The sequence below is a fragment of the Plectropomus leopardus genome, chromosome 8 (assembly GCF_026936395.1).
Source record: "Plectropomus leopardus strain MGB_pleo_1.0 chromosome 8, ASM2693639v1, whole genome shotgun sequence".
NCBI classification, from domain to species: Eukaryota; Metazoa; Chordata; class Actinopteri; order Perciformes; family Serranidae; genus Plectropomus; species Plectropomus leopardus.
In genome coordinates, this window is record NC_142183.1 from 28622459 (window position 1) to 28766483 (window position 144025).

General features: G+C 40.2%; 8 protein-coding genes across 8 annotated transcripts; 3 read left to right on the top strand and 5 right to left on the bottom strand.

Moving 5' to 3' along the window:
• Positions 1–2347: 2347 nt before the first annotated feature.
• On the bottom strand, positions 2348–9347 carry tbx22 (T-box transcription factor 22). Its single transcript, XM_042493946.2, has 8 exons — positions 8930–9347; positions 8215–8458; positions 6615–6716; positions 6357–6531; positions 4467–4631; positions 3698–3762; positions 3381–3466; positions 2348–3300 (listed from the first exon to the last, which is right to left on the bottom strand). Exons 1-8 carry the CDS (start codon positions 9147–9149, stop codon positions 2759–2761), a joined length of 1599 nt encoding a protein of 532 aa, XP_042349880.2. The 5' UTR covers positions 9150–9347; the 3' UTR covers positions 2348–2758.
• Positions 9348–26956: 17609 nt separating this feature from the next.
• LOC121948097 (integral membrane protein 2A-like) lies at positions 26957–36101 on the top strand. Its single transcript, XM_042493363.2, has 6 exons — positions 26957–27314; positions 27741–27878; positions 30638–30823; positions 30926–31036; positions 32688–32832; positions 34702–36101. Exons 1-6 carry the CDS (start codon positions 27243–27245, stop codon positions 34794–34796), a joined length of 747 nt encoding a protein of 248 aa, XP_042349297.1. The 5' UTR covers positions 26957–27242; the 3' UTR covers positions 34797–36101.
• A 2198-nt stretch (positions 36102–38299) lies between these two features.
• Positions 38300–44275, bottom strand: gpr174 (G protein-coupled receptor 174). Its single transcript, XM_042492874.2, has 4 exons — positions 44013–44275; positions 43604–43779; positions 40531–40942; positions 38300–39272 (listed from the first exon to the last, which is right to left on the bottom strand). Exons 3-4 carry the CDS (start codon positions 40732–40734, stop codon positions 38469–38471), a joined length of 1008 nt encoding a protein of 335 aa, XP_042348808.1. The 5' UTR covers positions 40735–40942; positions 43604–43779; positions 44013–44275; the 3' UTR covers positions 38300–38468.
• A 666-nt stretch (positions 44276–44941) lies between these two features.
• Positions 44942–51239, bottom strand: p2ry10 (P2Y receptor family member 10). The gene is made up of 4 exons (XM_088081333.1): positions 50909–51239; positions 48092–48368; positions 46416–46596; positions 44942–46289 (listed from the first exon to the last, which is right to left on the bottom strand). Exons 2-4 carry the CDS (start codon positions 48277–48279, stop codon positions 45345–45347), a joined length of 1314 nt encoding a protein of 437 aa, XP_087937459.1. The 5' UTR covers positions 48280–48368; positions 50909–51239; the 3' UTR covers positions 44942–45344.
• Positions 51240–54104: 2865 nt separating this feature from the next.
• On the bottom strand, positions 54105–62518 carry lpar4 (lysophosphatidic acid receptor 4). Its single transcript, XM_088081334.1, has 3 exons — positions 62194–62518; positions 55528–56311; positions 54105–55191 (listed from the first exon to the last, which is right to left on the bottom strand). Exons 2-3 carry the CDS (start codon positions 56101–56103, stop codon positions 54703–54705), a joined length of 1065 nt encoding a protein of 354 aa, XP_087937460.1. The 5' UTR covers positions 56104–56311; positions 62194–62518; the 3' UTR covers positions 54105–54702.
• A 7858-nt stretch (positions 62519–70376) lies between these two features.
• LOC121948304 (uncharacterized) lies at positions 70377–73727 on the bottom strand. The gene is made up of 2 exons (XM_042493669.2): positions 72778–73727; positions 70377–72014 (listed from the first exon to the last, which is right to left on the bottom strand). Exons 1-2 carry the CDS (start codon positions 72804–72806, stop codon positions 71228–71230), a joined length of 816 nt encoding a protein of 271 aa, XP_042349603.2. The 5' UTR covers positions 72807–73727; the 3' UTR covers positions 70377–71227.
• A 6828-nt stretch (positions 73728–80555) lies between these two features.
• cysltr1 (cysteinyl leukotriene receptor 1) lies at positions 80556–84801 on the top strand. Its single transcript, XM_042493578.2, has 2 exons — positions 80556–80785; positions 81706–84801. Exon 2 carries the CDS (start codon positions 81716–81718, stop codon positions 82745–82747), a length of 1032 nt encoding a protein of 343 aa, XP_042349512.2. The 5' UTR covers positions 80556–80785; positions 81706–81715; the 3' UTR covers positions 82748–84801.
• A 38904-nt stretch (positions 84802–123705) lies between these two features.
• On the top strand, positions 123706–138771 carry LOC121948355 (endothelin receptor type B-like). Its single transcript, XM_042493739.2, has 8 exons — positions 123706–123913; positions 130738–131277; positions 133510–133622; positions 133708–133912; positions 136008–136157; positions 136255–136388; positions 136503–136611; positions 136701–138771. Exons 2-8 carry the CDS (start codon positions 130888–130890, stop codon positions 136839–136841), a joined length of 1242 nt encoding a protein of 413 aa, XP_042349673.1. The 5' UTR covers positions 123706–123913; positions 130738–130887; the 3' UTR covers positions 136842–138771.
• Positions 138772–144025: the final 5254 nt, after the last annotated feature.

Here is a 144025-nt window from a genome sequence, read left to right on the forward strand (position 1 = left end):
TATGTCAAAGTATTTCTTCAACAAGAAGGGTGTTGTAAGTTGATATCCTCATACATAGTTACTTATAGTTTCATCAAGCAGAATTTGTAGGCTATTATTGTTAAATGAATGCATGTATCAGTTAAAGCTAATCTTCCAAAATTAAATAACTTAATGTTATTTACTGTGTGCATGGTGAGGCAAAGAGGATTATTTTGTAAAAATAAAAAGTAAGGTAGTCAATGGCAAGGGATGAATAATTTTTTGAATCAGTTTGAATTGTATCATGAGTAACATACACAGAGGCACACCTTTTGCATCAACTTTGGGGATACACGTAAGAAACCTGGGGAGTTGTGGGGTCCTCCGCCAGAGAATTTTTTAGCATCAAACACTTAACAGCTAACACTCTCTTGCATTCTGGTGATTTTTTTATGCATCAATTTGTGCCTTTTCTGCATTTATAGTGTAAATGTCTTTAATTTTGTCCAAATAAAAGTCCCCTGCTACTTTAATGTTTTTACTGAGTCCCCTGTGACCCCCCAGAAATTTACACCTATGTACACATTTGATGTTTGTCAATTTAAAAGATAGTTTGAGAGTCCAGAAAGTCACGGTTGTGAAAGGTTTGAAATGTTAAACCGCTAAAACAATATAGTTATATAAAGTTACAATATAGTTTTTTTCTCTCTTGCTGGTGCCTGCGTGTTTTATCACAGCATGTACTCACACAAGCAACGGGTCTTTCTCGTGCTTTGCTTCCTAGCTCATAAAAAGACCACAAGGCGCTGGATGAAACACATTAGGTAGAATTACCTTACATTTGTGCCAAGATAATGGCCATGTTGTTGTTGGTAACGTAATTTATGTGAGATGAGTCATGTAGATACTGAACAGCTTAAGACAAAAACAAATGGTGCTACAACAAAACCTAAACAAACTATGACCTTCTTTACTTGAAAGTTATCTTTAAAATTTGAAAACATCATATGAGTAATTCATGGCACAATCAAAGGGGATCAAATAAGGTCCCATGAGGGACACCAGGAGGGGAAGGGCTTTGCCTTTCTATATAGCAAAGCATCGTAGTATTTACACACTATTAATGGCAGGTATTCATGTCTTATTCTTTGTAAAGTGTGTTTCTGTGTTTCTCTACTGCAGAGCAGCAGGTGCAGAGTTCAGCTCTCCTAGTATGAAAGCAATTAGTCTAATTGAAAGATCAGGAATTAGTCGGGAGTTAAAATGATCGTGCTACACAGCCAAACATGGAAATGACAGACAGTATCAAATAACTGGCACAGATTATGTCTGTCTGCAGACAAAGGGCAGGCTGTTTGATAGCAGTGCACACCTGACCACTTGCTCAAACACGGGGCCATCCCCTGCCCCGAGTTCCTCAATTAACTCCTTCCTGCTATTTCCACGTCCAGTGCACATTAGCTCACTGCCATGCTTGGCCATGACAAGTAAATTGCTGTTTGGTTATGACCGTTTGTCGGGAAACAGGCCATTTCCCCCGCTTTGCCTAAACCGCTGTTCCTCGCTCCGCTCAGAGCTGAGGGAGGGAGGGATGGTGCCGGGTTTTGAGTCTGAGCTGAAGGCAGGAATTATCACATCAGCGGCTGAACGGGCGTGCCCCCTTTGGTATGGACAAAAAAACACAGCATTATGTTGGCCCGCAGTAGGTTTTCATTCTCTTCTCCTCATGGCACAGTAGAACTCACTTTTCGGAAAAAGTCTTCACACAGCGGTATTGATTTACTGTTGATCCTGGAACAATGTTACCGCAGTGATTACAATAATGATGACACGGCTGCAAGGAGCCTTCTTCCAATCTTGTTATAGACTGCGCCTAATAAAGGCCTCTATAGAGTAACCCTTTCACCTCCATGCGTCTCTGATTAGCCCTGTTATTGGTAATAAAGTACAGGAATGGAAATTGGCCGCCTGAATCCTGGCAGCTGTTGTTCTTCCCCTAAAATCACAGAGAGACCTGATGAGCTCATGTTATTAGTCAGGGGTGGCCGAGCCTGACACTGAGATTCAGTTTAGAGCTCGAAAAACACAAAACACGCTTTGTTTTCATAATGCCTGTCCTGTCCTCCTCAGAGGAGATTTTTGCATAATTTCTTATCCAAAATCACTTCCTGTTGCACAATGGCATGTGTTTCTGTTTTACTATGAAATGTACTGTATATTCATATGGACTGGAAAACATGGAAAAGGTATTTCCTCTTTAAATTTGTTTATACACACTGTTTGCGTAGTAAAAGAACATTTTGAATGCCGATGTGTGATCGCAAACAAAAAAAAAATACGAAAAATACTTTAATAGGCACTTATGGTCAGTTTAACAGTCATACATTAATATTTATATTACATAGCTTTAGATCCTATTGCTGATGCTCTTTGGCTAGGGTTAGGATTAGGGGTGTGAAGGTGGAAAAGAGGTTCTGCTCTGCGGCAAAGAAACTGTGCTCTCTGTCCCAAATAAAAAGCTACATTCTGTCTACATTTCTGTTCACTCCGATGTTTTTTTGGCTGTCTCTGAATGTGCACAGTTGAGAGGAGCAGCTTTCAGGATCAGTTTTGTGCTGGTGTATCCAACACAGTGTACAAAACAGTTTTTAAATACTGAAAAACTCCGTCCCCGTTGCCACAGTTTATTGCTCCTTTGAGTCTCGCTCCAATAGAGAATCAGCCCTCTCTGTTTTGTTGCAATAAGCTTTGGCTCGTTACACTCAATGGGCCGGAGCCTAAAAGTGCGGTCCAGCTGTCAGAGGCAGTGGTTGGTGGTCGGGTGCCACGGAGACTGGCGCAGCAAACAGTCTGTGGTGTCTTCGGCGAGTTTGGCGTGCCGGGAAATAGCTGTGAGTTGGGGGTTCAGGGGGAAGCTGTAGCGGTAAAGACAGTAGGGGCCTGCAGTGTCAGAGAGATGAGGGAGCAGAGAAGGCCCCTGAGGGCTGAGGGGGCTGTGGAGGGGGAAGAGGCAAGGGGAGCTCCCAGGAGACCCGTGAAGACATGGGTCCCTACAGTGGGGAGGTTTCTTCGCCTGCAGCGCTGAGAGGAGCGGGAGGTCTGTTAGTGGAGACAGCGGGGGCAGGCCTCTCAGTCTGTCTGCTCCCAGGGAGGAGAAGGCCCTGCTGGGCAGCGGGGAGGAGGGTGAGGCAGTGGAGGTCTTGCCGTAAAGAGGAAGAGCGAGGGTGTGGAGGGCAGCGTCCTGGCAGGAGAGCGCGGAGACGGAAAACGGGTGAAGGGATGAAGACGAGGACAGGGGGAGAAGAGTCTTCACACTGCTGGTTGGCGACCCCGAGCTCCCTGTCAAAAAGAAAAAATAAAAGTTGAATAATAAAAATAAGACTTGGAGCAGAGAAGTAATAAGAGCTGCAGAACGCTACCTTGGAGCTGGATGGTGAATGGCTTGAAGTCTAAGCTGAGAGGACCTCTCCAGGGATACGACTCCAACAAGCCGTCCAGCACTCCCCTACACACACAAACACACACAGATACTGTAAAAGCGCTCAAAAATGTTATTCCAGGTATTTAAATATTGGTTCTGAGAGGTGTGAAATTCTGCACTACACACTTCAACTTCATTTGAAGGTTTTATGTGGTGTCAAATGTCAGTGGCTGAACCTTAAATACCTCTTGGGTCCTTTAGTGGAGCACTTTCTGAGCTAAAACAAGTGTTGGTGTTTGATGAGGTTTGCTGTACCTATTCCTTCCTGGATCTCTGAAGCCCTTGGCGAAGGGGTTCCTGTCGATCTTCAGTTTTGTGATCTTGCCCAGGAGAGAGGAACAGACATGCGTTAGAGGTGGACGTGTCAACGGCTGACGTGTTAAGCTAACAATGAGCTCAGCTTTGCAGCAGCACAGAGAGTGGAAGAGCTGTCGCCCTCTGGGACTGCATCTCCCAGCAGCACCCAGGGCGATCAGCCATGTCAAACAGGGTTCTTGGAGGTCATACGGTTTTATTTGGTGCTTTAATAGGCTGTGGACTCCAGCAGTCGGCCCAGTCACAGCTCGTTATTGAGTTTCTGTAATAATACGTTCGCTGATCGTAAAGTGAGCCCTGATGAAAAGAGCTGGCAGTCCCCGCGGACGCCACTGTTACTGGAGGAGCTGCAGCCAACAGAGGGTTCAGCCCCCCTGCACGGGAACACACACACCCGCTCCGAGCAACTGGAAGTCAGGACACTGCAATTTATGATTTTGCTGAGAGAACAGAGAGGTGGGCCTCGTCACCTTCAACATGATCAGAGTGAGGCATTTTTGAGCTGTTGATGAGGAATATCACGGCCAATTGACTTTCTGAATAATTCTGGGGCACAAAAAATGGAGAATGTAAATACCTAACATCAGATATGTGGCATATTTCTACAGTATTTTTATTAACACAAACAAAAATGCAGTTGTTTAAATAAGCAAATACCCAAACATTTGGAATGTATCATAGTTTTCAGCAGGTTTTTAGTGAGTGTTACCTGCTGGTTCTGATAGGCTGTGACTGTGGTGAACTCCGTCTCGGGGAAGGAGAAGCTGTGCACTCCTTCAGCAGGCAGCGACTGGATCTGGGATAAGTCCATGCGAGGGTCGTGCCGGATGACGTGCACACGTGGCTTGTATTTATGCATCGACTGCAGAATAATCTGGATGAAGAGATGAAGAGGATACTTTATATTTTGGAAAAAAGGACTCAAATTCTATCATCAGTGTTTAGTTGACGCAGAAACAAACATGCAACCATGCCATTATCAGTGATCTTAAGGTTATTTCTCAATTAAATGAACAATAGTTGGGTAGATCAAATTTCAGACAATAACTAAAAATATAGCAATTTTGTAAAGCTCAAACTGATGTCATCAGATTGCTTTGTTCGTCCAAAACCCAAATATATCAGATTTTACTATCACAAAGAGAAGCAACTAATCCTCATAGTTGAGAGGCTGGAATCAGAGAATACTATGCATTTTTTTTCGTGAAAATTTAACCTTTTTTTTTTACACTATAAAATGTCATTATCAGAATTATCATTTGTCTGTCCATAATCTAATTAATTAATTGACCGATTATAAACATTTATGAAGTGTGGTAAATGAGAAAATCCCCACAGTTATATATGAAAAACTTCAAAAGGTGATATATAAGGCAAATACAATAGAAAAAATATAATTTCCAACAATGTCACAGCAGCCGTCACAATCTGTAACATAATACATAATACACTGCAAAATAGTAACAAATAGACTGTTGCGTACAAAACTAATATAGATTTAGTAAAAATATGCTGTTAAGCAAATCAGTATTATCAAGTATAATTCAGAAAGTAATTAACTAACAATTTCATGGATATAGACATGATTTTAATTTGAAATAATTTAAAAATGACAATTTAAAAAAATAAATTAATTTAAAAAATGAAATAATAAGAAATAAAACAGTCAGTTCATCTGAGTAATTCTAATTTCCCCAAATTTGATTTTATAGTTAATGGAGCAACTTTCTAGTGTGTGATTATTATTCTCATTTTTTCTATTTGGTTAAGTTTTGTTTTTTCCCCCCAAATAAACAGACAATGTAAAATAGCATATTACATGAATGAACAGGCTGGCTGCTTTTCGGGTTCTGGAATCTACATATTATATACATAAATCTACAAAGTTTTACTTTTTACCTGTTATGGGAGACATCAATTAAAAATATTTGTGATGATATTCTATAAGGTTTCATACTAGAAATAGGATTTTTTTTAAATGCACAACGCTGCTACCAAAGCCTTAAAAATTGTCAGACAAACTAACAGAGTTACTGAAAGGCCATAAAAAGAGGTAAATTGCCCTCAATGCCATCTCGGCATTAGGGATCATGGGGGTGTTTCTACACACTTTTTACATTCCTTCATTCTACCAATCCCCCAAACACCCCATTTCCAGGGTGGTGGATCAAGTGAAAAGCCAACTACAGTCTCCCCAGTCACCACATCTGTCACATGTGCACATCACTGAACCTTTACAGGAAGTTCTGGAGCTGAGAAGGATTTCCACTTCCTTTATCCCTGAAAGACACACCGGCTGTCCCTCCTGAGGAACCGTCCACTATTACGCCAGGCATGCATCAATATGTTAGCAATCCAAGCTGGAGGGACGCTGCCAGAGTAGTTAAAGACTGATTTGCTGCTGCTTTATCAAACATCCCGACTGATGTAACCTCTCTCATATATTAAAAGTATCTGAGTTTTTAAAAAATAGCATAAAAAATGACATTAAAAAACACAAGAGCAAGAAATAAAAGTGTCTGACCTGTGGGCCTACAGGTCTGTTACCAGCTGGACAGAGAGAAAGAGGAAGCAGCGCATGCTCAGATGTGTTACCTACATGTCCCTTATCGTCCATCTCGTTGTTGGTGAGTTTGACCCGGTCAAAGCTGATCACCTGACGCATCCACGTCTCTCCTGCGCACGGCGAGTCCGGGTGCACGTAGAGCCTGGGAGAGATGCAGGAGTGATCCGTGTTTCCAGCCACCATCCATTGTGAGCTGTGGTACACATACCTGCCCCGGGGAGATTACACGTGTGAGAAAAGAATGGATAAATAGTGCGTTTCATGAGGCTAATTTAACACACACATACACACCTGTAGCGTTTTGAGTCCACTGGCATGACGTCCATTGCGATGTAGTACTGCTGGCACGGGTCCAAATTGCGCACTTTGACGCGCACAGAGGGAAACATTCTCCTAAACAGAGGAAGCGCAACACATTTATTACACATTTAATTCGCGTTTTATCCCTTTTGATGAAATATAATCAACTTTAAATAAAATTGTAAAAGTGTGTTTAGTTGTCCTGGATTTTACATCCTAAAACCACCCATGAAGAGATCAAGTACTTGAGGAGGAACTGTTCTGCCAAGTTCAGAGGGAAGTTCAGGGTCCTCGAGGGGCCATGAGGGCATCTTCACTGCAGAGATTTATAGCGTGTGTTCTCCGTAATTGAATAAACGGAACCTAGATTTCACCAGGTAGTTATGTCCCAATAACTCATTTCTGGGTGAGAAGGCGCACATGGCTACCTATCGGACCACAAAACAAGTTAAATTAATCGACTAATATCCAAAAACACCCATGTGTCAAACAATTTTATTATGTTATTCGATAGTCTTGGATCATTCTGAAATAGGTATTATTTTGAATTTTGTCTATTCAATATAATTCAATTCAATTAAAAAATTAAAGACTCAGCTCAAAGAGAGGTCCATAGGTAGGACATTAAAAAAATAAAAATAAACACACACACACACACACACACACACACACACACACACACACACACATATATTACATATATACATACATACATATATACATACATCTAGACATACATGTCTAGACCGACTGCAGGATAGTTTAGGTGAAACGAAATGTAACAATTTGACAAAAATCTTAACTTTTACATAACAGAAAATATATTGTGCACTATTTCTTCTTTGTTCCAAAATATAAGTCAAACAACAAAAACATATACTGCTACATTTGAAGCTATTGAGAGGACAAAGATCCAAAGCTTGATTTGTGGCCTATGTTTTATTAAAATGCTCTCTTCTGATCGGCTGCACCGCTTTCAGAGTCGTTTTACATCTAATAAACGCGCACCTGTGACCGCAGAACAGTTTATGTAAATATCATATCATGTATTATATCAGTTATAAAACCCTACAACGTGTATTCCAGGTATATAAGACACTTAAACATTTTTTGTAAAGGACTGAGAATAAGATGACTTTTCTTTCTTTCTTTCTTTTTTACAGGTTGTTCCTGTCTAAGCAGCATGGCCCAAGGTGCAGAGTGGGGCCTTCTTTTATTCCATGTGATTAAAGCGACTTTTTGTTAAGACTTTATTGAGATAAAGTCTGGATTTTTTGTCTAAAGAGTAAACGACCCAATTCAAAATCTCATCAAATTGTATTGCTATTTTGTTTTTGTAATGTATCTAGTTTTGACACTTAAAAAAAATAATTAAGCGCATACAGACAGAATGATATTATAATGAATATAGCCATTAACTGTCAAATATCTCTCCTCTTCCCCCCGGATATGTAGGCCAAATAAGTTTAGGATTTGAAGTTTTGCAGAAACAAGGCATAAAGTCTGTACAGGGCACCGAGGGACCAGGATTTGCAGCCCTCTCCACATTCGCTACACTTCACTGTTGGTCTCTCCTCTCCAGGTTTTGTACCTGCCGGCTTTGGTGATGATCATCTCGGTTCCGATCTCATAAAATCTCTTCCAGAGCTCGGAGCCCTGCAGCTCGACCCGGACCCCTCTGTCCGGTCGGCAGTCGCTCTCCTTCGGCTTGCTCTCCTCTGCGCTGGGCTCAGCCTCCTCTGCCCCTGATCTGTCCGGCTCGCAGGACTTGTCCTCTGGCCCCCTCGGTGTTGAACCTGCTTTCTTCATCTGGCTGACTGGATATTCGTTAAGACCTATAAAAGAAGCAGAAACTCGAATAAGTGAGGTGCAAAGAAAAGAAGCCATGCAGGTAATACATGCATTTATGTCAAGTGTTGTTTTCCAGAATCATTTGTACGTTGGCTACAATTTAAACTTTTTAATTTTAAAGAAGTTAGATATTAGAAGAAGGTAGATATTACAAATACAAAATCTTATAAAATGGAACAAAAAGTTGCTCCAGTTTGCCAACTGGCATGGGGAATATTTGCAAAACGTTTCCCCCTCGATAATAATTTTATTTGATAATTTTGGCAGCTGTTTAAAAATAAAGACATGTTAGTTGTTAAAATGTAATAAATGGGTGAAATATAGGTCTGGTGGAGCAAAGTAACTCGCAGATTGCGATTCTGTTTTGAGTTTTAGTATTTCATCTCGTGCGTAAAATGCGTAAAAATTAAAGCAATGAGGCGTTCTAGGAAATTCAAACATCCATCCTGCCTCACCGGTGAGGATGCTCGTCTCGCGGCCGGTGTCTCCAGCTGAACTTGACTCTTGCCCTTCCGACACTTTCATCCTCTTGCAGGGTTTCCCGACCAGCGCCTCCACAGAAAACGCGTGAGCCCGTGAACTCAGACCCTGCATCTCGGCCAAAGATCCCCTGCGACTCGTATATCCGTCTGAACTTTGACTTTGTCCCGCTCGAGGTTCAGTGTCCCAGCTCATTCAGAACAGGACGGGGTAGAACAGGCAGCAGCAGGAGCAACAGCAGCACCTCAGGGAGCCCCTCTTCTCTGACGGCGGCTCCGTGACGCTGCGTAATTGATCCGGTGCCTTTCCATGTGTTCTCCGAGACGTGCACCCTCATCCAAAATCCTTGATTATTGGCACGCCTCTCCTCCTCACTACAATATTTCCCCTGTCTCCCCCTTTATCCGTTTCTGTGTCTCCCCTTTCCTCTCTGCCTCACAGAGCGCTTGTTCCTCTGGTTCCCCTCTGCGCGTCACAGAGAGGGAGGGAAGAGCGCAGCGTGCATTCCTCCACACGGGCCTGCGCTGCAAAAAGTATCCATCAATACTATACTAGGACTTAAATACTACATTAATGAGAAAAATAAGAAATAAATGTTGGTGTAAAAGTAAAATGAAACGTTTTTTTCATTAAACCAACCACTGTTTGTTCCTTCCTTACATGGCACAGCTTAGAAATGACGCAACATTAGAAAGATTTCGTATCAGAACCAACAGCTGCAACTTGACTCCGAGTTGCGTTTATTTGACAATTGAAATATCCAGTCAATATCGTCATGTGATTATCATTTTTTCCGCTAGATGAACAACGAGACTTGTAAATATTTGACATTTTTTGCAGTGTGCGCTCGGTCTCAGTGGCCTTTGCTCATCCAGGACACTCGGAAGCATTATCTTTACGCGCGGCGCCACTGTGGGATGATGATACTGTTGAGGATGGGCAGCAATAAATTGACTTTTTTAAGGTCTGGGTCATTTTGTAAAATACAGTTCAGGCTCAGTAGATTAAAAATGAAATGAGAGCATGTAGGTCGTAAAATAATTACGTCAGACAAATGGATGAACATTATAAAGGTGCTGGCCAAGATTTAAATCTCCAATGCACCTTACTTGAAATCTGTAAAGCACATTTTCTCACTTAAAAAAAGCATAAGCAAGCTTTGATTGACCTGCGTGTTGTCTCTGCCGCTTTCCTCCATTTGGACATACGATAGATAAATATAATGAACATTTTAAAGCACTGGAGGGGGAGTCTATGCACAAATATTTAAGTCTTTTAATTCAGACCATCTGGAGGGTAAAATGTCTCCCTGAAACTCACTGCTTTTCTGTTGAAGCTAACATTTCCTATATTAATTTGAAGGCTTTCCTTAAAGCGCTCTCTTGTACTCCGTTCCTCCGGTATAGAAGTGGGATTTTTTCCCTTCTTTGCGGTGCCCGGTGAGGGTGTGCGCCAGTCTGGTTCTCATAAGTGCGGAGATCAGATGGAGTTCGGCGCACAGAGGGGAAACTGGGCCGTAATGACAGCTCGGGATTATTACATTACTGCTCGACATGAAATAGATCCGCTTTACACAAATAAAAGTCAGCGAAGGCTCTATTTAAAATGTTTTTTAATCACATGATATAATTGCTGTGAGGAGAAAACAAATGAGGGCTGTGTTTACGGCACGGTTGGTTTGGTTGGTGATGGAAATCTCTGACAACAGCCGGGAAATGGAGAACTATGACCAACCGGAATCACATGCTCTCTGTCATCATATAACCTGTTTCAGGACTGCGGCCTGGATTTATGTTTATTCTTAACTAACTTGTCGTTTTCTCCCAGTACTGTAACAAAAAGTGCATCCAAAGCACGCGGCCTGCAGAGTGTAACAGAAATAGCTGCGTGTGTCTGTGCGCACAGGCCTCTCTCTGAAATAAAATACGCAAGAAGCCGATAGAAATAGCCTGTGTCGTTTCCTTCCACTCAACTTTGAGAGATTATTTTTCCATGTTGTCTTCAGCAGTCAGCTCATAAATCTTCGTCATGGGATTATGGGATGTCAGCCGAGTGATGGCGGGCGCGCAGGCAAGTGATTCCTGGCTCCGCTCAACACAACAGGAAGCTGATTCATAGTTGTTTTATGATTCTTAATCCAGCGCAAATCTGCGTTTGTCCCATTCAGGGATGTTTGGCACACATGTTTCCTCTTATTAGGCACAACACTCACGCTTGGCGGAAACAAGAAACTTAAATCCAATTTAGCATGGGCGTCAGGTTTCCATTAATGCGGAAGTTTGATGACTGGCTGCAATTAGGCTTTCCGATCATTTTGCGCCTTCAGGCCCGCTCACAATGCTGTGGATTTGCGTATCCACGGCTTAATTAATAATCATTGGTGAATAATTGGTCTGCAGTTGAGACTTAGTGGTGGGCAAAAAACGCAACCACAGACTGTGTATGCTTCAGTGAAACACTTTAATCATGAAGGTAACTTCCACTTTTTGGTTTAATGTATAAAATGTAACTTTTCCGCATTAAAACGACTAGACCAGTGTTATGTATTTTTCCAATAATTTTTAAACCAAAAAAAAAAAAATCTGACATTTTAACAGTGTTTGTATCATTTGGTCACCTGTCAGTCGGGGTGTCATATCTCCTTTGTGCATGTGTCATAGTTGTAGCTGTCTGTCAGAGGTTGTTAAACTGACTTTTTATCCAGTTTCAAGACACATTTTTCTGATTCACTTTGTAGAGCTTGTTCTTTTTTAACTATATGCTTTAACTGCATGAACAATTTTTGTCATTAGATGTCTGTATCTTAAATTATCAGAGAAACAAGCTGGGCCAATGCTAGCAGCAGCTCCACTCTAGCTCCTGCAGTGCCAAACAGCACTGGAGAAACCTGATATTTAATGTATAAAGGCTTTATTCAGAGATTTTGTGGGTTTGAATCAGCGGATTTGTTTGTTCAGGAGAGCAGGAGACCTCTGCAGATAATTTGGCTCCCAGTACAAACCTTCCTGAATGTCTGCATCTTAGGTCATTAGACCAAAGAAATGTACACATCTGCAGGTGCTGGGCTAGCAGCCATTCTGATAAGCCAGAAAATAAATACTGTTTTTGTTTGGGTTTTTTAAAAAGTGAAACTGTTTTATCCAGTGTTTTTTGTTGTTCATCTGTTTTGGAAGGAAGAGACCTCTGCAGATAATTCGGCTCCCATTAGAATACTAAATGAATCCTTACCTGGAGAAACTGACAGCAGTGGCAGAAGCCTATTGCTCTGTGTTTTGTCTTTATTTTGAGACCCCTACTGGTAGAAAATTAGGCATTGTAGGTTTGAAAGCAAGGCAATAAATATTATGTATGGGGAGGGGGTCCCCAATATATTGATAAGAATATTATATATATATATATAAAATGCCTACCATGCTACAACAGGCAACTACACACCCACAATAATCACAATCACCATAGCAAATGTAATCTTTGTCATGAAAAAACCTACAAATGACTGTATTGTGTACTGCAGCTCTATGCATGGTTTGACCAAGTGGTGCTGCCGTATCTAAGCTGTTAGTCTACTGCTGTGTGTAGTTACTGTTAATGTCAATATGGTACTGTCTCTCTATTTCATTCATTTCAAATGTATTAAAAAGTGGAAAACTAGAGTGACTATGTGTGTTATGTAGGCAATATAACTGGATTGTGATAGTTCTTGTAAAGTGTTATGAAAATTATAATTTTTAAGAATGGTTATCTTCTTGCAATGTTATGCTCGATTCTTCTCAGAATGCCAGCTTACATTACCCGAATCGCCCTGTGAAAAACTGACACGTTCTAATAATAATCCACTGGCTAGCTCTGTGTATGGTTAGGATCTGTTAATGTTCCCATCGGTTGTATGAAACTTATTACTGTAGCACCACACCAGTACTAACATTTCACTGGAGTCAGGACATGCATAAAAAGATGACGTTAACGCAAAAACATTACGAGATGAGATGATAATGTAACGTTGGTTGTGGAAATAACTTCTTTTTTTGCTAATAAGTGTCAGTAATTGCATGGGGAGAAAACAAATGTGTCTGACAAAAACAAGCCACTCTGCAAGTTATAATCAATCAACCATCACTGATGTTAAGTTACACGCAGTTGATTGGCTGCACATTGAGGGGCAGCAGACCCCCCCCAGATTTGGTCCCCACAAATGTTGATTCCTTGGTTACAGCCTTGGTTAAAGGGAAAGTTTGTTATTTATAAAATATGGCCTTTTATAATTATTTTTTTCACTAGTTCAATAGAAGGCTTTGTTTATGACTTGATGACTGACACTAGGCTGAAGTGTGTGTGTGTGTGTGTGTGTGTGTGTGTGTGTGTAGCTAAAGGCTGGTGCCCAAAGAGTAATCATGACCAGCCGCACACTCATGGTAGGCGTCTGTCTGTACTGTATATGTGCACATGCTCACAAATTAATGTGTGTGTATGTGTGTGTGTGTGTGTGTGTGTGTGTGTGTGTGTATGTTTATAAACAGGCCTGTCTGTCTGTTGATCAGTGCTGAGTGGATGTGACGGGGCCCCCTGATGGTTTGTTTTAAGTTGGATCCTGATGCTGAGCAGTTTGTGTATGTGCGTGTGTGTGTGTGTGTGTATGTGTGAAGGTTATTCTGGGCATGGGCTGCTGGAGCGGATGCCCACTCACTGCCAGACGTCAAACTTGCACCACCCGTCCGCAGTGACACATGCAGAGTGTTTGAGTATAAAACGCTGTATACACTTAGTGTAATATGGCACTAATGGGTTGTGAATTCTCTGTATTGGGCTTGAATGGAGGCTCACCTGGAAATGCACTCTACACACTGAGACAACGATGTGCTAATTGTTTCCAACACTAGCATCATAAATGTGATCTCAGATTTCGAGTAGCATATAGGCTGTTTATTATTAACTCTTGTTGTTACTGACTGCTTTCACTATTTGTACTTCACATAGACTGTGCCAAAACGTGTGAAAGAAAGACGAAAAACAAGATGAGAGCAAGCAACCAGTCAAAGCTTTTTACAACATGACCGATTACATAGTGACAAATTCCTGTGACCCTGACATGTCATCAGCTTCACTGTGTGTGCGTGTTTGAGGATGTGTGTGTGTGTGTGTGTGGTGTCACATCTGCTTCTTATAATCTCCTTCTTGTCCCTCTCTTGGGGGTTACAGCTGTCTGAGGTTCAGAGCGTCTCTCAGACTGTCGAGTCTCTGCAGGGATCCTCTCTGTGCAGAAACAACGTCCTCCTCACGGCTTCTGCAGCAGGTCTAATGAAGAGTCGCTCCTTCTCTGCCTATAGTAGTTAATCGACTGTGTCTGCCCACATCGTGCCTCTTGATTTCCTGTTGAAAAGCATCCAAATTCTCTCCTCATATCAGCTGAGAGAAGTTAATGTTTAATCGTATTTGGTTGCTGATGAGAAAGAGGAAAATTTCAACCTAAAGTTTTAAGTTGTCTGCTACAGCGTTCTGATGTTATGATCACCAAAACACTTCTTATCACTTGTCTTAGCGTCTCATAATCTGCTCTGTCTCCACCCTCCTGTATCAAGTAATCAATCAGTCAAACTGTAGAGCATCTTTTCAGCAGGTTAGTGCATTCCAGACTGCTTTACACATGACTGACAGGAGAGTAGAAATACGAACATTAAAACAATAGAGGCCTCACTCAAATAGGAATATAAAGATAGATAAGTACGTATCACATACCCCAACCAACTTTAAACTGATCCTACTCACAATTATTTTCTGTCTTATTCCTCTGTGCTCCACAGCTCCATCGTTGTCCAAAAACTGTCAAAAAGACATCAATGAGTCACAATGTGGCACTGGCTGACATGTTCCTCATGTTTTGATTCAACTCACACACACACTGTCCTGGAACCCTTACTAGGGCACCATACCCACTGTCATGATCTTGGGTATACTTTGTTTTTGGGTTCTCTGTTTGTGTTTTTCTTGTTTCATGTTATTCATGTTCTGTTTCCTGTTTTATTTTGTAGTATCAGTCCTCAAGTGTCACCTAAGGTTTTACTTCCTGCCTTTGTCTTTTTCCCTCCTGTTTTCTATCACACCTGACTCTTATCAGTCTTGTTTGTCCTTCCCTGTTACCTGTCTTCCCTGCATACCGGTTCTGTTTTAGTCTTGTTTGCTGCAATTGTTAGCCAATCCCTGTGTTTCCCTCCTTTAACCACGTCCACCTACCTCAGCTGTGTGTCATTCTCCTGGTTAGTTCCCTGTGTGTATATACCTGTTTGTTTCCCTTTGTTCCTTGTCAGTTCATCTGTAAGTCTGTGTTTCATTTGAACTTTGTCTGTGGTCCTAGCAAGCATTCAGGTGACACATTTCAGAATTAAATGCAGCCAAATTATAGGTGATGGGCATTACAATGGTCAAGCCTGAAATGAGCAAAAACGTTGTTAGTTTTTCTGTGTTGCTGCGCGGCACCTTTCCTTTTCCCTCTGTGCAGCACCTCTGCTCTCTGGGTCTCTGGGCTGGCAGCGTTTGAGGAGCCTGGGCACTAGGCCTGGTACTACCGCCTCCCCCCTGCCCACAGTGTAGGAAGATTTAATGGCTCATGTGCCACGGCATCCAGCCTTCACTGGCTCCTTCTGCCTCAGCCTGGCCCGGATGGGTAACGAGGGATGAGGGCAGGAGGAAAACAGGAGAGGAGAGTTACATCTCTGCCAAGACACAGCCTCCTCCTCTCACCACAAGTGTGTTGTGAATTATCTTCTCCCCCCTCCCTTTTTTCTTTCTCTATTTCTCTCTCTAAGCCTTTAGTTATCCCTTGCTACTCACCCTCTTCCTATTAAACACATATAGATCTTCATCTGTCCACAACGCTTTCATGAGGCCCTGCTGTGAATCCGGCTCTATGGCACATTCATCTCACTTGTTTGGATAGCTAATTCTTTTTGATGAAAATTGCCTTTTCTCTCTCTCTTGCTCCATCTCTCCCTTCCTCTCTCTCTCTCCCTGACTGCCAGTAACTGTGTGGTTAATGGTTGCGGTAAAAAGAAACAAAAACAGCCGTAATTGATAATGAGAATCAGACTCTGCATGTGAGGATCCCAGCCGAGTGCCTCCACTCTCCTCCCCTTGGAGTGACGGCCGAGACGGGCAGCTCTGCCAAGCAGGACCTTTTCCAGAAGGATGTCAAGGGGTGGAAAACTAATCAACAGGGTGTTAGTGTAATTTCCTAATACTATAATGTGTAACTAGCATATTATGTTGGAAAGTTTGGATAAAATAATGTATAAAAGTGAACAATGCCAGCACTCGCGCAGCAACACACTTTCAGATCGTAAGCTGACTAAGGCGAGAGTTTGAAATGTGTTGAGGGCTCCTTTTGGTGTTGTTAACATGTATGGTGAGGGGAAGTAATAATTATTTTTGGGAAAAACCATCATTTTGTGCCTGAATGTGGTATGGAGGAACCCCTCAGTCACACACGTCTTTATCTGTTTTTGTCCCACTGAGCGCAATCGCTCTGAACACAAATATTTTTTATCAAAGCCTCGCCACAGTGAAGGGGAATTATTTTTAGATTGCCCTGATAAATGAGGGGTTTCATATATCTGGATGTGGTTGGGGGGGGGGTGAAAATTTAGGAGAAAAAAGAGACAGAAAAAATCTGGCAGAGCCACAAAAGCTTTTAAAACAACATGTGAAAAATCTGCAGTTCTTTAACAGTTAGCTTGTCATTTTTATTTGCCTCTTCAGATGGTGGCAGCGGTTGTCTTTCAGGCCGTGCCAGCTGGGATTGGCTGCTGGCTGGAAGGCGTGGGCCTGGCCCCGGGTAGCACTCTTATTATCATCACCACACACTGTAATTCACATGTCAATCACAGCACATGGCTGAGGGGAGAGGGGCTGGTTAGAAGGGGCCGCCGACTGGGGTGATGGACCGGGCGGGGCGGGGGCTGCACGCTGAATACTTCCAGCAGGCCCTAATCGGACCTTTCATTCCCTCATCTCTGCAGAATGGGTCTGGATAGGGGTATGATTGGTTGTGGGGTGCTGGCCTGCGCTGAAGCAGGAGGCTGTGTGGGACTGGCTGCTGTAAGAATAGGAGTGACCTCTGAGGAAGGTTAAACTGTCAGAGTTTGGCCCGTCTGGCCTGGCTCGAGTTCGACGTTAGCTTGGGTAGACAGGATGAACTGAAGAATAAGAATAGAGGAAACAGTGTTAATCTCACAAGAATTTCACATTTTTAAGCCAAGAGTCACAAAGATGAAAATTTCTGTTTAGGCTGAAGAGTTGTGGGTCAGACCATAGTTATGGGACAAAGAATTATAAGACAAAGAATGTGTTGAAATGATTTGGTTTGAATGAAAACTATTGATTTTGCATCAAATGTCCAATAATTCCAGTGTTTTGTCTCTATGGAAATCCTGCAATCTACTCCAGGTGGTTCCACCGACTCTTTGTTATTTCAAACTTAGCCTAGTTATAACTGAGTGGAGATAAATGCTAGCCTGGCAACGCCAAACCAGCTTTGCAATCTCTCTGTTTATGCTCAATTTCCAAGAGGGATTATCAACAGCATCAACCATATTTCCTCTGGACACCATTGGATAGACCTACAACCAGTCAGAGTAATGAGACATGTGATGTAGTGCTCTGTAACAGACAAATAGACTACAGCATGTAGAGATTAGCTGGGATGGTTCAACATCAATATGTCTGTTAACGAGTTTTGCCATTGTAATTTTAAAATAGTACTTAAACAGAAAGTCCCACGTGAGCTGCAGCCACTGACTGCATAGTCTGCATGGATTGCGTGGATTTATAAGCTATGTTGCAGCTTGTGATGCCACAACAATGACTTATTTTCTTTTGTTAAATTGAATGCTTTTGATTGGACAGCAATGCTTTAACACATGCAGTTCTTCAGTCCAAACGTAGCCTTAACTATAACTGTCCATTAAGTGGAGATTCACATATTGCTTAATCAAAACAGGTTAGGTTGTTTCATGGCAAACAGAAGTAATGCCAGCAAAATGACAACACTAATGCTAATGTTAGCTTGCTTATACCATTGCTAATACATTACTTGTGTAGAATAAAAGAGGTGATCGTCGTCACATGACCAGACACCCGATTGAAATAATTTTATCTTACTAAAAAGGAGGGAGTCTCTGTCTGTTTGTCTGTCTATCCTTTGGTTTTCTGGCCAACTGTTCATCTTTTTGACTTACTAGCAGGGTGTATGATGAGGACAAAAGGAAAGGTGGTGTTGAGTGCGAGCTCTTGGGATCTATGGAAAGTGTTAATTAGTAGTTGCTGCCAGAAGTACATGCTGTGAGAGGGGACCCTTAACTGTTACACCGCAAAATAGTGTGCTGGTTACAACTCGCCCTCAAGAACTGAGAAAGAAAAAGAGACCGAAGGTGTTACATTGTAACAACACAAACATTTCAAGAATCAGCAATGTAACTTTCGCAGTACATACTTTTGTTCCTGGAAATAGCAGGACTTTCAATTCATTTAGGCCATAACATGTGTGAGCCCAACCCAAATAACACATTTATTATGCATAGCCTATACCCAAATTTAGTAATGGATTCATGAGTAACTGGTGGAGCCCAGGCCCCTTGCAATTTCTCTGAATGCCATCACCAGTGATGCATTGTGGCACCACACCTGTGGATATGAAAATCCATGTTAATGCCTTTGACACTGATATCTGTTGTAACTAATTAATCCTGCTACTGCACTGCTGAAGTCAATCTTCAGAGGAAAAATCTGTGTCACTCAACATCTCTTTAGTCGTATCCAGATTGTCCTCACATGTATAGAAAAGCATTTTCTCCTTTTAAACCATATTCCCACCCCACGAGACTTTCTGCAGCTCTGTAGAGACACTATAATTTAAATGATGCTGAAATGGGAACTCAAAAGACAACATGCTATTTCAATCAAAAGCCTAGTTCTAGCCCCATCATCGTGCCTGCCAAAGCGTGGTGCAACTCACACACACACACACACACACACACACATACAAACACACACACACATGCAGAGTGCTCGCCTGCCAATGTGTGGTTTGCATTCACTATGCCTTAATGCCTTGCGGTTAGTGCTCTATCAGGGCCATGAGAAATGATTTATTAGTGGCTCCCGCCTGTATTTATAGATAATGAGCCTCCGTCAGTGTTAATAAAGAGATCCATTCTCAGCCTGGAAACACAGTACCTCTTTAAGGGATTACTGTCACTGCGAAACAATAGCTCGTCCTCCAAACATAGCCTTGTAGCGTGTGTATTTAGCAGTGTGTAGAACTGTATTCATGTATGTGGTGGGAGGAGAGTTAAAATAGCGACAGGCTGGAGCAGCAGAAACAACCCGTCTGTCCTTCTTATCACAGGCTCATTCATTACAGATAAGCATTGATCTTCACTCCTGACGTTCCCATTTTTGTTGTAGTCAGACTTTTCCTTCTTTTCAGGCTCTCCACTGATCCGTTTTTATAGAAGCCAGTGTTGGCAACAACTCTTCCTCATTTGCTGTGGCTCAGATGTTGGAGAAGAGTGAAGCATGAATAAGTGTTTCCCTTGTAGACCTACGTTTGCACTTTTATCTGTCTATATGTCAGTCACATGTATGAGTGTGTGTGTGTGTGTGTGTGTGTGTGTGTGTGTGTGTGTGTCTGGTGATGATGAGGATGAAAGGGAGACGTGGAGACACATGAGCACTCTGGCAGTGAAGTGTGTTTGTGTGACATCATTCTGTCTCCCTCTGGTTCCAATCAGCCCATCCTCCCCTGTTAATGACACCTGATAGATTAATGACTGATAAAGAGTGTTCGGGTGTGTTTTTTGCATGTGTGTGTTTTGCAGGGGCCCACAAAAAGCCCGCAATCAGACAGCTCTCAAATTAGCGCTCCATAACTACATCCTGAGCAGGGCTTAGACTTCTGAAGCGCAGGAAAGTCCTTCCAGACAATCAGACACACACACGCAAACACACACACAAACACACACACACACACACACACACACACACACACACACACACAGAGGCTATCACTTTCATCCACAGTGTATCACATCACATTTGTCTTCTTTCTAGCATGGTGAACTTTGACATGCTGAGAAACAGGGGTTGTGTTGGGGATGTCATCAATTTTAGCAGCTTACTCTCATATCCTCCAACCCTCCCCCGACGTCAAGCATGCACATTCACGCACGTACGTACTCATGCACACACACACACACACACACACACACACACACACACACACACACACACACACACACACACACACACACACACACACAGCATTTTTACTATACCAATAATTGATGTTTTTTGATATCACAGGTTATACGACATTGTAAATGACCACACATTTATTATAGAGGTCATACACACAGTCGCATACTTTTTGCAATCCACAACTTTTTGTGGACTGACCTCAAGTTAGTTTATTTGTAAAAAGTAGTTGTTTTAAAAATAATAATAATAATAATAATAATAGTAATAATGTTTTTTTGTTTTTTTTTTACCCAAGGTATTTAAAATTCATGAAAGCCAAGGATTACAATGAAAAAAACTAAAACGTGGTGGATAACGTATCTGAAAGCTGTACTTAGATAAAAGTAGAGATATCTTGTGATGAGTGTGAAAGTGCAAAACAATGAAAATATACAGAAAAATAAAAACTCAGGTATAGATACTCCCCCAAAAAATTTCAGTACTGTAACAAAATATTATTGACATATTACACCACGGGCTAGAAGTAAAAATATGCATATACTTAAAAAGCGAGAAGCAAGAATTAAAACAAAGAGAAAATATTTCTAAATTATATAAAAACAAATGCATACTATATATTTGTACACTTTAAGAAAGGAAAGTCTTTGAATAACATATGTACTCCTTTATAAAATAAGGCATTCACTGCACAAAGTTAAAGGTACTATAAAGTCTGCATCCATGGCTAGTAAATCATTCAATAAAGCTTTTTTATATAGGTGTAATAAGCAATTAATAAAGTGGACATTTTTGTTTCCAGGTTATGGAAAATTTCCTTTGGCTGATGTATATCCTCCTAAACCATTTTATGTCTGTTTTTAGTGGCATTTTTTTACTGATCTAAAAAGTTAGGATCAGCAGTAATTTGTCTAATTTCATCTTGTTTCTCCAGAGTTTTCCCCCTCCCGTCTTGTTGCTGCTCCTCAGACACCTGCTGATCATATACTCTGATTGCCAGCTACCTGATGTAAGCCCGGCCCTCTTATGAACCCTCCAGTGATAACACCTTGGCCTTTGTCTAGATCAGTTTTTGTAAAGAATCTAGAAATTCTGCCTCATTTTTGGACACCTACCTGAACCTGTCTTTTTCTCTGTGCTTCTGATCTGCCAATCTCATCAGCCATATCCAGCATTGCTGATTTTACTATGCATAAACCGTTTAAACTACCACCTGTCTTATCTGGATTGTGGGTCCTAATAACTACTGCAGGATTATAACAGTTTATGACTCTCTTCCTGAGTTTTAATCCACAGAATATTGAATGTTCTCACTGCATGTCACTGCTTCATCCACATTCATGTCTGAAAGCTTCCCGGTGCACTTAGTCTGGTTCCTTGAAGCAGTTAGTAGTTAAGTGTATTGCTCAATAGTACTTGGGATATGAACCAAATGCATAGCTGGGGAAGGGAAAGGAGGGAAAGAAAAAAAGAGGACAGCAGGAAAGAAAACAATAAAAAGGGTCGAAAAAGGAAGAAAATAAAAAAGGGGGTTTGTGCGAAGGCATGAGCAGAAAAAAATAATAATACTGCTTTATTTGTTTATTTATATGTTTGTTAGTTTGTTTTCATTGTCTCTTGTTTGTTTTTCTTGTTTTTGTTTTATTTTTTATTATTATTACTTTTTTAGTTAGGTTTTAAAAAAGAGAAAAAAAAAGTGTATTGCTCAATAGTACTTACTGAGGGTAGATGGAGTGCTAGTTTTCTCATATTGTTCCAGCCCGGGATATGAACCAGGCTGTGGTCTTACAGCGGCCTCTTCGCTAACCTCTGCAGGCTTCTAAAACCTTATTACAGGCCTTTTAGAGTCCACGCGGGACTGCAGCCTCTTGGCTCTCAGCCATAACAGTCAGTGCTCTGCTGGACTCACTGTATGATGTGAGGACAGTTTCTCTCCAAGTTCAAGAAAGAAGCTGGAATGAAAAGTCTTGAACGACCCCTCTGTCATAACTGAAGAAAAAATACAGATCATTGTATCATCCTCCAGTGAAAAGGTGTGTGTGTGTGTGTGTGTGTGTGTGTGTGTGTGTGTGTGTGCTTTCTGCTCCTCCTGTGAACCTGACAGAGGTGACGTCATTGAATCTGGAAGTGATTCGACCAGGCAATGATGCTATTGGCCACGATTCAGAAGAGGGTGTGTGTGTGTGTGTGTGCTTTACCGGCGCAAAGTCAACATGGCCGAAGCCTACATGTAGCGCTTTGGAGCAGTCTCCTGATGATGAGGTAATTTCCCCAGAGTTTAACCCTCGGGAACATAACAGACATGTGTCCATTTCCATCCCTCCAGTTCTTCTCTTTCATCCTATTTAATTCTCCCACTTTTCCCTTTCTACCTGCGCCAGTTGCTTACCTCGAGTTGTCCTCCATGACATACATGTGTGACCCTCCTTTTTTATTTCTTCCAGTCATATCTTTTGTCCTCTCCTTCACTCCTGTGCTTCAAAAATCCTTTCATACCATGGTCGTCTCCTTCTTTTTGGCTCTTCACCACTTCTTTGATACTTCAAACAGACAGACATGGCAGCAACATTAGGTCACAAGTTTAGAGAGCAGCCGTTCCTCTTGAATAGCCCTATAGCATGTAAAACTTATATTTGTTACATCATATGTTATTTTGGCCTCAATAAAAGACTCCAGCTCTGACAAAAATCTGCTCAAATCCAGTGTGTTACGTAGAAGTGAAAGAGAGTAGGCCTGGCCTGGACTGCACTTAAGTTCAAACTTATCTGAGCTATACAGTAATAACAGTTTACGACATTGGGATTTACATAATTTAAACAGGTTCTATCAATGAGATTAGTTGCTTCCAATTATTTTAACACAATAACAGCTGTATATGACAGTTTTCAGGCTAACGCTTGCTGATATACAATCGTTTCAGAGTAAAAAGTAAAACGATGACTTGAAACATTGTTGATAAAACCGAACTAGTGCTTGATAAAATGTAGTGTAATGATAATGTAAGCTTAAAGTACTGGAAATGATCTACCTCTCACAAAAACAACAAAGGTAACATCTAATTACAAAAAGCTACCGCCTGAGCAACAGCCTCCACTCACGTTTTCACGTTACTTAGCAGCCCCACTGCGATAAGTCAAACAGTATCACCAATTTTTAGCATGAAACTGTTTTATTCAGCGTTTTTCTGGGTTTAAATAACCGGGTCTGTTTGCTTTGAAGAGGAAGAGTTTTCTGTGGATAATTCGGCTTGCTGTAAAAACCCTGAGAATGCCTGGATCTTAACTTATTTAGAGAAATTAGGTGAGCACACATAAGGTACTGTTTTTAGTAGCGTGTTTGCAATGAGCTGAACAGCATCAGAGAAACACTGATTTGCTGATAAATTTTCTGATTTTTTGCAGATAAATAGACCTTTGCAGATAATTCCGCTCCTTGTAAAAACCTCTTGAACAATGAACACTGAAGGAATCCTTCCCAGTAGAAGTGGTTACAATCTGCAATCCTTATGGTTAGATGACACTAAATCAAATAATGAGTAATAAAACACACTGTACATTTAATGTATCTCTTAACTTTCATTTTTGAAAGCTATACAAGAGCTTGTGATACTAAGTGACTTTCTGTTTATTGCTTTTTCTTGGACAGCACGATAAATGTTTCTTAAGTGTCTCTTAGTTTGAAGCCTAATTGTGCAACACATACTAGCTTAATACTAGCAAGTAGTTTCTAAAACTTTATGCACAAACTTATAAATAGCTGGCACAGCTAAATCCTAGTATTTACTGTGACGTTACCCCATCAGATCTCCTTCAGCATGAAATTATTACATTTCCCTGAGGTGGGCCAAGCTGGGAGGATGAAGACAGGCAGACAGGCAGTGCTATGGGAGAGCGAAGGTAGCTTTAGAAGCTGATACTCACAGGAAAGACTCATTTGTCACCCTTGTCTCAAAGCCATATGTGATTGCCAAAAGTGTGTGTGTGGTGGGGCAAGGATCATGAGAGTGTGATGCACGCTGATTTTTGGAGGGGGAATCTGAAAAAAGGGCTTTGAAGCAGCATCACTGCTCTCCGCCACATGTGTACCCATGAGAGCTGCTCTTCTGTTTCTCTGCTACATTTCTCTGTCTGCTCTCTCTCTCTCTCTTTAACCACTAAATGTTCTCCCACTCGAGGCACATGGTGATTATGGTGGGTCCACATGAAGACATGTCAGTGACGTTATGAAGCACTGAGCAGTGTCTAACTTTTTGGTTCAACGCAACTTTGTGGCCAGCTGTTACCATAGCAGTTTTGGGGTTATGTGTGTGTGTGTGTGTGTGTGTGTGTGTGTGTGTGTGTGTGTGTGTGTGTGTGTGTGTGTGTGTGTGTGTGTGCTGGTAGTGTATGTATGGCTTGGGAGCAGTGAAAGGGACAAAGTCATTTGTCACTTGCGGCTTCACATGTCTGGTATTGAAATTGATGACAAATCTATGAGGTGTGTGTCTGTGTGTGTGCTCATATTTATTGGCTCGTGTGCAGATGATGTCATCCACGAGAGCTTCTTTTTCTCACACTTTATGAAGCCAGTGCGTCCCTGCAGACTCTTTCAGTTTGCTGACATTGCATGCAAAGAGTGTGTGTGTTTGCGTCTACATGTGTGTGTATTTTTATTGCTTTTATTGGACGTTTGCTGCAGACCACAGGGAAACACTGGCATTCAAACTCCATCATGCACGCCTGCCATGCACCATTATGACGCCCGCCGCCTCTGTGCGCCTGTGCACAAAAACATGGGTGTCCATTTGGGTATGTTTTGCTCTTTTCAGTCTGAGACACACAGAAATTCTACCTAGCAGGCTTGTTAGAAAGTTTGAGATGTAAACTGGATGGACGGCGAGTTTAATCTGCCGTTAATCAACTCCTCGGAAAACTCACTCAAGCATCAGACACTGCAGATTGCTCTGCCTCTCCCAGTAACTCCCTCTCTGTGTTTTTCCCAGTCATCACTTTACTCTCCCCCAGAATCACTCCATTTCACCCCCACCTGCCTCCACGCTTCTTCCCCCCAATCATCCCTTGTTTCCCTCTGGACCCAGAGTGCGGTCGCCTCCTGGCTCCCTCCTCTGCTTTTTTCTCTTCCTCTCTTGTGTGTGATGCTGAGAAGCCCTCAGGATTAAATCTAAGTCTTTTGTTTATCATCTCAGCTATTACTGCTAATGCTGGCTCTCCCTCTCTCATGCTGCGTGTGTGTGCGTGTGTGTCCACGCATGCATGTGTGGGCAAGCTCTCAGATCAAACACAGCGTAAGACGAGCCCATAAACAAGCCTTCAGGACCACTTAGGATTTTCAGGCAGAGTCAGTTTAGGGGGGCAGGCGGAGGGGGAGTTAGGTACAGAAATCAGCTGCTCTGTTTATGTACCTTTCAGTGGTGATTACCGGTCCAATCTGTCTGTTTAACAGAGGAAATATCATAGCCCCGCAGTGCGTGTGTGTGTTTGTGAGACTGGGAGATGCATATGCTACAGTTGCAGTGCAGAGAGCTGGAGAGATGCCATAGAGTTGCGTGGAATTAGAGCGCTGGTGCAGCAGTAAGTGTTTATTTACTCATACATACAACCTTAAACCGAGTCAGGAGAGTGAAAGCAGAGGAAGCAGAGGACCACCACAGACCAGAGGATTGAGGATATGTGTCAGACGTACAGTATAGCCTTGGCACTGGCCTGTGTTTCCACACAGTGCAGTGAAGGCGGCGTACTGTGTGTGTCAGCGTGAGTGGGCAGACTCACTGGCAGGTAGTGCCCGGCCTGTAGGAGGGGATATATTTACAGAGTCAGTTTACAGAGTGGAATATTCACAGAGATGAATGGGCTACTTTATACACTCTAAATATTTTTTTCATTACATTACAGCGCAGGCAGTGCAAAATTGAGTCATTTTGTGTCATGTGCTGTACAGAATATAGCAGGTAAAAAAGACAAGCTCAAATGAAAGTGTAAGGGACTGTTTGTTATTTATGAGGAGGAAGTAGTGCAAAAGGGGATGCTATGTCAAATAATTTTTTAAGCACTGGGGAGGGACTTTTTTTTTATCCAAATCTGAGCTTAATATTTAAAACCTGGAGCACTATCATATTCAAACCTATACTTGCTGAACAAATTGGTGTGATTTCTATTAAGATATGGAAAAAAGGAACTGAGCAACTTGGAAAAATGTGAAAAAAAAAAAAACATTGCAAGAAATAAATAAATGAAAAATTAGTATTAAAAGCCAGGAAGAAAAGAATCTAGATACATAACTATTATTTTAAGCCCCCTTTCCAAGTTAATTCCCCTTGTTTTTCTTTTGAAGTTATTTATTTATACTTTGTATACATTGTATTGTTCTCTTTTTTTTTGGGGGGGGGGGTTACATTTGAAATTCGGCCAAGATTCCAAGATTTCTTCTTCAATTTTCTCACTTTCAAGAATGGAAGGGTTAATTTAAAAAATCGAATTTTTAGGGGAAGTGGTGGTCAGTCACTCGGGAAGACTATTTTTTTCAGGACGAATAACAGCTACATAGAGGGTCAAAAATAATAACAGCTTAAACAACAACAGGTAACTCCCCAGCTACCCCTCCTCTGATAAATAAAAAAAACAATCCCTATATTATTCAGGTTTTGTTTATTAGTGGAGATTGATTTTCTGTGGCCATCTGTGGCCACTAGATGGCGCCAAAGCTACACACTTCACCTCTTAGATTTAGGGGATACTGAGGACAATAAATGAGGCAATACAATGTTTCAGTGGTCACTGCCAAACCGGTAATAATAGACGTCTAAATTTCCCCACATATAAAGTGTTTATGTACTTCATGTACCTTGAGGTTTAAATTGTTTCTCCAGCTTCCGTTACGGATGTCATCCTAATCCCCTGCAGCCACCGGAAGCTCTAGATAAAGCCGAGGTTGCAAAGTGCGTCACAGCGCGGAGCTGCTGAGAGTAACCGAGCCTGCCGTCCAGCACCGACTCTCTCCTCTCTTCTGTCTGCACAAGAAACCCGAGCTGACTGTTTCCACTCCAGCATGGTGAAGATTGCTTTTAACTCGGCTCTGGCGCAGAAGGCGCTGGGCAAAGAGGTGCCAGCCGCTGTGAAGGTGAGCTAACGGGCTTCAGTTTGTCTGAGCCCGGTGTCCGCTGGTAGCAGGCCTGCACCGGCCGCGCGCACTCAGCTGAGACCGTGGACCTCATCTGTGTGTGTGTTTTATATGATCGTTATGTATTGCCTTGCATTTTGTGAATACAATAGGAATAGGTTTGCGGTGGTATTCCTTAAATGCACAAAGAGCCGTTTTGCACCTGATGCAGCACACATTGGGACCGCCCATCTTCTGAGCATCGCACAGCTGTTCTGCAGAGGCCAAACATTCACTGGGATTAGGGATTGTAGAGCCGGAGCTGCATGCTAATATTAAATGCATCCAACAATATAATTTACAGATTTGCTGACAGCATTGTGTGCATGTATGTGCGTGCGTGGTTGTGTGTGTGCGTGTGTGTGTGTGTGTATGTGTGTGTGTTAGGATCCTGAGCTGGCCATTGCTCCAGCGGGCAACGAGGGCTCCACAGGTCGCTGTCTGCTCACCCTGCTGGGCATCGCCTTCATCCTCAGCGGGCTCATCGTCGGGGGAGCATGTCTCTATCGATATTTCACCCCAAAGGTAAATATATATGATTGTGGATGTTGTTATAACTTGTGAAATCAGAATTATTATTTAGGGCTGCAACTATGATTGTTTTCATTAGTTTTGATTAGCGTTTTTCCATTAATTTATGAATAGTTCGTATATAAAACGGTAGAAAATAATGAAATATCATGTGATGTCTTTAAATGTATTGCTTTTTGAGACCAAAACCCAAATGCATTTGGTTATATATGTTCAAAAACACAGAAAAGCAGGACATCTCCATATTTGAGAAGCTGAAAACAGCATTTTCTGCCATTTTTTCAATGAACTTATAACTTATAATTATTGTATTTCAGTCAATCGAGTAATTGACTAGTCGATGAATTGTTGTAGCTTTGTCATTATTGCTATAGTAGTTTTTTATGTTTTTAACTTCTAAGACTGATTGGGGCAGGGTACTTGATGTGTAAACTCTGTCAAACAGCTACTTCCTGTCTGCAACAGGGTATGTCACGTGATCCTTATGTTGTTCACACACCATGAATGCCTCTGTACAAACAGCATTATGGTTTAAATTAACAAAACAAAATGCTTTGAAATGTTCAATCTTCATTCCAGTCTGAATACACCAAGATGGACAATCGTTGGACATAAATACCTTTTTTTTCTTTTTAAGTAATCGCAGCAGGTTAAGGAATTTGGGTTAGAATATGTGTCATACACTTTATCTGCAATGTTCAGGGTGGGACTCCTTCGCCCTGTGTTTCCTGCCTGTATCTACACTGTCGCTTTCTAACAAAGGCAAAAGGCCAAAACAAAATCTTGAATAAAGAGCTCTGTTGTGCAATATGAAAAAATACTTAAAAACTGATGTTGAGCAGACTTCTGGCTGAATCTATCTAAACATAACTCAATGCAAAGTATGTGGTTTCAATAACATGGAAGAGTAAACCAGTTGTTTCCACTGGTCATCCTACCAACATTTTTTTAATAGCTGGAGTGAAACTACCAGATGCTCTCATTCTTGGTCACTGTGAGCAGAAGCGTGCAGGCGGAGACGTTGAGTGTTATTAGAGTTTGGGAGTAATTATTAAAGCTGCCTTTGACTGCTGATGGGACACTCTTGCCAAAACTAGAGTGCTGACTCTTGCTCACTTCCATTTTCCCAGAAAGTGCAGACCTAACCTTTTTTAAATTTTTGCTGTGTTGTCAGTAAGAGGGTCTCACATTCAGAATAGTATCTCGGTGCCCACAGGGCTTTCTTCTTTTATGCAAATGAAGCAAAGTCTAAAATAGCTTATTAAACTACTAATACAATGCAGAAACACTTCTTTGTTCAAATGTAATTGAACTGTGTTTGGGAGATTCAACCCACTTACAAATTGGGATATGAAAGACTTACCCTTCTTCTTACCTCATAGGAGTTTCCTTTACACAATTTTTTTCTTAAAAATCACATGACATTAGTCCCATGAATTTGATTTAGACTGTTTGAGAATAAACACAATAGTCCACAATGTTATGTCACCTCTAGTCATTCTCAGCTCATTATTTTTGTTTGTCTCCAGATTGCACTCTGCAGATCTAAGCGACGGGGAGACAATCTCAATGGGTGATTTGTTGACTTAAAAAAAAAATCTAGCAGGCTTGTCTCTTTCTGTCACAAAACAATATATGCATGACATACTTGCAAAAAGATACACAGTAACAAAAAAGGTACAGAATCCAGTGGAGTATTGAGTGTATTTCTACCCCCTGGTGGTCAGAAGTCATTTAATGCAGCTTTAACTTTTATCAGCATTGATGTTTCATGATTTAAAAATCTTAAAGATACATTGTGCTGTTCATGAGCAAACTGCAGTGCTGTAGTGTGATATTTCTTAGGAAGAACTGACAGTTTGTTTACACGGTAGGCAGACACTGCAGACAAACCACAGTCTGCACAGATCCACAGCTTAAGACAAATATCGGTAATTGTGGTTGCACAGACATTCCTCCTCACCACGTGTTAACTATATTGTGCACCGTGCAAATGTTGCCAGGTGACACAGAAAGTACATCTAATACTGCTTGTTCATGCTGATTTTCCAGGAGCTTGAAAGACGAGTATTTGCAGAGAAAAGAGAACAAAGACTGTATGTTAAGACAAGCAAATTAACACTTAACGTTGCTTTTCTTGTTCTGCTTTCCGATTCCTTAAGCCTTTGAACTCTGAGCAAATTGGTGCAGTTTCTTTCAAACATGTGGGAAAAAAGGAAATGAACGACTTGGTGAGAAACGTTCAATAAATTAGTAGAGTTAGAGAATTAATTTTTAAAAATCTGGGGAAAAAAGTTTAAAAAAAAAGGAAAGATTATATTTAGAATTTATTATTTATTTTTTTATGTAATATAAACAGATTACATTGATTACATTTGGCAGTTTAACCCCCCCACCACCACCACACACACACACACACACACACACACACACACACACAGACACACACCACTGTTATTTTTATTATTAAATTTTATGATTAAATTATGTATTTATTCTTTACTAGTTTTCATGTACATTTCTTGTACATTTTACAAATTGTTTTGCTAATTTGGGGCTCATTTCTCCTTTCATTGCCTTCTTCCCATGCTGCTGAAAGAAATCAAGCCAGTTTGTCCAGGTTTTAAAGATTTTCATCACAATAATAATAATAATAATAATAATAATAATTATACATACCATGAGCCAAGTGCCTGAATTTGTCTTCGTATGCATCAAAGTGATGTATTTTGCTGCTTGCATGTGTCCTCCAGAGGCTGTATCACGGTGCGATGCAGTTCAGCGACATGTCAGCCGGAGCAGGAGGAGAGAGCCAGCCGTATTACCTGCCACGTGTGGAGGAGGAGGTGGAGATCTCTGACAGCATGGCCGTCATCAGCGTCCCACCTCCCCGCTTCAGACCTGGAGACCCTGCTTACATCCTCCATGACTTCAACAGGGTAACACACTGAAAACACCACGTACAGTACTGCACATGCTGGTGTGTTCCTGTTGATTTGGTTAAATTCTTACCTGATGACTTCACATTTGTGTGTGAGTAGAAGCTGACAGCATATCTGGACCTGACTCTGAGGACCTGCTTTGTGATTCCTCTGAACACCTCGGTGGTGCTCCCCCCTCAGGACCTCATCGACCTCTTCTCACAGCTGATGGTGAGTGGTGCTCAGTGTGTGTGATTTCAGGATGCCACTGCCTGCAGGAGAGACCTGAACTGACACAGCACTCTCACTCAAATCCATGCATAAGCCCTTATATTAACAGCTAAATATTACCTGGGGAAATCCAGGGGTTTAAAATAATTCCAGAGATTGTCTGTGCTCTAATCCTGTGTAAATCTGTCATGTCTGTCACTGGTGAAGTAAAAATTTCCAGCTCACACCATCTTCCTCTATCCCAGACATGCTGCATTAGTAACACTGTATGAGTAATCCCCATCATCTCATTTTTTCCTCCTTTCATTGTCTTTAAATATGTGATATGAAAAAGGGTTCAGTAGCACATTAAATTAAATCTATAGTGGAAACTTTAGTTACATTTTCTTTGCTAAATCTTTGCGGCTCTGTGAGGCTACTTTGGGTACAGCGACGCTTTGAGCTAAATGCTGATGACAGAATGCTCACAATGTAAGTGCAAACCTGCTAAGGTTAACAGTAGGGCTGCAACATTATTGATTATTCTGCCCGTTATTTTCTTGATTAATCATTTCATCAATAAAATCATAGAACAATTAAACACAGCAAGGTTTCCCACACATTCATTGAATCATGGTGACCTGCCACGATTAAATTATCTGCCGCCACGTGTTGATTAGATATTTTTTGCAGCTGGACTGTTCATTAGGAGCGCTACTAGAATATATATACCATTTAGTTATTGATTGCCCCACATTCTCGGAGTGCGGACCATACTCTGGGCACAGATGGAGCAGCAGAACCAGGAGCAGTGAAAGTGCAACTGTTAATTGCACTGGGTCAGAAAGTTTGCAGTTTTGCACAAAATATATATATATAAAAAAAGGAATATGCTCCATCAAATTCTCTATCGAAGAAGCATGGCACCAATAAATGTTTGCCTTTTTTGCTTAAAAAAATGACAAAAACAATTACTTGATGATCAAAATAGTTGCAAAATAATCTTCTGTTGATCAATAATCATTGCAGCTCAGTCAATCAGGATTATTGTTCACAATGGTTATCATCAAAGTTGAATATTTTAGCATGCTAACATTTGCTAATCAGCACTAAACACAAAGTACAGCCAATGCTGATTTTATTGTCATTAGTTTTGTGCATTTATAGTCGTAAATCAAAGTATTAGTTTACTTATTAAATGTTTACCTGATGATTGGTGCCAGATGAAAAGTAAAGGGAACAGTCATTGCCTTCAGCAGGGCCATGATGCTAGCGTGGACGGAAATTATCACAGTTTTGGTCATAGATAATTACTTCATCAGAGAATGAATCAGTTGGAGGTTTAGCCAGAGTTGACCATGATCAGGAAGTTTTAGAACAGTGGGACTGAGAGTGTGTAGGCACTGAGTGTTTAGTTCTCTGCTGTGACATGTTGTGCAGCATTTGGTGTTTGGTGGGTGGTGGTGCAATAAGTGAATTTCATTATGCGATGTGGAAGTGTTTCATAAAATGCAGAAGTTTGGAGATGATTCATCAATTAGAAAAAGTCTCTCCCACTCTCCGTTTCACACTTGGCTGCAGTCCTTTTCACTGAGCTGTTTGTCGTCTCAGAAGACTCAGAGTGGTTTAAAGATGTATTTTGATTCCTTCATGATCCCTTTTTTTTTCCCAGTCTGGCTCTTACCGCAGCTACTTGGTGCACGAGGATCTGGTGGTGACAGAGCGTATTGATGACATCAAGCCTCTGGGCTTCTACATCCGCCGGCTGTGTGACGGAAAGGAAACATACAGAATGCAGCGCCGCTCCAGCCTGCCAGGTCTGGATGTACTGAGCAGCTAACACTGACATGGTGTCATGTTTGTTATACTTCATTAACATTTTGAAAGCACCAGCATGTGTTTACATTTTACGCTTTCATCATTCTAGTGCATCATACTACTTGATGCATTTCTCAAATGGTAATTAATTCACTTTTTTCGTAAACTTCATGGGATGGGACTTTCCATATGATTAGCCAACAATACATCGAAACAAAGGGTATCAGAGGAGAAGCAGGTGTAGCTCTGTTTGGTTTTTTTGCAAGCTTAGTTTCACTTTCACTTCAACTTGTCAGAGCTGGTGATCGAAAACAAGGTTTATGTAACATGAGCAACACATTAGCTGTTTGATAACGTAGTCAAGCTGTAGTCACGACATCTATTACTTTTGGGTTTCTATTGTTGTAGGGAGCAATGAGCAAAGCTAAGGATGAGCAGGTAAGCTCGAGCTGCAGGCGAGCAGCTGGTGGAGATAGAGGCAGGGAACAATTTGCATATTTAGAGATCCATGCTTAGTAAATGAGCCAAAGCTGTAGAGCTAATTCTTAGCCATTTTAAGGCACTAAGGGATTTTTTTCATGGAAAAAAACCCTTCTAATTATGTCATTTTGATGAAAAGAGATGAGTTTTTCATGGGTTCAGTCAATGCTGGGAGGAAAACCTTATATCAAACTGAATTAAGAACACTGCTGCTGTTGTTCAGAAGTTAGAATTATTTGTGGATATGCAACAGGTTCTCATCCCAACTCGTCACATGGCGCTGCTCTGTCAGCGACCTTCTGCGTCTACTTATGACGTTTTAGGTATCCTTCACGCCCAGTACCCTCTGACTGTCAGCCAGCGTGTCATAACAACGCAACGGTTCTGTCCAAGCACGTTCTCATCTGACGCCATCCAGCCGCACTCCAGTTGGGCGTGGAAGGTGGCTTTTGGCGCCACGCCCAACGTACGTCACGTATGCTGAAAGCACTGATAGAGTGGCGCTGTTTAAAGAGTTTGGAGAGAGAATGGGCTGGGACAGGACGTCTAATGCTGCTTTCGACAACCAGCGACAACACAGCAGCCAGATCAGCTACATTATCTCCACTGAAGTGCTGCTCAGAAGCTCATTAGCTAGTAGTTTTATTTGGTCAAGCCAAAAAAATCCATGGTTTTGATCAATGTATGAGCCCCATTTTAACATTACATTTTGCAGCCCCATTGTATCCCTGTGTGCTCTACGTTGCACAGAAAGTTAGCATAGCGTCAGCTAACATGACACAGGACCCCAGCTGGAAACAAAACCACATGATTGTTTGATGCATCACAGATCATCAGAGTGCAGAAGAAACTTGAGGGCAGCTCAGCTTTGATTTGTAGCTTGTAGTGTGAACGCAGCATAAGATCTGCAGCCTCTGGGCAGGCTTTTGCCAAGGCTGCTGACATTGCAAAGTTACATCTATATAAAATTATGAACACACGATGTAGCTACAGTAATTCAAAAGAAGCTAAGAGACTATTTGTGTCTAGTTTTTAAGGTACCACTTCCTCCCCAAAACACCACAAAGTAACTGATTTAGATTTAAAATTGAATATATATATATATATATGAGAAGTGCCTGCCTAAACAGATATTGCACTAATAAAAGTACCAGTGCCCACATGGTCATAGTCACTGCAGACCACTAAAATAGAGGACGCTGTTAATAAAACTTCCTTTTTTTAAAAAAGTACATTTCTGACTAATAATCGGTCAATTCAAAGCAAATATAACCAATGCAAATAATCATTTATACACTGACTTCTTAGCAAAACATAATTATATGTTAGTTGTACTTAAAACATTTTACTATTAAGGTTTAATTTTTGTGTGTCTTTCTGTCTGTCAGGTGGAGGCATCCAGAAGCGCAGCGTGGACGAATGTTTCACCGTCCGCCACTTTGAGAACAAGTTTGTGACAGAGACCACGATCTGCAAGGCTTGATGGGAAAGCTCGAGCATAGGTCAGGAGGAAAGAGAGTGATCGAGTGAGCCTGAGTGACGGAGAGAGAGAGAGTAGGTGAAGGAGGGAACAGCTTTCAGCAGAAAGTAACTTTTGTATAAAACTCTAACTCCAGTTTTTGCCTCCCCTGCTTTAACCCCAGTGATCAGTGAATTTAAGTTACAGCGTTATATAACCTAACCCACTTCTCTGCTGTATTCCCCTGAACCTGTATACGTCATAGCTCTCTTGCTCAAGTATTCACTAGCTAGTCTTGTACTAATAACCAGCGCCAGCTTGCTTATCGAGAATACACTAAGTTTCATTTGTTATGTTGGTTTCTGTTCTGTTGCCGTAGCTTCCTGCTGAGTTACCTTAGCGTTGTTACTGTATTACAACATCTAGTCACCTCCAGATGAGAGTTGTTAGTCCTACTACTGAATATCCTAGTGATAATGAGAAGTCATTCATATCTGACCTGTCAGTGTGTCCGCCTACTGTTCCAACTCTTAATGGGTTTATAGAGCAGCCTCGACGAGATATACTATATGTGATAGCGTGATATAGCTCAAGTCACCCAGGAAACGTATGGTACAGTACAGTTACAGTACACATGTCACATGGTTGTCCATGTCTGTTATGGATGGTACTTTTTGTAAATATTTCCCAGAGTGCCCTGCTGCTCCCATGGGGCCTCTGCTGTGTGATGATTTTATGTAATTTAATGGTGTCATACCTGACGGCGAGCAGTCCAGCACCCTTATATGACCAGTGTTTGTGTTTTGTGTAGAAACCTCATTTGTGACGATAAACTTGAAGGGCAGTTGATAAGCTGAAGTGAATGTGCTAAAGGGAAAATTCACTAAATTTGACAACTTATTTTTTCTGTCAGTTTTTTAAATTCATATCTATGAAGCTGGGGTAGCTGTGATAAATAGGTTGCCGCAGGCTGCGACAAGTTTTGCAGAACGCAATAAATTTAAAATTGTCACTTTGTAAAAAAATAAAAAATAAAAAATCCCTCAATGAATCAGCATAAAAAGATTGTCCTTGATTTTAAGAGCCCTTAAGAAAAAACATTGACGTATGAAAGAAATGGCCTTTTGCCAAATAACTTGAAGCGATTTTCAATAGTTTCCCACTCGATGCCTGCACAGGAAGACAATCAGAGAGGAAGTGTGTGTGTAAAACTGTGTTTCTGTCTCAGCTTTTTAACAATACTACAAGATTAGATGAAAAACAGATGTTGTGTGCAGCTATTGAAATGAATTCACTTTGTTGCTGAATAAAGTTTCTTTACCTACTGAATATTTGGGCTGTTTGCTTGTTATTACAGCACCAATGAATGAGCACCATACAGTGTTTATATGTCTAGCCTTTATGTACGTTGTTGGAAAGCTTACCTTTGAAATGTAGTAGGTTATTATGAATAACCCTGTAAAAATATAATAAGTAATGCAACTATATTAATTAATCTTAATCTTAATAGAACAATACATTTGATTACTTTTCTGACAAATGTTTTAAACTGGCCAGTAAAGCTGAAAATGCACAGAAACAGGCTATGCCAAAAGAAGGCATGTTGCATGACAAAAAAAGTACCAGAATGCATGTTATATTCTACATAAGAATTTTTTTAACCAAAAGAATACATTCAGATGTAACTTCTTTTCTTCCTTTCACCATCATTTTTGAATCATTAACTTATTGAATTTCATCTTTTTACTTGCAGGAAAAAACAACCTCTATCGTAGAGTAGGTAATTTTGTCAGGTACAAATATCTATCAGAAAAGGCAGATAATTCTGCTTTGGTTTTGGTTTTGTTGTATATTTTTGTATGTGTTTTCTCCCCCCCCCCCTCAGGTTTTGGTTCTCTTTCCTCTTTAGGGTGTGTGTGTGGCAGGGTGTGTGGCTGGTTCCTCCAGCAGCAGCAGATGAGGCACACCTGTCTCCACTCAGCTCATCAACCTGCCTATATAAGCCTTGTCTTCACTCTGCTGCTGTGCCAGACAGATCTGTACAGATTGCTAGTACCCTTTGTTTTTGCAAGTTTTCCTTCAGGGTTTTTTCTTTTTAGATTCTTCTTTACTTGTGTTTTTTTGTGTTTACCAGTGTTTTTTTTTTGTGTGCTCAGGCCTCGTTGTTTTTGCCAGCTTTTGTGTCTTCAAGTGCCTGAGTTTTTTCCATGTGCTTAGCTTTCATCAGATATTTTTCTACAAATGAGCCTGCTCCCTGCCTCCACTGCCTTTTGTATGCTAAACTCTTTTTCTACATGCCTACCAGTGACTGTCTCCCCTTTGGGATCCAACAAAACCAGAACCTAACAGACAACTAACTGTGTAAATGTTATATAATGTGGAGTAAGACATACTGTGAGGTAACAGTATCTATCAGAATGGACTACTGCCTTTATACATGTGGAATAGGTCATTCTGTCAGGTAGAAATATCTATGAGAATGGGCTATTACCTGTGTAAATGCAGTTAAATGTGGTGTGGGTCATTTTGTCAGGTTAAATTATATACCGTATATCAGAATGGAGCGACTCTCCAGCTGCCCGTATCATGATTTTACCGGCAGCGTTTAAAATGTTGTCTGGTGGTGGATCATACCACTGCGACAGGTGCCATCCAGCTGCAGTATAACGCAAAAGGTGACTTTTGCTGTTGGTGTCTGACATGAGAGTCACTGACCGAGCAGTGGTATTTTAAGAGTTGGGTATGAGAACAGGAAATAATCCCTCTTAATCATCACTCGTGACCCACGAGAGGTGTAGGAAGAAGTGTGCCCTCTATCTGTATTTTCTTATTTTTCTCTCATTTTCTGTGCTTGGGATGTTTATGGGTGTGAACCCTCACAAGCTCGCGTGCGGTCAGGGCTTTATTGCAAAGTAGTGAATAAATGCTGTAAGCAGCAGGCATCTAAAAGACACAGTGCATTAAAAACCCAAATATAGTGAGGTGGACTACCAAATGAGAGTGAATCTGAGGTTGCACTTTACTTTCACTTTCACTGGCAGGCACATGTACAAACACTAACCAATAATCCTGCATTGTATACCCTTCAAAAAGACTGCAATAGCCACTGCACTGACAGGAGTAAAGAAGGAAGTACACCAAAAACATAGGACTTGGGATGTTTTAAGATATGTCGTCATCATGTTTATTTTCCTAAACCTAACCACCAGTAACTTTACTTTCTTAAACTTAACCTACAGAATTTTACTTGCCCAAACCTTAAGATGCCCAGTCATATTTATTTTCATAAACCTAACCTTTTTGCTTGCCTTAACCTAACCTATGCAACTTTAGATTACGCTAATTTGTCAAATGTCATACTAACTGTTGTATGAGGATATGTTGAGTTGTTAATTTCTCATGACATTCAAGCAAGAGAGAAAGTTCAGCAAGTTTAGGGGTTTCCCCTGATGCATATGTTGGCACTAACGACAACTCTATCTTTCATAACAAAAAACAGCTCATTCTTCACCAGGGTCGCACAAATGTAGAAAGAACACTTTTTATTAGAACATAAATAATAATAAAAAAAACCCATTTTGACATTTACTCATATTTTCACATGAAAGTTTGCCTTTCACAAGTTTGTGCATAGTTTTTATGTTTAGTGGTTAAGATTTAGCTGTTGGTACCTCAACAAGAGAAACTGACGTTGCTCTAGTCCTCCTCTGTGTCCTCTCCTCCAGCTATACAGGACAGACGTCTGCTGAAAGCCATGCTCTCTGGTATCTCGGGCTTGCTCAGTCGCCTCCAGAATTCGTCCGTTGTGAAATAGTACATGAGTGGGTCCAGGCTACAGTTCAGGCTGGCCAGGCAAAGCGTGACAGGGTGACATCGCAGGATCAGGTCCCTGAGGGCACAGCTGCTCAGTGCATCTGCTTTGACTAGGAAGTCCAGGGGCATGGTGATATGGTAAGGAACAAAGCACACTAGGAAGACCACAGCACAGCTTAGCACCATCCTTAACGCCCTCCGCTTCTCCCCTCGGTCAGGAATCGCCCCTGTTGTGGGCTTCCGGAGGCTCCCAGCGGTCAGACAGGTGCAGGCTAATACCAGGATGAGGGGGATGATGAAGCCCAGCAGCTCGGCTAGGATCAGGAGGGCCCAGGCTGCTGGGATACTGACTGTCCTCATAGGCAGCTCTGAGAAACACACCAGCCCGCGTGATGCATTAGAGTACGGTTCACTGCTGGGGTTCCTCAGCAGAGGGAAGGGCAGGCAGCACAGGCACACTAACAGCCAGCCGAGGGCACATATTAACAAGTCTCCTTTCCTCCTGGAGGAGTTGTACCTCAGTGGACGCATAATGAGCTCACAGCGACGCACGCTGACACACACCAGGAAGTAGATGGAGGCGTACATGTTGACATACTTCAGGTAGAAGCAGATCATGCAGAGAGGATGGCCAAAGGGCCAGGTGTTGTACAGGTAGTAGTAGATCCGCAGAGGCAGAGACAGCACCTGAGAAGAGCAGAGAGCGTCAAGAGGAGCTACGAACAAACAAGGTGGTTGATACACACATGATTTGAATAACTATTACCAAAGCCTCATTTTAGTTTCAACGAAACTTGTGAATGCATCACTGTTTTTTTTTCTATATCTGGATACAAAATGGATCAAATGCAGGTATCTACTGGAGAAGGTTGGATTCTACTTGGTATTGGGTTATTTCAGATAAAGGAATTGCGTATTGATACGTCAGCATTAATTTCCTTGTGCAACACAAGCATGATTTAGGAAAAAAAAAATCATGGTTTGGCTCAACGTTCATATGGTAAGCAAACACCAGCCTACTGGGTGAAAGTCTGGGGGTTTGTTGGACCCATTCACCATCCCTCCCGCCTGCTCTATGAGGACTTTCGAACTCCTTACATTACCAGCACTGTTTCTAGCTAACACTGTTAATCATTGTATCATATTACTGAAATCACTAACGAAGTGGGGGTATTTGATGATTTGGCTATGAGAACGGGCTGGCCAAGCGTGTTGTAGATCTACGGTGGGCTAGGTGAAAATGCTAATGGTCCCCTGCCGAGCCAGTGTTTGGTTTGTGTGTTCTGGGCTACATTAGAAGGAATGGAAGCGCTCCTGTATGTAGGTATAAACCACTAATTTTAAGCTAAGGTAGTCACAACAGTTCTATTTTTAGGTGATTTCTCACTAAAAAATGTCTATAAATATTATATATAATTTCGGCAAATAGATGCCCCTAAATCCTAAACACTATGTTTTGTTCATGTATTGTTAGATGTCATTACAGCTGTGTTATATGAGATAATCAGCCATTCATTAACTGTTTCAACACCAGGTATGGATGATTCATAGTGGAGAGATTATAATTGTTATCAAATACACTGTAATATGTCCTTATATCTGCTTACAACTGCATAATAGAGTGCTATAGAACAATCTAGAAGGTGATCATGCTCATAAATGCTTGTTAGAGCGGATAAACTAAAGTGTTGTCGGTTAAACGGTTAATTGAAACAATAATTCATAGATCAGTCAATGATGAAAACAAACATTAGCTGCAGCTCCACCATCCACACAAGAGCATTTGTATAGATAGGAAATATCTATATTTAAAAGTTATTATATTAGATGTAATTAGATAAATTGATGGATTAAGAAACAGTTAAACATAGATACATACGTTATTAACTAGACTGTAAACCTACTACAACAATATGAAGTACAGAGGAGATTTAGGGCTTTTTACCTGCAGCAGGTCGGCCACAGCAAGGTTCATCATGAACACCACAGCCTTCTTGGTTTCTCTGATATAAACCTTGAACACCCAGAGTGCCAGCACATTACCCAGCAGGCCCGGTGCTAAGATCACACTGTACACCACCGCATACACACGGTGCTGGTACATCTGGAGATCTTCACTGATTTGACAGCTGTGGTTAGCAAAGTTCATCTTAAGCCTGTAACTGTAAAGACAAGTTGCCTTGTGAACTAAAAGGAAGCTTCAATCAAGAGAGCTGCTCGTAGTCAGGTGATGGCTGCGCTTCAGCGTCCGTAGTGTCCATTTTTGGCGAGGAGGAGTTTGTGCGTCTTTAAGCTGAAGTGTGTACAGTGCTGGTAAACTGTCAATGTTTCACCCTCAGTCCCGGGAACAAGGCATCCTGTAGAGAAAAGTCAACAGGACGATTTAATGTCTCTATAAATCAGCAGCATGTTTTGCATGTTGCACAGTCAGCTGTCAGGTTTTTGGACACACATCACATTGTGCAGCACTCATTCTCACACAATCATGCAAACACATTCACACCATGGCTGCAGCTTGTTACACCATCTGTGTTTACAGCACATTTCATAAAAAGTCATTTGCGTGTGATTGCAGCTCTTGCAGTGCCATTTACAGTAAATGTGCAAACCCACAGAGAACTTGATGCTACAGTCTCCCACGTAGTGCATCTCTACCTGCAGGGCAGCCAACAATATGCCAGTGTAAGCTGCCTCGGAGCGGGGCATCACTGAAACTGGTGCGGTTAGAAAAGTCAGGCCAAGCGCGTGGTGAATAGGCCAGACTGAGGAAATATAACCAATGACAGTTTTTGTGGTTTGCTCAGGTATAGAATAAGCGACACCTACGTTGCTAGTTTTTGACATTCACAAGAACACAAAAATGAAAGCAATTTAAGATTTTCAAAAAAGCCTTCAACCCAGTTATTGATTTTAACTTAGAATGGAAACACACAGTAACGTCTGGAGCTGAGCTACCCGCTTGTGGGTGTCATCCACCCACAGCTGTAAACATTAGTAGGTGTACGCTGGTTCAGCATGGGTTTCCTTGCTTTTATTTTTAATACCACACAATGTGAGCTATGAAGATTCATCCTTGATTTATCACTTTTTATATTGTAATTTGGTCTAAATGGAGAACAGGAAAAAGAATTGTTAAATTTGACATTTATTTATTTATTTATTTTTTTACAGAAGAGGCTTTTGAAATTATGATTTCATTCATCACATACCTTTAAATCTTTTGTTATCACTGGAGAGTTAACTATTTAGGACATCATGCTTAAGAAAGTTTCAATTTGACATTAATAGTATGTGTTCAACATCTGTCTTCATACTTTTTATGATTTGCTTTAAACATAGTCAGTATGTTGCTATTTTTAGTATTGAAAGGGTAATGATTTCTGCTACACCCCAGATGAGGTGTTTTCTGAGTATCATTATTATTCATGTCTTTCTTAACAGTCAGACATGCGTCGTCCTCTTCACGAGGTTAGTACATGGATCCTTCACTCAAGTAAAAAGTAACAGTACATCAATGTAAAGATAAATAGTAAAAGTACAGATGTGTTATCAGCAAAAATGTTCTTACAATATCAGAGGGAAAGTTGGCATTCTGCATGTGATGCAGCATTATAAATTACATAATTAGATGATCTGCTGGCCTGATAATGGCTTTTTTGAACCCAGTGATAGGTACAGGCTTCCAACTCATATCTGTATCTCTTACTGGATCACCAATGAACAGCCATTTCATGGGCTGACAACAGCCAAATATGCTGTCAATGCTATGTGAATAGCATTTTGCTGTTGTAGCTGGTAACCTAACTACCTCATACACTGTTAGTTAAGTCCAGAGATTGTCAGCCTAGGGATTGGGCCCCTCCAAAGGGTTACAAATATATCTGAGGGGTTGTAATGTGATTTACAAGAGGAACAAAGGAAAATAGGTCTTCATAAATTTATATTAAATTTTTGAACTTCTGACATGACAACGAGCCCCAACTAGCTGTTTTGTGTTTTTGTAGGAGGTTGTAAACCAAAAAGCTTGGGAAACACTGGTTTAATCTTCAACAATTTGTTTCCATCCAAGAAAAGGTGGTTGATTGATATTGAAAAGACATCTTTGCCAAAATTTCAACAATGTGAAATTTGGTTGAAAAACAAAAAGTGAAAAGATGACTTTGAAGACAACATCTTTAAAAAAAAATTTCAAATACTATTTTTTGGCTTAGCCCCAATAAACAGCATCCATGGATGTTACATTGTTAAAGGAAAACATTGCTTTGACTCAAAAAAGCTAGTGCCTGGGCTGCCTTAAACTTTTAAGTTGACTTAATTTGAGAAGACGTTGACGAAGACGAAGAAGTTGAGGTAATATGTATGATTCAACTCAATGATTTATGTTTTTTTTAAGGACAGTCTTAATCTGAAAAGTAACTTAAATATAAAAAAAATAGTGAAATAAAAGGTACAATATTTACTTCTGACATGTGGTGGAATATATGTCTAAAATTGAAACACTCATATAAAGTAAATTCCCTTTACAACCCTGCCTAAGTACAGTATGTTAACAAGGAAATGAATTTTGAAAAAGACAGAGGGGATTTTTTTAAGAGATACAAATTTGTCCACAGCACTCTGGCCTCTGCTTCTGTTTGCCTTTTATCCCACTTCACTGCACTGAGAAACATCTCCCAGTGGACCCTCAGTCCTTTTAGCCTCACTGACCTTTGACCCATGTGTGATCGTTTTAGTGTGAATCGTCTCTCATTACTCTCACTTTTGCACGTACAATATGAAACCATCAGAGGCTGTCTGTCTACTCTTATATGTTCATTTAAAGATGGTCAACCACTGTTCTTTTATTTCCTCCTTATTGCAGTGGTGTTATGTGCAAAATGATGACCAATCAAAGCCAAACCTTACGCGATGTCCAGTAACTACACATCATCTTTGTGTGACATCATTGTCTGTCTTTGGGTCTCATTGATATTTGTTATATGAAAGTCCTGTGTTTCGATAAAGAGATGCAGCCCTACCTTAGGATTCAGCAGTTTTACTCAGCAGATCAATGGAAACAACATTTTATCCGCTGTGATTCATCCGTCAGTGGGTTTGTTGGCGCCTTACAGCCTTTCCGCTCAGACACGACATCTTGCCTCGTGTATCAGCACCCAAAATGTTAGTGGTCTGCACCCAGGTCCCTCTACGTGTGCTGTGCCAACACACAAAAACATGTCATGATCCACCGTCCCAAATACACAAACAAATAGAGGAACAGCCTGACGCTGGCCTACAGACACACATTCACACCCTCAACATAACAGGCATTCCTCATGTTGGAGAAACATGCGAGATCCCCCATGAGGCCACATGCTGAATGCTTCCAGCTGCCTCTCACACAAAAGCTTAAACTCTTTTTAAAGGAATGGACAATTGATATCTCACCTCTGTCTTTGAGCTCGAGGCTGTGTTGCATCAAAAAGCCGGAGGTTGAAGCATCAGCGGACACACATGCCATCCCTTCTCTCCTCCCCCTGTAACAACATTAACTTTCTCTGTCCCTCCCTCTCTCTTCCTCGCTCTTTTTTCTCTTTCTGCCTCTTGTATCTAATTTCTACCGATTATAACCTTCTCTCATCTAAAGTTATTTCCTGTTTTGGTTTCTAACTGTTTTCTCACTATACTGTATCTGTCTGTCAGTGTTTCTGCTGCACTGGGGGTTTCAACATTCACAAGGCTTCCTGTGAACTTGGGGGTGTGGTTTACAAGAATTTCTGACACCATTACTTCTGCTATTATGGGTTTTTTTTACCCCCCGTGTTGGTGACATTGATCATCTATGTGTGTTCGCTTTTTTCGTTGACAGATATATCTGACTGAGAATCAACATTTAAAGTAGAAACAGAGAGTTTCTTTTCTGAGCCTCTGATTTTAAGGCTGTGGTCGGTTTCTTTTTCTCACATATTTCTCATCTCAGTATTTTCAGTATCTAAATAGCTGATGAAGTTTAATGCAATGTATGACAACAAGAAGTGGCTACATTTTGGTGGATGAATCACACAGCTGGCATTTCTTTCTTAGGTGGGCTGAACACATTTACCCAGGGGTTGGGGGTGGCCACAGAGTTGGTGCAGACTTTAGTTTAGCAGATGCAAGAGGAGGTGGGTGGGGTGGGGGGTGGGGGACGGACTTTGTCAGTTTGAGAGCCGACCTCAGAGCCTGGCAGTTACAAAGCTACTGCAGCTCCTGCCAACTGTCTTCACCACTTTGCATTGAGAGGAAATACAGCGAAAATTAGTTGTAACGTGTTTTCATTTGCATCATCATCCAAAGGAAACTTCACTGTGAAGCTGCATAAACATCACAGCACCACATGAGACAGACAGCGATTTTATTTACAGAGCATTTACATACAGCACTGATATTTATCATATAGCTTATATAGAGTTGTTGCATTTTTACAGTAAGATCAACAACAAGCTGTAGCTTATTTACACAATGCCACTGTGATGATATTCACATTTATTAGTGTGCACACACTCATTATGAAACACACATATCGTTTCAGTAGCTGCTTGAAGATTTGTACAAAAGCGATGTCCTCTGGGAGGTTTTTCACAGAGGTCAAAGCTCTTTAGGTCAGTTTGTCACCTGACAGCTGTGACATGTGAAATCATATCATCCAAATTGGATCTTGTCAGTCTGTTCACAAGAGATCTGTCATGTTTAGCTGTGTTATTCCCCTGAGGATAAAAACAAATCAGCTTTTGGTTAATGCTACTCCCTGTCCGAGCAGCTACTCTCCATGCTCATCAGTCTGTGCTGTGTGGGACGCCGTGTCGGCGAGCTGATCGGGGAGGAGAGGAGCGAGGCGGTGAAGGAGGAGGTGCGCCTGGTGAGGTGCAATCTGAACTCTGCATTTAGAAAGTAATAAAGCAGAGGGTTGAGGCAGCAGCTCAAGCTCGCCAGGCACAGAGACACCGGGTGGAACTGACGCACGGCCAGCCTCGTTGCACAGTGGGACACTATGTCCTGCGACACCATCAGGTAGAACAGGAAGTTGAGGTGGTAGGGGGCAAAGCAGAACAAGAAAAGGGCCGTGCAGCTCAGAACCATGCGGAGAGCGCGCCGCTTCTCTGCATTTGTCTGCTTTTCATGATATTTATCCGTGTTACCGTTGGAGGTGACTGACTGGATTCGGCTGCGTGCTGAGGAGTTGAGTGCAGTTGAGTTTTGCTGATCATTGCTCTGTTTTTGGTTGAGGGAGTGGGCGATGCGGATGGAGCTGAAACTGATGCAGGCTAAAGGAATGATGAAACCAAACATCTCAGCCAGAGCCATCATGGTGACCGCCAGAGAGAGGGGCAGACGACGCATGGGCAAGTCTTTAAAACAGCCAGCTCTGGTAGAGCTGGGACTTGAGACCAGCCTGAGTCTGCTGGGGCTCATACTCGAAAGTGGCGTGTGAAATTTGGTGTAACTTAAAGGATTCTGGGTAGAAGTGGCATCCAGTGAATAGCTCATGTTGTAGACTGTGGTCTGTGCACTGATGCTGGGACTGGCGGAGCTGCTGCTGCTGCTCCGCATCAGGATGAAAGGAGAGCAAGCTAGACCAACCACCACCCACACTATGACACTGATGAACAAGTCATAGCGACGCCTCCAGCGGCGAGCGGAGAACGGGTCGAGCAAGAATACACACCTCTGTACACTAATACACACCTGCAAACAGAAAAATGTATTAACATATGACTATTATAATTGATGGCTGAGCTGGTCAAGTTCCCATGCTCCTTCTAGTGTCCTGATTGTAAATCCAGGATTATTTTCGCTTTAATGCCCACTTACCAAGAACACAATGGCAGCATACATGTTGAGGTATTTGAGGTAGAAACAGAACAAGCAGACGCCTCGTCCAAAGGGCCAGGTGTGTGTGAAGTAATAATAAATCCTGAGGGGCAGAGAGAGAATGTGGGCCAGGTCTGCTAATGCCAGGTTTATCATGAAGATCACCGCCTTGGTCTTCTTACTGTGGAGCAACATGCAGAAGAGTTAGCCAGAAAGAGTTTAACGATACATTTATGTTCTGCATGTGTGCCTGTACTTGTACTTACTACATAGTGAGGACTGGTATATGTTTTAAAAAGAAATGAATGAGGACATTTTTATTTTCTTTTTGCTCCCTCAACAGCCTGTTTTAGGGTCAAGGTTTGGTTGTAAGGTTCAGGTTACATTTAGGCTTAGGGGTAAGAGTTGTGGGTTAGTAACACATTCTCCTCCCAACTCATCACATGTTGCAGCTTTGTCAGTGGACTTCTGCCTCTACATATTTTGAGTTAGGTATCCTTGTGCGTCTGTTGTTACACTACAGGATGCCGCTATCATGATGTCAACACATGCACATGTTTGGATGACTTGGTACATGGTCATGTTTAGGCAACAACAGCACGAATAGTTAGAGCTAGGCGACAAAGTCTCGAATGGTTAGGTTTAGGGCAAGGAGGCACTTGGTAAGGTGTAGAAAAAAAAATTGTATTCAAACAGGAAGCAAAAACCGGACTCCCGCATCAAAGTCCGGGTTTGCCGGGCCCATTGACCTTCCCCTCCTGCCCGCCCTATAAGCGCCCTTGCACTCCTTATATTATGTCGTTACCAGCAGCGTTACAACTACAACATCCGCATGTGACAGGTTCCTTCCCACCACGTTCTCAAGTGACACTGCCCATGCCATGGATGTATTAAAGTGAAGACTGGATACAGACATTGGGACAGGGCCTCGTTCATTCCTATGAGAGCTTCTCACTGGCACAGAAAGCAGAAAAAGCTCTCTTTCTGGGTTTAGAAATGTGTAAAATACTCGGATGTACTGGCCCACAGAGCATGTGTAGTAGAGCTTAATGGCAGCCGAACACGGTCAAGTGTGCCTGAGCAGGTAACTGCTGCCAACTACCAACTTCTGGATTAGCGCCTCAGAAATCTAATCTTGCTGCTTTTTTAAACTTTCAAAATGTTATCAAACTGGATGGTTTACATCTAGACAGGGATAGAAGACGTTTCTCGGGGGTTTTGAAGCTCACAAAAACATTTACAGACGTCTCTTTTTCAATGTTAGTCAATGGCCAGTGTGCATCATGTGACTGTCCCGAACAGTGTAATTCCAATTTTGGCCACTATGTAAATTTTGCATCAATGCCTGGCGCACATCTTGGGGGCTTGGCCCGTGTGCCCATCAGGCAGGCGTGGCAGGTGCTGTTTGGTCATCCTGGGGCACATAATAATACTGCAACCATTTCTGTCTGGCTGCATTCTCACCTGATGCCGGAAGCTTCTGACAGCTTTCCATGAGCATACAAAATGTATAAATCAAAATAGGCTGGAGTTAGGCATTTATATGGGTTTGGGTTAAGGTTGGGATAAGGGGCTAGAGAATGCATAATGCAAGGGTCCTCAAAAAGATCTAAATACAAGGTATTGTGTGTGTGTGTGTGTGTGTGTGTGTGTGTGTGTGTGTGTGTGTGTTTTACCTTATGTGTCTGCAGAGGACCCAGAGAGCAGTGGTGTTGAGCAGCAGCCCGGGGATGAAGAGCAGCAGGTAGAAGTAGGTGTACATTTTGTCCATGCGCTGGTCCCAGCTGGTCATGTTGTGTTCACATTGTGAGGAGGAGGAGTTAGCCAGGGACTTCTCCCACGCTCCTGACGTATTCAGAGTCATATCCTGCCTCACAATGACACTAGACGCATAACTTAACTGAAATGTGCTGTGATCAGTTCTCCATTATTTCACTCACACACCCTGAACACCTGAAAGAGAAAAAAGGAGAGTCAATTGGTGCTGTAGAAGCAATATTTTCTGACACAATATTTCCAGGAAATCCCTAATTTATTGTGATCATTTCTTAAAAAGATCCCCCTCATAAAAATTTCATAAGCTGTAAGTAATAGTGTTTTTACATTACTGAATAATGCTTTAAGGATCTGTTATAAGCTGCTGATGAGGATGCTTGAGTTGCTAGGTTGTGAAGAAAATCTCTTGGTTTTGAGAACAATCTCACACAGTGTTCGTCAGTAGCTGCTCTGGAGCTTTTGAGTGTATGCCATGGTCTTTCTCAACAGTTGAATCTTGTCCAGTAATGCTCAAATGTCCATTTTTTCTTAGTATTTTAAGGACTTCTACTGCACGTCAGTTTAAACATTGAAATTAAAAGTTCAGTTTTGAAATTGGAAACAGCAGTTGGCAAAACAATCTCTGTTTGCTGCTGTTTCCAATTTTAAAGCTGAACTTTCATTCTCATCTCTGGCAGGTGTTTATCCTCCTGTGGCAAAAAACAACTTTTTTTTTTTTATCTCACTGTTTAGTTTATCCTTCCCAATAAACTGTTGGAGCACTAACCTTCTGGAAACAGGCTGCAGGGCATCTGGACCAAGACCTAGCTTTAACAATTTCACATTTTCAAATCCAGACTGAATGTTTTTGGGTTTGTAACTTTGTAAAAAAGTCATCATGTCTGCTGTTTGTAAGGAAGTGGTTAATAAACGTGTCAAGAGTTTCACTTTCTAATAAGCCATCATGTTTTCTGATAAATATATTTTCGGACTGGGGCTACAGTTATTTTAATTGTCGATCAATCTTTCAAATATTTACTAATTTTGATTACTTGTTTCTATTATAAAATATTGATAATTGGTTAAAAAATGTTGATGAGAGTTTCCAAAAGTCTAGGATGATGCAATCAAATGTCTAGTTTTGTCCACAACCCAAAGATATTCAGTTCACTTTCAAAAAGGAATAAGAAAAAAATGTCACATTTCAGAATCTGGAATTAGAGAATTTTGATTTTTTTTTCTCATAAAGAAAATTACCCATATTGATTAATCAATTATTAAATCAGTCAGCATTTAATTTAATAGCTGACAATGAATCAAATAATTGTTGGAAATCATATATTTATATTGTAAGATTACAGAAATTATGCAGTGTAAGCAATAATAAATGTGCTCTCCTGCAGTTAACTGTAGAAAAAGGCTACAGTTATTCATTAACTATTTCAATAAAGGAGCACTCAACAGTCCATTAGCTGTAAATATTAATAAGTTGTCCATAAAGATATTTCAGCCCAGATGCAGTCTTTTTCCAGGTAAGTGGTCCAACAGTCTATTGAGTGATCTTCCTGATGAACTATGGGATAACTACAAACAAAAAGCATGTGGTCATGCTGGTGGATGATAACCAGTGGCAAGCAATATTTTTATATTTTATATTTGTTTTGTTTTTTGTAAGTGATGGCTTATAGCTGAATGATTTGTCAAATATTAATAAAGCAATTAGCTGCAACATACTCCCTTAATAAAGTGGTGAGCAAATATTGCATTAAATATTTTACAGAAAACAAATTAAATTCCTGTAGTTCACAAATGTAACAAGAATTTGCAGAAAGGGGACCTGTCACAGTTTTTGTATTTATAATCTACGTAGCTGAATCAAGGCTTGGTTTTCTTCAGGTATGACAATGTTTGTTTTCGTCTGTGCCATGTATATGCTAGGTGCCAAATAAAGCAGGGTAATGAAAAATACTGACAGAAAGTGTGATAAATCAGAAATGTCTCCGTTTGGCCAAAGACTGCAGCAGGAAATGTGTGGAAGCAGGACAGAGCGTTCACTCTACTTATCACTGAAGCATCACCCTTCCTTCTGCCATCAAGACCTTGCCACACCCTTCCTCTGCCAGCCCCAGAGAGGGAACAGACAAGTAACGACAGATTGCTTTTTGTTCGTTTTTTTGCCGCTTTCCTGTAATTTTCTCCAGTTTTGACTCATTTTGGCTGTTCGGTCTCTGTCTCTCACAGTCATCCAACAGATTGCCTCACAGTACCTGTAAAGTTAAGAGCTGTGTAACAGTGTGTCCTCAGACTTGATTTTAAGGAAGTATTACGCAGGTTGGAGGGAACTTGAAGGGTGAAGTGGTGACTTGCATTTTGTCAGCGTTGTCGTGTAAGAAAGATTATCAGTTTTAACAACTCATTTGTTTTTCGTAAAATCTAGTCCCTGCAAAAAACATTAGATAGTACTGCAGTGATAGAATTTTGCATGACAACAACAGCCATTTATTTATTTATTTATTTAACATATTAGGCATTATTTGAGTTTAATAACGCGTTTAACTTAAAACTCATGTATATACTGGTACATTATGACTGAATGACAAGTGACTGAGGACTTCACACCAAACCCCCTGAAGTCAGCAAATTGTAAAGCATGACTCTGACCACAAATGTTCAGACAAAGCACAGCAGTGTGACTGCCACACAGACATTATGTCTCTGAACAAAAACTGCATGATTACCTTGTGCTTCGTCTGTTGTCTCCTTAAATGATATGCAGGGATGGAGGTGAGAGGTCAAAGACAGAAGTCACCAACAGTGACCACATGCTCCAGCAGCTTCAAACTTCTCTGCAAACAGCCGCCTGACGCACAAATGCACTCTCCTCCTCAAGCTGTACAGCGGCAAACAGGGTCAACAGCAAACCTTCTTGTCGCGCTGAAGTAGAAGGGACCTGTCTGTAAGTGTGTTGATGTAAGCAAGTCAGCCCTTTGCTTACCAATGATGTGGTTTCTGCTTGAATGAACGAGGTGGTGGCGTCTGGTGTGGGCTGTTCTCGGTTTCTAAGGTATTGTGATGAGGGGAAGGGGAAGCGCTGCCCTCACGCATGTGAGTGTTTTTCTACCGTTTGTGACATCACTCAGCCCCTAGCAACTCAGCCAAAACTTAAAATGCACAGAGTTTGGCACACAGAGAGGGCGGTTAAGAAGTGTGTGGTTAAGAAAACAAAAGGACAGCACTTACTAATAGAGACATTGAGAAAGACAGACAGACAGGGAGGCAGATGTTTGTTCCTCTTATAGATAAAGTATTGAAAATGCAGGCGATCTGGTCAGAGAACGCAGCAGCAGCAGAGTGTCGGGGTGTACAGATTGTGTCTAGACTGCTGTATGGTATTGTACAGTGAATTAAGTGTCAATCTGCATCCTGCAATATTTGAAGGTAAAAACTGCAATTATCTGCTTCTCCTATCAGATGTACTTCCTGTTTTAAAACTGATGTTTATCAAAACATAATTCTGCATTCGTAGATTTGTGTGTAGATGTTAGATGTTTCATGGTTGCTTCTGTCCTCTTATTTTATTTTTTGTTGAGGTTACTGGTAGCGAGATGTGGCATATTTTCCACTTTGTGATGCACTTGTGGTTTCAGTTTTGCAAAGAAAGAATAACGTGCCTCTAAAATGAAAAACCACAGTTGAACAAAATGGCAGCGCTTTAATCGTCCTTTTAGTTTCACACCACCCTGTACACGTGAAGTCACACCCAGAGAAATGACACACTGACAGGTTCCCAGGCGGCTGCCAGGCACCTGCATGTCCTGCATGCGACTTTGGAGCTTCCTGTGTTGCTGCAGTGTGGTTTGAACTCAGCACACACAGTTTAGTTTAGAGCCAAGACACACGGGTTGATAAACAGCACACATGTTGAAGTTAGACTAACACAATAGTGAACTGCTGGTGGATTCTGGTGTAAACTTTCTGTTCCAACTTATGGCCACTAGAGGTCAGAACAAGCCAATACTCAAGTGTTTCCTCACAGTGTGCATTTCTTCTTCCACGATTTCGAGGGCAGATTGCTCCACTGAAGGACACATTTGAAGGGCTGGATGTCTTCTGTTGCAATATTTTGTCACATTCTTGACATGAACCACTTGAGGGGTAAAGGCCAGTTCTTGGATATTTTTCAACACTCCCTCCTTTCTTATTTCGTGCTCTTCAGTGTGTCTCTCCACTCCAGTATATTAGGCCTCCTCTCTGCTACCCTTGACCTCCAAATCCCAGAAGAGTCCATTCACTGTTGTCTTTCTGTCTCCGCTGCTGGATGCACATGGGCACATCACTCACACAACCAGAGAACGCGACTAGAATTACTTGATTTTTTTTTCTCTCTCTTCACACTCTGTACATACTTGCAGCTGGAGGTAAAGAGGTGTAAGACATTGCCAAGTAAGGCGATGAATCTGTAACTCTGCATGACTCTATGAAAGAATGGGTAAACAACTTGCGCTGACAACTTGTATAATGTCCCAAGCTGCTCTCCAGCAGGAGTCTATAGTATGCATACAGAAACATATAGACAATCCTGCAGCTGGTCATTACAGCAGTTCAATGCACTGTCATTATTAATGACTAACACACAAGCAAGCCAGGAGCATGCCAATGTGACACAGTCCCAAAACCTCTTTACGTTGTCTTTTGTTTTTGTTCTGTGCAGTTTACTAGCTGTCAATTAACAGACACTCGGCTCTTTTCTTGTCTCTTAACTGTCTTGCCCTCTGAGTTTAAGGAATACTTCACACAAAATAATCATTTGTATGCCAATTCCTCACCCCATGTTACATTGAATTTTGAAGAAAAACTCTTTTTTCTGGCATGCTTTCATGGTAACGAAGAACTCAAAAACAGAGAAAATTCTTGATGTATAGAAGTAAATGGGGACCGTCTAAGTAAAGGCAAGACTATATCAAAACATCCATTTATAAACTCTGACAAAACTGGTACAGTATAATCCAAGTGTCATTCTTCCAAGTCATATGCACATATATTTTAGCTTAAACCTTACAGTTTGAAACACCGTATATTAGTAGCGAGCTTGTGCATGCACGTGTGATTGAACGCAAATTGTGTGTAGGTTTACAAACCTTTGTTTAAATATAGTTTGCTGTTGTAGACTCTGTTTACTGTGGAGGCATGCAAGAAAAACATTTTGTTAAAAAATGTAACGTAACGGAGTGAGCAATTAATGTAGAAATGATCATTTTGTGGATGTATTTCTCTAAATAAAAATGGATGGTGCAACACAGCTAATAAGCCACGAAGTTCTCTCCAATTGCTTGTCCGTTTGTAAAACTAAGTTTTGCCCATTACATTAAATTTGTTTTTATATGCTGGTGCTGGGTGGGAGAAGTTTATGTACTGATGGTGTACTCAAGGCCTCTTGGATAAAAGTATTCACTAAATAGTCCACAAATTTATACACAGAAATTCAGCAAACTCAGCAAACTCCTGGATTTGCTAACATTAATGTTTTGCTCTACGTGCAGTGTCAACACCAAGATTTGGAGTATTTAGTAAAGTGTTCACCGTACTTTGGAGTGTGTGCACATTGCTGTGTGTAAGAGACTTTGAGCAGATCTGCAGTCTAAGGCCAGATTAAGACAGAGAGACCTCATTCAGAAGCAAACAATGGACCATTGCTCCAGTCATAATAAGCATTTGGCCTGTGACACAGCACACAGGCCAAGGTCCTCGACTGGATCAGAGCTGCCCTCTGCTCCGAGAACAACATCGCACTGATCTGCTCAATGAAGAGGGGTAGAAAAACTCCTCTGTGAGTTCAAACCTACAGTCATGTTGACAAAAGCCAGTTCAGAATATGTTTGACTAAACTGACAGGAACGAGGCGGGGAACAGAAATAATAGATGCAGTCACGAAAGTGATTTAAAACAGACATTTAATGGCCTCAACTGTCAACATGAGACACATTCGACTCGGTAGCTCAGCGCGGTGCTGTTATAATAACCATGAGTCTCACACACTAAAGAGTGTCATAACATTAATGTCTAACATGATATAATGTGCTGAGAAAGCTTGAACTTTACGACAATAAAAATTAAAAGGGCTCAGTGTGTTACAAAAGTACTAAACAGCATATCTCAACAATGTGGACGGAAACCTCCATTCTGTCCACAATCCAGTGCATGTGTGAGTGTTTGTGTTTGTTAAGCCTGAGTGGTGATGTGCTGCAGTCTCTTTTAGAGGCTCTGCGTGTCTCTGGATAATGGTCCCCGTGTGGCTGGGTCTCTGATCCCGTAGTGTTCTCTCGTAATAAACACACACAGATACATTCCTCTGCTCTCCAGTGGTGGATTAATCCGTAAAGCCCAGGCCATACCTCAGGACTTACCTCGGGACTTAACTAATCTGCTGAGTTATGTGTTTGTCACTTCCATGACCAAACAGCTGATTGCTTTAGTTTTCAAATCCGAGGCTCCTGTCAAACCCAAACTGTCTTTCTTTACCTTCCCTGTCAAGTCAGAATTGACTCTCAGACATTTTTGACTCTTTCCCATTGCTGGCCAGAGTGTGAGTGTCTCTGGGGAGTGTGTTTCCTGTATCCTGGGTCTCAGTGTCGCTGCGGGGGATACTCTCAGGCCGGGAGCCCACCCCTTTGCCTCCCATGGTCAAGCTTTTCTGGAAGCTCTCTGATGTGAAGTAGTAGACCACGGGGTCCAGACAGCAGTTGAGGCTGGCCAGGCACAGAGTGATGGGATAAAGAGTTCGGGCGAAGCGCTCCACAGCGCAGTTAGCCAAGGCCTGGGTACGCACCAGGGCGTACAGGAAGAGGATAGAGTTATAGGGGACGAAGCAGATGATGAAGATGCCCAGATGAACTAAAATCATCCTTAGGACACGTCTCTTGCTGTTACAGCCATGGCCAACAGTCATTGGACGCCGCAGGGTCCGCAGAACAAGTGAGGAACATACCAGGTTGGCCAGGAGGGGGAGAAGGAAGCCCACAACCTGTGAAAAAAAAGACAAAACTTTACGTACAAGTGGAAAATCACTACGTTTCCTTAAAAACATGGGGAGAAAACAACAAGCAACTGGACCTGGACCAAAATGAGCAAAAAATTAGTCAAAAGGTCATTTATCAATGCGTGACATTTCTTGCCAAGATTATTGCCCCCCCCCCATGTTTTCTAGAAAGAAATCAAGCCATTTTGCTCGGGCTTCAAAGGGTTAGAGAGCTTGTGACAGGTCCAGGTTTCAAAGGGTAAATAAAAAAAGTCTTTAAATGACATGCATGTTAATATGTGTCTACTATGTGACTACTGTAGCCTGTCTCTCCTCACTCACCTCGATAAAGATGGTGATTTTGGACAGGTAAGTCCTCCAGGTGCTTTTGGAGAAGCCCTCAAAGCATGTGGTGGCTCTGTTTTTGTTGTTAATGGTGGAGAAGAACGTCACTGATATTCCTCCACCTACAATGGTCACCCAAACAGCAGCACACACCAGCGCCGCGTTCCTGCGCGTGCGGATGGAGCGGGAGCGGAAAGGGTAGACTATAGCCAGGAAGCGGTCTACGCTGATGCAGGTGAGGAAGAGCATGCTGCCGTAGATGTTGGTGATGAAGGCTGTTCCTGATACCTTACACAGTCCATCTCCAAATGGCCAGTGGCGGTTAACATTGTAGAAGACCTTGAATGGCAGCGTAAAAACAAATACTAAATCTGATAACGCTAAGTTAGTCATAAACATCGTGGTCTCGTTGCGCATTTTCATCCGGAAGCAGAACACAAAGAGGGCAGCACAGTTGGTGATCAGGCCCAAGACAAAGACCACGCTGTAAACCACTGAGTACAAGTTGTACTTGAAGGAGTCGTCAATGCCGCAGTCCTCCATTCCGGTCTCATTGAGCACCAGGCTAGCCATGGTGACGGCTTAAAAGGGGAGGGGGGCTCCACAGAAAAAGGGTACACCAAAGCTGACAGGAAAGGGGGGAGTTGGGGCGGATATCTGGGCACGGGGGGTGTCAGCAGGGGATCCACCAGTCAAGTCTCCTCCAAGTCATGGTGGACATTCAGACACACAAATGGAGGCAGACAGTCAGGATGCGCGGCTGCAGGGCTGGTCAGTCATCCTGTGGAGAGAAGAGGAAAAGCACACGGTCACTTCCTCACTATAAATGTTACAGCCAAGCAAACAATCTACAGAAGATGTGGTCTACTGATACACCTTGAGCTATTACACCATGCTCAAATGCAGTTTGTTTAGTGTATGCATTTTTAACGGCTGAATTTTGAATATGCAGTTTTGAGAATGTTGCCACATTGGAGTCACACTTGATATTCTCTGGCAGGACATCTGGCCGACAAGCAAACCCCTTAAAATCAATGTTGACATGGATATACTTCTGTCACATTATTCTCATAACATTAACCAATCTCTCGTGCCCCCTTTCCAATGAAGCAAAGTAAAGGTGTTATAGTATTTCCCACAGAATTCAAGTTTATATGTGGCTGTAGGTGTGTGTGTGTGTGTGTGTGTGTGCTGTTTTTATCATTCTGTGTTCCCATAGAAGGACCCAAAGGCAGACACACAAAATGGATTTTAGCTTTAAAAAAAGGCTCTTTTATTATGGCAGCTGTGCAGGTGAAAGATAAACAAGATCATTGTTAATTAAAATTTATCATTCTGTGTTCCCACAGAATGATAAATGGGCATTCGGGTGCAATCAGCACTTAATTTTCACTTTCAGCTTGACATTCTGTTGCTCTGCCAACATACGCTCTGTGTGGTGAAATAAATAACCAAATGTTTTATATCATACAACAGCACTCTCAAAGAACAGCCCAGCTTCTAAAAAATATAAAATTCATGCGGATGCTTTAATCGCGGCAGGCCACACCAACAAATAAATGTGTGAAAAACCCTGGATACAATGCAAATTAATCAACTTTAAAACTTGTATTAAGTCAAATTTAAGTGTTGTCATAGCTGTAACATTCAGTGTGCTTGCATGTCTGTCAGTGTGTGAATGTCTTTATACAGTTCATGTGTTATCTTTCAGTATATATTAAGTCCCATCTGTCCACAGTGTCAAGACCACTTCTCGATGACTTTTATGTGTTTGGTGTGTGCTTGTTGTGTTTTGGTTTTGTCTCTCCATTGTTCTCCCCCTTCTTCACTCTACACACCTGCTGGCACTTATTAATCAACGCACCTGCCTACAATCAAGGCAGCCACCTATAAAAAAGCCGGCTTGACAGCCATTCTCTTCCAGACTGCTGCCGTACATGGTTTGTTGCGCAACACTCCCAGCTCTTTTCAAATTTTGCCCCTTTTTGCCCACTTGCCAGTTTGTTTTTTGTTAAGACCTCTTTTTGAGATCTCTGCCAGGATTCCCTGCCAACCACCCTGTCCACTACTCCTATCTGTTGAAGAAAACCTCAGGAGCACAGATCACTCCTCATCTCAGCCTGTCATCTTGTTAATCATTCACCTGCACAGTTGCTGTAATAAAATAACTTTTTTTAATCCTAAAATCCATTTTGTGTGTCTGCTTTTGGGTCCTTAGTCCCAAGCGTGACACAGGGGTTTAGCTCACATTGTAGTTTGGCATGCGGCTCTCAGGCTGTCGTCAGGACTGTGAGTGATAAATGACTGCCAGATACAGAGACATGCACTGCAGATTAGGAAGACGTATTACAGCAACATATAATCACGTGGTGATGTTAAAGAGCCTGATTTAAAATCTACTTCCAACTGCAGAAAGTGTCTGAGGCCGAGCTGGAGAAAGTACTAAGTCAGCATGTTGGTACTAAAGCAGAGCTGCTCCCACCATCACAGAGCAGTGTTGTCATGACACACAATGGTTATGTTGTCAAACATGAACAATTAAAACAGTTTGACATTGTGAAAGACAATGCATTTTCCAGTCATTTACTCGAAGCAAAGTGTGTGTGAGCGTGTGATGTCAGGACAGGAACTAGTCTGTTTAGAACTTGTTTTTGGCACACCAGCTATCTTATATCCATCACAGCGTTACATAAACACACTTGATATTCTACATCCACAATAAACTGAGTTTTTGTATTTTGGAAGTGATGACCAAAGATTTTCTGATCTTATGATAAAATCGTACAATATATGTTTTACAATGTCTAATTCTGCATGATTCAAATCATCACGTGTACTTTTCTTTGCTTGCGTAACTCCGGACCTTGATTCTGTTCACTCCACTGAGTTTGAGATGACTGATGTGTCTGGTATCGTGACATGAGACAGATGTTTCTTGGTTAAAACTAGAATTACTGCTTTGGCATTTGATGCCTCTGCAAACTGGTTAAGTTGCAGTTGCATTTTGCACACACACACACACACACACACACACACACACACACACACACACACACACACACACAAACACACACACACACACACCTGCCCCGACTGCACAGAAGATTGTGCTCAATCTGTTTTAAGACTACACCCATTAATTCAATATCTGACCAAATGTCTCCCATTCTGTTCCTGAGTTATGATGTTAAATAACAATAAACAAGAAGTATTTTTGCAGAACATTATGATGTCAAAGTGAAGTTGACCTTTGACCTTTCATATATAAAATATAAGCACTATATAATTAAGTCCTATTAGACCTTCATGTGAAATTTTCTCATAATTAGCATATGAATTCTTGAGTTACGGCCAAAAAAATTGTTTTGTGAGGTCACAGTGACCTTTACCTTTGACCTTTAACCACAGAATTCTACTCACTTCATTTATGAGTCCAAGTGGACATTGGTGCCAAATTTGAGCAAATTCCTGTAAAGCATTCATGAGATATCCATCAGTCCCATCCGTGAGAATGGGACGGACGGATGGAAACTCAAAAACATAATGCCTCAGGCTACAGCCAGCGCAGAAACATAATAAAAGACGACCAGTAAGCTCTGTGGGGGACTCGATTGGTCAATCAGCACCACGGGTAGGATGAATGCTGTTGTCAAGCTGTGCACTAGAACCAATGGAGGCTGTTCTAAATCAGCATGTCTTCTCAATACCACCCGACATCACCGTCTGTTTTACATTGCAAAACAAGTATGTTGTAATGGCTACGCATCGGAGTGGACAAAAAATTGTATTATATTCAGGCAGATGCGTGAGTCTCTTGTGATTAGGACTGTGTTGTTGTATAGCCCAAGGCAGCAAAAAAGCCCATATGTGTAGAATTAGTCCAACTGTTGCTGCACATGTAACTTACTCTCAGCCGAAACAGAAACAGAGGTAATTTTTTTCTCTGATTTCACCTCTCTCAATCTAAAAAGGAAATTTAACACATTTATTTCAATTGATTCAACAACTGAAATGATTTCTGTGGCTTTGGACAATGCTTTACAAAACAAAACAAAAAAACCCTCATCAGGTCATGTCATCAGGATTTTTACATCTTATAATTAGCGACTATACATTTTCTTAACAAATACTGCGTTAAAAACAGAAGATGTAGAGTGTGAAAGACATGGCTTTCACCAGGTATAGAAAAAGTCTGATGAAAAACTTTTTGGGAGCTTGACTTATATTATGAACTGAAAACTCTGGACATCTCATTGAGTTTGACCCCCTTTTTATGTTTCTTTGAAAATCTCTCACACAAGTCCTCCAACTTCATGGGAGTGCAATTCTAAATCGTTACAGCTCTGGATTTGACAGGCTAAACTGGCTTTATCTTGCGTTATGCAACAGAGTTAAAGCGGCAGTGAGGTGGTTGGCCTTTTGGCACTGAGTGTAAAAATCCTGAGTGTCTCTGGAAAGATTCACTCTATCAGTCTTTTCACCACACACTCACACACACACACACACACACACACACAAACACACACACACGCACACAAAGGCAATGCTGTGAGTGTAAGCAGTCCATCAGGCCTGTCCTGTGCCAGCTGCAGTGTGACATCTTTACTACGTTTTCACACGCCTCCCAGAAAGCCTCCACTGGCCCTCACAATGCCCTCACTGTACCCTTCTGCACCAAACACACACTTACATATGCACGAATCTTCACACGTGCACACACAAGCAGGCAAACACTCACATGTGCCAGTCCACACACACGCGCGCACACACACACACACACACACACACACACACACACACACACACACACACACACACACACACACTGTAGGGTTCTATGTACCGTGGCTCAGTCCCAGGACCTCTGACAGTGTCGGCTTCATATTCAGCTGATGTTGTTTCTGTAGGGAGCCAAGTCTATAGAACACTGGCTCTTATACAGTTTATGTGCAAGGAAACAAGAACCAAAGCGACCTCAGAGCTGTAGCAAAGATACACTCAAGCATGTTGTGGATTTCTAGGAGTCCTGCCGAGGGATTTTGGACATGATTTTGTGTATGGATTTCATGTACAGGTCGTGGACAGCTGCAAAGTTGAAGGGGTTCCCCCCGCATGGCAGTGACTGAAACAGGCCTCTGGGACCTGCTGATCTGAACGGATCGAGTTCAGGCTCAGCTCACATCCAGCTGTTCCTTTCTCTCACATGCTCAGAGGAGGAGGGCAGGGAGCGCTGAAGGTGGACAACAATCAGGCGTACAGTGTTTGGTCCTTACTGCCTACAGAGCTAATGGAGTTAGTATAGAGAGTATGTTTTTAATCAGAAAAGTCCTGTTACAATTATGTCTCAAGTTACATCACAAGCACTATCAACATGAGGTCCTCCAAATACTACTTAATACGATTTATAATGTGGTTTTTCTACTGGAGCTGACATAGTTGGTCGATTAACAGAATCGTAAAAAAATGTATATATATTTGTATAGACTGGAGAACATGGGTGCTGGCTGGAATGGGATACAGCTTGAGGCCATTTGAAGTGGTTATCTTGAATTAGCATAAGCTCCTACTGAGAGGAGGACTGCAGCTAACTCTCATTTCCATTGTCGATTATTTTCCCGATGATTGATTAGTTGTTTGGTCTATAAAATGAAAGAAAATGGTGAAAAATGTCCATTACTGTTTGCTAAAGCCCAAAATGCATCCTCAAACGTCTTGTTTTTTCCACAACCTCACGATATTCAGTTTACTTGTAGATTTAATGTATATCACACAGCTTAAGTAATGTGTTTAGGTGCACAGAACAACACCTTACAGTTAGAGCTGCAACAATGAAATGATTAGTTGCCAACTATTAAAATAATCGCCGACTAAACTGATACTCAAAAAATTGGTTTGAGTAATTTTTTAATAGAATAGAATAGAACAAGAAAAATTTTAACATTCTCTGATTTCAGCTTATTGGATGTGAGTATATATTTTTTAAAGGAACCAGAGAATATCCACATTTAATGAGTTGAAAACATACAAATGTGACTGTTTTTTTTTTTCTTAAAAAAATACTCAAACTGAACATCAGTGGGTTGTGGACAAAACAGACAAACTCTTGTTTTTTCCACAACCCAAAGATATTGACTTTGCTGTCATAGAGAAGTAAAGAAGGCAGAAAATATTTCCATTTTAAAAAGCTGCAATCAGAGAATTTTGTATTTTCTTTTCTTTAAAAATCACTCAAACCGATTAATCAATTATCAAATTAGTTAAGGAGTCATTTGATAATTGACAACTAATCTATTAATCATTATAATCCTTATCTTGTCACAGTTGAATACCCCTTATAATGTTACATTCCTTGCAAAAAAAAAAAGGTTCAGTTCTTGGAAGGTCACATAATTTGGATAGCAAACTGTATTAGCCTGCATTAAAGCTGTCTGTGTTAACCACAACAGCTGACAGCTTTGTCATACACAGTAAACTGAAGCTCTCTGCAGCCTGTAGCTGAGTTTTGTGAGCTCTAAACATCTGAGTTAAGTGTGGCTAAAGTGTACATTAGTTCTCCTATTTGGAAAGCAGCTACTCAACGTTTTCCTTAATTAAGGACATAACATGTTTTTGTCAACTCTGAACAAGAAGTTATTGTGTGAAGACAAAGCAGACTGGACTTACTGGCAGCTGAATGCATGGTGACAGCTCAGCTCCTGCTCACTGATGTTTGTCAGTCTGGCAGCGGAGCAGCTGTCAGAACAAAACCCCCATACTTTTCTCTCAAATGTCTCCGTGCTGTTTCGGACTCTCCCGGGTCAAACCGGACCAGACTCACTCGCAGAAGTCATGGAGACGGTGTTAAACTGGTCGGCGACGGCAAACTCTGCGAGTTCTCCCATTAATCCCGACGACTCGCTCCGTCCGTCCGCCAGAAGTGGGACCGCATCACGTCCACCGCGCCTGCTCACCCGAGGGGGTTTGTGCGCGGGGCGTGTATGCGCGTGCGTGAGCGTGGAGAGTTGCTTGCACGGCCACAGGAAACGAGACAATAGCACCTCGGCTGGGCAGTGGGGAGGGGGACGAGGGGAGAGTGAATAGGGGATTGTGGAGAAGGAGGGAAGGACAGAGGGGGGACACGGACTGGTGTCATCAGCTGGACAGCTCTCAGTTTATTAAGACCACCAGAGATACACTTTTATACTATATTATTTACATATTTTCAGTGGTGCACTGTAACTGAGTACATTTAATGGCTGATTTCTACATTTGTGAAATAGAACTGTTGTTTTTTTATGTCCTTTACACTTTTGTCTTTTCTCCTAACATTGTATTTGTATATTTGTACATTCTTATGCACTTTGTAACTTTGTTTAGATAAGTGCTATAAAAATTAAGTGATTATTATTTTATTAATATTTATTCAAGTACTGTACTAAAGTACATATGTTAGGTACTTGTACTTTACTTGAGTCTTTTATTTTCATGCCACTTTATACTTTTACTCAACTACATTTCAGAGGGAAATGTTGTACTTTGTACCTTTCTACATTTATCTGAAAGCCTAAGTTGGTAGTTACTTTGCAATTTAAGATTTTTGCTTAAAAAGCATAAGAAGAAAGATAAGAAAAGTTGATAAAATATGTTTTCTTATAATTTAAATATGTTTTCTTATAATTTAATTATAATTTCTTATAATAACTATCCATCAACTAATACAAGTACAGCAGAAATATATAGTTCATTAATTAATTAGACAATTGAAACGCTATTAACTTTTTAAAATTTTTTCCTAATATTATTTTTTTAAGCTTTTCAGCTCTTTTTTTGGACTTGCACTCTGGACCTTAAGAGTGCAAGTGGGGGAGAGAGAAGGAATGACATGGAGCACAGGGCTGAGGTCAGAATCCAACCAATGGCAGCTGGCAAGGCAAGGCAGCATTATTTGTATAGCACATTTCATACACAGGTCAATTCAAAGTACTTTACAGAGAAATGAAATATAAAAACATAATAAAAAATACAGATTCACAATAAAAGAGAAAGAGATAAGAAATACAAGGTAAAATCAATTCTTAAATGATAAAAAAATGAGAGGTGCAAAGATAAAAGCTGCTGCGAGGACATAGCCTTTGTAAACAATATTTTATAAACATTTTAGTTTTCATTTTCTAATTTATTTTGAATAATTCTTATTTATCTATTTATTTTTTGGATTCTTTTTGGATTGTTTACTTTTTTGTACTGTAAGGACATGTTCTTGATTACACAGACCTACAGTGCTGTCCTTATACCAACAAGGGACATGTATAATTTAAAAAAAAAAAGCTAGATGTATAATTGAAGTTCACAATGAAGGTGACATCCTTAGAGTCATACAGCAGCCAAAGATGCCTGTAACTGTGATGGGTGATGCCTTACAATAACAGCATGATGCTATTTTGGCGGATCAAAGTCCTGCCACACCATTGTTAAAACACAATCTTCGTGTCTGAGGCAACCAAAAGAGTTATTTTTAGCCAGGTGACAGGGCGGTGTTGGACAGGTTCCCATTGTGTTCAGGCTGGCATGGGGCTGTGTGTGTGTGTGTGTGTGTGTGTGTGGGTGGGTGTGTGAGCGACACGCACACAGAGAAAGAGAGGCACTTGACAGAGGGGAAGTGGTCTTTGGGGGTAGCGTCTGGCTGGCTGACCACTCCACAATAGCAGCAGGGAGGACAGGACATCCTGCTTTCTGCATAAGCTGCCAGACCCACACATGCACACACAAACACACACATTTAACATGCACACACGCAATCCATTACACACCACCAGATGTCTTTAACCTCTGTATTGTTAGTGTTGAAGCGCATGTGTTTAAAGAGGTATGAGTCACACAATGTGATGAAAATATGTTTCCTTAATGATGTTTCATAACATGATTCCAGTACTTTGCTTCATTTAGTCGGCCATTACTTCATAATGAACGTCGCAAAGGCTGGTATTGTTTTCACCGTCCGAGTGTGTTTGTGTGTGTGTGTGTGTGTGTGTGTATGTGTGTGTGTGTGTGTGTGTGTGTGATCATGACAAAATGTGGTCTTGCAATGACACAAATTGTAGTGGGAACGACCAGGAAGCCATTTCGAGCACTTTGTTTGAAATAAAGTTTTATTACTTTAATTGAAGCTTGAAATGTTTTTTTTTTAAAACGAAAGCATGGGTAAAAAGTCTCCCTTTTGAAAATGGTTTAAATAAAGTTGAGATTTGCTGTCCAGTTGCGTCTTTTCAGTACCATAGATCAGCAAATTTACACAGTTCAATAACTGTTAATTGTAATACCACATGACCAATCGGTATATTGCTGCAAGCCTAGTTGCAGTTGTCCAAGATGGACTCACTTGTCGAGAGTTATTGCTACTGGAGTGATCCAATTTTAAGATGGCATCTAGTTTTCATATCTTTTTAAAGAGTTTCCTTTTAATCTGGATGTCATTTTTGCAGTAGTACAAGACTCTATTCAACTATCATCACATATCCCGAAAAAAGACAATCTAGTTCTAGACATCTAGTTGTAGTCACATGATTGGATTTTTTTTTGTAAAAACTTTGCACAAACTGTCAGAACAACAGACTACTGGATTAGACGTCTGCAGTCATGCTACTATGCTACTTGCTCACTGAGATGCTTTAAGCGTAATGCTAATATTAGAATGCTAGGATACTTATAATGACAATGCTAATATGTATTTTGCATGCATAATATTTGCCACAATCACTGCCTTAATTTAGCCTATAAGCAAGCTATCATTCATAGCACTGAGCACAGGACAGCTGAGGCTGATGGGATTTGGTGTTTGACAAACTGAAAATTTCTCTTGATAATGGAGCTAGATGAGAAGTTAGGGGATTACCACAGTTATCAAACATGTATCTACCTAATGTATTGGCAATTTATTCAATAGATATCCATAAATTAGTCTTGACTGACTGACCCACTGAGCTACATTAGCATCATTAGCCCTTTGCCACTAGCATGACTGCTACTGGATCAAAGCATTCTCGTGTCCTTTTGTACAATATCCTACAAAAAGGACACTTAATATTTAAGTGATGGTTTGCAGTATTTTTGTATATTGTATTTTCTTCACATTATTATAAAATTATCATGACAACCATATTTTGGGTCAGTTCTTCAAATTAAGATTTGGCAAAACACCTTAGCCCCCCATGTGTTTCACAAGTTTTCATACATGTCCTTTAAATGGCATTACATGTTACTGTTACATTTTTTGATGGATAGAGTGGTGTCACCTGCCAGTTACTCATGCATAACTGCCACATGACCAAGTCTGACATGGTGATTGTACAACAAAAGCACAACACTGGTAGCCTGTAATGAACTGACAGTCAACGCAGCCAACTGGGGCAGAAAAACAAACCCAGCGAAGGCAAGGCTGTGTTGAAATTTCATGATTGGATGAACCAGAAGACATGTAAGGTTTGATTGGGTTGCAGAAACATCCCCCAGTTCCTACACACACACACACACTCCCCCCTCCTTATTCTCTGTGTTTGGTAACGGTAACTAAGCTGTGCTGCCCAGGCCAAGGCTTTGTGAGTCACACCAACCAGAACAAAGACCCCATTACTGCACCTCTCTCCACCCTCTCCCTCCCTCCCTCCAGTCTCCTCTCTTCTTCGACCCCTCTGTCCTGCTCTCCTTTAATGCGATGATGAGTGTATTTCCTCTGCTCTCCTCCCCTTGCCTCCGTCCATCCTCTCATTCATTGGCTCCATTGGGGTTTCGGGGGCAGCCCTGTCGAGCCATACATACCTCTGCCCTGACAACAGAGCCGGACAAAAGCGGTGAGGCAGTATAACACAGGAATCCTGAGTTTTATGGGCTTTATGGACTGATCTTAACATGAGTGCAGTGTGGTGTCCTCAGTGTCACATGTACACATCTACAGCTGACCTTGTGAGCCAGCGTTCATCTCTGACCTGATTAGAGTCCAGCTCCTCCACAGTTAAAGGGGAGCCCAGATCAATGCTGCCAGCTGAGACTGAGGCTGCAGAAGCAGACCACAGACACTCTGCAGCTACAGCCGGAGATCGAGCAGCGGCTGTTTACCCCACAGCACTGATAGGTGCAGCATGAGCAGCCATGAGTGAGCACTCATTTTCTGGACTAAGCGACAAGGCAGACAGGATGACCAGACTGACCCTGCCTGCCTGTGCAGACAGAGCCGGCTGTTTGTCTCTGTGATATAATGGGCTGATGTACCTTTCCTCAGTACAGCAAAAAGTCAGCTGTCAGAGATATGATCAGTTCATTTCCAAACATGGTCTCCTTGGCAAGGCAAGTTTATTTCTGCTGTACTGCTCAATAATAACTGCTTTACATGAGACAAAAAGGCAACATAAAAAGAAACCTTTAAATGGGATTTCAAGTGTAGAATAAAATTAAATATTAAAAAAAGAAACGAGCAGATTGAAAAATTAAATAAAAATCACAGAGGCAGGCAAGACATACTTAGTTATATAGCACATTCCATACTAGAGTAAAACTTTGTCAAAGTCTGTGTTAACGTGTGTGCCATTCAATACCTTCACAAGTCCTTTGCCATCTCAATGCTGTGGTGTGGTCAAATCCAGAATGGAAAACATCAAAACAGCTGTTTAGGACCGCAAGGGTGTTCAGTTTTTGAAAATCAGCAGTTTCAATCACTTTGATTAAAAATTGGAGGTTTAACATGGGCTCATAATTGTTCATTTAGTGATGTATCTAGATTGCTCTTTTTTTAAAGGGTGACAACACAACACTTTCACCTGAAGAGCAAAATATTAAAAAAAAATAAAAAAGAAACAAGCCAAAAGTCTGACTTTTAATAAAGCTAAATTCAGTGACTGAAAAGCATTCTCTACCAATTTAAAGTTTTATGTTACATGGCTGGCTAAGAAATAAACTAGATTTGATTATCAAATAGAGTGCATCCCTCTTTTTCCACTACATAACCGGACCTAAATCTAGAAAGCTTGAGGAGGAAAATGGCGTGGCTTGATGAGGACTTTGTCTCAATTCCCCCAATATTTAGTATCATTTCCAGGTAACTTTGATTAGATGTATTAGATTACGGGCAAATAAAATAAAGTGCTACCGATTTAACTTTCAACATGAGGATCTAAATGCTGTTTCAAAGCTTCCCTAAACTCCTGTTGCTACATATTAAATAATGTTTTAGTTATTCATTCATTCTGATTAACTAAAAATAGCCAGAACATTATGTATATAGTAATAATATATATCTGTATGACTTCATCGTCCTCAATGAAATTAATTAGATCAACATTGTTGTACAAACAAAAATGTTTTACTACATTGAACTAAAATTAGTGTATTGCAGTCAAGGATGGATATGGGTGTATACCTGATAAATAGACAAACATGCAAAAATATTTAATCGTATCACTCATATTGGCAATGCATAGATAATGAAATGGCGAGGTGGTAAAAATAATGGCAAATAATTAGAGTCAGTTGTCTTGCTTTAATTTAAAGGTCCCATATTAGGCTTATTTTCAGATTCATACTCGATTTGGGTTCCTACTAGAACATATTTACATGCTTTAATGCTCAAAAACACTTTATTTTCCTCATATTGTCTGTACTGGAACACATGTATAAACCCAGTTTGCTGTGATTGGTCAGCGTTTCCGGGTCTTCCATATCTCACTGTCTTTGCACAATCACTGCAGGCAGGGAATAACTGTAGGGTTAGTTTATATAGTGTAGTTGTGACATCACAACTTCACGAAAACCCTGACGGCTCATTAAAAGCCACATTTTATTGACACGAACATGTCTCTGTGGATGGAGTGTTTTGATACTTCACAGCATTTATAAAGCACCTGCTTTATCATTTTAAAAAATGACATGGGAATCTGGATTTTTACAATATGGCCATTTCATGTGTAAATGAAGCTGCTCCAGGGTCCTGCTATTGTGCATGTTATCACACTGTCACATGATTTACTGGGACACATTAACAGAATAGAGCCTTCATTAATGTTATCATTAACACCTGTGATTTTTTTCAGTTTTGACAAGTCAAAATGTAAATTTAATACTTTCTCTCATATATATTTTTAGACAGATTTCTGGAGGAAATTGTCTCACTCACTGTTTTTCTGTAACTAACTATCACGACACGTCGTCTCAGGGCACACATGATCCTTAACTTGTTGAGGGGAACAAACAGGAACTATTGTTATATTTAAAAGTCTGACCTCCCACATTGTTTACTCGTGACTGACAGCCCTTGTGCCAAAGTACACTGTGCAGGGCTACCACTGCCAAACAGCGAGCATCATGGGAAGGAAGCCACCACCAGTGTTCCTCCTCACTCCTCTTCGCCCTGTTGTTCCTTGGTGTTCAGCCTTAATTGGTTAGTTCCAGGAACACTTGAGGTTGAAGCCACACACGCATGCACGCATCCACGCATGCACACAGCATGCACACAGCATGCACACACACACACACACACACACACACACACACACACACACACACACACACACACACACACACACACACACAAAGAAGCAGCCATATTAATTAGCATGGTGCAGTAGCTGAGTCCTTCCATCCTTTGCGGCCTTTTGTGCTTTGTCAGGGGTTTCTTACAGACCACAGAGCGGATCAAAAGCTTGCTCTGTGCCTCCCTCTGCTGGACACAACTCTCACTCCAACAATTAAATCTTGAATTACTCACAAAGTGAAGTTGTTTTTCAGTTAGAACATAAAATAAGTTTTTATCCTTATTCATCTTGCCCTTTGCATCAATGTCATAGTAGACATTTCCCAGCAGTGATATCAGCATATCACAGACTCCCTCACAAATGCAAACAGGATGTACATCTTTGATGTTTCTTGTGCGTCTGATATCTGCCTGGTGACACTGGGTACAGCCTTCAAGTTAAAAGCCCTGTGGCTTCTGTCTTACCACCTTGACCAATGTTTGACATGTATACGTGGAAAATGCTTCTGTATGTGTGGGAGCTTATTATCTGATCAGTAGCTTGCTGAGAAACATGGTGGGTAGCAGCCATTAAACAAGTTAAATAAGTTAGCTTTTTCCATTCATTAGAAATAAGTCTTGCTACTGAACCACCCCAGTTTGTGTTTAACGCTCTGCAACAGTTGATACGCTGCAGAAAAAAGTAAACAGATGTGTGAGTTAATGGCCTGTAAGAGAGATATGATATACAAACAGAGCACACTTTTAAACACTCATTGGAGACTGTTAAGAGTAATATTAAATTAAGTCTACTTAAGGTGCTGCAGTATGCTGTTTGGCACTGCAAACATTTGTCAGTGTCGTATTTCATTTGCACATCTTATCTTGGGCTGCTTGCCAAATCGAACAGTTGAGAGTCTGCAGGATGAGAGCATGTTTACAATTTGAACCCGATTATAATCTCCTACTGCTAAAGTATGGGAGCAGAAGCATCTCAAATGTAAACAGGGGAAGCCTTTGATTGAAAATCCCACATAATACCACATTTCACAATATTTATCATCGTACTGTAACATATTCATACCACACATGTGTACTATAGGAATTAAGGCCAGAGGGACAAATTGTTCCAAACTGGGCACTATCCACACTGCAGCACCACCACAACCCACCTACCCATCCTCAGCTCTTTTACCAACAGCGGCAATTTTAAATAAGCTTTTGGCCCATTAGTTTTGCAGTGACAGAGGTGGAGTCTTTTAACAACCATTTCCAAATCTCAGTGTTTGAGACCCATCCAGGCCATGCTCTATTGTGCATACATATACTCAATATCATTACTAAGCACAAAAGATCAAGTCAGTTATGTCAAGTTTTCTTTTAATTAAGACTGTGGCAGTTATTGTTCTTCTTTTAGCATGAAACAAAACAAGGAGTGAAAAAACCCTCCAATGAATAGTGTGAGAAAAGTAAAAATCAAACATGATTAAATAAATTATTAAATAACAAGAGCAAATCAATTTACTTGTCACCTCTCACCATTTTCAAATCCAGTGTTATCAACCCATCTAGGCCAATGTCTATTTTGCATACATATACTTGATTATTTGGCATTTTGACTAAGCTTAGACAGGCTGCAGTTCACTTTTCAACTTTGTGTTAGCGGTTCATTTGCGTCTTTCACATTGGCTTCTGCTGATATTGTAAAAAAAATGTATATATCTTCATAATAACTGAAGGGGGGCAAGTTGAAATGTGTTTTAATGTTAAAAATATATCTATTTATCATGTAAATACACGTAACCTGTATTGTCCATTATTTAAGTCAGTAAACACATTTTTGCTACTTGATTCATTTAAGGTACAACTATAGACCTTTGCATAGTGGGAGAGCAGTTTTTGGCACTTCTGCATTGGCTTCATTTTTCAGGCTCAGGTTGCTGTTTGGGTATGACCAGCTGTTTATTGTGTCTTGTGCTTTTGCTAGTATTCCACTGTGTTTAAGCATGTCACCCATAAAGTCACATAAGTAAAATGGCATAAGTAAACACACTTGTAAATTTGCAGCCACAGGGGCCATTGTTTAGTCTAAGTTGCATAGTCTCCATTTAAGGCCCATATAAAGACATCTTTGTCACAATTTCTACCACACAAATTAAAAATAATTTTATTTTATAAATAAAATAGTATAAAAATAGCAAACTATTTTAGAGCAAACTTTCAATGAAATGAGCTCTTTCTCCTCTGTGGTTTGCCATAGAGGACGGCATAATGCATCCATAAATTCACCAGCCATAACATCCTCCTCAGGCAGGAGGAGAAAGCTGGAAGGGAGGGAAGAGGCTCCAGGCCCAGAGAGGAACTATGAGAGTTGTGTATTGTTGAGGAATAAGTCTGGAGTCTGGAGTCTTGAAAAAGTTTTGAGTGGAGCAAGAACAATAACTCTAGCAGCACAATTATCCAGACCAGGCTGCAGCTGAGCTGAGCCCAGTGAGAAGTCCTGAATCTCCGAGTCTGCTGAGGCCAGCGTGACACCAGCGTGGCCTCCAGTCCCAGCAGTGCCAGCAGGAGCAGAGAGGCCAGGTGGTGAGCATCAAGCAGCTGCTGACTGAGCGCACTAACAGCCTCCCTCCACCATTCCCGCTCCCTCATGAGGCCCGTCTCAGTCTCAACCCCCGCCTCCTCCATCCACCAGACCAATGTCGCTCCCAGCTGAAGAAAAAAACGCAGCATCACGAGACTGTCTGCGAGAGCCAGGCGGCCCAGCAGCACAGTGGAGGGCTTGGTGGAGATGTGAGGGGAGCGAAGCAGCAACAGGGCCCGCAGGCTGAACACGCAGCCCACCAGCAGGGGGAGGCCTGCAGCATGGGGGAACAGCAGCACCATCACCAGCTTCAGCAGTAAGAACCGACGCAGCCATCCCCTGGAGGCCGAGACTCCATCTTTGAGTGAACTGGGCCAGCACCAAGAGCTCATCTCCCAGACCAACTTTAACACTTGGTTTGATCTGCAGAGAGTTCAACACGTGGAGGTTATCTCAGTGTGATGCTCCTACCTTCTCTTTAGTACTCAGCATCTCTGCTCCACCCATTCAAAGGTGTAACTACACACACACACACACACACACACACACACACACACACACACACACACACACACACACACACAGGTTTACTGGTTTATTTCCGCCACATAAATCTCTTTACAACTTTCTCCTTTATTATGACTAAGCCAGTGTTGTGTAAGAAGGCAGAGGCCCAGGCAAGCAAAGAAGCCATCAATGAATTCCTCAGTTTTACAGGCAGTGTTTAACATGACTGAGGCTGAATGTCCCATATCCTTCTCTAACCCATGTTTCACAGAAAAAGCATTTCTGTGGCATGTATTCAATTTTCTTTATAATAAAGGAACCTCATTAAACTCACACTATGACACTTAAGTCATAAAGGAGCATAGCTCAGTCCATGGATAAAAAAATATTCTAAACAGTATAAAAGTGTCTTTTATATGAACCAGCACACTTTGTTACATTTACATCCCATTGACTCTGATACATTTAACTACATTTATTGTGTCTATTACCATATTTTAAACTCAAGCATGCTTTCATTTGCCTCAACTGGTTCCTCATCAGTTCCAGTGTAGACCTCTATGTAAATCATGATAGCTACAGGGGATATTCATGTACAAATCTTCATCATCAAAAAGTCAATTCAACTTGTGTATTTGCCTTTTAACAAAGATCTAAATCTTGTCTGTGTGAGACTCACCTGGGTTCTGGCAGGAAGTCGAACGTCATGTTTCACCTGGATCTGGGCTGGTAGCTTTCCCCCCCATGCCAGCGCCTGTCCTCAAAGAGGCTGAATGAATGTGTGAGTGTCTCTCCTCTCTTTTATCAAGCTGCTCTAACTCTACTGGTTCCCGGTCGGCAAATGTCATAATGTCTCGTCTGGAAGACGGCCAGACTTTATCTGACTCATGTTAATGGAGGATCTGTGCCTGAGGGTTTTCTGCCTATTACTGACATCAGTGTAGACCTGTATGTGTGTGTGTGCGTTTTTCCATGCACCGCGGAGCCAAAAAAGGAGCTCTGAATGGGGGAGTTGGTGCCAGGGAGTGAGCTCCCAAAATGCCTTGCATTCTGTTTAGTAAATCCTAGCGTGGAAGCTTTTATACTGACCGACATCAAACGAATATAGCTCATTAAAAGCAAAGAGGTGATGTAATAAATGATTGCTTACCTTTGTTACCCTTTGTTATTGGATGATTTATGTTGCTGTTTCAACAGGAGAGTAACAACCCACATGTGTTATCAGTATTTGGGATGCTGTTTGAGGACAGGCAGGGTGAAACACACAACAGTATCCACAGCAACTAGGGTGTGACTTCCGTGATATCAGGCTTTTGTTAACAAAGAATGTGACTCTCCTCTAAGCTGACTAATCACATTGCTTAACTCATCACTTCCATCGCTTTTCTGATGGTTGACCGGGGACAGGTGGTTTTAGTTTTTGTTGGGTGCATGTAACACACATGTGACAGTGTTTAACAGGCCAGGTACGTGAGTAATTGTGTATCACACAACATATGAGTATTTGTGTTTGAACATTTGTCAGAAAGAAATCAACACTGCCTCCTCAAAATTAAGTCACATATATGGCCCGCCCGAGGTTCCTATCCAGGCCACTGGGCGACTCTACACACCTAACACTGATGTGAAGACTAAAAAGTGCCAGGTTTCAGGAGCAAGTTAAACAGTGAAATGAGAGTGAAATGCAGGCACTCCAAGAGTATGAGAGCGTGAAAAATGAGGAATTACATTAAAAAGCCAATCTGTAATAAAGGCTTTTTAATGTAATTCCTCCTTGTTTTTCACGTTCTCATATTCCTGGGGTGAGTGGATTTCCCTCCCGTTTTATCCTGTTGTTTCCCGTCTTCCATGAGCACCCGATACTATTTTGTGACCTACATTTAATTGTGATCCACAGAGCAAACCAGTCATCTCTCTTTGTTTCCTTATCGTGGTCATATTTAAAGATATTGAACACTGTGCAAAAGAGATAGTCCATCAGCAGCTTCAGTAAAAAGATTCAGGGTTACACCTCTGTCTTAAAACAGTATTGGTGGAGCCCTATTGCTATAGCACTGCCTAAACATATGATTTATAAATGGTTTGTATAGGTAGGATATTACATAGGAGTGGAAACTTAATGTGATAAAAAGATATGTTGTTGGAATTCCACTCATTTTACTTAAGAAATCTCAGGCCATCATTGTCTGTTATGTAATCTCTACAAGCAGCATGCAAAGAGAATCTGTTGGCAACAGGATAGGATTACTATAGCAGAGGAAATTTGATTTCAGTTTGTGGTAAGAGAGGTATTTACAAATCACACTTGAGTGGCAGGTAAAATAATCCATGTGGAGAGGTGGCCAAAATGCCAAAATGCAGTCTCAGAATCCATTGGCTATTGTCTGATCATGATTAAGCTCTGTTTTATCTCATTAAAAACTGTATCTGCATTCATTTACAAATATCAGTTAATAAATTAGACAAAATGACCTCCGCACTGAAGAGGAAGTCTTGGCATGGATATTATACTGAATCTCTCAAAATAATAGCCGCTACCCCCAGAGGCTTATTGTTGTCACACCTAAAGCTGATGGGTTCCAAGAGTTTCTGTTTTGTAAAAGGACAGGTGTTTGTACTTCTTTGCTCGAAAAGAAATGAAGCATTTGAAGGTGCTGTTTTTTTATAACTTATTGTGCAATAGTTTTATTGGTCCAACTCACTTGAGATAAGATTGGGGGATTTGTGGCAAGGATCTAAATTCAGTCTGACACTCCTGTTTTGTATATTTAAATAGTACTAGTACTTGTAACTGTCCAGGGTGTACCCCGCCTTCCGCCCGATGACAGCTGGGATTGGCTCCAGCCCCCCCGCGACCCTTACGAGGACAAGCGGTTACAGAAAATGACTGACTGACTAGTACTTGTAATGGATAGCTGTAAGGGGTTCAAATTTCTAAACTGGGAATAGATGAGTGTATATGTACTCTGTCCTACATGTTTATAAGCCTGGTCATGCAGATTTACCATCACACCTTAACATGTTAGGGCTCAGTGTTTTTTACCCTTGTCTTTTTTCTTGTTTTTTCCCTTTCCCTCATGTGGGTGTGTCTGATCATTGGAGGTTCCTCCCCTGTGTGTGTGTGTGTGTGTGTGTGTGTGTTGTTTGGCTGGCATGCTGATTATTGACACACCTGCAGTTCATCACTCACCTGCTGATGATCATGCAATCAAGCCACCTACACTGCTGCAGGATAAAAGGAGCGGCTAGTTCCTCCACTCTCCACCAGATTGTCCATTATTCACCAGTGATCCCTGGATTCCTGTCACCAGCCACTTCTAGCCTAACCTGTTTGCCATCGGGTCTGTCCTCTTGTCCCCGGCTCTGTGATCATCCATTGTCCTCAAAACCTGAAAAAGAAAAACAACCAGAAACCCTAAAACCACTTACTTGGATTTCCCTTTCCCACTTGGAAACCATGCAACACAGAAAACCCCTCTGAAAACCCAGAACCCAGCCAAGCCTCTGTCCCCCTCCAGACACACAGAGGCTAAGTCAGTTCTTATTTTGTTAAATAACCCTTTGTTGCAGCTATCAAAACTTAAACTTTGTGCTCATATACAAAGCATTTTCAATAGTTCTCTGTGTTTGTGTAAAACATTGACACCATATTTATGAGGATAGTGTAGACAGATAATGAGATAACCTTCCCTGATTAGAGAATCTGCCCTTTATTTAATGTAGATACGCCCATAATGCCTCAAATTACTACTGAATTGACTCACAGCTGATGCAACATTTTAAAGACTCGACAATTGCCTGTGTGACTCACATCCTGAAGACGATCACAGACAGCTTCCAGTAAAATTAACCTGCAATTAACTTAAACTGTAAAGTCCTTATAAAACTGCGGGCACCTCATTGAGTGCTCATCATCAGATAAACAGCACTGGGAAGCTTTCTGAAGATGTACTCTCAGGGGCGAGAAGTGCATATCTCTTTGTTCCCTTTTACACACTGTCAAATGGATTTATCTGTTTGTTTATACATACTGAACTATTTCTGTGCCGCCCATACTGGACAGGTTTGGGAGATTATCTAAACAAGGCCTCGAGCCATTCTTTTGGTGAATGCTCATAAAACCAAATTTAGCAGTTAAGGATGTACAGAGCATGCCAGAATGTGGTTTTAATTCTTCGTTATGTTTCTGTTAAATGAACCAATTAAGTGCTATTATTTTACATAATATTACATTTTAACATATGCAGTACGTGGTTCTTGAACAGTCAGATGTACCGCTGTTTCCACTGACATGAAGCCTCAAGGATGTTTAAATCAATATCTGTATATTAGACACTTTGAACTCCTGCCAAACGATGTCAGCAACTAGGAAACCACAAAAGTTTAGAAGTTGTTTGTTCCTCTCCAATGGTCTGGCAGGGTCCTATCTCTGAGCCCTACTTTGTGAAACACTTCACCGAAGTGCTGAGATGAACTGTAAGTTTCAAAGAAAGTGACCTACATGCACATCCTTGTCTGCAGGGTATTATCAGCACTATCAGAACAACAAAAAGGGCCATTTGAATCACAATAGATCTCAGTGTAAGTAGACCACCCAGGTATTTATAGTGTTTGACTTTAATAAGCCTGCTTTTATTCACATGACTCCATAAATCTGTCTCTTGAATAGTGATAAATAGAATAAATCAAACTCTTTGCAAGTAGGCGAAGAGTGCTGGGGAGCTTAACAACTTCCTAGCAGTGTAAATATATAAATTATGAAATTAATCACGCTGTGATAATTGATGCATGTTGACGTAAGGGGAACAGCTGCTCTCGCTTCCATGAAAGGAGCACTGCTGCAGCAAAGGCAGAGGAGATGCTGGGCCCCTCAAATATGCAGGGTATCTGTATCTAATAAACAGAAGTTAAAAAGCATTCAAACCTCAATGATAGCATTTGGCACTTTGTCAATTCCTTCGAAAACTACTCATGTAAGTGTTTTCTGATGTACCACCTCCTTACTAGTTAAAGAAAACAGCACTTCAGAAACAGTTAGTGACTAACATGTGTAACCTAAACAGTTGAGTCAGATATTTCTCTCAGGAGTCAGAGCCCAAAAGCAGACCTAAAAGAAGAGTGAATATTGGGCTAACATTCATCTAGTGCACATAAACTCCAAATGGATGCAAATGTTACTCCATATTTGTTATATTATTTGTTTTTATTTATTTATTTTAGTTAAGAGGCAACAGTTTAACATATCAACTAAAAAGGTTATGAGATGTTAATGTTCAATTTACAGTGTGTTTCCACTGCCCCCAAGTTGACCACTTCTGACCAGTTTACTCAGTTCTAACATCTGTACTCATCTTGTCACAGCCGACCGCCTAACCGACCAGAAGAAGTCCTCAATTTAACAAGGACATAATCCCTCACCCTCTTCCCACCCACACAATCAATAATGGCTGCATTCCTTGTAAGTGTGCACATGCGTCTTTTATTGTTCTTGCTTGCTACCAGCACCCTTTCAAATTTTTAATTTGTAATTTTGTAATGTATTTATTTAAAAAGGGACAATGTATATTAATCCACATTTAAACAAATGGAAATGCACCCGAATTAGCTGGGTAGCTAATTTTCATTGGTAGTAAAGAGGCATCCTGAAGTCTAAACAACAACAACAACAACAACAACAACAAAAAACCCAATATGTTGAAATGTTATTGAATCAGGGTTGTTAGTAGTTATCAGCCTCATAGATACGGATACAGCCACACCAAGACATGAACAGTAGTTTCCTGACTGTTGGTTTAATCTATCCATCACCATGACCTCTCTGCATGCACACTTTGACACTTTTTAAACTACTCCGTCCTACTTCCTGTTTTGTTACTGTCAGAATTACTACAACCACAACTGATAATTACTGGGCTGATAATGATGACCTGAATCTACTAGTAGGTGTAGCAGGCCCCTTCTCTGTGAGGCTGATAAGTACTGATAACACCCACACAATCTAGTGATAACAAGTGTGTGCTTCCTGGCACCCCCAGTTGGTTGATTTGCTTTAACTGTGTAACCATGGTATCAAACAAAAAAACAGCATCAAATGCCTTGAAAATGATCTGATGATGCTTGATGTTAACAGATGTAGTCTTAAAACTGCTCACAGATTTATTGGGGGTGTCTCAATATTTTCAAAAGCAAGCATCTTCAGTACAGCTGCAGAGAGCAGCTGACAATGTTTACTTTGCCAAGACAAAGTAAACATTCAAGCCCTTAGGCTAACATGAGCTAACATACTACTGTTGACAGATATTAAAGTAATAATTAAAATCCCACCTCCAGTATTTACCGAAGAATTTACAACCCCTGTTGACAGTATTTTTTTCCCATCCATTTTCTCATCCAGACTTGTTTAGCCTTCTGCTTCTGTTAAAGCATTGTTAGCATAACAGCAAATTGTTCATAAATGCATAAAGAGAGCTGCATTCAGCGTTCATTCCCATGAAAGTTCCTTGGTGGTGCATGAAATTAAAAAGTTTGACTTTCCTGGTACAAAATGAACTGAATCTTCTACATTGTTGACCCACTGAGCAAGCGCAAAAGAGACTTCCACTGGCCGAGGGGTTAACCTCTGGTTTGACCGTTTGCTAACTTGAAGGGATAAAATGAATTAATCGTGCCGCTCCTCTTGACTTTTAAAAGGTTATTGAAGATTTTGAGATTTGTCACTTTCATCATACAAGTCTCTGGTAAAAAGTCTTTTTGGGGCCAATGGCATCACATGACAGACCCAGAAGTTGTAATTCCACAGTTTGGCCATGACAGAAATTGGCTTCAAAGACCTCTGCGCTCTCTGGGGGCCTGAAGTTGTCGCACCAAGTTAGTCTCTGCTTAGTTTACATGTGTCAGTTACTATAAACTCCACAACAGAGCAAATCCACTAACAAATAATGTCTGGGATGATGCATTAAATCTATTAAGCATTTCACCTTCCCACCCACATTACTGGATTTTGCAGATCACTTCAAGTACGATCCACTGAGCAACCAGCTCCCAAAACTGCACCCTATATCATAATAAGCTGCATATGTGCAATAAGTACTGATTAACTTGTTAATGAGTGCAGTTTTCTTGGCATGTTTGATGCACTATTAAGTGCCCTGGTTGTGAGTGTCTCTTGCCAACAATAAGACCTCAATCACTGTGTAATCAATAACAATTAAGCCATACAGAGTACAGTTATATACAGAAGATGTACTAAGTATGTGTGTGGACAAGAGAAATAAAAGCATTGTGGTTCCGGGCCATTTTAGAGATCTTAAGATTGCACCACTCAGAAATAACAGATGCACTTCCACCATCTCTCAGAGGGGTTAAACATTTCTGCCCCTGCCATTACTATTACACTAAATGCATTGTGGAGCTAATAGAGTAATAGTCCTGAACATGCAGGGCCAGTGGTGTTGATGCAGATGACTCCTGAGTGCAAGTGGGGTTGAATGTTTTTCTTTGCTGGTGCCAATAACCGCTAAATGAGTTACAGATGAAATATCCTGCCCTTCTACCACACAGGCCTTTCAGCTGCAAGAATGAGTTTGCCCATTTCCACTGCAGTATCCGCAGTCCATTTACTAACTGTAAATCACAATCATTAGCAAAATACATAGGAAATGCTGTTGAATAAACAAAAGTCTCCCATCATTTGTCAAGAGGGATGGTTGACCCGTGTGTCATTATATCTCTTCGCTCACCTCGGGTTACAAATCTTGTTCTTGACTTGTATCTACAGAACAGCTGAATGACAAATTTATCAACATGAATAAAGAGTTCCTCCATGTAAACACTTGTTAAAAGCTACAAGATTGTTGGCGAGCAGTCCTTTGGTTCCAGAATAAACATGCAGAACAGGTCAGGCATGCTGATACAAGCAGATGAAGCCAAAATAAGACAAGATAAATAATGAAAAGAAGGAGGGTGTTAACTTACATCCTGTGATGAAAAAACAACAGATTAAGAACGTTCGGGACAGAGACAAGCCTGTAGGTGTGTGCTAAACAAAGTGTAAGAGTGTGACTAAGGTGAATTTACAGAACTGGATCAATGATGTGCAGGAAAACCAAAAACAGTAGTGGAAGAAGTATTTAGATCCTTCACTAAGGGACACTTAATCCTTCAGTTTATCCCAAACATTCAAAATCACCAAATTTAGAGACACATGGTTGTCTTTAAACAGGAAGAGTAGGAAAAATGTAATCAGTAAACTGTCAGATAAATTTAGTTGTATAAAAAGCAGAATATTTGCATAAAATGGAGATATTATGTAAAGTACAAGTACCTTCAATATGTACTGAAGTGCAGTACTTGAGTTAACAACAAGAGCACAACTTTCTGTACTAATGAACCTCTTTTTCCCTGCTCTGCTTTTTTTTTCTTTCTTTTTTTTACATGGCTGCGTGGTTGATGACCTCATTAGACTTTATGCTGTTTGTGCTGCACAGAGACAGACCAGATGTACTTTGAAAATCTTCCCAAGAAGTGAGACTGTAAGGAAGCAGCCACCTGCTGCAGGGCCCTCCCACCACTGCTGCGACATCCGGCAGACAAGACAGAGAGCCGGAGGAGGCACACACTGCAAATCAACCAGGAGAGAAGATCAACAGACTGGCAGCAACGTTCTGACACCAGACAGGAACACAGCGGTAAGATGGAAAACTTATTGGGGACAGATTTGATCACAGTTAAAGTTTTTCTTTTGCTAGAGAGTTATGTTTGATTGATGTTTTCACTTTTGTTGAGGGGAAGTAACTGACAGATAATTACAGTTACTGCATGCAGCTATTATGTAACATATGTTGCATCCAGTGTTTGAGCACATTTGAACAGTTTTGAATAGACAATCTGTCAGGGAGCATGCTTCATATAACTCTCTAAATCAAAAGACTTGTTTGTCTTTTGATTTAGGCGACAATGTAAATAGTCAGCCAGCATGAATGAATGAATCTACAATTTGATATGGTCCATACATATTACTGACTACACAAAGAGCTGCACAGATCATTTACAGTAATGTGCATTACACTCTAATCGACTGGATGCATTTTACATTATTAATGACAGCGAGAAAAAGCTTTTTTTTAAATTGCCTTTTGTATTTTCAATTAAAGATGCCAGTTTATGCAACAAGTATGCGAGTTACTTTATCATTCATCGCTTGATGGACAGATATACAGATGGAAAAATAACAGTTCGACATCAGCATGCTGCGGTCTCCTTCAGTACATTAAAAAATCAACAGAATGTAACCCATCTAGGGGATTTTCACACACTCAGCTGCAATTCTGCACTTCTCAGAGAAAAAATAAAAACACTAACTGACCTTTTTTACCCACATAAAAACAAGATCACATAACAGGATAAAGCTCTAAAATGCTTATCTCCTTTCTAAGTTCCCTCCAGAGTCTGTACAGCAGCAGAATACTCTATCTTTAAAACAATCTCCCACATCACAGACGTCACACTCTGCAGGCTTTTGTTTTGTTTTCTCTTGCACGCATATTCTTTTCTCCATTTAATCTCTTTTGCAGACACCCTCATGTTATCTTTGCCTGTCTCTCTGCAGCTGGCTTAAAATGGGGACAAATTTGACAGGCAGTGTGGAGACCAACTCTACCTGTCCATCCATTGATGACTTCCGTAACCAGGTTTACTCCACATCCTACTCCTTCATCACCGTGCTAGGCCTGGTGGGGAACGGCTTCGCCCTGGTGGTGCTGATCAAAACATACCGACAGAGCTCACCCTTTCACGTCTACATGCTGAACCTGGCCGTGTCCGATCTGCTGTGTGTTATGACACTGCCACTCAGAGTTCTCTACTATGTCAACAAGGGCGATTGGAAGCAGGGGGATTTCCTGTGTCGCATCAGCTCCTACGCCCTATATGTAAACCTCTACTGCAGTATCTACTTCATGGCTGCCATGTCTATCACGCGTTTTTTGGCCATTGTATTCCCTGTGCAGAACCTGCGGCTGGTGACAGAGGGCCGTGCTCGCCTGGTGTGTGTGGCTGTCTGGGTGTTTATCTGTCTTTCATCATCACCCTTCCTGATGACTGGCCAGAATTTTGACCCTGAGACTAATAAAACCAAGTGCTTTGAGCCTCCCACCCGCAAAGGTGTGCAGAAACTAATTGTGCTAAACTATTTGTCCCTAGTGGTGGGCTTTGCTCTGCCCTTCCTGGTCATCCTGCTCTGCTACGCTGGCATAGTCCGCGCCCTGCTGTCCCGCACCAATGCTGCCCGACGCCAGCGGGATACAGGCACCAAAGCCATCCGAATGATTGTCATTGTCCTGCTGACCTTCCTAGTCAGCTTCATGCCGTACCACGTGCAGCGCACCATCCACCTGAACTTCCTGTCCCGGAATGACACCACCTGCTCAGAGGTAGTAGCTATGCAGAAGTCTGTTGTGGTAACACTGTGCCTGGCTGCTTCCAACTCATGCTTTGATCCACTGCTTTATTTTTTCTCTGGGGAGGGTTTCCGTAATCGCTTGACCTCCCTGCGCCACTCAGTGAGGGGCAGCACTGTGCAGCATGTAGCCAGGATGAAGCCTGTTGCAAGCTCAGAGTCTGGGGAGAACCACCAGCTGAAGGCTACTTAGTTCATGGCAGGCAGGAGGGCCATCAAACACACAACTTGTATTTAAAGAGCTCAGGATGGCATGTGCCCTCGTTAACAAACAGGGAGGGAGTTTTGAGAAACATAAGAATATAAACTGCAACATTTTTTTAAAACTGTTTAGGGCTGGTTTACTGATGTTGAGTATTTAAACATTTAAAGTCCAGTGTGTAAGGGTTTAGGGGACTTTATAAGCAAAAATGGAGTATAATAATCCTAATTATGTTTTCATTATATTCATTCATTCATTATATGTACATAAAGTGCTGGTCTTCTTCAATGGATCATGTTGCTCCACCATGTCTGCTGCTTTTGCAGTTCTTTCAGCAATCCTGATGCCAAAAGCCACCCTTCATATCTAAATGATACGCTGCTGGACGGCTGTAGGCTTAAACACAGTCAGTAATGACGTAATATAAGGAGAGCCAGGGTTCCTATTGTGTGGGTGGGTGAGGCAGTGGATGGGTCCAACAAACCTCAGACTTTAATGTCCAATGGTTGCTTCTTGTGTGAATGTGATGTTTTTTATTTACACCTAACCATGTGCCCTTTTGCCTAAACTTAACCATCCGTGTCCTCCGTGTCCTTGTTGATTAATGTAAATGTGCCTTAACTGATGTCCTGGCATTGGCTGATATGTGCTTGAGTTGTCTAAACATAACCACATGCAACAGTATCCCACCACGTGCATTTGTTGACATCATGGTAACCCCATCACCGTAGCAACATCCCGTAACGTCAACAGCAGACAGAGAAGGATGCCCAAAATGAAATGAGTAGATACGAAAGTCCACAGCAAAGTGGCAACATGTTACAAGTTAGAATGAGAGCATGCTGAGAAATCAAACACTGACTCTAGAGAAAGTCTTTGGCAGTTTTACATTTAAGTGGCAGCTCGAAGGGCACTGTAGGCCCCCTCTCGCTTGGAAAGGTAGTAGTGAGCAAAGATATTCAATTGGTTGCAATCTGCAACCTCACCACTAGATGCCACTAAATCGTACACACTGGTCCTTAAAGTTACAAGTCTCAGGAGATTGTTTTCCATTAAAATTGATATTTATTATCCATAAGAATGCACAGTGTTCAATATTTAAGTTATATTACTCTGCATTATTATTATTATGACAGCAAACAGCCCCCGATTGTGTCTCAAAAGTTACTCAAACTGTGGTGATACAAACATAAATACACAGTAATTAATGTATGAATGTATTGTAGATAATGTTGTAATATGTCTTTTTATTGAGTCTTGTACCGCACAACCTGCATGAATGTTAATGTCTGTAAACTACTGCATACCATTACTTTTCTCACTGTACTTCTTTTCTCTATTCTTTAATCAGTGTTTGTTGTTGTTGCTGTTTCAAGCATTTTGTTACCTTAATATTTTGTTAATGTTGGAATGGACACAACTTTTTTTTATTGTGAGTTATTGTGATTTTCCTTGCTTCTTATGAAAAAAACTGAAATTAATTTGGATTTGTATTTTTGGTTTTTGAGCTATTGAGCTATTGAGTTATCTAATATCTATGTGCATCTTGTTGTAAATAATTGTGACGATGCAAAGTACACTTAAATGCTTTCTTGCTAAGAGTTAGATAAGAACATCGATACCACTCTCATATCTGTAAATACAGAAAAACAGCTGGCTGATGGTTAGCTTAGCTTAGCAAAGACTAAGGGGAAACAGCTAACCTGGCTCCATCCAAAAGTTAAAAAAAAAAAAAATTTACAAGCACATGTAAAGCTCTAATTAACATGTTGTATACCATTTCTTTAAACCTACAACTTGTGTTTATTTTTCCAGTCTTTAAATGCTGCTATATTCCTGTTGTATGCAAACTGTATTTCATGTTATGTATGATGACTGCATCAATATATCATCCAGTGTGTATGATCACATGCAGTGGTTGAACAGGTATTCAGATCCTTTACTAAAAGGTACTAATACCACACTGTGTAAAACTAAAATGTTTTCTGTCAGTGTTTTACCATGTTTTCTTTTTGTATTAATATTACTGATGTTGGTGTCCTTGATATCTTGTTGGGTAGTTAAATCAACAGCTATGCATCATAAACTATAAGATCATCAAATGTTTGTAGCATGGCTGTTCTGTGAGAGACACGTTTCTCCAAGAAGTTGACTTTTTGTGGTGTCAGAAAAACATCTCTTTTTCAGCTTTTTGGTGGTGCATTTTCCAGCTGATCCAAAAGTTTTTTTAAACAAGTTTAATTATGTCAAGAAGTAGGGGAATTTTCACAGCAAAGGAACACTTTGTTTGACCAAATCTGGGGATACACAGTTTTCATTGGACAGGAAGGGTGCGAAAAAATGTTATCTGTAAACAGACAAATGTAGAAGAGTAAAAAGTATGGTATTTCCTCTGAGATGTAGTTGAGTAGAAGTATAAAGTTATATAAAGCTGAGATACTCAGGTAAAGTTCAATCACTTCAAATTGTACCTTACATACTTTACTTAAGTAAATGTACCTAGATACATTTTACCATTAACTACATGTAATCCTCGCTGTGAAGTGAAGTCCACGCTGACTGCATGAAGAGTTACAATGTTTGTCCACTGGGTGTCGCACCAGCACACATATTGTTTGAGCCCATCTCTGGGCGACTGCTTTGAGATCGGACAGGAAAACAATGAGCTGCAGAATTTCAAGAGTTGTGTTGCATGGTTACAAATGGAATTTTTGCAAAATATAGAAGTCTTGTCTATATAGTACATAAACTTATTAACTGAAGCTATCAAACATGTTATATTTATAGGAATGGTAAGTCAAGTCAAGTCAAGTCAAGTCAAATTTATTTATGAACTGCAGCTAGAAACAAGAGACAGACCAGGGCAAGTAGCTAAAATAAAAAATAGTACAATAAAATGAAACTAATAAAATAAAACTAACTAAATAAAATAAACAAGACACCATATATTTAAATGCACAGAGCTCACAGGCACATCAGGAGAATTCAGACTTTAGTGAGTAAAAGTATTTTTTTGGAGTGATTTGAGACAGATGCAAGACAGCCAGGAGCCCCAGGTCAGCTGACCTGAGGGATCTGGAGGTAGAATTAGGGTTAAGAAGGCCTTTGATATAGGAGGTGGCCAGCCCATTTTGGGGCTTTAGGAAAAAAACAATAATGAACTTTACCTACAGTCAGTGGAGGGAGGCCAGAATAAGGGTTATATGATCCCTCCTTTGGGTACCTGGCAGGAGTCTGGCTGCTGTGTTTAGGACCAGTTGCAAAGGGGACTGATTAATCCCAGTATGCAGGGAGTTGCGCTTGCGGCACGAGGGGAAGCCAAACACCATTCTTCTGCACCCACAGCACACACTGTACACACTGGCCACACTGGCCACAATGCAGTGACACAGAGCTGGTTGACAATCAGCAAAGTCTCCCTTTAAAGGTACCATCAAATATCACACTACGGTTTATCAAAGGTATATAGAAGACTATTAGTAATCATTTTGATGGAGTCAGAGGGCCTAACAGGGCAACTTCACATTTTCTCAGATTTAGCTGCAGGGAGTTTTGTGCTATCCAACACTTTATGTCCTCTGGGAAATTCATGAGCCTGGTCAGATTTGATTGGTCAGTTGGTTTTAGAGGGAGATAAAGCTATGTGTCATCGGCAAAACAGTGGACAGAATAAATATTTGGCTGAGGGTAGAACAGAGAACAGAATCAGAACGAGGGTGGACCCTTGTGGGACCTTCACAGGGACGGAGGAAAATTGCATATGTTGAAAGAGAAGTTTCTATTTTTGAAGTTGATGTGAACCAGGCAGTGCCAGCAACACCAACACCAACACAATCTATTAAAATGTCATGGTCCACTGTATCAAAGGCTGCACTAAGGTCGCCACAGTCAATGGACTCTGGACCCTGTGATGGCAAGTCCTAAAATCTGACTTAAATCTTTCCAAGATGTTATGTTGGTGTATGCAGGGCAGCAGTTGACTGAGAATAAGGTTTTTGAGAACCTTTGACCCTCAAAGAGCATACGCTTGTCCTTCTGTAAAGCTACTACATCCAGACGTAAATTTAGCTTCCTGGTTAATTAGAAGTACAAAACAACACAGAGAGACCAGACTGCTGAGGCTGACCCTACTGATTAGAACATAGAAGGCCACTGTATCACCACTTCATAAACAGATAATATCAAGCACATGATCAGCTCCCTCCTCCATTTGCACAAAAAGATGTTTGTTTCAGTCTGCAAAGCAGGGCTATCTTAGAGAAGGGAACTTTGCAGTGTTTGTGTACCTCACGGGGGAGATACTTACCATTCAGGAAGTACGGAAAGTCCCTGCTGGATCCCTATTACTACTACTTTGTTGTTAGAGAGGTTAAAGGTAACATTGCATTCAATTGCATTGAAGGAAATAAGTGATATGATATTTCTTTCATATGTGTTCCAGGTTCAGTGCTCCTAAAGACATCTGGCCTTAGCATTGGTTAAGGTTAAAAAATAAATGTTTTTGCTGTCAAGGGGAGCAGACTTAGTTTTACCACATGTGTTAATGCCCACCATATGAGCACAGAAACTGTTCGAAGAGCTCTCCAGCAGAGCTGGTTTTTACTGTGGGTATTCAGCCTTTCATTCATGTTTTTTGTTGCCGATATTCTTTGAGAAGTGGACTTTGAAAAGTTTTTTCTTTTTGCTTACCTTGAACATGTATGACTAGAATTTTTGGGCACGAAATATATACTACTACAAAATAAAGTTGATATATTGAACACATTAGCAACCAGCTGCTTTTTTACACATCCAGCTGACACAGGTCTCCATCAGCACCGGATAATAATGCCACCAAATGTTCATTAGCTACTTCTTAACTCTGTTTGGTGCTGGGCAGAAAGTGTTAAGTGGGATTTTGGAGCTTCTTTACTGAAAACAGCTGCCTCGTGTGGCTGATAACATCACCAATAAGAGTGAACCAAAGTGTGAAAGTTTTGGACCATAAAACCAGAACAAAGAAAGAGGTACAAAGAAAAAAAAAGCTCCATAGAGCTGAGGGGAACTTTTGAGACAGTTGCTCATTTATTATTTTAATATAAGTCATCCATTGTAACTATGAAAATATTGATCACAGCAGCTTGATACATGAGTACTATTCTAAGTTTCTCGTTTGTTCTCATGCTTCAGTCAATACTTGCACACAGAAACAATTTTCTCACAAAAGGAAACAGGAGACGGGAAAATTGCAGAAAATTGTCAGTTTCTTCATGCCTGTCCCAGGTCATGGGTCTGCAGTTAAGCTCTAGTGCAAAACTGACATCTGATGCAAGACGACTTGATTTGCCACACATTCTGGCTGCCCTCACCTTATCAGTGATTGTTAGAGGGAAGCAGCCAGTGAAACAGAGTCCCTCCTGAGACCTGAAACTGGGCTGGTATGTGACACAAATTCAAACTGTCTGCATAATGGTACAGAAGGCAAAATTAACAGATCTTTTCTTGGTTCCCTTTAGTATCATGAAAAAAACAATAAGAATGATTTTATTAGTATGTCACTTTTCAAACTATTTAGCACAAAGTGCTTTACATAAGACCCTTTCATATTGCTTGTACATGACGGGAATGTTGCGCCATTATTCCACCTTGCCATTTTTTACATGATTGCAGAATGTAAGGACACTATTGTCTCCACTTTAAGCCAGCAGCGAAATCAGTGTCTGTGTTTTTTTTGTGTGCGTGTCACATTTGGACAAGGTGTTATGTAAGTGACCCAAGGCTAGGAGATTTATTAATGAATTTGTAGCAGTTTGCAGCTAACTCAAAGAATAAGCTGAGGAAAATTGCAATTGGCACTGTTTAAAAACACACCATACACAAAATGAAACCCCCCATGACAACGTTTGGGCGGAGAAATAAATGGCGGTATTTCACCAGTTATACAACTTTTGCCCCATTGATTTGCTGGTCCAGTCACACCCCTTTTCCACCAACAGTTTGCACACCTAATTTTGAATTGTTCTGAACATTTCAACCAAAAATAAATTGATTAACAAACCCAAAAGGTGGTTCCCGCCCGGAACCAAAAAAATCACAGGTTTTCCATGACGTGAAGTTGGAACAGTGACCTCATTAATCAGCATGTCATATTCTACAGGTTTGAAAAAGAGGCCCTTTACATGGTAAACAGTACGTGGTATCATTGTAGAGCCCTTTTATTAATTATTCAACCATTCAAAGTGCTTTTACACTTGTCAAATTTACACTGCTGATACCACCGTACAAAGTGTCACCTGATGCTCGGTTTTTAAACACTGACACACTGATGAGACAGCCATCAGGACAAATTTGCAAATTTGAGTTTCAATACGTTGCCCTAGATTAATTCAACATTCTGAGCCGGGGATCAAACCTACCAATTATCGGACAACTTGCTCTACTTCCTGAACTACAGCCTTTGTATTATTATTGGTCCATGCTGGGGTTTTTTTTGGGTATAAAAACAAACATCTGTAATAACAGAATTAAAGCTTGCAGGTTATCAGTGCAATCCACTTAGCTACTACTGTTTACTTCCATTTTGCATTTTGTGCAATCCCCTTTTTCTCTCGGATGATGCATCCTTTCATAGAAAGGAAACAGAGGCTGGTTCATGAGATATCACCAAGGTTCCAAGAGTCCAGAACAGAACCAGTTGAAATAGTGCAAAAAGCGTATCAGAGAGACTGAGGGGAATTGAGACAACGCTGAAGGTATTTAAAAAAACAAAAAATATTCAGCATTTTTTTAGAAAACATTCAGGACTGGAGCCCCAGAAGTCACCCCCTGCTCTGCCCCTGTCAACCAACATCAAAAGCCACCTGCAGATTGCAATTTACTATACTTCCAGAGTGCAAGGTTAAAGGCCAAGCTAATGGTCATTCTTGAACCATGTTGGAGGAGAGAAATGCAGACAAACAGATCATAGACAGGTTAATAGTAGTCTGGAGCCTGTAGAGCCACTGGAGTCTAACTGTGTCAGGCAATTGGCCAGACATATGTCAATCATCTGTCCATTCCATGTTAAAACCAGACAATAACATCTCTTGAACTGCCTGCTCCATCATATCATGTGTCACCAAACATGCCAGCCTCCTGTTGTTTTATCCTACAGACGAGGGCCCGCCCTCTGACTATAGAGTCTGTCTCGCTCTGTCAGGAAGCTTGTGAACAGCAACAGTATCCACGACAGCCATTGTGTATTCCACTGAATTTATTTTCAGCAACAAGTATATTTTTGGTCTGCTCTGTGACGCACATAGAGAGAAAGGCCCCTCAGTTTGGTTGACTTTTGAAATTGTATCCTCTGCATCCTTCTCTAAAACATATAAAGCCTTTTGGCAAATAGGCAAAAACTGTTGCTTTTCTCAGAACAAATACAGCTGAGTGCATCTTTGAAACTACTTCAATTCAGAATTATTGCATTTTTCATATGAAAGTCTTGTTTTTTTGTTATTGCTGAATAGGGAGGTGATGAAAAAATGTGCCTTGCGCCTCCACCTGGAATATGTTTTACATAAATAAAGTTTTGCTTGGTTGCCTGCTATGTGCCGTTGTGCAAACAGCACTATTAATCGTAGAAATATGTTATTTTTTCAAGATCCGCTCCATTCCTCATTCATCCGCTGACCCCTTTATCCCATCTCCTGCTGATGTTAATCTCACCCTGCATACTCTGTTATTTTCTCATAACTTGATGGAATATTTCAAATTAATTAAAGCTGTTGATATGTCTCCTGCAGTGACACTGCAGCTGCTCATAACAGCAGCCCCAGAGTTAACATTCAACAATTCACAAATGCTTTTATTCTCTAAACAAAATGAACAAGATTTTGGATAGTTCCATATGAATTGGCATAAAAAGCTAAAGCTCTACAGCAGGTCTGCAGCAGCGGATGCTCTACCAGGCCTTGCTCACTGAATTCAAACAGGAATCTTTTCAAAGACTGGCGGGGTCATTGACTTGCAGATGTTTTCCGAAAATAGAATTCTGCTTCTTTCACCACATTTCGCTCATTTCCGTCATGATGTAGCCATCCAAGCCAATGTTATCTTTTAATCTTTGAAAAAAAAGGAATCCACAGCGTTAGTATGTATCTCTCCAGATACCAGATACCAGATATGCAGTAAGAGGGGGAGGGTTTTTTTTGCCAAAACTGCAAATGGATGTTTGGAAAAATCTTGAGTTTGGAAACGACCATTCAGATAAAAAGCTCTTTGTTCAGGGTCAAAGAAACAATCACTTTGCCGCTCTCAGTTTGATTCTTTATTTGACAACAGAGGCGGAAAGCTTCTTTGTAAATCATTGAGGTGAAAATAAAAAGGATTTACAGGTTTACTGAGGCAGTGAGCATGGAAATTAAAGCCAGGGAGAGCGATGATACAGTATTCACCAACACATGAACAAGTCCAGTGAGGTGCAGTGAAACTGGGTCACTCTGGTTCTCCCAGTTAGACTCTCAGTCAGGTTTTCTGTCTCTTACATTCTTCACTGCCTGCAGAGAAATGTGTAAGGCGGTTTGAAAGCTCCTCTTGACCCATGACAAATTGGTTAGGAGCTGTACATATGCACAAAGTTTGAGCAGGCCGTCACAGTGTATTCAGACCAAATAGACCATTATAAACAAATATTGGCTCCCAAGGCAGAAAATCTGAGGTTTGGCTCTGAAACCTCTCGCCACATGGTGACAAATCAAACCCAGCAAAAAATACTGTAAACACTGGTAAGAGCAATTTGTCTTCATATTGCAACAAGTCATTTTAATAAATGATTGTCATTTTCTTGAGAACAATCAGAATTTGTACAATGATTCAACATTTTCCAATGAAACCATTTTTGTTTTGTTTTTTTCTCCATAAAATAGGAAAAAACAGGCTTTTCAGCCTGATGGTCATGCATTTGCTTTACAGTTTAATAGGTATTTATTGGTTTTCAGTAGCCAAAGGCATGGGTGGATTCTTAAACCCACAAAGAAGCATTTGATCCCCCAGTTTAAGTTTATTGGTTTTCACTGGAAAGCGACAGTACGAGCCCCGAAACCTACTCAATTTGGGAGGTAAAGGAAAGTCTTAAAAAAGTTTTTTCCTTGATTGATCAAAGATTTAGTAAAAACTCTTTATTCTCTTTATTTATTTTTACAGCCCATTTTTTATTTTTCACTCTGCATACAAACTTAGCTGAGGTGCTGGAGCTATGGAGCATCAAACTAAAGCACTACTTCGGACTTAAATTTCAAAATGTTAAATGCCGCAGACATGGAACTGGATATCTCAAGATGAACATGATTTTCTAACTTTAAACACCATTTGACACGAGTGTTTTACATGCTAGCAAAAATCCACAAAAGCCTTATAGATCCTAAGGTAGATCAAATGTTGTCAGTAAAGACTGGTTTGGATTCTAATTTTGTTGATCATTTCATCAGGTCATATGTCCTCAGACTTCCATCCTATATCAAGGATTCCACCAGCGTCATTAAATTCTCAGAAATTAAAGATCTACCTGGCGACATTACACTGGTTACCTCAGATGTGGACAGCCTTTATGCTATACATATCCTATGAGAGACAACTAAATGAATTTATCTGTAAATCTGCCTCCCTGGTCCTTAAGATCACCTACTTCTCCATTGTAGGTGATTTCTATTTACAACTAAAGGGTGCAACTATGGGTTCTACTTTTGCTCCAGATTGCACTAATGTGTATATGGGTTTCTTCAAGCACAAATTTGTTTTCAACTCTGATAGACTTAGACTTAGACTTAGACTTAGACTTAGATGACTTTATTGATCCCTGGAGGGAAATTTAGTTGTCACTGCAGCTTGGCACGTAAGACATACAGAGACATATATAGAAAAATAAGAAGAATAATAGAAGATAGAAATAAACATAAATATATAAAAATAGAATAAATAGAATGCTGAGGTAGTGCAAAAGAATACTGAGGTAGTGCAAATGCAGTGGTAAGGTGCAATCTGATGATGGTAAGGATACACATGAGCATGGTAATGATGACAGCAGAATAAGGGGAATATGTAGAGGTGTACATATAATACTAATAATGGTAATAACATCAGTTTGAAGGCATCGCACACATAATAGTAGTAATAGTATTAATAATAGTAATAATAGTAGTAATAATATCCATAATATTAATATTAATAATAGTATCAGCATCATGACATTAGCACTTGACATTTTTATGTCTGATGACCAATGTTACGTATAATATAATATAATAATAATGATAGAATAATAATAATTATATATATATATATATATATATATATATATATATATATATATATATATATATATATATATATATATATATATATATATAGTGATGTATAATATAATATTTATAATACAATGCAGGCGACGATCCGATGTTATATATTTGTACATATATATACATGATAATAATCCTTTTTGTCAAAACATCCAAACCATGTTACAGATATTTGGTTATTTTGCCTTTTCCAAGGTACTGCTGGAATTTGTTTCATTTAAAATAGATGTAGCCTTGATCTATAACTCTGATTTGATCATGACCTGAAATAAGTACCCTTCCTTGATATGTGGATTGAGTTAACCAACAGAAAATTTCATAGAAGAGGCCCTAAAAATAAAAAATCAAAAATCCTATAAAGGGGACTATCACATGGAATCCAAAAAAAGTTGTTTATTTGTTGAAATATCCATGTGATAAAATTTGTGTTGGTAAAACTACCCTTAAGCAGAGAAGGAACATAAAAGCTCCTGAAGATGCAAAGATATTAACTATCCTGTTGCCTCACTTTAATGAGCATTCACACCCCATCTGCTCCCTCAGGTTCCAGAGCAAAGGGCAGATTACTCTGCACAGGAGGGGTGATGTGAACAGGAAGTTGATGCTAAAGAGAACTCAGGATCAATAGGAACACTGCAACCACTGGATCTAAATTAAGGATTTTAGGTGTTTTGTTATGAATAAACTACAGTAGATTGTATGATGTATGTAGTATGTTGTATGATGGCTGTAGCCTAATGTTTTACATAGCATTCATCTTTATTCTCATTGTATATATTGTAAATTTTGCATTTTCTACATGTTAGTGTTTCTTTAATTTGTAGACCACTACACCGAGAACTACATTTCCCTTGATGTTTAGCCGCTCAGGTTCAACTGATTGACACAAGTGTTCTGCATTAAGGCTAATTAAGTGATGTGTTTTTAAGCTCTGAAGTACAGCAACCTCTTGCTGCCTGTTTGTGCCTTGAAGAAGGTCTCTGATAGAAAGTTTGCATTTAAAATATTTTTGCACAGATTAAGTGTGCAGATGTTTTTTCTGTTTTATTTTTCAACCACAAAAATATATATAATATAAAAGTATAATTTAACTGATGTATCCATTTATATTTATGAGTCATGTGATTTTTTTGCCTGACTTTTGTCAGTTCCCGAAACATATGCACTATGATCATTTAAATCCAGCTGGACACATTGTATTTGACCTGTTTATGACTTAACTGCATTAATGTGTTTGTGAATTTGTCACCTTTTTTCCTGCAAAGGTGTAAACAGTATTTTTTTTTGGTTTACCAATGAATTTGGAAATTCAAGAAAGTCATACTGTGTTACCTACAGCAATGGTGACAATGTGGAAATGTCACTGTCACTTTAAAATCAGATTTTTCCCTTAACCCTGTTCCGTTTTTCTTTTGTTCTTACCACATGAAGAGTGTGGGTGCAGTGTGTCAGACTCGCAGCCTTCTTTCCAAAATATATTCACAGTTCACTTTTGCTTATTTTTTATTGCAAACCAATAAATGTGGCTCCTGCAGTCACCCTCTTATCCTCATGGGCGCTCGGGAGCATTCTGAAACAAAAGTCTGATAGAGTAATAACCACATGATGTTTTGCATTGATGACAGCAAGCAGCAGAGGTTAACCACCACATAAACCTACAAACTGAAGATGGATATCATCATAAATAAACTATTATCTATAGGCTATAAAATAACTTATAAAATAAAATTTGTTCAAGCCTTAAAAAAACAGGCAAACAGATAAACTCAGGCTATGTTCACATCACGAGCAAATTAGGCCTGAATCTGATGTTTTGCTCTTTTGTGACAGATCTGATTTCTTTCTGATTAGATATGGGTTTCTTTCATATATGGTCTTAAATCCAATAATTTATCTGATTTGTGGCCTCATGACCGCTGTGAGAACCGTCATATCAGGATTCATGTGTTTTTTTACATAAGTCCATAGATTTTCCACATCATACTTCATTGTGAAGGCGCAGATCAATCACCATACAGTGTTGGAGCAATCCATTGTGACTGCAGAAGACTGCCGGAGTCGTACTGCTGCTGCAGTGGACTGCCTCAGTCACCACCAAATGGAGCCCGACTGCCAGACACTCTATGACGGGGACAGCTTGTCTATATGCCGTGCCAGCATTCTTTAGAGGCTCTAACAGAGATATTGGAAAGTAGCTCTGGAAATCCTCAGGTTAACTTTTCCTCTGTGAAGCCTCCACATGGTGGCCCCACCATTCCTAGCTCTCTGCATGCACAATCCTACACCTTTCTCTCCACAGAGCTACCAGCAGTAGCTATGAAAAGCTAGTGGACCAAAAGCTAATGTGCATGACCACTCATTTTCCCTGAAAACAAACCCATTGGTCTGAAAGGCTATTTCTCAAAAAATACGCTCATTCAAGAGATGAAGTTTGCACCGCTATGTCGTTCATTTTCGCAGAAATATCTGTTATGTAAATGTGCAGCCCATTCTCAATCCAAACTCGTCAAATAGTGTTGCTTTTGGTGGAAGATGGCCGGACAGAAAAGCGCACATGCGGCCTGATCCTTACCATGGTGATGGTCAGCGTTGGTTTTCATGTACTTTTGTATAAACATAAGGACCATGCTGCACCACATGCACATCACGGTAACAGGCTGTGTCATCCCATGACGCCATCCCATCATGTGGATTTGTTAACTTACACGTAATAGCAACCTAGAGCATACAGCAAACAGCTGACAGAAAGAAAAAAATCTAAAATGTCATAAGTAGATGCAGAGGGTCACTGACAGAGCAGGACCATGTGACAAGTTGGGATGAGAACTTGTTGAAATGTGACACTTTTTGTTGTTTTTTCAATGCGTATGTTTACTGAGTGCATGTGAGGCGCTTCAGGGCAGAGATGCATTCACACTGAAGTCATACAGGCTATGAGTCACTTTTATCATTAAAACAAACATTAAAGCAGAAAGATAACTAGATTAGGGGAAATAATCTGAATTGAGCATTAAACTCTGTAATGTGAACATAGCCTCTGCAGAAAAGAGACCCCAACATATAGACTGATATTCATACACAATAAACCAGAACTTATTCAAGGAAGTAAAAAAGAAAAAAAAAGAAAAATCATAATACAATGTCTTTAGATTTCCCACTGACAGTGATGAGAACCCTAAACACTCTAAAATGACCGTCAATGCTGTGTTTACTGCAAGCAGGATTTATGGCGTCTAGAATAAAACCCAGCTATTTTCTGTTTGTTTTACATGTGGGGCTCCGACAGCCTTTTTTTTCTGAAGCCGTCACGGCAAAACAAGACCTCACAATGTGGTGAAATAACATAACACGAAAAACAGAATGATTAGTCATGCACTTCCACAGTTCAGAGAGAAAGAAAGAAGAACAGAAAGACAAGAAGAAAAAAAATAGATGGAGTAGAAACTGGCAAAAACTAATCGAGCAGTGCTGAAAATATCAATTTAAAGACTAATGTGACAAACAATCAAAAACATTTTAGAAGGATGAACAGTTTTAGCATTTATCTTACAATGATCATCAGATAAGTTGACTCTGGTAGTCTTCAATCCTGCTGATGGGATAGTCAATACAAACTTCAGCCTCAGTTAATGTTTTTCATGTATTACTGCACTATTTCACTGAAGTAAAAGAACTATGCCTCAGATTTTCAGAAAAATATTTACCTTGCAATTTTCAAAAAGATTGCGTCAACACCTCCCACTGTTCTTAGGATATTTCCAGATACCTCAAAGATTCTTTTATAAACTTGTTTTTTAACTTGTTACCCAGGTTTAACGTTTTTCTGATCCAATAATGTGTCATTTGTACAAAGCGATACATCAGTTCCATTTTTTTTAAATGTTTCTTTCCAACATTTAATAATTTCATACAAAATTATGCTGACACAATATTGACACAAATAGGGAAACAAAACTATTTCTTTTCATCCAGGTGGTTGACAGTCTTTATTAATACATCTTTACAGCAGATAAACCACAATCTGTTAAAAGAAAAATAGTAGATTTACTCACACATCAATAATAATTATGTTCAATGAGATAAATCTTATTTGTATTATATACCATCAAATATGTAAATCCATCTCTAACATGGTGTTCAAAGAGAACATTTGCTAACTATGCAAACTATTACAAAATTAAATGTTTATTCCACATATACTATATAACCTATCAACAAACTATTAAAAGCCATTCAATTAAATGAACATTTTCTTATTTTCTTTTTTAAAAGATTATTTTTCTGGCTTTTATTGCCTTTAATGGGACACCACTCCATCCACTGAGCCACCTGTTACCCCACTTTTTCTTATTTTCTGTGGTTTCCATTTAACACACAGCTACAAAGATGATTGCTTTGTAATGTTTGTATGTTGTTGTCCAATGTTAAGTCTCTATTTGATCACGTGACAAGACGATAAGACTGTGGCAAGGTGAAGCCAAAATCTGTCACACACTGAGGAACAGTCAGACCATTCAAACACAAAAGAAGAGAGAGAAGAAGTGGAGGAGGAGGTTGAGAAGCTCCCTGAATTTCAGTCTTCTTTCTTTTTTTTTTTTTTAAACAAACAGTCGTGTGCGCCAGCTGATGGACAAGCCCATCTGCTACCTACAAGAATGTCAACAATCATGTAGCAGGTACGCTAACCTTAGCAGCAAGCTAGATAACAATGGGCTAAATAACCGTAATGCTAGGGTATTGTGTGAGATGTCAATTTTAAGACAAGGCATACATTTGTAATGTAGAGTTGTAATCTGCTAATAGATAAATGTCTCCATAAGGTGGATAACAAGCCTATAGATTATTATTGAAAGCTAACTAGTAGCTGAGTAGATGCTAGCTGTTCCTAGCATTAGATAACCATTATATTTACATATTTTTGGTTGCAGGCTGAACCAGTCAGAGACAGAGTCAGAAGTGTACAAATAGGTGAGTGCTATTTCAAGAGGATTTGGGGTATTGTTGGGCCGCTGTGCCTCTGTTTCAAAGGGTGTCATTATTTCGGAGTCAGGTCGCCGCTGAGCACCTGTTTCATTGTGCGTTTGTACTTTTGTGGGTAAGCTGTGTGTGTGCTGCTGTAGCTTGTCTGTTTTCAAGACAAGGTGTTGTTTACTGATAAGTATTGTCGCTCTTTTGTCTCTTATTTACCGTACTTTCTTGCCTTTATGTCCAGGACTGCAGTTGTCCTGAGGTAGTTCCTCTGAAAAAGTCTGCCTCATTTCAGCAAACAGTTAAATGGTTCAGTGAAATATTCAGCTGCTCTGCTCTTCGGTGTTTGTTGTCACGATTGTGAACTTGGACTGTCACAGCACTATCCGTGCTTCTGGTCACTTTCACTCTGATGTCTGTACTCTGCAAGTACAGGTAACACATTCCCACTGTAAAATCCAACACAGGGTTGGTACTTTATCTATATTGTGTGTACATATCTTAGTGTGTGCGTATGTGTGTGCCTGTGTACTTCGTAACCAAGGAGCCCAAGGGCCTGTCATAGTAGCCTGCACTGGAGCCCGCCATTACTTACTTATGCCACTGGCCTCAGTTAATGTTTTTCATGTATTGCTGTGTAATTTCCTTCGTAACTAACAGGACTAAGCCTCCATTTTCAGAAAAATATTGACCTTGCAATTTAAAAAAAGGTTGTGTCAACACCTCCCGATGTTCTTTGGAAATGTCCAGATTTCTCAAAGACTCTTAATGAGATTTTTAACCTGTTTCCCAAGTACGCTTTTCTGATTCAATAATGAGTAATTTGTACAAAGTGAAACTAAATAAGAAATGTAGCTATCATTTACAGGGGTGTTTTTGGCTGTTTCTTTCCAATATTTAATATCATCATACAAAATAATGCCTTAAAGGTTTTTGTATTGATTTACCAAAAAGAGTAAGGGAATACAGTATATCATTTTCAGCTACTGTGATCAGGAAATAGAGACGCAACTTGGGAAATGGAAAAAAAAAACCTTTATTTACTGTGGCTCTAAAACAGTGGTTCTACATTGCACAAAGGGAGAGGTTCAAAGATGGATGTTGTCATAATCTTGCAATCAAAGATAGCCTGGGATCAAATTCTGACAGTGTCGGAAATTTGGGATGACCATCTCACTATTTGACTGCCGTTACGATCTACATCTACTAACCAACCAATAGAAATTCAGCATGAAATGAAGCACTGATCAGCACAACACTGCTAAATGCTAGTAGATACTCCAAGCTCTCGTTGCAAAATTTACATGCGAACTTGGCCTCTTTTCCCAAGCCATGACAGCATCCACATTCTCCTCCTCCTACTTTTACCCAGACTTTTTTGAACACACTAAATGCCACTGTAGCAAGGGGTCAATTCATGTTTGTTTTCATTTTATTTTACCACTACAGCAGTGTAAATGGATGAGGCATTCTGATTATGTTTTGATCTTGCATATTGACATTGATGGCCCTATGTTGTGGCCTGTGATTCAGTAGAAATTGTCACTGTACAGTCTGCATGCATCAAACTTGATGTTGTACCCAAGTTTATTAAATTCATGTTACATTGTGTTTGCACTAAACTTACAGGACTGCTAAAATCTCTCAGTAGCTCTGGGGCAGGCTTAATGCTGAGCCCAGCCACCCTATGGAGGAAACTCATTTCCGCAATCTCATTCTTTTGGTCACTACCCATAGCTTATGACCATAGGTGAGGTTTGGGACATGGATCGACAGGTAAAAAAAAGCTTTGCCTTCTGACTCACCTGGAAGTTTCAAGCCAAACTGCCTGTCCATCTCACGCCCCAATTTAGCCTCACTCTGGAACAAAACCCAGAGATACTTGAATAACTTCCCTTGGGGCAGCAACCATCACCCAGCCCAGAGGAGGGAATCCACTGTTATCTAGAAGAAAACCATGGCCTCAGATTTGGAGTTGCTGACTCTCATCCTGACCAGTTCATACTCGACCAGAAAAAAACCCCAGTGCATGCTGGAGGTCAAAGTGTGATGAAGCCAACCACATCATCTGAAAAGAGCAGACATGCAATTCTGGGGTTCCCAGCAATGTACTTTGCTGATTTACATGCTAGGGTTATTAAAACCTAGAGAAGTTTTAAAGGGGACCTGTTTGTGCTTATATTCAGGTTTATACTTGTATTTTGGGCTTCTACTGTAGCACTTTTTTATATTCCATTAATGTTCAAAAAACACTTTTTTTCTCCCTCTGTCTGGGACACTCTGTTTTAGTGCCTGTCTCTTTGAGCTCCCTCCCCAAAAAACCTCAGTCTGCTCTGATTGGTCAGCATTTCAGAGTTTTCTTTACCCTGACAAACCAGCACTAAAAGTTTGTAAATTAAAATCTTCACAAATGGACATATTCCATCAGAAATATAATCCAAAATCAATGAGAAATTTACATTGGTAACCAAGATTAACCTACATGTCTCCCTGATGTTGGCATGTAGCTACATGTGGTAGTGTGAGTAAACTCTTACTGCAAAAAAAAAAGTATTCAGAGAGTATTCAGAGCGGTCTGACATGTAAGGATTTTACTCACAGGCATTGTTTTTCATCACAAAGGCTGCAACCAAGATGGGAAACAAGATTAACAGAAGGGTGAAAGCATAGGGTCTGTTTATTTTTGAAAAGTAATAATAAAGTACAGAACAAATGTGAAAGTTGGTACTCGGTCATCCATGGGTGTGCAGAAATTAGTAACCTAGAAGAACAGCAGTTGCGCTTGCGAGGGACGGGAGACTGTCTTTGGGAAGGTGGTGAGTTTTTAGGTCATGAACCCCACCGTGCCCAGGTGTGACTCAAGAGGTTACAGAGGACCCTCCGCCTTGACATAGATCCTGTAAGACAAAGGGCAGCCAGCAAACAGGCACAGGGTGGAGCCCTACTTTCTTAGAAGGATTTAAAGGAAACATAAACATTTCAGGCCTGGAGCAGTGGGTCATGATAAGGTTGTAGAAAGCTCCTATAGGCTTGTGTGACTGTATGGGTGGGTGAGGGGTCATCGCTGGATGCAGAGGAAGATACCAACCAGGCTTAATGTTGTTTACTCATTCCTTCAAGTGGCCATTGTGCTCCCTTCCACCTATCACATGACACCTGGTCACAGTCTCCTCATCAGGGTCGTCCTTGACCCTCCACCATTACAAAGACACACACACACACACACACACACACACACACACACACACAATCACGCACTCAGACACACACAATGGGCTGCTTGTTATCCCTGCCGAGTGCACAGGAAGCCTCCCTTCTTGAGTTGAGTTCACCAAAGAGGATCCCAGATCATGATGCTGGCATGGTCCCTTGTGTGCCCCATGCTGACCCCCAAACCCTCATCAATACAGGCCATTGATTCGGCACTAATTTCCTCTAACTGACAACATTACCACTCATCCCACTGCCATTATGGTCAGTGCTGAGAGTCGACAGTCGAAACAAGATTTGGTCATACTCCCTCACTCACTATCGCTGCACTTCAGTGTGTGAAATTGTAAGTAATTAGTAATTACTACGTAGTTAGGTACACAAGAACAACAGCTGTTACTATGATTTTTACAGCTTTTACGGCAGTAAGATATTATAAAAACACATGGCGGCTGACCTAGCGCTCACTTTTGGCATTTCCAAATTTTTATTCCATAATTGAATTCTACCTTCCCCAAACAATTAAATTTAGAAGAAACTCCTCACTGTTTCCAGGTTTCATAGAGTTCAGATGCCGGTTTGTACAACACGAGGAAATATTAGATTCGCTGAAGTTGAGTATTTGTCAAAGACAGAGGAGACACTGAGTCTGAAAGTTTAGTGACGTCTTTCTAAAAAAGTTGTCTCTTTTTGAAGTTAATTTTTCTACAAAGCTCATGTGGGTACTGTTTTATAGGGAACTGATGCTCTAGCTTTGTTCAACACGATTATCTCTTTAACTTGTAATTAAGAAACTTTTTCTGGTTTATAAGGACCACAGAAAAACATTTTTAACATAAATTTCAAAACCCCTGTGTGAAGTAGGATTTTGAAATATGGGAAAGAAACCCCCAATTCAAATGTTACGCCTTTGGCTCCTCCTCTTCCATGCTGGAATGATGGTGATGATGGTACCGTGTTTTCAGGGACCATTCAATGGAGCAGAGGAAAAAGAAATGCAAAGAAATGCAAAGCAGATGTCAAGCAAGGTTTGTAAGCACAGCCAGAACTCCACCGCAGCATCCATGTTGAGAATTGAGAACATAAATTATGACAGGACGTTGCACTGGCAGCCAAGGCTAAAGATTTCATAACAGCCTTGTTTCCTTTTCACTGGTTTTGTTATCTTAAAATCCCATCATATTGCTTTACGACCAACATGGCCACAAAAAGCTGCAATCATAATTGACAGGCTCAGAGCCTGAACCCCCCACTGTGCAAAATCTGTCTGCGCAAATATAGATGCTCAGCGGCCAAAACCAAAATTCTTCATTCACATTTTTCTCCTCTAACCTAATGATTTGTAGTATAAAATATTCAGTGAAGTCCTTGCCGCGATGCAAGACATATTCTTATCTGACTGACAACTGGGAGCTTTTTGTCCCCAATTAGGCTGTCTGCCAGCCAATAATGAGACACATGAGACAAACCTGGAGGCCCTCAGTTGCATAAATGGCCTGGAGATTAGCGTTCATGCACAAACCCACTCCAAAAACTCTGAAAGGCACTGCAAAACAAATGACACTTGGGTGGACAAACACTCAACATTCCTCATGGGTGGTCACACACACACACACACACACACACACACACACACACACACACACACACACACACACACACACACAGGCATTTACACGCACCAGGGTGACCTCTCAACCGAAGGACAGAATAACTGAAAGCATCTTTGTCTGCAAAATCTGTTGAAAATGTCCTTGAGCAAGACATCTGTTGTCCCCTGGACCCATGTGCCTTTTGATAACTGGTCTGCCGCTCTGACCCTCCTGTGGAGGGTGCACACACAGGTCAAAAACAAGTTTGAATTTGAAAGTTGGATTTATATGTGACACAAGGACAAGGAATTATTTTTGTGTCTAGCCAAATGTGTTCAAGCAATGGATTACACCTGTTGGTAGCTCCACCACAATCCGTTATTTCCTATTTTATATTAATTATGTTCCCCACAGTAATTGTTACCAGCTTCCAACCAGGGCTTCTGATGTTTTAATCTTGTCTGCATCATCATAGCAAAATGTTGTCCTTGAACGACCTGATCTCACAGAAACATGTGAAATGACCGCCACCACTTAAGACGCCATTATTGTGTTGAAACTACGTGCCACCACCATGGAAACAATGCCAGTGGAAAGTCAGTTAAGATCCTTTATCGTGGTGGACACATGAATGCCTGGGTTCAGGGATGTCATTTAATGGCCGTTGTTTAATGTCCATAGGTAATAGAAAGAGCGAAAAAGTCAGCATAGGCAGGAGGTGGCATTGGTGGATGGGTCAACAAACGCCGGACTTTCACTAAGGCTGTTCATGTCCCATGTGAAAGTAAAAGTCAGCCTTGACTTTTAACTTAACATACATTTATCCTTTACATAATTACGTCACACCCTGTTCATAATAAGCATAGTAATCTTAATCAAAAACACAATCTTTTTTTAAAACTAACTGAGTAGTTTTGGTGCCTAAACCCAACTGTGACGGCACCATGTCATGAGATGTTCAGAGGTTATCTTCATTTCATGTACTTCTGTAAGATCACATAGTCTTGGAAAAACCTTTTCTAGCAGGGAACCATCACAGAGGTAGTTTTGAGTGTTTTGCCAGATGTTCTAATGTATGTCTGTGGATGGATTTTGTTGTTGTCCCAACTGTGCAGAATTCAGTGATAAAACTTCACAGGTGTGTATTTTAGATCAAAATGAAGGCAAAGGTTGAAGATTGGCCACGCATTTTATGCGTCTGGCTCGCATTGGTTTTAAGTCACAGCTGGTCGGATCCCATTGCAAGATGGTCTCTAGTTTGATATAATTCTGCAATATAATGTAGGTACTCAGTACATACTTAATAAGTTATATCCTGTTAACTCACGTCTCAACTTATCTCATTACTGTATGGGACACTACTGTAGTGTGCACATTCATTCAGTCGCTGTGATCACAGTGCTGAAATTGGGTGGTTTGGAAAAAAAAATGGATTTGGGCAGGTTGGTCTGAGTAGTATGATAAATGACTGACAGGGCAGTGAGATGAGTATAGGCTCTGATGACTGTCCAAAAACTTCCTTTAATTGCAAGCTGGAGTAAATTGGGGTTTTTTTGGTCCTATTTCAACTATTATTCCATCAAAGCTCTGGGATAAAAGTAAAAGCTGTAAAAGCTTCCAGCTGTTAGAAGTGAAAACTTTTAATTTGTGATGTAACATTATCTAAGACTTTTATTTGACTGTGACCGTGGTTTCAAGTTTGCCCTGATATAGTGATAAAATGATTTTTCTCCTTCTGCCCTGAACTGAAGATTACAAATTGCTGTTTTCATGACAGTTGGACTATGTTTGTGTCAGAACTACTGACTGTGATACACATCAGTAATCAGTGAGCAGAAGATAGACAGTAATAAAGACTCCTGAGTCTTTATTGTTTTAACTTCCTTAAAAATGTCCAGTGTGTGGAATTTAGGGCCATCTTTTGGCAACATTTGTATATAATATTCATACATTTTTATTAGTTTAATGTCACCTGTGTATAAGAGTCCTTGTGCTTTCGTCACCTTTGAGCTGTTTATGTCTACATGCAGAGCGAGTCCTCTCCCACTGCGGCGTACATTAGGCTTAACCCCTTTATGCTGAAGTAGCTTAATGGGTCATCACACAATTGTTGCACCATCCACCTCCATTCTAGAGAGGATTCAGAGCCTCATCCAGTCTGGGCTGGATAAGGATGGTTTCCCATGGGACAGACTCCCTGCCACTCCTATATTGCCAGCCAATAAAGAAAACTTAAATAAATCCAAGTTAATTTTCTATGTACTGCATTCATTTATATCTTATTTATTTATTCACTTACTTAATTACTTACTGAGTTATTTACTTACTTACCAAGTTCAGTCTTGTTGAGCGAGGGGGAATATTTCCTATCTGACAGCTAAGTTGGATCAAAGACTGTCATCCTGTGGTGAGTCCTGTGCTGCTTGTCAGGTGATGCAGTTTCAACAGCAAAGCTAGTAGTCTTCTGTTCAGGATTTGGACCTGCAGCAAGAGAGCTGCTGTTATTTTTGCCTGCTTTTTCCAACAGTTGTGGTTAATGATATACTTGTTGGCTGTTCACTTGTAGACTATTGGTCTTTGCGTGGTGACGTATCAATCGCTAAAGCCACAGTGCTTTGCAGTATATTTTGTGTGTGTGTGAGGGGGGGCAGTACAATTCTAAGTGGAGAAGAACTGACAGCAGTAGACCTTAGATGACTTCTGTTGTGATTTTGCACTACTTTTCAGGGGGGTCATGGGATCTCATAGGGGGAGGGGGCAATATAATGGTAGGGGAAGCACTGTAAAAAAAAACTCCTTCAAATAGTTTTAGCAAAATCCAAAATAAACACTGAAATTAGCCAGCTGGAATAGCTATTGATTGATGCAGTTACTTACTGCTCGTGTGTAGCCAACAACTGGAGAGTTGGAGCTAAATCTAAGGGAAGAGGAAAGATGAGGAACTGAGGTGGAATCACAATCACATTCATTTACAGAAATCTCTCAACCAAACCAAATAAAAAGAAAACATGCAGTAAAAGAGGGACAGCCAACAATGGAGCGATAGTGGGAAGAAATGTGGACAGCTGTTTTCCAATGCTTTCTGGATGGATTGACCAGATGCGCCAAATTGCTCTCCACCTACCAGGACTTGAAATAGACTCAAACACAAGCAGCAGTTCAGGGTGAGACACAGACCTACAGGCCATAGAGTAGGAGAGACAGCTTTCATGTCAAAGTCCTGTGCTGCTTGCCCCGATATGCTTTTTTTCTACAATGGAGACTGTTATCATGACCCGGGTTCAATTTATAAATTACATTTATAAACTGAAGAAAGGATTCAACCTCTCTTCATTTTATAAATGTAATATTGTTCTTCTCAGGAATTTATATTCCAAAAGTCAAGACATGATTCATAAAATAATCTACTCTAATCTACAAAATACATTCATGGCTCCTCCTATCAGTGTTTGGGATTTACAAGACAGCTCAGTGAAGTCATTTGCACTTCAGGAATTTTGAAGCAAGCCGCGTCAGCTGGGTTTGATTATTAAAAGCATGTTTTTAATTTTGAGATTGTCAGATTTTCCAGAGCACATGATAAACTACAGCAGACGCTGCTGGGAGAAAAGTGATGGACAGAAAAGGCCCAACTGGCGTTTAGCCACCTCGTGTTATTTTATCTGACAGCAGAGTGCAGTATACAACTGGTTCAGATCAGTGAACTCATGATTCAGGTTTCTGCGTTCTCTAAAGCTAGAGGCTAAATAGTAATATGGAAAGCACATGAGGCCGTTTTGTCAGCTGCAGATCAGCGTGAAATCTTCTGTCGGGGGAATACAGCAGACTGAAATGCTTACAGCACCTGCACCGCGGCCAATTCTGCTCACAGGAGGACTGGATGACATAGCAGAATCTGTTTTTCTGTTTCACTTTACGGTTTTATCCATTTCCAGTCTGTCTGTGTGTAGGGTTTTTTTTGTCTATCTCAGTCTGACCTCCTTAGATTCCTACTCCGTCTTTGTCAGCAACCATTGACCTTCTAATTTTAGGGTAAGCGCTGAAGAATGAAGAGAATAACGCTCAGACAAAGTTTTCTTTGTGTAGAGAGCATTCAACGAAAGAATGCCAAGCATATACCAGATAAGAATGAAAACTAAGAAAGACATCTCTAATTTGGTTTTTGGTCCTACTTAAACACCAAAACACCTTCAATCACTTGAATTTATTTCCCCCCAACCACCCCTTCTCCTATCTTTGTGTCAGCAGTTTCCTGCACAGAGGAATTGAGGAAGTACCCACCTATCCTGACACTGACACTAACTGTCTTTTATTTTCATATTGTTGCTAAACAGGGGAAAAAAAACCTTTGCCCTAACACTAGCATTGTGCTGTTTGTAAATGTTGCTCAACCAATAATAAACTGCATGTGTGCAGCAGGTCTCCCAGTTGTTGATGTCAGCAGAGAGTCACTGTTCCTGTTCCCAGGGTAGAGTGGTCAGGGCGTGGGAATTGTCACAGTGTGGAAGGGGATAAGAGGCGTACGTGTGTTTAGTGTTCATTTGTAGGAAGGATAAGTGTCTTCAGGGTTATCATAAAACTGCTCAGGGTAAATCTAAAAAACCTCCATACAATGGGAGGTCACTTTTCCCTGCATCACTCGCTGCAGTGCACGCCCCGCACAGCATCCATCACAGAAAGGATTTTTTTTTTAAAATTACAGCAGACAAGTGTGAAAAGAGTGATGGCTATACTGTAAGTGAACATGCATGAAAACAGTATTTTATTATTTGTTTTCTGGTATCCTCATTGTTCCCAGACTTCTTCCATACTTTCACATACAAAGAGGCCCTTTTTGTATATGTTGCCCAAGGGGGCCCTTGTTATGACCTAAATATGACCTGCATGTGAGGGTTTGCTATTTCTGTTGAGCCATGGTTGTGGGCAGTGTTGGGCGGTAACACTAGTAATTACCAGTAATGCATTATAGTAATTATATTAATTTTTTCCAAGAAAAAGTAGTGTAACAAATTACTAAAGAACAAAAAACTTATGGCCTTACTTTTGCTGTCACCTACTCATGACCCCCTACTGATGTGAAATCCAACAATCAATCACATCACCAAATTCATTTTCCTAATCATGCAAGCGCCATAACAATGCAGTAAGATAGCTTGAAAGATGGAAATGTTGTACAATGAGCGATTGGAGATGATCCCATTACTTACTTATTATGATAAGAACATCGATGTTCCAGGCAATGGTAACGAGACTCTTAGCACTGCAAAAAAAAACCAAAACCTTAAATCTACTGAAGCATCTACGACCAAAGCTTGTGGAAATACATCCCAACAAATGTCAACCCTCCTTGGGTGCTCAGGATGGCTGTAGCTCAGCAATGGCCAAACAATCTAAACTGGATATTAATTGTGGACCACTGCAGGCTACAAGCAAAAAAAACATATGACGCTCGTGATGGAAATATGTGATGGATGAATCTCCATGACTGACAGTCTCTGTCTTTGCTTCATCCTTGAAAACAGTAAACTCCCACGTAAAAAACACTTGCAAGTTATCTAGCCTTAGCTGCGCGCACCATAGCTTACCTCAACATCCACGCAGAGGCGAACATGCAAAGACTTATGACTTTGAGGATTTTGAGGCAAAAGGACACAACTGCCAATTCTGTGGGGTGTAAAGGAAAAGCAATATAATGCGTAGTGTTAGGAATTGCTGTTAGCACGGAGTAATAAATAAAGTAATACTTTTCAAAAGTGTAAGAAATCAAGAGTAATGAATTAAATTTCTTGAGTGTCGAACCCATCACTGGTAATGATGCAGCATGAGCAGCCACATGTAAAACACATGGTATGTAGACTGCTGATGGACTATGGAATCAAAGTTCACCAGCTTAAGTTCCTCCCAGAAACTACCAACATGTGTTGAGGTAAGCACAACAAAATGAATGGTGTACTAGTCAAAACTAAAAGGTCTTTGGTCACACTATGGTGAGTGCATATCAAATGCTGAAGCTGGAAGACCTTCCCGCGGGTTCCCAGTCAGCTAAAACAGCAACGTAGATAGAGTTCTGTATAAAGCAAGGATGGTGTGTCAGCATTGCTCCACTTTTGTAGAGTCTGTGAATGGAAGCACATCCAGCATACTAATGCACATTTGATACCATCGGCCAGATGTGCCGATCACCGGACAAGGAAAAGGTGGAACTAATCAAAACACTCCTCCTAATGCACACACGTTTACATTTTTCATTCAAAAGCACATGCCCGCTGCACAGCGCTGTCAGTCCTTCTAACTTGTGGCAGGTGATGGCAGGAAACATCAGATTGATAGTGAGTAAGTGGTTTCAGCCATCTTGTGTGTGGTAAACCTACTTATTTACTATCTTATTATTCTATTTACATAGTTTTTTCAATTTCATAAAGCATACAGGATGCTTTTCAGTTTTACACCCTGATGTTGCCTTTTGGGAAAGTGTTTGTTGAGTGTTTGTTTACAGTGTAATACAATGATACCTCTGTCCTCAGCAAGAGGACATTGTTGGTCTTTGACACTTGAACTACTGTTCAAAACAGATGAAAAGTAAAATACCCCTTATTTGTTTCTTTCCCTGCTGTACCACACTTGTACTAAACAGTGACATTAAACTAGAGTACCCTTACCTACATATCCTTACACTACAGGACAAGAGTGTGGAAGGACGAGGGTCTATTTAGATGTGTCTATGTTGGAATGAAGAAGAACTTTACCAGAACTTTCAAATAAATGGTATGCTTCAGAGGGCTCCAGCTTCAAACCCCCTGGGCGGATGGGGCCCCTCTCTGTAGAGTTTGCATGTTCTTTCTGTGTTAGCATGGGTGTTCTCTGGCTTCCTCCAGCTGTCCAAAGACATGCAGGTTAGATTTATTGTTGACTGTAAAATTACCCAAGGGGTGAGTGGTTGTCTGTTTCTATTATCAGCACTGCGATGGACTGACGGCCAGTCCAGAGTGTGATCTGCCTCCTGCCTAATGTCAGCGGAGATCGGTTCCAGTCCCCCATGACCCTGTAAAGAGTAAGCAGTCAGAGATTATGGCTGGATGTACTGTATTTTACATACTCCTCCTGGCTGCCTTGAGTTTGACACAAGTGGAGTTCCGTGTTCTTGGTCATTATAACCATCACAATGTGAGAAAACCTTACAAGAGCACGTCGAGGGAGTGGGAATGTCAAAATTGGTTTTCTTGTTTGCAACAGCATCTTGCATAGTAACCTCCAAGGATACACACACAGGCATACACCTATATATCCATTCAGTAATACATGCAGACTGAAACAATGGACAAATCGCTACCAGATGCTTTGCTCCATACCATGTGTAATTTCCAACATTATTCAGTTACCCTAGCTGTAATTTTCTGGTAAACATTTCATTCATGAGAAAGTGCAACATATTCACTACAAACTGTTGAGATCATATCATTAGGGGAATCCCCCAGGAACGAGTAATCTAAATAATTCTTAGTGTTACGTGCACTGGATCCTGTAAATATAGTATTTGAAAAGGGGAACACACAACAATGCTTTTATGTGTTCACCGAAAACTAAATTCCCCCAGTTCCTTGTTGGCACCAACCCAAACAATTTTCACACATCCAAGAACTCTTTGCAAAGGTTTCCTCTGCAATACTCCCCACTGTTTGTCTACCTGCTGCCAAGTACAATGGTATTATACTCAAATAGCAGGCAGGAAAACTGGAAAAATTATTAGTGCACTAATGGTGTTTTCTTAGCCAGGATTATGATCTCTTGCTCAACTCATCCTCTAATCCTGCTGGTCCTTTGGTCTTTTGTTTTCAGCTTTATTTTAGCCCCAAGGATCAACTTTAAATCCAGAAGTACATTCATAGGTTCATCCATCTCTTCATTCATGCATTTACTGTAGAGGATTAGTGTTGGACTCCATCCCAGAATGACTTTTACACATATATAACTCTTGGTCTATGATGACAAAGGAGATCTGAAATCGTAGCTCAAGAGGAAGTCTCATAATGGACTCATGGTAATTCTTATTGGAAATCTTTCCGACAGTATCTCCAGTTTACTGACATATTACTACAGTAGCTATTACAATAGATCACCATAAAAAATTCTCCTAATGGTCCCAACCACCCAAACAAAGAAGGTTAAATCTGCCTTTATCTTTTTTTATGCCCCGCATTAGCTGCAACCAAGCGGCAACCTCTGGTGCTGAGAAGCCAATACAGAAGTGCTAGAAACTGCAGTTCCTCGAATCACCACATGGGCCAAAATGCGAAACTCGTTGCTTCAAAACAGGAGTCCAAAAACCAATGAGTGACGTCGTTGTGACTGCACTAATTATTTTATACAACTTATGGCTACAATACATACTAAATTTGGAAACTTTACCGTCACTTTACATGTTTAAAAGTACTTTAAAATGCTTTTTATTGCAGAGCATTGTTATTACTTTTAATAAGTGCCATTATTTGCCATGAATCTATTAACCCCTTGTTCTTGTGCACTTTGTGTCTGTTGTTGTTTTGATATGTTTTTTGTGATGTTATTTGTCCCTGTTTTAACTTGTATTATAAAATTTTTAATTCTTGACAAATTTTTGATTCTTGAGGACTCCCTGCAAAAGACTTATTGTATCTCAGTGAGACCTTTCTAGTTAAATGAAGGACAAACTAAAAAAAGTGCACTCCATAAAAGACAGATCTAAACCAGGCAGCCACCTGAGATGATCGTGGCCAACAGACATCTGCCAGTCTACAAAATATTTAAGATAAAACAATTCACTCTCCGGGTGCGGTACGACGCTGTGCCAGGACAAAAACTGGGTCTCATCCCAAAGTGCTGCAGCCGGTGGAAATTGACCATTACAGATTCCTTACATTCAAGATAACAATTAAGATAACAAAAAATAGTGATTTATTCATCTGGTGTCATGTCTCTTTTAGTGGCTCATAACATATCAGGTATGGTATTAATCTGGAGATGTTATGGTTCAAAATGAGGCCATTCTTTTCTATGGATGTCAGTTTTTCAGCCACAACGAGGGCAAAAATGTGGCCTGCAACAGACAAGGAAATGCTTGTTGTTTATAGCCAAGCCACTTTCAATGACATTATAAAACACTCCATAAAACAGGTCATTCAGCAATTGTTAAACACAGAAAACATGAGAAATCCTTAAGCATCCAATCATAAATGTGCACACAAAATATGTGGCTGATAGTTTAAATAGTATGCAAGTGTCTGCAGACACACACACACACACACACACACACACACACACACGCATACACACACACACATGCAAACACACACACACACACACACACACACACACACACACACACACACACACGATCTCCTCCAGGCATAAAGATAATAAAATGTAAAACCCTGAAACAACAACATAGTTTTCCCAGCTGCAAAGCAGACAACGGGAAGTCAATAATTCTGTAAGACACAAGCCTAACTGATGTCATCTGCTTGGCCACACACCAAATGCATGTAGTTCGCACAAGTTAAAGTGTAAAATATGGAGCTTTGCCATCCAAGAGAACAGCTAACTATGCCAACACAACTAACCTGGGGCAAAAAAATCTCACCAATGTTTAGGTGGTTCACACAAAGGTGAGGCAGTATGTCAGCAGCTGATCTTTCCCATAGTTAAATAAGAAGAATCCCTCTTCAGTAGAAAGCACACAGGAAATTGAGTGACTCCTCTTTCCTTGCACCACTTTTTCAAAACAAAACAATGTTGTACTTTAACCATGAGCAGAGCCTTGGATATCCCACAGGCACCAACCTGCTTCTCTCAGGATTTAATCCTTGGGAGCCTCCTCTTCACAAGGCACCATGCCTATCATGTCATCTTCTTGGTACAGTGCTTCCTAGTATGGGTGACAGATGACTCTGTGTGTACCATTGCACTGTTGGATAATGGATGAGGAATGGAAAGGAGCATGTACTGTACATGTGTATACTTGATATGTCAGCTGTAAAGGACTTGGATTTACACCATCTTGACTAATTGGACCAATGGGGGCTCTTAACAAGCTTCCATCAGTGATGGTTGAAGCCTACTTGTAAATATGCACTATGGTCCAGTTGTTAGCATCTCATCCATTGCTAGAGGTTCTGCAGGATTCACAACACTGCTTTCATTTCCAGGAGCCTGTTGTTGCAGTGTTCCCATGGAGTCCAAACTCCACCCATTTTACCTCATTAGGCTAATTCCCCATCAAGCCAAAACATAAGTGGTTTTCCTCCCAAGAGATGGTCCCCCTGCCAGAAAGTGAAGTTTTTTAGGCACTGAAAGCCTGGCAGACCTGATACCTGAAGTGGGGGAGATACACTTGGAGAATATGGTCCCAACACTACATTCTATCAATTGAACGTGGTGCACAGCTGCATTGATACCCATACTGTAAATGTATTTGATTAGGGGGCAGAGTCAGCATCTGTGGGTACTTCCAACATTAGGGAGAGAAGTGGCAATAATTGTAGAACTAGGGCTAAACTTTACTAGGGTAAACATAACCTGCAACAAAGTTGGGATGGGAAACTACTATTTATAGATTACCCGCCCAAGCCACCAACTTGCACCAACCCCTCTGTACCAAATTCTACCTTTAGTGTATTCAGTATCAGGCAATACCAAAAAGTGTAAACCGTTTCTCCACAACCTCCTGTTGCCTCAGTTGGATTCTATGGCTAGGATATCACTTGATGCACCCATTACTCTGACTAAATTAAAAGAGGAATAACAGGCATTAAAGTATGAATACTGGAAGATTGCATGGTTTTGATGGAATTCCTCCTGAATTTCTCAAAGCATACTGGTCCTAATTAGGTCAGTTATTTTTGGACATGATTTAATTTGCACTGCTAAAGGGCTTCTTCTCTTGGAATGTCAACACTGTAATAATCTCATTAACTGCATCTTATTAACTGCATATCACTGGGGTCTCCTCAAATATTGCAACACCAGCTGCTGTTCTGTCATTAGAGAGAGAGAAAGATTTTGATCACTTGGAATAGCAATAAGTTATATTTGTTGGAGGTTCTAAGGCACATGGCATATGGGTCACAATTTATTCCAGTCCCACCAATAAAATCTAAATAGGCAAAATCTGCTAATCACAGATTTAGGTTACAAGGGGCAGTCACCAGGGCTGTGTTCTTTCTAGCTTTAAAACCATTGTCACAGACTATTTATATGTATGAGTATCATGACCCTATAACTGTACACAATACCAATCATCATATTTCTTTATATGCTGATGACATCTTGCTTTATCTTTGTAATGCTTCACAGTCTGTACCTTTCCTTCTTTAGCTTTGTAAAGACTTTGGCAGTTTATCTGTATATAAGATTAACTCTTCAAATCAGCTTTACATTCTCATATTTTAATGAGGCTATGTGTAACACAAAATAGATATCCCTACTGTAATACATTTGTGTTATTTATGAATTCTAACTCGGTCCTTAAAATCACAAAAGACTACTTCAATTCTATTCTAAAAAACTGTTGAAATTGATCTGGAGAGATGAGTTAAAATCCCAAACGTGGTACAGTCACAATTCTTAATAATTAAAATGAATGTTCTTCATTGCATAAACTTGTATTGCTCTATGATCCCTCTGTCACCCCAGTGTATTACTGGGGCTAGGTTGCACACATTACTATTACTATTCTAAACATACAGTATTTGGAAAGGTATACACCTTTACATTTAATTGTCAATCGTGCAATGGGAGAAATGCACAATTGGGCAGAATCTCCCAAAATGTACAATTATTCCTGGGCCTTCAATCACCAGCTCCTTCTCCAACCCAAGTTGTTTTGTGTCCTGGTGTCCTATAGAGGGGAAATTAATGTTTCCTCATAGACTGAAAGCCTTGATACATACAAACATTCCACTTAAACATTGTAGTGGCACCTATTTCTATATTTTATATAATAAGAATTTAAAAAATTAATGAAGCATTATCAGTTATCAGTTTGAACAAGCAAGTAATCTGTATGAGTCTGAAAATAACTGCTTGCAGTGATGAAGCCTGTAAGTGCTTTTCTTTCAGACCAAAATGTTCACTGATCTCTTGGAATGACAAAAGCACCTGCCCCTTACACAGGTCTCCAATCTTATTCAAATCTCCCCAAAGCCAGGATTTTCACAAGCAAGTTTTTATTCTCCTTTTTTTTGTTTATTAATGGATTATTCCAAATAGAGGAACACTCTTATCTCTTTTGAGATACATCGAACCTCTTATGCAACTTTGCACACACTTCTTTGGGGTGCTGCAAGATTGGATTACTCTCTCTACAGCATTCAGTGACAAGGTCTCAATCAGTTTGAATGAAGCTATAATTTCCTTTTTCTATTTGTGACCATCCAAGCTGTGAACCATAACTGGCCTAATGTTTGGCCCTGTTTTTCATTTCAAGCATGATATAATAAAGTTCTCCACTAGGCTAGACACAAATATGATTTACTACTTTAAATATGGTCTCTCTCTTTCTCATACGAGGGAGGATACATACAGCGTGACTTCATTTTTCTTTCATTGCATATCCAATCTGCTTTATGTGCTGAAGGAATCCACTGGAGGCAAGAGCAGCCGTTGCAGTAGTGGAGTCACAGTCTGGTCCAGTATATAAGTTTCTTCAAGAAACCCAAATCATCAGATACATTATAATTTTGTTTGAGAACTTACCGCACATTTCACAAATTATTTCTAATGAAAGCCAGACAATCCCTAAATTATACACTTTGCCTTCGGGAAATTTTGGGCACATTTTTGCATATGGGAAAGACCAGAAGTTTTAAGATTTTAGAACTGTGCCTCTTCAGAGATTATGGAATGCTCTGTTCCATGCTCGCCAGTGGTTTTATAGTTGAAAGACCATTCTTTATTAAAATATAGACATGAACAAAGCTGGTCCATAACAACAACCCAAAACGTGATTGCTCTACGTTGGCAGGCCCTGCAGTCGAAATAGAGACAACAGTGGTTACTTCTCTGGATATTCTCTGCATGAATCGCTGTGTTGAAAGAACATGTGGTGAAACATTCAAAAACAAAATAATTTAATGTTTTAATTAAGGCTGTAAAAGCATAAAAGGGCTACCTCTACTGTAGCTCTACTGTACCTCTATTGTAGTCTTGTGGAGTAGGAGGTATGTTTGTCTGTTGTATATGTCCTTTGAAGTTTGTTCATCTATATATGCATGTTTTTATAATCAATAAAAATTTTATCACATTCAGTAAGACTGAACTGGTTCATACTAATTTGCTTAGTACATTTTTCTGAAATTTCAGTGCTAAAATATGTGAAGGTGAGTTTATATGAACTCTATGAACCACATATGTTGAGCACCTGTGTTTGGCTTTGAGAATCAGACGTACAAAATAACATAAACATAAACCTGTTACACATATTTCTAACCTCAATGTTTTGGTCCAACGGGACATCAGATACATAGAGAAAACATCCAGACAGCTGCAAGGTGGTAACAGTGTGTTTGTGTGTATGTTTGTGTATGCGTGCATGCATATGTGCATGAAATGTTTCTCTTCATTCTGTTTTTTGGCTTTTTCTTTGCTATGTTTAACTCTGTTTGCTATGTTTAACTACTGTTAAACTCAACGGCTGGCAAAGTATATTAACATCAATTATCCTTCGTTGTATGTTTGTGCATTGCACTACACCATTGCATGAAACCTATGAACTAACTCAACTCCCCGCTGTGATGAGCCCTCAGTTTTCAGAGTTCTGCTTTAAAAATCATACACCCCTAGCCTTTATTCCTTGACAGAACAAGGGCACTCCTGCATTGCCTAACTTTGTCATCTTACTTCTGGTTTAGGTCGAAAAAGTAAGTACTTACTCATCCTGTATTTTCCAAAAGGCTGTTTAAGCTTAAAAAACTGTTGTTAAGTTGGTTTATTTTCAGGCAGAAGTGTCCGTTTAGATTCCAAATATGTAAACACTATATCCAAATAACACCTATCTGGAAATTTGTTTTCGGAAATGTCAGGATCTAATGTTAGTAACACAATTTTTAATGTTTTGAGATGTATTTCAGAGGAAAAAACGGTGCTTCGGTTTGAGCATTGTTTTCAGCTCTCTAGTGTGGATGTATTTCAGACATAAGTTTGAGATTTACTGCCAACAGACACATTTCGTTACACTTGCCTTCAGAGTCTGCAGGAGATATTCCCTGCTGGTGCTGTACAGCTTCTGCTGATTTATGTTAGCGGTTATGTTTAAACTTTGAGTGCCTGATTTAGCATGAATCACTGGCCTACATCTGCAGACACGTCCCAACCTGGTGTGTCTGGGATTTGTTGAATTTTCTCCTATAACTGATATCATCAAGCTGGGTATGCCTTTTAAAGAATCCTGCTGAGTTTTTTTTTCATAAATCCTTACTCATTATTGTTTTTCAAAGATTCAGATTAAGAAAAAAAGTCTTGTTTCTAGCTTAATGCCAGTTGACCGTATCCAGTGGGTTTCAAAGATTCTTTGAGCCTTTTAAGAGTTCAGGGAACTTTTTCAGCGCATATCTGAGCATGTAATCCTTCACAGGAAGCCAAAATTACACTTTCAGGGTTTTCACATGTACAAGGCTCTTATGTTTCCATCATGTTTGTGTCATTTATTCTGACCCTAGTGTAAATGAATCCTTATGTTTTACACTCTGATGTACCCGGTAGCATGTCATGTTGTGGCATTGTCCAAATTTTAAAAAAAATTAAAATTCCTTAAAGACCCCAAATCGTGCAAAGATGCCATGTCTGTCTGGATGAATGTAAGAAAGAAATTATGCCAAAAAAAAGGAAGTAGCTGCATTTGTTGTTATATTGACGCTATTGTGATCCAATATCAGATTTCCTTTTTAAAAAAACTCAAATGTTCAAGAGGTCGAGCTGATGCAAACAGATAATAATAAAACAATTAACATTGTTTTTTGTGACGAAAATGGTGTCTTTTCTGACAGGAGGGTAATGTGCATTGAAATTTGATTTTTCACATCACAAAGTGGAGGGAGATTTCTAAGTCACAAAGGAACAAATGAATGGATAGAAGCATTCTGGTAATATTTTTCAAAGAAAGTCACCACATTACACAACATTGATGGCTGGAGGTGATGTTAGAAACAGAAACTCTTTAACTGCCCTGTCCAGACCTTTGAATCTGTGTACTCCACCAAACTAACTGATTTGCATCGTGACATGAAACAGCAGTTTCTCTGTTGAAAGAGCAATTGATCCAAAGAGGACTAACGATTAGCCAATCAGCACGCAGGCAGGAGTAACACTTTTGTCAAGCGTTTTCAACCTGTGTGTCAGAGCCAATGAGGAGAAATAACTGCAATGGTGCCTATTATAGACAAGACAGATGCTGCCATGGATGCTGTGCTGAATCAGTATGTTGGCATGGCAATGCATCAATGTGGACTCACAATGACAGCAGATTTGTAGGTCTCTAGTACAGTTGGTACTGAAGTCCGTATTTTTAAGGGTACAGGCTGAATGATATCGATACCACCATTCAGTCCATTTGTGCCAAATGTGGGTAGCTATCGGGTTACCTGGGTGAGAGCAGCAGGTTAAGACAAGAGAAAGGAGTGCCACAAAGCTCATCAAAGACTTGATGCCAGGCATTGAACTCTGAGACGAGCAATGGAGCTCTGCAATGCCACTGAGTTCATCCTAATACAGGAGGCAGAAGCCTTCAGAATCCTGGAAACTGTGCATGGAGCTCTGCAGCCGCTCTGTCTGCTTCCCACTGAGCCGAAACTATCAGTGCTGCACTGATCTGCTGTGATAGTTGATGTCTGGTCTATTTTTTTCTTCATAATTTCAGTTATAGCCAAGTATCACTGCGAGAGGAGCTGAGGGACACACACGCACGCACACACACAAACGCACACGCACACACACACACACACACACACACACACACAAATTCAGACAGACAGAGACAGTAGATACAAGTTGGCAAGTTGGGTTGACAACATGATCATTGCCTGGATTGTGTTCAGAGACAGCATTACTGTTAATGAAACACTACATTTATGTGCCGTGTTAGAATTGCAGGGAGGTGGTCGGTTTGGAGGGTGGACATACGAAGTGCAGGACTGGTACACCCGAACCCCAGGTTCACGCCCAGACTATTGTCTGCGGCTAGGTTTAGGCAACAAACCACTTTGGTCAAGGTTAGGGAAGGATAGTGATTTTGGTAAAAAAAATGTTTTTAAAAAAGTTCCTTAAGCGCTTAGACACAAACTCTGGAACAGTTCATCCTTTTTTTCAAATCTTCACACCCAGTTTTAGAAACTCACACCCAACGGCAAGGTCCAATTTAAACTGTGCGCTCAGAAAACACACATGGTATCAAAGACACAGACTGAGACTTCATCACTGTTTGTTTTTTTTTTTTAAAGATTATTTTTTGGGGCTTTTATTGCCTTTAATTGACAGGACAGTGAGAGTGTGAAAGGGGGAGAGAGAGAGGGGGAGACAGGCAGGGGACCAAAGGAGGGCCCAGGGTGTGTCTACATGCAACATGCATGGGCAAAGTCATTTGAGAACGCAGCCAGACGTAACTGGTCGAGTGCACATGAAACGCTGAAGGACAGCGTCAGGTAATAATGCTGCCGGTAACCACGTAAATAAGCGGCATTAGTGCGCTTAGAGGGTGGATGGGTGGTGAGGTGGATGTGTCTCACAAACAGCTGACTTTCGTGCAGGAGGTCGGAGTTCGATTCATGTGTGCATGTGCATTTGTGGGTTTTTTTCCTACACCTTACCCTGCGCCTCTTTTGCCTAATAGCAACCATCATGACAGTTTACGCTGTTGTGTAAATATAAGGATCCTAGTGCTTCATCCCACCACGTGTGCATTTGTCGATATCGGTAACAGCCATCTCACCACAACATCATTCAACAATGACACCATCCCACCATGTGCATTTGTTGACATAACCGTAACGGCGTCCTGGAGCATAAACAACTGACACAGAACGATACCTAAAACATGAGGAGGCATAAAAAGGTCACTGACAGAGTGGCACCATGTGACAAGTTGGGATGAGAACGTTGAATATATTGCATAGGCCTGCCTCTTACAGTGGAGAGGGAAATGCCACTATATGCTGCTGACCTTTAATATGTCACACTGTCAAAACATGTAGGAAGAGTCCGTGCACAGTAAAATAACCCAATTTCCAGAAACACAAATTCCAAATGCAGCAAATGTACACATCATCAGCATTGTCTTTCTCATCAATGTCAAACATGTTTGCTTTTGCCAGCCAGTGTGGGAAGACTTCTCTTGTGTGCCTTATCCAACCATGGATAGACTCCACAGACACATCACCACAGGCATCAGTCACTGGTGGAAATGCTGTTATTGACAGTTCATTGAAGGACTATATGGTCCTCAAGTATTTGGGTTTGAGTTTCCCTCAAATCGATGGCATTACTGTTACTATAATCACCAAATTTGCCAGGGCAGTCTCTTTCTCAGCAATGAGAGGTTTCTGCCTATCTCCAACAGATGGCCATCTCTCTTTAACTGATCTTTGGTCATCCATGCATGTAAAATATATACTATCATAATCATCATCAATGCATTATATCATAAATTACATGTATAAATATTCTTTATACACTGTGAGGGTGACTTGACTTAACTTGACCGTCTCTGTAACAGCTTCGGTCAGGTTGCACTGGCTGTCAAGCTTCTCTCATAGTCCTCTCATGAACGAATGGAACAAAGTCTGGGATCACTTGTTTTCTTTCTGTTGTTTTGCAAATTTGGAATTATTGTTCCTAAGCACATGGACATGCCTCGAGGACAGATTTATTGACCCATTAAATTTTTATTCGTTTTTATTTAGTGTTAATTTTGAGGCTTAGTGGTTAGTCCTGGAACAGGGTGTAGGTTTTGCAGAAATAGTTTTGAATATTGAAATGTGTGAAAACAGGTGAACAATGTTTATAACTTTGGGAAATTGGTCTGTCTTTTGGTAGAGGGTGTCATGGTAAGGGATGTGCAGTTACAGGAATGTGCTGAGTTTTTGAAAACAATCAAGAAAAATTGTAATTAAAAGTAACATGCCAAAGTCACTACAAGTCGATGGTGCATTTCAAGATTGCCTTTTTAGGTGGAAAACAAGGGAAATATGGTTGTCGGTGGACATTTTGCTGATACATTCACGATCAACATTTTGGGACTTGCAATTAGCAACATTTTTTCACTATCTTAATCGAAAACATAATTTGCTATGCATAATGTTTCCCCAAAAACAGTATTTGCTTTTTCAAATAAGTTGTATATAAATATAATTTCCAGGAGACAGGGGTGCTGTCTGATATCAGAAAAACTCTTTACAAGAACACCTGTGTGTCCAAGGACTGTGCAAAGACATGCTCCCTGTCCTGGAAATGTTTATCTGGTTCCTCTGACTGGACATCAAGTCTAAAGATAGTGTCCAGCCTCATTCCTCAGTGGTTAGCTCAGTCCAAAGACACAAAGTGGGATAATCTATCACAGTTTGTCTCTCTTTTCATCAGCCTTTGTTTCTCTAAGTTTCACACATTTTGAGTTAAAAGAACATCTTCCTCACATTCAGACCCAATCAGGACATACTGTAATGTTCAAAGGGAGTTTGTTTCCTGTCAGAGAGGATGAAGAATGTTTACATTTCAGGAAGAGGGTTACCTTACAAAACTATCCAACTGTGTCTCTCTGCCAAGGCCATGTAGACAACAGAGCAACAGGGACATCAGCACGTCCTCTTCACACACACACACACACACACACACACACACACACACAGGCACACAGTTGCAGAGCAATGCAGTATTGAGTTGGGAGACATAATGCATGTAACCCTGTGTATAATGGTGATAATGTCTGTTAATGATTTAATCATATGAGACCATGGTAATGACAATAATGATGCACCAGGAATAGTTGCCTCCCAAAATAGGGCAGGGGATGGGTGTCATTAAACACCCCACAGAAAGGTCCTTTGTTTAGTGTGTGTGTGTGTGTGTGTGTGTGTGTGTGTGTGTGTGTGTGTGTGTGTGTGGTGATGGTGGGGAGGTTGAAGAGGTTGCTCCTGTTTTTGGTGTCTTTAGTGTCTTTCTTTGCACATAAGCAAGTGAGTGTCTCACAAGCACGTAGAAATGAAACGCTGTGAGTTATTTCGACCATGTGAATCTAGACACGCAGACAACATGCACACACACGAATGCTCACACACTCTCTGTGAGCAGATACTGTCCATTTGTGTGATGATGAGTGTGTTGAAACTTTGGAATATTCTGAACATAATAGAAAATGAAAAAGTTGCAACAACACTGAAGATGAAAATTACAAATGGGCCATTTACTACTAAAGGTAACTGTCCAAAAAGGTGTTTTTAGACACAAGAAGTTGCACCGTTTCCTAGAATTGGGCATTGATGGGTGTGAAATTAGTCATACGGGCTGGCTGCCCATGGATTTCAAACTAGATCAATATGGTGGTTCATTTGACTATTTTCTCTTGTGTTCCGAAAGTATCCCTGTTGGCAATGTACACTGTGCTACCAGAATGCATTGCACAGCTGCTTACATGGATAAGTGTGAAAATGACGGGTCCTGCGAACACATACCTGCACAGTTTAAGGAGGATCTCATTGTCAGCCCCATGGCTAGATAAATAGAGGGAACATTTTAAAAAAAAGGTAAAAATATTGATTGTAAGAATGGTCCCTTGTTTAAAATGAGGGATACATCAACCAGAAAAAAAGTTATTTTTTTGTTGTGAGTAATCCATATTTGGATCAATGCATCAAGTATCGGTCATAGCCTGCAAAAGAAGGCGAGATAGTTTGTTTAATTGTTTTGATTTTTCAGTGCTACACGGTAAATGTCTTTGTGAGTGACTTATGAACTCTGTCACACATGATGATGATTTAATTACGTTTGTCGCTTTGCTCCATTTTCTTTCTTATTGATATTGCCTGAAAATATGTTACATTGGACTCACGTTCTGGCTTGTTTTGATTAAATGACGTCTCATAAGCCCAATTGGGCATAACAGTTTGCATGACACAATAATAATAATAATAATAATAATAATAACAATAATAATAGGTGGTCTTTCTTTCTTTCATTCATTCATTCATTCATTCATTCATTCTCAGCATGTGTCCAAGCAAAAGCCTTTGCAGCAAAGTAACATTTGAGCAGCAAACACCAAATTTCCTGCATTCTTGTAAATTTAAGCACCTCTTTGTCCTTTTTTGCATCAGTTTTGCTTTTATGTTTATATTGGGAAAAACAAATGCACCTGCCCCTATGCTTCCCTTGAAATCTACACCTATGTATATAGTCATAACTGTATTGAAAAATTCAGTATTTCTAAATGAAAATCCAACATGTTACCAGGTAGCTGACTAATTTGGGAGTGTCTTTGCAGGAGGCAGATGTCAGGGAGTTTTATTATCATGCGTTTTTAAAATGGCCTGCAAAAGAGAACCCTGGAGGCTGAACCATTCCCATGACAGCAGTCATCTATTGAAGTTTCACAGCACATCAGAGAAAACAAGTCCTCTTTCATCCCCAGTGTGCTGCTTCAATATGTACACGTCATCAGCCCAGTAATCAAAAGAAGTCTTTAATTGATGTTTCAGAGCTGGAAAAACGTGAAACCAATGAAGCGTTAAGGGAAAGTATAAAAAGCTTTAATGAGTGTAAGTTAGTTGTGTCCCGGCTTCCGAGAGGGATGGATGCTCGTATCTGTGATGTGATTGGCTGTCTCTCCAGCCTCCGGCTCGCGGCTATAAAAGTCCGCAACGTCCCTCTGTGCGTCAGAGTGCACCCGGAGCGGAGGAGCGGTGGGCCCTGACGCACAGCTGGACACACTGGACACAGCGCCAACTTTCACTGCTGCAAAACACCGAAGAAATCCTGATTTTTCACTAAGCATCGGGCCAATTAGTGGAACTCTGCTGGAATATTGATCGGGAAACTTTGATCTTGGCCATTCTAACATCGCGGTGAGTTTCATCGACCTTGGTTTTATAAATCACAGGGTTTAATTTTAAGTACGAAAGACTTGCTTTGGCGGTGCACTTTGCAGAAGTAGCTGGAGCCACATGGCTAAATATTAAGCCTCTTTTGATGACTTTTGAACTGTAGTTGCGCAGTTGAAAAAAGTTTTATTTGATGATTTAAGGCACGAGTGACTGCAGCGTATCATGAATTCCTGTTGCTCACCGTTAACAAAAGATCAAGCCACTATGACTTTATGTGATGAGTTCACACTTAACAGATCACCAATAATACATTATTCAGTATACCTCACACTTCATTTTAGACTCAATTGCTCCCACTTTCTGAAAGCAGGACAGGAGGCTACCTGTTTATCTACCTGATTTATTTCCAACAAGGTTTTCACTTACAAAAGAATTTGCGTTGTGTTTTGGGTGCAAACATTAAAGATTTTAAGAGGAATAATATGAATAATAATAGTTGTAATAACTACTGCAACACTTAAGAACTTAAAAACAGAATAGAAAAAATTACAATAAAAATAAGATATATGAAAGCACGATAAATACAAGTATGATAACCTGAAAAATGTGTGCCATGTAGTTGTTTATGATTAACAAAACTTTACAGTTTGGTGCAGAGATTTGTAAAAATGTTTGTTAGGGAATATGCAAAAGTTCACAGAGCAAATATGCAATGTGCAAAAATAAGAGTCCACCTTGTGCACTAATGCAACATATACAGATGCTGTCTATGAAATATGAACCTGTGTTTTTAACTGGTCATTTATTGCTGCATGCCCTCATTGTAAAAACAATCAATCAACCACATTTACAATTTATGGAGTGGAAAATGAGTTTTTCTTTGCATTTTTTTATTGTGTTTGTTTGTTGTGTAAAGTTATAAATAAAATAGAAACAGGTACTGCTCTGCTTCAGGGAAGCCGAGCGAATGCACGGATCTTAAATGATCTTGTTGTAACTGGAATCCAGCTAAAGAGGTCATGTACCAATGAATTTATCATTTCTTAATGCTTAGCAACAGGAATTCATTATGCATCCTGCATTAATTCATGCATAAAATCATTGTGTGTCATGCATTCGTTAATCAAGTATGGTTTGAACCATTTTTATAAAGTGTTGCCCTGACATAAAACTCATTTTATCTTTTGTTCCGTACTCGCTGAGTGATTTATAACTAATTAGAAGCAGATGTGTTGGACTGGATGGCCTCAGAGATGCTCTCTTACCATGACAATATCGTTTTCTTGCAATTACGTAGATGAAAGTGAAGGCGTGCTTTGTTACAGCTTGAATCATGACAGTCTGCTAATCTGTCCAGTCACACAGTTTCACAACCTGCAGCTAAATGCAGCTCACGTGTTGGCGTCATGCAGCAAGACATGGACATGATGCACATTGCTGCCTTTACAGTAACGTACAAATCAAAAGAATGAAGTCAAATTTACTGACTTTTGACTTATATAGACAGTGTTTATTGGATCTTTTCACAAGGGAGACAACTGAACTCCAGGGAACTGGCAGAACAACCTTATTTCACACTCACAAAGAATTTAAAATGAGGCTATAAACTTTAACCATGTATTTGGACTCATTGGAACTGAAACTCCTTTCCTGGTGGCATTGGTGTTTGCATTAACAAGCAGCATTCCTGTTTTGAACATAAGGTGTTCCTGTTATTCCAAACTGGAGACAGAGATGGGAGACAAAATAACAGGAACACATTGCAATGTCAACACAACACTGAAAAAAAAGAGAACAAACTCAAAAATGACCACAGAGTTGGATTTCCACCTCTGTGACTCATTTTCACATGAGAAAAAAAGCACTAAGATTCACATGTAGGAAAGGTTGGTTGCATTTGAGCTACGGTTGTTTGTTGTGTCCTGGAAAACAGTTTTCCTGTAATATTTGACTTGTAACATTTGTTTACTTAAGTGCTGTATTTACAGAGCAGTTTTGAGGTAATTGTACTTTGCCTGACTATTTCCATTTTATGCTACTTTATTATTCTACTCCACTACATTTTGGAGAGAAATATTGTATTTTTTACTCCACAGCTGTAGTTACTTTTCCACTTATAGTGTTGCATCAAAAACATGCAATAACTTATACTTCTAAAGTTCAAACATATGCTTCTCAGTGATTTTGGCCTGCAACCACTTACAGTCAGCATGTTATTTGGGCCCATTGTCTTGTTTCAGCTGTCCATAATAATGTATAGATGTTGTTATCGGCTTCAGCAGAGAGACATTTTCCTACTAAACGTCTCATGTGGTTTCATTTAAATTTGTTTAAACAGAATCATGTGAGAAGTTTGAAGTTTCAGAGAGGTAAAATTATCCAATATTTCACCAAAAAAAAGAAAATGTTAGGGAAAAGTCTGAATCTCATGACCCGTCAGATTAATCTTGTGACCTTTTGGAGGGAACCGACCCCGAGTTTTGGAACCACTGGAGTAAACTACAGAACTGTAGTAGTAGTTTAAAGTAGTTTCCATAATAATGCATCAGTATAAATTCTCCAGTGATGTCAAAGAGAAGAATTTTACTTTTGATGCTTTAAATACATTTAGCAGATAATACCTCTGTACTTTTACTTAAGTCTGATGTTAAATGCAGGACTTTTATTCATAATGTAGTACTTTATCCATGTGCTATTGGTACTTTTACTCAAGTGAAGGATCTAGGCTCTTCTTCCATCACTGCAACATAACAGATCAGAGGTATGGATACGAGTCACATGATTTGGACTCGAGTCAGACTCGAGTCACAAATTTGATGTCTGGACTTGACAAAATCAGAAAAGACTTGCAACTCAACTTGAACACCAATGACCTCTGACTTCAAACGGACTTGAGCTTTTTGACTTAAAAATACTTAATACGTTCCCCTAGACCTAGAAGATTAAAAATTATGTTATTTAAAAAGTGTTCCAAGAATAAATTTATTGCCCCTTACTTCAAATCTAATATTAACATTTATATTTCTGTTTCATTCAAACATAAAGCATGCAACAGCATAAAATTTTGGTCTTACCAAAATGTCTTACACATGTTAGAAGATGAAGTTAAAAACATTTTTTTCTGATATAAGATTACTTAAAAACTACACAAGATACAGAGGTACAAAATCCATTCTGTTATTGGTGCTACATGCTGTGAAAGTGCCATGTCAGCACTACTTTTTATGATTAAGTTCTGTCACACTTGTTTAAAAAAGTTTTAACAATTTAATGCTATTTTTTTTAAAGCATTCATGATATTTGTATATTTATGTCATCACTCTGTTGAAGCTGTAGAGTGGCATTGCATTTAGTAAAGAGCACATCATAATTTGTTCAGGACTCAAACCTCAAAGTTTATGACTTCGGACTCGACATGGACTTGTTATCCTTGACTTGGAACCTGACTTAGGGCTTGAGTGCAAAGACTTGGGATTTGCAAAACAATGACTTGGTCCAGCCTTGACCACAGATAGTAGAATGTGTTACACTTTGGTGCAGACAGCTGCAGAAATCAGTGTGATTTCTACAGTCTTGCAAAAACGCAGAATTGCTATTCTATAACTGGATCAAATTATCCAGCATTAAGCATTTCATTTCAGTTTGAAATGTCAGTCACAGTTTTTAAAATAAAATACTGGACATTTATATCCCAGTTTTACCATTTAAATTAATAGAATTTTACAAATTCATTCCCCCTCCCCACATCTCTGTTTTTTTAATGCTTTTACGTCGCTCTCACTCACTCTTTCTTCTCCTCTTCAGATTTTTCCTTTTTCCTCCTATTGTTTTTCTACACGGTGCAGTAGCTCATTTGTCTCAATCTTGACCTCTTTTCTTGCCAATACGTTCCTGCATTTCTGTGAAGGGTTTGTGTGTGTGTATTTGTGTGTGCATGCGTGCATGCATGTGTGTACACTTTTTGCACACCTTTTTCTAATTTCTAATGCTCCTCTTCCTTCTCTCCATTCCCACACGCAAACACACATTTTTGACCATTACCCCCACACACACACACACTTTCAGCTCGCTGGTTGCCAACTTTCCACCACCTTATTTCTAAGACGGGAATCCAGCAGAGCTAAAGGTGCGAGATGGTTTATAAAATCAGATCTGTTAGACTAAGAGGATCAACCCGGTTAAAACTCATCTTTCAAATTAGATCAGACAGTCTTGTTCTGACATAGCCTTAATTAGGCACCATGTTATACAGCACAGAGTCATTATTCAGACGACAGAGAGGATATGTAAGGACAGAATTATCTGACTGATTTCTTGTGATACGAGTTCACCCATGTGACTTTGTGCCTTTGTGTGTGTGTGAACAGAATGAGCCCCTGTGGTTTTTGAGCCAAATGTAGCTATGAATACCAGTTGTGTTTGATAGTGTGTGTGTGTGTGTGTGTGTGTGTGTGTGTGTGTGTGTGTGTGTTGTGTTTGTTCTAAGAGAGGTTGCATGAAATTTTGTGAATGTAAGCACGTTCTTAGAGCATTAAAAAGTAATGCATTTGTCTACAAAACATTTGCCTCCTCAAACTCTAGGTCAAGTTTCAGAAGTCAGAGTCAGAAGTTTGAGAGACTGTGCGTGTGTGTGTGTGTGTGTGTGTGTGTGTGAGATTGTGCGCTCTGATAGCGTGTCTTCTCGGATATTGCCTCCATCGTCAATCAGCCCATTTATCCCGAGAGCTGCCCCGGGGCACTCTGGGGGGCACACATGATTCTTGAGGGGCTCAAAGCCAAGTGAGGGTTCTCCGTGAGAGAAAAAAAAAAAGTCACAGACACACACTCAGCACACAGAACCGCTGTTCCTCATGTAACCTATAACCTCAGTTATCACTAATCCATTTGTCTGTTTTATGTTTCATTGTTTCCCTCTCTTTCTGTTCTTTTCACCCCCTTTTCTTCAGCTTGGAATACTTTTTCATTACACAGAAATGCCGTCAGTGTTGTAGAGACGTACTTTGTGTACATGTACACATGCTGTTGAGGCTTTTATGCTATTTAATGGAATTTTCTAAGTATCCTAATCATATGATTTTAACACCTGTTGATTCAGACCCAATGAACAAGGACCCACACGTTTGTTAACTTTGCTTTCAACAGGGCTGCACCGAATAGTTTGAAGCTTTGATTGTTTCATTCATGACGGTGACTTTCAAAATCTAAATCAACATTCAGATGCTGCACAGCTTCTTTTTTTTTTTTGCATGTCTGTTCATCCTGTTTAAATGGAGAATTTCTAAATAGTTGCAGTTGAAAATTAGGCTACACTTTAATTAGTAGTATTTTAATAATTGTAGAATTAGATTCCAGTCAATGCTGGAGCTAATACATCTGGTGCCCTGGGCAAGCTTCCCAGGCATACCCCTCCCAACAAAAAAAGAACAATGAGAAATCAACACAAATAAATAACTAAAAAACAATGACAATAAAAAAACTAACAATAAAAATGGAAGGGTTATAAGCATGTTTTTTTGCCTTTTTGTTTTCCCTGACTGTAATGCTCTCCATGTACACTCCACTCTACTATCTACTTCATGTTTTTTTTTAGGGTTAACAAAGCCTAAATTAATTTTTAAATTGCCAATAGGAAGATCCACCACTAATTCCAGAGGTGGCTAGAGCCCTTTTTTATGACTCTTGTAATCCAAACATTTTAACACTAGACTGGTGTTAAGTCCTAAATTAAAAATATATTGAAAAAAGATGGATGTCATTATTTCCAAAATTCACATGCTTTGATCTAACAAAATATTCTGCTTCAGTCCATATGTGCTGGCGTCTAATCTTTCAAAAACACTGTTTTAGGTTACAGCCCAGACTCTCACGGGCTCTTCATATTTTGAGTTTGAAAAAACACTTGAAATGTTCTGATTTATTTAATTGCCATTTCTGTCATAGCATAATGTTTCTATAAGCCTAGATTAGTTGGATGGATAGTATTTTATTATTATTCTTTATTGGATTAGCCTACTGCCTACATGTATTTATGTTGATGCAACTGACAAGTTTAAATTTCTTAATTCCAATTGATTACTTTATCCAATTTTAGCAATTTGTGGAGAGAGTCTTTCATTTTTTATTTTAAAATATGATGACAGACAACTGTTGTCAAAAATGTATGGGGACAACACACAGACATTCAAAGCTTCGTTCAAAAACATTAAAAGAAGCTTCGATTGTCAAAAAAAGCTTCAGTTATCAGTACTTAACCCTTTGAAACCTGACCAAATTGGTTTGATACACTCAAAAACATGAGGAGAAGGCAACGAGCAACTTAACAAGACATGGCCCAAAAATAAGCAAAAATAATTAGTGAAAAGAGTTACAAGAAAATTACCTAAAAATTACCTTTAAAAATGCTAAAATTTAAAAAAGGATTTTTTTTTTTTACATATTGTTGTTTTTTCTCTAACACTAGATACTTTTCTAATATACTCTCATCTTTTTTTAAATACATTTTTAGGTAATTTTTTCATCCCCTTTAGCTAATTTCTTGCAAATTGTGGGACATTTTGGCCAAGTTGGTCTTTGCACTGGAAAACTGATCCACGTTTCAAAGGCTTACACAGTGTATCTGCTTAAAACATTTCCATGTAAGCTGCTTGACACAGATTTGGATCAGGCTCAAGTTAGTTGAGCTTCCCTTGTGTGTTTCTGCTTTTATTTTTATCACTAAACGTAAAACTGTCAGTTTTAACAGTGAATAAGTCTATAAAACCTGATGTCGATCCATGTGATATTTGGTGGGATGTTCTGTGTGTGCAACTGTTTGTACACTGATGGTTCGTCTACTTTCTCTGCAGGACACACCATCAGACACACGCTGCCAGGCCCCGAGCAAAGCCCAAAGTGTGGATGTGTGTGAACATGTGTGCGTGATTGCCACTAAGTGTGTATTTTTAGATTGCTGAGTGACTTTGTGTGAGCAAAGATCTTGCTGTGCGGGTGCGAGAATGAGGGCCATCGCCGTTCTGCTGTGTCTCCTGATGGCCGCTGAGGTTGGAGCCTCTCGGTTCATCCGTGACACCCAGGGTGTCCCCGAAACTTCAGAACCCTCCAAGACAAACGCCTCCATCCTGCGTCCACCCCTGCAGCCAGCGCGGCCACGGGGCTCCTTCCCCCCCATGTGCATTAAGCCGACGGAGATCAAGCACGCCTTCAAGTACGTGAACACCATCGTGTCCTGCCTGATCTTTGTGGTTGGGATCATCGGCAACTCGACGCTGCTGAGGATCATATACAAAAACAAATGTATGAGGAACGGCCCTAATGTCCTGATTGGCAGCCTGGCTCTGGGGGACCTGCTTTATATCATCATCGCCATCCCTATCAACGTGTACAAGGTGACCACATTCATTCTTTGTGTCTGTCTGTCTGGAGTAGGACTGAGCGATCAGAAGAAAGTCAAATATCTCTTTAACGTTGCACTGAACTGTTTGGTAGAGCACATTTTGAATCACTATATCTTAATGAAAAACTTAACTCAGCCTGATTGAGCTATCTCTACCATTTCGTTTAGGCATGTTTTGCTAAAACGAATCCACTAGATGTCGCTGTGTGGTCAAATAAGCTGCCTTTTCAATCTGCTTCCTACAGGAAGTTAGTAACAAAATGAGGGCTCTGTGTGGATGGATTTCGTATATTTTCAAAATGTTATAGTTTCAAAAGTCTTACTGAACAGATTTATCTAACTATACAAAAATAAATATATAAAAAAGGGTCAAATTATTATTTTTTTGAAAACATGCTCTACCAAACTGTTGATTTGTCCTTTCATGGTAAAAGTAGTGAAGCTAAGCTAATGTAATAAAAATCTACTATTTGCTACCAATTAAAAAAAAAAAAATCTCATGATCATTCATAGTTGTCAAATGATACATTTAATGTTATCTATTATGTATTTGCTGAAATAATGTTGTTAGTATGATTTTTCACTGTCTAAAGCCATGCCTAGCCAAACAGTTGAATTTTCCTTTTATGGCAAAGGTAGTGATTTTTAATGCTATTCCATTATATATCTAAATAATATTAGTGCTGGTAATGCTACTAATTCCATGGTAATACTAACATATTGCAAGCATTATAACAGTACATGATTTGTACTTTGGATTTTTTTTTCTTTCTGTTTTACCAGTACCATGAATGGCCATATCAACTGTTGGTAGTGGCCTGTCTTTAAAAAAAAAAGTCTGGGGTCTTTTAGAAAGAAAGAAAGAAACAGTAACTCAGTATCAATAATTCTACAATATTACAGAGTTGACGGTTGGCGCTTGAGAATTTGACTAAATAATCATCAGTAATGTTGATATAAGGACTTTGTGGGCAAAGGCAAATATTAGAAGAGCTACAGAAGAGCTAACTTTCCAGACAACAGTCTGGAAAGTTCACAAAATGTCATGACTTTACTGTAATGCAGCCTTTAAAACCAAGAAAAGACAATACTTACAACATCTTTACTCTTTTCAAAATATTGTTATGGTATCTATCGGCCAGCCCTCGTCTGGTGTTTCTTTTGTTTCTCATATGTGAGGGATGATCTTTACCAGGCCTGTAAGTTCAAAGTCATCTGGGAGATAATGTCTTATAGTTGACTCAAACTAATCTCTGCTTGCCCAGTATCTAATGATAAAATTGCAACTTTTGCATGAAAGAAATATCTTGATTTATTCATTTCACACAATGTGCAAAAACTTGAAATGACTTCAGTTTATGACACATTGTTGAGTCTGTATCTAATTTGGCTCGACATTAATCTAATCATTGCACTTCCACAGTTATCGGTTAGCCATTTGCAATGTAATGCTTGGCACATCATGTGTTTAGCTGTGGTTTATTATCGAGTCTATTGCTGTGGTTTCTACGCACATTTATTGGGTTTTGTGCAGTTTGTTTGTTTCCTTTTTTAGCATAGTACCCACCTAGACTCCATGGCAACATTCAAACTAGAAAAACTCAGTAAAAACAGATTTAGAGAACATTTGGGGGTGCCTTGGGTATTTTAGGAAAACCTTTGTCTTTGTTTTTCTCACTTGCTTAATGTGTGCAATACAAAAACATCCGGTGGGCTCAGCTGTAACAACATTTGCTGCCAAAATGTTTGGCTCATACATTATAACCACACCTGTATACCAGTGAGAAGTTCCAAAAATGCAGCAGAAAACATGTGATACTCATTTATTTTGCACATCTAACATCTAACATTTCTAATTTTTAAGTGAAAGAAGCTGGAATGTTGTGCTTCGTTTTATCCAAAGAGTTTGAGTAATAACCCGAAAGGTCCAGTATTCCAGGTATTTGTGACACAACCTAGTCTTGATAGCTGCAGGCTTCCATCGGTACATAGCAGTCAACAAGGATTTAATATGTGGTATAATTTGCTGTTACTGACACTGTCCTGATGCTGAACTGTTTTATGACCCCCGGGACAAGAACCAGCAGTGTGGAGGAATTGTTGACTTTGGCTGCGGAAATAACAGAAGACACGTCCCCTGTATGAACCTAAAAGATGCCCGACTTCATAAATTTCTCTCACCACAAACTTCTATGTCGGCCTTCTCCATTATTTTTCTCTGCAGCTGATAGCCGAGGACTGGCCGTTTGGCGTGTACGTCTGTAAGCTGATGCCGTTCATCCAGAAAGCTTCAGTGGGAATCACCGTCCTCAGCCTGTGTGCCCTCAGTATTGATCGGTATGTAGACTTCTACTCCACACACACACGCACACACATGACAAACATTAGAAAGCAGCTAATGCATACATCTGTGTTTGCGCAGCTACCACGCAGTCACGTCATGGAGCAGGGTGAAGGGGATGGGGATCCCTCTGTGGAAAGCAGTGGAGGTGACTCTGATCTGGCTGGCTGCCGTGGTGCTCGCAGTCCCTGAGGCGCTGGCGTTCGACATGCTGGAGATGCCGTACAGAGGCAACAAGCTGCGCGTGTGTCTGCTGCATCCAAAACAGACCACCAGCTTTATGAAGGTTGAGTGATTGATTGATAGACATTTTTATTTCAAGCATTTTTTTTCAAGACAATAAACTTACAAACCATCAAAAGAGTTCATAAAATAGAAAAAGATCCATCAAATCTAATGTAGCCACTTACTTTTAACTGCATAATAAACTCAAGCTGCCGGATACTTTAATTTTGCTTTTGCAAAAATAGGGATTACATGTTTTCCCATAGGCCAAAATATGCTGTGCAATGATTTAGCTCTTTCAAAGAATACACATTTTTCCTCTTAACTACAGTGCTGTTTACTAGATGGTGCTCAGCTTCTGGAGTTCAAAGCACCGAAATAATACATTTAAAAACTAAGCAGCAATGGCTCTTTCCAGAAATCATGATAATCCACAGACCTTGTTGTGAGTAGTTATATGCAGGAGCTATTTTCTTTATATCAAACTACCTGCCAACTGTACCACTGCGCAGAAGTAAGCGTGCATCTACTTATAGACAAGAGGCTCGTGCTTGTGACAGTGTGTCCTCTTTGGCTGAATTGGTTAGCTAGCTCAGTGGTGCTAGGTAAGCTGCCAGTCGATGCACGCTACAGTTGGTAGTGTAGTGTGATGGAAAGAAAATACTTCCTTCATGAAACTGCTCACAACACGGTCTGTGGATTATCTTGAGTAACCGGTCATGATTTCTGGAAAGAGACATTGCGACAGCAAGTCGAGTGCAATCTATTTCCATTATTCTGGAGAGAAGGCAGACATCTCTGTGGGCCAAAGTCTAAACTCAGTGATTCACACCTATCTAGATCGATAAATAGTACTACAGGTGAGAAGAAAAATATGGCATTTTGATTTTCATGTGAACCGTCCCTTCAAGTCTAGATTAAAAAAACTTGTGGATTGGGTTATGCCTTGAGCTAATGTTACTTTAAAGTACAAACAGTGCCGGAACAGTAATAATACAATTAGTGTGTTTCTTTAATCAGGACTTCTTTTTTCTTTTTCAAGTTATGCCAACAAGTAATTCCTAATTCTAAAAGTGTACCGTAATGCAATCCATATTGACTTCATGCAAATCCTTTGAATGTGACTCATAGCTTTCATGGTCACTTTTAAAGCAGCACAGAAGTACACAAATTGTCAAGACATTTCCAATATGTGGAAACCTAAGCCACAAGAGTCTGGAGAAATTGCATGGCACAGTGGAAATGATCCCTAAAGCTGTGATGTCTTTTCATGTGTCATTTCAAATCAGTTTATTGCAATTTGAGTTTAGTGTCATTAACAAACATAATTCAGCCTAAGCTGGTAGAAGAAGAACTGGTGGACTTAATTGAGGAAATGTCTTTATCAACCACATTTTCCACAAGATCAAAAATAACTACAAAAAGAAAAGAATTTACATAACCAAAACAAGTGTGAAACTAATTGAACACATTTGTACAAAAATTGAAATCATATGGCTTCTTAACTGGTAGTGTGGCATTAAAAAACTAACTGTTGAATTGCATTGCTTCTGGAAGAATAAAATTAATTATTTTAGTCCTATCCAGAACATTGAGTTCTGCAATTCAGCCTTTTGTGGTTGAAAATAGTATTACAACAACACTTGAAAAAATGATCCCAAAAAAATGTTAAAAAAAAATGTATCCATCAAAACTTTTCTTTCCGCCTCTTTCAACAAATGGGAAAAAAGTAACTAGGAAATGTGACTCTTGCAAAAATAAATTAATATAAACATCACCTGGCAAAACCTTTTTTTCACCTGTTCAAAAGTCATAAACGCAGGAGAAAAAAATAGTTAGATTAAAACAAAAAAACGGATCACGACAATCTTTTTTCCAACTTTCCTCTCAGGGCCTCCATAAAATCTTCTAAAACTAAATTATTTTTTGTTTTGGTTTTTTTAGATTGAAATGTCAGTGTTTTTTCTCAACAGCAAGTCCTGTAGTTCAGTGAAAAAATCTAAATACTTTCAAAATAAGTTTTTTGCAGCAGGAGTTACAGATAACTCGCAGCATCTGTTTTAACTTTAAATCTTTGTACAAAGTTTGTAAGAGACTTTAGCCACACTAAATCATTTGTTGCACTTTTCTTGACTCCGTCTTTTTCTTTTCTCTAGTTCTACCAGGATGTAAAAGACTGGTGGCTGTTTGGTTTCTATTTCTGCTTCCCGCTGGCCTGCACAGGAATCTTCTACACGCTGATGTCCTGCGAGATGCTCAGTCGCAAAAAAGGCATGCGCATCGCCCTCAACGACCACATGAAACAGGTATCCGTGCAAACGACTGCTGTGCTCCTGCAGATCCACTGTAATCATAAGACCTGAAGCACCCAAAAACATCAACATATGTCTTTTGTGTGTGTAGCGGCGGGAAGTAGCAAAGACGGTGTTCTGCCTGGTGTTGATTTTTGCTCTCTGCTGGCTGCCCCTTCATCTCAGCCGTATTCTGAAGAAAACAATCTACGACCAAAATGACCCCAACCGCTGTGAACTGCTAAGGTAGGCACACATATAGGCGACGCAAATCCACCCTAAACATCATGAGAGCCCATTGTTCTCTGCTCTGTGACTTCCTGTGCTCCTTGCCGTAAACTTTGCCCTCTCCCCCACCAGCTTCCTGTTAGTGATGGATTACATTGGCATCAACATGGCCTCCCTAAACTCCTGCATTAACCCGATCGCCCTCTACTTTGTCAGCCAGAAGTTTAAAAACTGCTTCCAGGTAGGAGGGCACACACCAGCTCTAAAAATATGATGCTATAAGAAAAAAACAGAAGAAGAAGATAACTGTGTGTGCGTGTTTTCTCGCAGTCTTGCCTGTGCTGTTGGTGCTACAGAACATCTCCCCTGGATGACCGAAGCTCAGGAGGACGCTGGAAGGGCTCTTGCCACGTGAACGGACTGGACCGCTCCAGCTCCCGCTCCAGTCAGAAATACACAAGCTCTTCTTAAACACAATACACACATTTTCCACCAAACTCATGTTTCCAGCAGCTCCCATCATGGAGAATCAGCACCGTCACTGCAAACAGATCGGATCCAACTGAGGACGGAAAAATGGAGCGCGGTAGAGGTCACTTCTGCTGGACTCAGACTGAAGGACTCTGATCCAATGTGATGAATGAAATGCCAGGACTGTATCCATTCAGGCTGTAACTGCAAATGATGAAACCAAGACTACACGAATCTGTTCATACTCCGACACTGAGGCGTGTGTAGAGGACTGAAAGGCTGTCAGTGGTCAATACATTTATAGATTTATGTACAGGATTATTTACATGCAGATTGCGTACCTATGATTATATCCAGCCTTACTGCCTCATGTATGAATAACAGCTCTGATTAGTACTACCCGTTGAAGCTTCAATACCTCACAGGGAACGATAGAGGGAAACTGTGACCCTGAATTATTTTTAAGAAACGCATGAGTGTGCCAATCACAATCAAGGCTGGTGATTACCTGACAACCAACTGTGTGCTGAGCTCCTCCACGCCCAAGTGCCTGCTGACATCACACCGGAGCAAAAAAGGGGCCCCACTGTCATGCAGAGAGTCGCAAATCTCTTATCTGGAAATCATCGCCGCTTTGAGTCATGTGTAGGCCAGCTGTTGTCTGACAAACACCAGATGATTCCCGTCATGCTACAGAAGAGGTCATTTATTAGTTATTTTATTATTTGTTGTTGTTTTCCAGTGTCATATGCTGATTCTATTTTGTATAAAGTCTTAATCCGTCTCTTATAATGTAGCTTCTATTTTTCTAAGAATATATATCACAAAACACGTGTTCATCTGCAAACACGAGGTGTCTATTTATCATTTCCTAATATTTAACCTCCATCAGCGAGAGGTCATGTTACAAAGATGTTGCTGCAGCTGGAAACTAGTCCAATAATTATTTCTTAGAGCTGCCCATGGAAAACATTTCCTAAAATTAACCCCTTAAGGGCTTTAGGGAGGAAAAGTAAAACCTGTACAGCTGGATGTTGTTAGTGGGGATTACATTTTTTTTTTGAACTGTGCAGTGATATATTGTTTCCATTGAATATATTCTAGGTTAAATGCAGGAACTCTAATGTTTAACCAACATTTGTGGAGGGGGGATGCCGACTAAAGAGATATATGAAGAGAAATGTGTTCTTAATATTCCAACTTAGGACTCAGCTGTAGCTGAAAGCAGCTGCAAGGGCTCCGTAGTCACATACTAAAAAAAAACTTTTACACTATGTCTTGCCCTTTAAAGAGTCAGACATGAGGAAAAACTACTCAGTCAAAGACAAAACATTGATTGTGTGTTCCTCGTATCATAATTTGGGGTGAACTTGCAAGTTGTAATTCACTGAAATGTAAAATGAATTCCAGTTTTGAACACTGGCAGCAGTAATAGCATTTACTGATGATACAAACACAAGATGAAGTCATTCTTTGGCTCTCAGTGGGAAGACAGTGTTGGACACCTCACATATTTTGAGTTTTCTATATCAGCCTTTTCAGCAAATGTGTCCCCTTTCAGAACCACAATTGTGCCGAGAAACCAGACATGGTGTTTGTTCACACCGAAGCTTTTTAAAAAAGATTTATGTTATATGCAAATATTTCATACAAAACGATTCCTTTGCTGCTGTATTAGAGCGCTCAAATCAGCCGATCAAGCAGTATGTGACTTATTAACTCATTATATGTATTTATCATCCTCACGCTGCTTTTCATTGCTTATAAAGGGGACTGTGTACTGGAAGGTCTGAGCAGCTTTGTGACTCTTTAAAGACATTTAGAAGTCATTTGAGGTTGAGAATAAAATGTAATGTGAATATCGGCCCTGTTGTTTTACATTTATACTTATTTGTTGAGGGTATGCTGTAATAAAGATTATTTTATAGCATATATCTTTGAGTTATTTACTAAAGCATGTGTTTAGGATCGTTTCTTGTCACTAGTGATGTAGTGTCATAACTGCTGACACAAAATTTACATGGAACTGAATACATTAAGGGTTCCCTGTGGAGTTTATGAGCTCAAGTAGCGATATGAAGTTGTTTTTCCATGAGTGAGTCCTGAATTTGTTTGCCTTGGTTGCACACTACTCTACAGAGCCCCTAATGGGACATGGGGGAGACAAACAAAAAAAAATTAAAATAGATGGTGGAAAAAATGATAGTTAAAAAAGGATTTTGGAAAAAAATTATTTCCACTATCATTATTTTCCACCATTAAATTTGTTCCACCATTTCTTTTCCATTTTTTTTTCTTTTTCTTCCCCATGTCCCTTTAGGGGCTCTGCACTTTTCCACCGCGTGACTAGTGGCCCTAATGTGCCAAGATATGCCAACCATGGCTCATAGTTGGAGCTTAAAGGTACACGTTTCAGTGACTAACACTGAATATTAAAAACTTCTGTTTGTAAGAAAACCCCACAGGGCACCTTTGAAGACGACCTATTATGCTTTTTGTCACATGTATATAACATTGCATGTGAATGTTTATATTACTGGCCAGAGTTTCAACAGTGAGCCCAGTGTATGTAAAAGTAATCCCTGTGAGCAAATCTGACTCGTCAGATACCAACGCTTGGTCAGTCAGACACTGACGCACTGAGGCACCCTGTAGCAGCAAGGTAAGCTGTCAAGGCACATGATCTTTTTTTGGCTGTCTGCATGGCTGTGAGGTGGGTTGGGCCTACCTGGAGGTAGAGCCCGTGTGAGTGTGAAAGGGGGCGGACAGAAGTAATTAAGAGAGACAATTCAGACCAGGTGTGGAGCCCACTTGAGAGGATATGTTTTTTGAGTACCATGAGAGAGATGGATGGCGGAGTTTCCTCTTTTCCCCATGAACTTTTTGTTTTCCTTTATTGTCCACGTGTTTTAATACAAATTAATTGTCAACGGAGTGCTGGAGCAATGCTGGATCACAGAGAACAAGCTATCCAACCGAACTGACTGAGTGATGACCTTCAGGCCAGGACAGCGAGGCAACAGGTAAGCCCACATCCCTCACCTTGAGCCTGGCAGCTGAACACTCACTCTGGACCTGGAAGCCCGGCATTTTTGACACTCTGGGCAACTAATGTAGTAGAAGGAGTAAGCAAGTCCACAATGGCGGGGTGGGAGTGAAAGCGTCAAATAAACTTGGGCTCCCAGCTTCCATCCGGGAACCCGATGTCCCGTGTGAAACCCAAAATCAATGGAGTTAATTTGATAACAATGTAGTGTGCTAGTATCTTTAGTATACTATGCCAGTGATGTTTTGTTGGGTGATGTATGCAGTGGTGGAATGTAACTAAGTGCATTTACTCAAGTACTGTACTTGGGTACAAATTTGGGGTACTTGTACATTACTTGAGTATTTTCTTTTAGTACCACTTTAAACTTTTACCTCACTACATTTCCAAGGAAAATACTGTATTTTTCTGAAGTACATTTATCTGACAGCTTCAGTTACTAGTAACTTTAAAATTTAAGATTTTTGAGTAAAAAATAAGATAGTTTATACAATATGATATATTAAATAAATAGAATTTACTCAATTGACTGAGAAAATTATGCGTCAACTATTTTGATAAAGTATTTAGCGTGTTTACATATATCTATATATATATATATATTGCAGGTTTTGGGCTGGGGGATTATTTTCCTTTTTTAAAGGATTTTTATGCTTTGCAAACTTTTACTTTTAATACTTAAAGTACATTTTAGTCATTTAAGTTACATTTGCAATGGAGGACTTTTACTTGTAACAGAGTATTTTCAAAGTGTGGTCATGGTACATTTAATGAAGTAAAGGATCTCTAAACTTTTTCCACCACTGGACAAATGTCCCTTTATTACATTAGTAACAAGTATTCGAAACCTTACCACCATGTAAGGGTTTTATGCAAGATGGTTGTAAGATTTTAGATATGTTGCTGCCTTTCACCTAACTTTGCCAACATTCATGTCATATATTATAATAACTGCTCATATAATGTGATGTTCATTTCATATTCCCTACAGTAACTGTTGTAGTATTGTCACAGATCAACCAATAAATCAGTGGACATGACATAAAATTATGCCAGGCTGCCATGGACGGTAATGAGAACCACAAAATTACTCATTCACTGCTAAATGAATCTTTTGCTGCGGATAAGTAACGCTGGACCTGGGAAAACAACCAGTGAAGTGCTCTTCCTGCTTTTGTTGCGCAATGGTTGAGTCACTTTCTTTTGTGCCATAAATCTATCGTTCACTTTTCCCGTGAGATTGTACGCGGCAGCAAGAAGAATTGCATAGTGAAAGCAAGGCCATTTGCAAACCAACTTTAACTCTGTTTTTTCCCATTGTTCTATAACCATTACACTGTGCAATCAACATTTAATACAGAATAAAATTTTTAATAATACACAAATAACTAAATTAATAATTATGACTTTATTTGTATAGCACATATCTAAATAAAGTTAAAAAGTGTATAAGAATAAAACAAAGAAATATACAGTTGCAATAAATGAAACAATGTTAAGAGTTAAGATAAAAATGTGTACCGGGGGAAAACTGTGCAAAAGGAAATAAACCACAAAATTCCCAATATCACAAATGTACAAATCAATCATTAAAATGAAAAGCTTTCCTACAAAAATATGATTTAAGCAATAATTTAAACACAGGCAGTGCGTTAGCGTGCCTAACTTCAGGCAAAGAGTTCCCGAGTGTATAAGGGCCCTGATGGCGAAAGCCCGCTCACCTTTAGTCACTAGCCTTGACCTCAGGACAACTAGTGAGGGTAGACTAGACCAGTCAGAAGTTCAGATATATAGATATGGCCTATATGTTGAAACAAAAAAGTAATGTGGTGGTGGTGCAGAGAGGATGATGCTGACCAATCAGAGCAGACTGGGCTTTTTTTTAGGGGGGAGCTTAAAGATACAGGCCTCAAAACGGTTTGTCCCAGACAGAGGGTGAATACAGATGTTCCAGCACAGACAGTAAGAAGAAAATGTGTTTTTTGAAACACATTCTTGTAGAAACCCAAAATACAAGTATGAACCTGAAAATGAGCATAATAGGTCCCCTTTAAGTATTAAAGGCTAACTTTTCAGGGCATGCAGATATTTTCTGTACATGTTTCATGTAATGTGATTACCATTTCTTGTTTCATTAGTAACTTGAATGTAACATTGCTTTAACAGATGCTCAAAAATGCCTTGACTTCCCCTTTAAAATTTGCACACAGCTATGAATTGAGAGATTTGCACTCCGGTCAGGAGTGAACATAAAAAATCATCTCTGTTATCAACAGTCTCTCAAAGGTTAAATACTATGTCACAGGTTTCATGTCTTTCGTTTATCTGTAGCATCAAAACCATGTCGAATGTGTTGTAAATTACCTTCTACAAGACGTTTACTGCTTTGAAATGATTGCTGTAGACAACTAGACATTAGGAGCCAGGGGCCAGTTCCAAGAAGCAGGTTTACAGAGATAACCGCTGTGTCTCAGCGAGGATCCTTCACATCAGTTCATGTTACAGATATAAAGGCGGGCTGTTTTTCATTCAGTAAAGCTGTTTCTTAAAAATGGTCAGTTCCATACGGCAGGGAATTAAAAATATTAAATCAGTTCTTGGCAGTACACATGGTTTCAGACATCTTAAGAGAATGGATCACTTGTGCAAAATAAAGCTCAAGTTTCAAAACCCTCTTCAGAATGACGAAAGCTTTGACAGCCACGTTCCCCTGAAGACAGGGCTCATGCGGATCCTCAAAATATCACAGCTAAAATAGCTTAGAAAATAACGATACCGGGGCATTGAATTTGATATAATTATTGCTTATCAGACCACAAATGAGAGCTATTGGGAGAAGTTTGTCCTCAGGATTTTTTGCCAGAAAGAGCTTCTTTGAATAGGTTTTGAAAAATATCATAGTTTTGGTTTAAATGAAAAGATGCCAGATATGGATTTCTTGCAGAAAAAACTGATGGCAACTCCTCCCAGTCTGCCAAATGCAGAATGAGATAGCTAGCACAGCAGTTCTCAACCTTTTGTGTATAAAGGGCCCCTAAACTGATACACATAAGGTGAAGGATCCCCATGAGAGAAGAGTCAGGGACCCCTGTCTGAAAATATTTTGGTTTGTAGATTAACCCTTTGAAACCTGGAGTGACATCACTTCTTGTGCTGCTTTCAGATGCCTTTCACAAGTATTTAAACCTTTGAACCCTGAGCTAATTGGTTTGATTTCTTTCAAAAACATGGGGAAATAGGCAATGAGCAAATAGGCAAGAAATAACAATATTTATAATTATCATAATTACATATGCAAAATTAGTATATTTCTAAGGTGCTTTTTTCTTTTTATTTCTTTTTTTGTTTTTACAAATTTTCAGGTAATTGTTTTGTACTTTTTATTAATTGTTTTTGGGGTTTTTTATTATTAAATATTTATTTTTTCGTTGCTCATCACCCTTTTTCCATCTTTTAAATAGAAAGCAAGCCAATTCGCCTAGGGTTTTTTGTTTGGTTTTTTTTTTTCACTTTTATAACACTTATTCACATTGGGCTCACTTCTATAGTGAATTAAATAGTAAAAAATAAACAATTCCCCCTTTTTATGGGGACCACCTGGAACTCCCTTGAGGACCTCCAACCCCTTGTTTAGAACCACTGGAAGTTGCAACAGTCGCTCACTGGAGGTCCATCTCCAGAGCTGCTGCCTGCTCTCCTCCAGGCCAAGTAGTCTTCTGTATGTGGGGAGTGAGGGGAAGGGACTGCAGCGCACTAGTATTCTCTACAGATTTCTATCTTATGTAAAAATAGTGCCTTATGCCGAGTACAGAATCCCACAGTAATGAGAGTATTATCCATATCTTTCTATAATCAGGACTATTGTCTTAAGCAGATAGCAGCTGGAATTAAAGCAACAGTTGGTAACTTTTAGTAAAAAGATGAACATGTTTCATATTTGCAGACAATGTAACTATATTCGCACAACTCGCATATAAATGAGATGAGAAATTGTGAAAAAAATGCTCTTATGGCCCTTTACCCTCTAATAACCTAACCCAATGTGAACGAAAACAGCCAATCAGAGCCGAGGTGTCTCTAATGATGCTGTCAATCATGGCTGTGGTCAAACTGTCAAACTGGGCAGCGCTGACCAAAT

Coding starts and splice junctions, on each gene's coding strand:
- lpar4 (XM_088081334.1), bottom strand. CDS start 56,103: ATGGCTAGCCTGGTGCTCAATGAGACCGGAATGGAGGACTGCGGCATT. Junction 55,192..55,527: donor AAATCACCATCTTTATCGAG/GTGAGTGAGGAG, acceptor TTTTTTTCACAG/GTTGTGGGCTTCCTTCTCCC.
- LOC121948304 (XM_042493669.2), bottom strand. CDS start 72,806: ATGACGTTCGACTTCCTGCCAGAACCCAG. Junction 72,015..72,777: donor GACTTCCTGCCAGAACCCAG/GTGAGTCTCACA, acceptor AACTCTCTGCAG/ATCAAACCAAGTGTTAAAGT.
- LOC121948355 (XM_042493739.2), top strand. CDS start 130,888: ATGAGGGCCATCGCCGTTCTGCTGTGTCTCCTGATGGCCGCTGAGGTT. Junction 133,623..133,707: donor TGTGCCCTCAGTATTGATCG/GTATGTAGACTT, acceptor GTGTTTGCGCAG/CTACCACGCAGTCACGTCAT. Junction 136,389..136,502: donor AACCGCTGTGAACTGCTAAG/GTAGGCACACAT, acceptor CTCCCCCACCAG/CTTCCTGTTAGTGATGGATT.
- p2ry10 (XM_088081333.1), bottom strand. CDS start 48,279: ATGACTCTGAATACGTCAGGAGCGTGGGAGAAGTCCCTGGCTAACTCC. Junction 46,597..48,091: donor GTCCTCTGCAGACACATAAG/GTAAAACACACA, acceptor GTTGCTCCACAG/TAAGAAGACCAAGGCGGTGA. Junction 46,290..46,415: donor ATGCTGCCATTGTGTTCTTG/GTAAGTGGGCAT, acceptor TTCTGTTTGCAG/GTGTGTATTAGTGTACAGAG.
- gpr174 (XM_042492874.2), bottom strand. CDS start 40,734: ATGAACTTTGCTAACCACAGCTGTCAAATCAGTGAAGATCTCCAGATG. Junction 39,273..40,530: donor CTGTGGCCGACCTGCTGCAG/GTAAAAAGCCCT, acceptor TGCTCTTCTCAG/GTGCTGTCTCTGCCTCTGCG.
- cysltr1 (XM_042493578.2), top strand. CDS start 81,716: ATGGGGACAAATTTGACAGGCAGTGTGGAGACCAACTCTACCTGTCCA.
- tbx22 (XM_042493946.2), bottom strand. CDS start 9,149: ATGAGCTGGGACACTGAACCTCGAGCGGGACAAAGTCAAAGTTCAGAC. Junction 8,459..8,929: donor CGAGACGAGCATCCTCACCG/GTGAGGCAGGAT, acceptor CTTCTTTTATAG/GTCTTAACGAATATCCAGTC. Junction 3,763..4,466: donor CAGCCTATCAGAACCAGCAG/GTAACACTCACT, acceptor CTCCTGGGCAAG/ATCACAAAACTGAAGATCGA.
- LOC121948097 (XM_042493363.2), top strand. CDS start 27,243: ATGGTGAAGATTGCTTTTAACTCGGCTCTGGCGCAGAAGGCGCTGGGC. Junction 30,824..30,925: donor TCCTCCATGACTTCAACAGG/GTAACACACTGA, acceptor GTGTGTGAGTAG/AAGCTGACAGCATATCTGGA. Junction 32,833..34,701: donor GCGCCGCTCCAGCCTGCCAG/GTCTGGATGTAC, acceptor TCTGTCTGTCAG/GTGGAGGCATCCAGAAGCGC.